Below are 117,500 nucleotides of genomic sequence, written 5' to 3'. Positions count from 1 at the left end.
ATTCATTTTCTTTGCTCTTTGTTGCCTCGTAACTCCTACTGGAAACAATTATCAACATGTTTCTTAAATGCTCTGAGCAATACAATCCAACACATATTGTCCAGCACCCATGTAGTTTTCAGATTACAACTTAAAGTTCATGGACACACCAAAAATGGAACGACTTCCCAACTCAGGAAACGGGACCATCCGAGGAGCATGTGAATGCACCATTGGCAGCATGCATACCTTGGCAGCGGTCTGCGCTCTCCAAGTACCACTAGTTAAAAAATATACTAGACGAGGCCTAAAAACAGTTTTGAGCCCTGTTTGAACTGATGTAGTTTAGGTTGTGTCTTAGCACACATACATGCATTTTGGCCTAACAGTTCTTCTGTTATAAGCTTTTCCATCTGGGTATATGCCAAATAGGCAAACTTCCAAAAATAAAGCAGGGTGTGATTGACCCTCATCCTGAAGATGAATAGTCTATTGCAAATGGATAAGGGAGTGTTAAGATTTGCCTCATTATTCTGTGCTCACATCTGCCTCTTGTAAACACAAACACTTCAATTTCTCCTGAAGTTGCTTACAGGTCAGACATAAATTCTAATCCTCCTTTGCTACGGTTTCCAACTAACAATGAGATGCACCATTTTATAAAAAGAAAATAAATAAATCTAGATGTCTTGTAAATCATGTTTTTTGTAATTCATTAGGACATTTTGAGTATCTTTTGGAACTGACTTTAATTAAAAACAAAATCTTTAAGATAATAATGCATGTAATCACAGCACAAGTCAATAGTATACCCGACTGTCTAAGCTCCTACCTGAACCACCCAGTAATGTCTCCCAGAGGTGAAGCTTTCTTTCCCCAGAACTGAGACGCATGAGTCAAACCTGCGGGGGTCGTCAGGGGGAGAGGGTTTCTTCTGCTGGAGGCTGAGGCTCACCTGTGGATCAACAACAACAACATCAGTTAATGTCAAGTGTTGGACCATACAGCACACTATCTACACTATATTACAAGCTTGTCACATATTTCAGTCAGTGATCATACTGTCACACTTTACCTGTTTCCCATCTGGGGACAGACACAGCCAGCTCGAAGCAGTCAATGGATCCAAAGTCACATCCACTGGAGAAGGAAAGAAAGGGCTGATGGGTGAGAGGGAATACAATTAAAGGAACATTTCACCCAAAAAAGCCATATTGAGGTCTATCCCAAAAAACCAAGGTGAGGTTCATATGTCCATGTACTATAATTTGATTTCATAATCACAGAACCACAAGTGTTTCAGAGTTCAACAAGGAGAATGGTGATTTTGGAAGGTATCATTGGAATAGTAAAACAGAAACTAACTTGACCAGACATTGGGTGTGACGAAATGATGATTTCATATATTCAGAAACTTACCTGCATATTGATTTGCCTTCCTGATTTCTACAAAAGAGGGAAAAAATGGTTGGATTTTAATTTTACGACATTAAACAGTCCTCCTAGTCCTAGTGCTATGTATTTTGTGATGTACAAATACTAAAATATGTTATTGGTAGACAGTTATAAGATGTATACATGAGGATTTAACTGACATCTTAGAAGGTGCTAATCCCAAACAAGCAATACAACCACAATATCACAACTGAAGTTACTGACCTTCTGCAGACAGTTTCTTTTCAAGTGTATGGCACACGTCCACCAGCTTGGAGAAAGCTCTCCTCACTGTCCCTATGTAGCTGTTCGCGTTCACTCTGACCTGGGACCAGTCCCTGGTGGACAGCGGAGAACTCAGAGAGGGGAAACTCTTAAACAGAAAGGCATGCTCATGAGTACAAACACGTATTAGGTATTGTGTGGATGAAAACATTTTTATGTGACTTTCTAACTTGTAGGAGATGAAGAGGGTCGCCGGAGTTCTCCAGGTGCTGCAGTTCACTTTGTCTCCTCTGCAGCTCATTGATTTCCCCCCTGAGCTCTTTGATAAGCTCCTTCTCTATCCCCTCGGATGCTTCCCGCTTCTGCTGGATCTCCTGGATGAGCGAAGCCTGGTTCTTCTCAATAATGCCACTCACCATGTTAGCGACCTGAATGCTTGTTTGTAACTCTCGTTCTTCATTCATCTGCAGATGTGCATACATCGTTATTAATGATAAGTAAAATAACGCAAATATAGGTATGTAACAAAATAGCACATCTTCCTGATAAAAAATGTCCATTCATATGTATACAAATTGAACCACAATTCATGAATTCAGTTATCCAGGCAAAGTAGAGGACTCATTCACACGTTTTGATTTGAGGACAGAAAGGAATGAAAGAATAGTTTCCATCACATACATGTTTGAAAAACAATAAAATACAGAACGTACTTTTCTCGACTCCACTGAAGCTATGACCTCCTCCAGCTTTTTCATTCTGGTGTTGACCATATGCTGAAAGTCTGCATTGACCTTCTTCAACTTAGTCTGCAAAGGTGAACACAAATACATCATCAAAAGCACTGTAACTATCAACTATCAAAATCAGAAAGGCAGGCAAACAGGCACAACATGTACAGTATAATGGCAATGGCTTGGTGGAATTAATATGAAATCTCACGGTAAAAGACAGATCATTTTGCCTCACCCTGACCAACATGCTCTCCTTCTCTATCGGGACGATCTCATGGTGTCTGTGGTCCTTCTCTCTGCATTTCATACAAATAGGTGTCTGCTCCTTCTTGCAAAACATATCCAGGAGCTTGTTGTGACTTATGCAGAGGTGACTGGTGATGAAGGTGGCCGGATCTGTCAGCCTGTGCTTTGTCAACACTGTATCTCTAAGATGGGGTGTCAAGTGAGTTTCACAGTACGATTCCTGGCAGATGAAACATGACTTAACCGCCGTTATAATGGTTCCTTGGCAGACGTCACAGGGAACATCAGACATAGAAGGTTGTCTTGGCATACTTCTCCTTGCTGGGACTGGCTTGTATGGTGGCTGGCCCTTTATAGATCTTAGGATTTAATATAGATCTTGTTAATTTAAATCAAACATGGAAACAATGGCTAAAAAAGGTGTATTTGATTTTGCAAGACATCGTTTGAAAATGTATACAGACCTTTTAAATTGCTCTGTGATGTCTTTCAAGCCTACGTTGATCCTCAGTTCTGGACGTTTTCTGAAGGCCTCTTTGCACAGTGGACACTCTGACTTATGTCTCGTATCCCAGAAGCATTTGATACATCCCATGCAGAAGTTGTGCCCGCATGGGATGGAGACAGGGTTGTTGAAGATATCCAGACAGATGCTGCACCAAAACTGCTCCTCAGACAACATATTTCTGCCTGAAGAATAACATTATTTTACTATACACATGCATATGCAACAATTTTTTGTACATAATATATGTCATTTTTCTAGGAACAGCTCGCACATCCACACAAATTCTACTGTGCAAGTGCGTTGGACGATAACATCAATTGTGAAACGAAGGAAAAAAGTTGCGCACTCTGCTCTAACATGACCTTTTATTTAGAAAAACTAACGTTTCGGTCCCTCCGGACCTTCATCAAGAGTATCTCAAATAACAAACAAAACTGGGTTTAAATACATTTCTCCACTCCCATGTACATATGTACATATTAAAAAAAGAATATATATATATATATATATATATATATAAATATATTGCTTAATTGTAGGGACTTACAGGGTAGTATCCAATGCTAAAAGATCTACTTACAGCCAGCCTTCATCCCAAAGTGAATTTTCAGTTTAAAATGTAATAAACTCTTCAACATTATGTGCAGGAAAAATACTGTAATGCTGTTGATACAGTTTTAGTGTTGCTGTTATTAATGAAATATTTAAAGTCAAATTTATTTGATATAACAAAAACTGTAACGTTCAAATTGATCTCGTAGACAGCCCAGGCTCCACCAACGCCAACAAAAACAAACTGCGCCAACCTGCACCACGAAACATAACAGTGTTCCAGCCAATAACTGACAAGAAGGATTTGGGGGTGGGGGTTGGTGGGCTAGTGCGCGGAAAGGAGGGGGAGGGGACGGGATGAGGAGGAGGGAGGGGCAAGCTAGCCTAATGTTTTGTTTGACAATACTTCGAACGTCAGCAAGAAGTGACGTCACCCAACATTGCTTATAGCACCTTTAATAAGAAGCATATTAAATTGGGAGTTCCCAAAATGTCCCAATGGTGCAGTTGCCTCAGGTCAATGCCGCTGAGTAATTGTAAAATTAGAGGTTTGAATCTGCCACAGGAATGTTGCAGTTTTGCTTTCCCATATATGTGCCCTCTGTTGTTTCAGTGCTAACACAAACCCTAATAAAAAGCAGAAAAATACATTTGAAATTGATGAAAGGGTTTTGTAAAAACAGTACCTCACATAAAAACAGCAATGTTTGGTGCACTTCTGGTCCTGTACAGATTTATTTGCCCCCTTACTCCCCTTTTACATGTAACTTCCATTATATCCACTTTGACTGCTTTACCTCTAAGCATTTTCCTTTTGAAAAACATTGCTAACATTTTGCATTCATGGCACAAGTCAGTTAGCTATAGTGCGTAGTTTCTGTCTTCTCCATGAGGAATTCAAGTAATGACAACAAAACTGCGCATCCACATGACACAAGCCTTCCGTGATCGCACACCGTATATTCTTACTCTCTACACTTTCTGCTTTATATAAATAATGTCTTACCTTTGTGGGGCTACAGACAGATACTCCTTAACAGGTGTGTTACCAGCACTTGTATAAATGTGATCCAAACAGACTTAAATAAATGAGGGCATGAGTTGAGAGCTCCTCCCACACATTTGTCAAAACTAGTAATTCTGGTTCTCCTTCTCAGCCTTTCATTGTAATCGCTTCTACAGTAAGTATCATTCAATGTAGTCAATGTTGTCACTTCAAATGTCTTATCCTCAGTTTCCATCAGCACCAATATGAATAGTGGATTGACCTGAACACTGACAGCAGTTTAAGTACAGCCTGGTTGACATGCTATAATATCATTCAGATGTTTACACAAGGGCCTAACTAAAATTGAAATTTTGAGCATATCAAACACTTCATTTCCTGCATAAGTAGACACTGTTTGAGTACACTAATTATTACAGCTTTGTTCGATACTTGATATTAATTGTTCAATGATAGCATTCTACGGTCTGTTGTTTCTAAATAGCAGACCGCTGCTTTGAGTAACAGATTGTTGCCATGGATGCAGTTGTGATTACGCCTGTATCACCAAATTTTGGTTTAATCCGCTCGCTTTACATTATCCTTTACGTATGTAAAGTGTAGTGCAGTGTTGCAAAACAAAAATCTGAGTCTGAATCAGATGCAACCAAGATGAGGTTCTACAAACACTGCTTGAAAATGTTAAAGAAAGTTTTGATTGACCCCTTAAAAAGTGGAAGATTGTTGAACCTTCTGCTGCTAACTTAGACTGTTTGAAAGCCCCATTAGTAACAGATAAATTAACTGTAAGGACAGATTTAGCTTACATTTACATTGCTATTGGAGTTTTGAGCCAAAAGCGACCTTCATGCACACAGGTGTTTTTAGCTCCAGTAGAAGAACTAATCTCAGTTTAAACTAACACGCCCAAACCGCACCTCTCATAAACATTCTCATAGCATTCGCATGCCGGGGTAAACAGGAGGCAGAATGTTTACTCTGTTTATGCCGCCTGTTGCTTGTAGTTACCATGGTAATGTTAGCAGCTTAGTCTCAGAGAACCCAACCAGGCAGCGAAACATTGGTTCTAGTGTCGGTATTGCCACACATCTCTGTTTGCGGCCGTTGAGACTGCAACACAAACCCGTAGACTCCAAACCAAAACGGTCAGATACGTGTTTTCATATTTCTCCGGTTTAGGGGCTCTGAAACGACAGAGCAGTGTAAATGTGAGGCGTAAACATGGCAAAAGATATTAATTTTTAAACCAAAGCGTAGCAATGTAAATGTAGCCTAAAATCCATTTTGATGGAAGGTTTTTGGGAAACTGAAATAGCATGTCAACCAGGCTGCACTTAAACTACTATCAATGTTAAGGTCAATTCACATGTATTTTGAATGAATGAATGACATTTGTTCTGACACAGAACATTTGTTAGTATAATCTCAGATTTTATTTTGTTTTTATACTCATGCTAAAAGAAGACACTTCTCAGTTCAACATACAGTTTGCATTAGACGTGACAGCACAGCTTTGCATCTGTTTTACATCCTTACTACCCCTTGAGATCATGGAAAGAAATGTTTTAAACCACTCATGCTTCATTTAAACTCATGCAAATAATGAATTTAGAGACAACATAGGAGAAAGTCAGATTAGTTTTGGCTTTACATACATCCTTAAAAACTGTAAACAATATACTGTACGCTATAGTTTCAAAAGTCTAAGTAGGTTTCTTGAAAAAGCAGGGCACTGTAGTTTTTAGCAAATGTTACACAAAAAGGAGTAAGTAGTGCTTTTATTGGGGATGGGACTGTTTTTTAGCAGTGGATTAGCACACATCTGGTGCGTTCGTGAGCACTCAAGATAAACATGTAACCCAATGCGGTGTGCCTTAATTTGTGTTTTTTGTACAATAATGGAGGTCTAATGGCTCAGATGAATAACATCAGGGTTTGGCAAAACTTGATCGAGTATTTCAGTATTTTCATTTCATGATTCAATATTGCCAGCCAAATTCTTAAAGCTGTGTATTATATTTGGCCTACGTTTCGAAATACAGTGGGTATGATGGGTTTAAGTTGTTTTTGTTAGACTTTAATTACTATTTTTCACACGACACAGGGACATAGAAACTAAATGCCTAATTGCAAATAAAACATACATATACAAATAAAGTAATGATTACAGGTATGTGTACATTTGACACAATGGTAGGACCGTATAGTAATCCATCCATGACAAACACTATACTTTCTAAGATGTTTTCAACCCAGTACTGTATAAATAGTTTCCCACAGCATATGAATTGAATTCAGCTCCAAGTCAGCTTAAAATGAGACTAATATTATTTCTGGTGCTCTAAAATTGCTCTTATATTGATTGATATTTAAACCTAAAATATCAACCTTAAAAACTAAATAAGTACATTTTAATAGTTTGATATACGGTAATAAATAGGTAAATGGTACAATGGTGTAACAGTAAACAAGGTTTAGATCTTAAACGTCCGCCTCCACTGCATCTGCATTCTCCTCTTTTTTGTGGAAGATGTTTTTGCCCGGCTTCTTTATCCAGAAAATTTTGAAATCTTGTGCAATCCCCTCCTCCATCAGCTTCTCCTTGATCTGAAGAACAAAATGTTTACCAATAATGTTACCAATAATAATCGTACAATCAAACAAAAATGGATAAAAGCATAAATTACAAAATGTCCAAAACAAGTTACATTAAGTCCCCAAATTAAACAAAGTTTTCCCTTGAATGTTACTCCCAGAACACTGTTGTGGCATGTTTCCACCCCTGCCTAGACCCAATCACAATGTTTGTTTACAATAACTTTGGGGATGAAAACTGATGTCGGACTGGGGAAATGCACACTGCAATAACATTATGAGATAAGTGACCTTCTAGTTTCTTATATAATATCACCATTCACTTACAGAGCATCCAATCTTACAGATGTATATAATAAGATACAAAAATAACAACATGCGTGATGATGATTACCCGATTCAAGATGGCGTTCGTCACAGCAAGGACATTCAAGTCAATTGTGGTTTTCAGTACTGTCAGCTTAACATTAAACAACTGTGTCTTATCTGGTGATGACATAGAAATAGATCTGTGTTTAGAAATATTATGTCACGTTATCAACATAAGATCATTGAGAAATGAAAAATTACTCACTGTTTTGGCACATGAAATGAAGTTTTTCGTTACAGTTGTTTTCTACCCACTTTCCAAGGTGAGTAGCGTTGATCACACTTGCAGCACAGCTCTCAGTTATATTTACCGGGTGTCCATCTGCCCAGTAATCGAATGAGTGGTAAGTGCCATCTGACCACCATCTCCAGGTGTGTCTGTGCAGGCCGATCCAAACTCTATTTGCACCTACAGCATCCTGGATCACTGCATTCTCAGTTTTGTTTCTCACACTGGCCAGGTCTGTGTAGTGCTTCCTGCAGTAGGCCAGAGCGTTGTCCCATGTCATCGCTTGGTCCATAAAGAAATATCTACCGATGGAAAAGCTTGCCAGGTCTGAAAGATTTTGTTAAAGTTCAGCTGCTATGGTCAAATCATGAAAAATACAAACAAAATAATTGAAAATATATGGCTATTGAAGGTTGATAAAGTAGAAAAAATTATATATTTGTACAGATTGGAAAATGTTATACATTTACAAATAACAAATAACAAATAACTTGTTACTCACCAGGCAAGGTTCTGTTATAGCAGACAAAGCGGTTAGTTTCAGTGCAGCCATCATCTGACCAGAAACCTTGCTGGAAAAGAACACACAACTTCCCACATCCCATCGTGCCATTTGGTTGACCTCCCATCCACCTCCTGAAGTTCCATTCTCCCACTCCATAGAATGTATTGTCACTGAGAGCCCACCCCCAGCTATTAAACATGTCATACAGGCCTATCCAAGCTTTTCCCTCATAACCACTAGCAGCAGCTGCAACCAGCCGCTCCATGTCCTCCTTGTTGTTCACACTGGCCAGGTCTGTGTACTTTTCTCTGCAGTACTTTTGAGCTTCGAGCCAAGTCTTTGGTTCAGTGATTAAATGGTAACTATAAAGGCACGAACAGAAGCCTGTAAAAAAAGGGACATTTATCATAGTAAGCAGATAGCAAAGCTCCACACCTGTTACACATCACTCTTGAAAAAGATTATTTATGATCTGACAACACTGGTCAAAATTTGGTCAGGTTTGGGAAAAGTGTTTGAGTTAAAAAAAAAGAAGCATATATGCAAGGCTAGAATAATAGCATGGTTTAGGTTGAAATTACTAATCTGTTAAGGTAAGGGTACTCTCTTCTGATGATGTCAGTTTCCAGCCACCTGTTTTTATACACATCTTCTCCATGAAAAACCTAAGTGGAAATGAAGTAACTAAATATTTCAAAAAAGGTTTTTATTCTTGGCCGAGTTGGAAAATTTAATGTTTCAATAAAAGCGTATGCAACGAAGTGCAATGGAAACATACTTAACGAATAAATAATGATGTGGCCAACTCCTAGTAGTGGATTGAAACGTGCATTTATTTGCAATTTATGAATTTATGATTTTGCGGAAATTTGGAATGAAATTTGTGGCTCGTTGTTATCACTGATAGTGGCACTCGTAGCCTAATTTTTTTGTTGACTGTGTTCAAAGAAAACGCAAGGCAGACTTTAGATGTTTCATATAAAGTCAATAGAAAGGCACAAGTACACAAGAATTCACCCGGGCCAGTGCAGACTGAGGCAAAGATACATCCGCTGCAGTTGAAAATGTAGCAGCTGTACATGTAGGCTCTTTACGGAAACAAATTGAAAAAAAAAGAAGGTAGACACCTTATCTCATAATTATGAGTAACTATCTCATAATGTAATGTCATTGTAAGCATGTTTGCTGAACAACCATTAGTATTTTTATATTTACTGTAAAATTAAATACAACACAAATATACACATCCAGACTGACCTGATAAAAGGAGAATACACAACACGGTCCTTCCGATACCTGAGGGTGAGAAACATTATTCAGAAAACATACAGTACATAACATATACAGGATAACTTGTATACAATGACAAGATTCTGCTACTCATTTATTTATAGTCAGCCAAAACCGCATTCTCGATAGTCGGGTAAGCCCATTGGAGTTTAAGCTTCCTGGAGAAATAATATACTGGTCTCTCCATTTGGCTATGCGGTAAATCTGTAAAAAGACTTTTCTTAAGGTCCATATTTTTAAAACATATTTCTTACCTGGACATACTGTACTGCAGGCTGGTGACATCTCCAAACTCTCTTATTCTTGCCCTTTATCTATATCGCACCTAATTTTAAACTAATACCTGGACGAATGTTGAAGCTCTGCCTTCTTAATACCCAATTTCTCCCTCTCCCTTTTCTTATGTCCTTTCTTCAAAGCAAATCCTAATTAATTGACTTGCAAATCAGTGATTAAAGCCTCCGTCCCATCCCAGACTCCTACGATTTACAATGAAATTAAAATAAGAATAATAAACTTCAACCTCAGGGACTTTACTCATTTAGATCTATTTTAGAAGGGAAATAAGTTACAATTTGATGGTGAGATGCTCTGGTGTTAAATGAGCCATTGAACCACAGTGAAATTAAATCAAAGTGCCCCGACAGACACGTTTTAAAGTATGTAAAAAATACTCTGTTATGATTAACATTTTAACATGTTTTTTTCACATAAAAAGTAAAAATAAAACTCTAAAAAAGGGCTTAAAGCCCATGCATCATGATGGCTAGAAACAACAATTCAGTCATAGTGTATACAGTATATATTTCTTTTTTTATTCATGTATTTTTACAAATGATTTGTATATGCGACCGGAAGATGTCTGATAAATAGGTTTGTGGTGTCTTGTAATCCCATATGGGATGGGCCAAGCGTTTGGCATGACACAGAAATAAAATAAAACTTACTAACTAACTAACATTGGCCTACATGTTTATGCTTCACGCCGCTTTGTGATCTGTAACTATAGTTTCGGCATTCTATCTGAACCCATTGTTAGTCAGACCCAGACTCAGATGAGGAGTCTGTTGTGCACTAAAATTGGCAATTAGCAGACATATCAGAATGCTAAGTGTAGTTAGCATCTTTTATCAGTTTATTTTGTTTGTTAGCTTGTTAGCTTGCAGGTGTGTTTTGTTTTCTGTTATGACAGTCCGCTCTGCGCTGGAGGTTTCCGGTTTCTTTGCTGGTTCTTGTGTATTAGACAGGGATTGGTTTACAAACAAATCTAATCAAGCTTGCCCGGGATGCGTTTTAATCTCAGATTTTAGGGAAGTGCAGAGACATCTTCCTCTTCAGGAGAGGAATGTGAAAACACCTCTCTAGAGACAAACTTTGCATGGATACATCTCAGTTTAGTCAAGGTCAGACATTTTAGGGGACATTAACATAAGAAAAGGGGGACTTTAAAATGTTGAACAGTGGAAAGTGAAATCTCATACAACAAACTGCAGTGTTGGATAAGGTCATGGATGGCTTAAAAAATGTTTGCTGTGGTCATTGCAAATCAGATGTAAACCGACACAGCCTCACCTGACGCAAACGGTACGCTAACATGAGGTGATGTGTGGGTTCCTTGTTTGGATGAGTGACATTTACAGTAAAATCTAGACATAGTACCACATGAATCAATTTAGTAGGCACATACACGAGCATAAGCAGTAAACCAATTTTGTTGAGTCTGATAGCTTTTCTTTGATATTGAAAATCCATAACCTGTAGCAGCATATATGTATAATGCATGTACATTCAATATTTTCCAGACACATTTAAAAAACAAGTGCCGACTTATATTTGCACTCTTTACGTTTCACAAGCTTCTTGGCCCAAATACAGGAGGAACAAATGCAAAAATGTATAAACTTTGATATGCCAATGAAGAATTCCATTACCACAACACAACATACTGTTCTGCATGTACCTTTTCCAACTCTTTATCGAAGCAATGTAGCTTACTGTTCACATTGTACTTTTTGACTGCACCATAACATCAAATACAGATGTTTTTCATGTCTTTTGCACACTTTTGAGGACATTACCCCAAAGGTAAACCAATTTCTACCTTAGGTGCAGTGCGATTCATTTAGAAATGTACATGTAGAAAGATATTTGGTGGTTAATGTGGCAGTAAAGTGTACACAATCTGTAGTTAAATGTGTATTGTCAGCAGCTACTAAAGTCACTTAAAGCACATGTTTGTACTTTATGAGCTTGTTAAAGGTCCCATCACACACCTGTCAATGACCTCTTATCTGTAAATGAGCCACCAATTTAAGACTACTGGTCTGGTTCCAGGTATTATCTGACTAGCAAACTGGGTGTATAACTACTCATGCTATTCAAAAGATCACATTAACTTCTGCGGGAAAAGGCCTTTACTGTGCCCTAATGTGTTCTTCCTTATTTTTCAATAGGAAGTATTTATAATGTTCTTTTCTGAAACCAAACACGTCACTATAATGATTACTATCATTAGATTTGTAACACAATGCAGAGCTGCAGCAATCCTGATGTCAGGTGGAGGCGTCAACAGTATATTTTAGGTGAGTCATAAGTGGAAAATGTTAACCATTGGACTCAAACACAACACCCATGAGGCAAACATGCTCCTTCCCTGTGTGAGAGCTATGCTGTTACATATTTCCATGATCATATATGCACACACACACGCACACAAATGTCACAGAAACAGTAACTAATAGTAGGTTGTGCCGTAAAGGCCGCAATTTTAGGATCAGGTAGTTGCAGTAAAGTAGACAGACAGAGAAACCAGTGCTTTGTTCAGAAAAGGGAGTGTTCGGGCTAATGAATAACTACCCTAACAGCTATCCCATAATGTATTCATACTTTTTTTTATACAGCAGAACAGTCCCCTGCTCTGCCATCACCGAGCACAGACGTGTGTGACTGCCCAGCAAAGAGAAGTAGCTGTAAGTATGAGAAATAGTCAGCTAAAAACAAGATCTGTTTTGTTGTGAAACAGACTGAGCATGTGAATTAAAGTGATGTAAATTAGTTTAAATAGCTAACACAAGAAGGGGAACAGAACCTTTTTGTTTTTAGTAAACTGTTAGATATCTGACAAATATTCAAATATATGTTCATGATTGATGGAATACAGGGTACATACGGCTGTATATAAATATTACTGTGTGGTCTAAAGGAATTTTAAAGTTGTGGTTTTATTATGTGCTGGAGAACTTCTCTTATTCTCTATCTAAATGTTAAAATGACCTTAAGATATGTAAAAAATAATACGTTCTGGTAATTATTGGATTGAATAATGAGCTGAGCTCCAGGTAGTGTAGGTTTGATGACTGAGATCTGTCTATAAGCCTTACTCTGTTTGTTTGTGTGTTAGTGAGTTTTAGAAGTGCTGGTAGGCGAATTTTGAGAGACTTTCAGACAGAGCCAGGTTAGCTGTTTCCCCTTGATTCCAGTCATTATGTTAAGCTAAGCTAACCAGCTGCTAGGTGTATAGCTTCATATTGAGCGGACAGTTATGGGAGTGAAATCTTCTCATTTAACTCTCAGCAAAAAAGCGACTAAGCCTATTTCCTATTTAAAACGTCAAACTTTCTGAGTCCAAATCCAGATCTTTATTGTCTCATCTTATTGATTACTTCAATGCAATCATCATAATCAAAATTATATTATTATAATTAATCAAGTTTTTTTAATTGGTAATAGAGTGTTGGTACACTGGTGTAATAATGTTTTCTATGGGAAGTGAGGGTGTGGTGGTGAGTGGTGTGTGTGTGTGTGTGTGTGTGTGTGTGTGTGTGTGTGTGTGTGTGTGTGTGTGTGTGTGTGTGTGTGTGTGTGTGTGTGTGTGTTTAGCAGAGAAAACAAGGCCCAATACATCAAGCACACCCAACAGTGCAGGGTGTATAAGTCCTGAGTTTCAAGACGTGCACAGTTACGCATATTTACACAGTTACAGCATTAGATAATAAATAAAAGTTTAAAGTTAAAACTTTTAATTCATTATGGAAGTTCAGCACTCTTTCGACTAGCCTAACTGTTCTTTTGTGTTTGTTCTGTGGATATAAAACATTGCATGTACTATCAAAGATCATCCTGAGCAACTGATCACCTCTTTTTTTAGTGTTCTGCAGACAATGGCTTCCCCCGGCCACATGTTACCAGAAAAACAATTACAGTGCACCATCTGTCAGCAAGTGTTCACTGACCCTGTCACCACTCCCTGTGGACACAACTTCTGCCAGGCCTGCATCCAGAATGTGTGGGACGACAGTGAGGTCTGCCAGTGCCCTGCCTGCAACAGAACATTCACCTCCCTGCCTGAAATAAGCATCAACACAGCCTTCAAAGAGCTGGCAGACACATTTCGAAATATTATAGCCTGTTCGTCGGCTTCACAGCTGTGCACAGCCAAACCAGGTGAGGTGGTGTGTGACGTCTGCGCTGCAACCTCCCTTCAGGTGAAGGCCCTGAAGTCCTGCCTGATGTGTCTGACCTCGTACTGTGAAGCCCACCTGGAGCCTCACCAGGGAGTCGCCACCTTGAAGATCCACAAGCTGATCAAGCCGGTGAACAACCTGCAGGAAAGGATGTGTGGAAAGCACGAGAGGCTGCTGGAGATGTTCTGCAGGGATGAACAGAAGTGTGTGTGCCAGTTCTGCACCGAGACCGAGCACAAAGATCACCATGCTGTTACGATAGCGGACGAAAGCAGAGACAGGAAGGTGTAGAGAGTATACTCTGCTTTAGGGATGTAGGCAATATGGGTTTGTGAAGATCAAAATGAATGCGTGATAATAGTTATTATTAACGCTTTAAAGCCTTACACATGCTCACTCTGCAAATGTCGGTCTTACTATCCAAAGATTACAATTTCTTTAAACAGCTAGGACTAAGACATTATACCAAGTGCAAGCAGTTTGACATCGATCAGCCATTCAAAAGACTGTATTATTGGAAATCGTTAATGTATAATTAGGCTACATAGAGTGTAAAAGTGAATGTTTAACAAACACTGCGTCAACAGGGGTTCATGACAGATAAAGTGCCTTCGTTATACATGCATTTCTCTGTGTTAACTTTTATATTTACAGCAGTCTTTGGGGTTGTTTTATTAAAGATCCTTGGCTGCTTAAAAACGAAGGCAAGCATGCTGCATACAATTTTGTCTCAAGGATTAGGCTCTTGGGGGGGTAATGGGCCTGCATGTGTATTTAACTGCAGGGAGGTGCAACTGAGGTACACTGTAGATTTAAATTTACATTAAAAAACATCCAAAACTAGAAGGGCATTCCGACCAAAGCCATAATGTTAATGCAGTGTGAAATTTCCCAGTCGGGAAATCATTTTTCATATTATTCTGACACCACATGAATGCAGCACAAATGTCTGACAATGTAAACGGAAGTGAAACATAATTTGTTCATAATGGTTTAATGGGTTCTGGGAAAAAAACATAACCTCCTTGGTATAGGTAATAACCCAAATAACAATGATGTTACCAAGATAGAGACAAGAGTTTTCATCTTGAAATAGTCAGCCTATAACCTCTATCTTTGGTGGTTGACAATGACATCCTGAATATTGTTCATGTTTTGCAGGTACATGTAGGCTACTGTATGTCTAATAGACTTATTTGCTAGTAGTGCTAGTGAGAAAGTTACAATCTGCCAACTGAGGATTTTAATTTCCGTTCTGCCTGTTTAGGTCCAAATGAAGAAGACTGAGGCAGATTTTCAGCAGATGATCCAGGAACGACTGGAGAAAGTGGAGGAGATCAAAAGATGTCTGAAGCTCAGCAATGTGAGTCCTAACGAGTTTCTGCAGGTTTTACCAAGTCTAATTCAAGACTTTTTAAGACCTTTTTAAGACCACAATGAATGAAATTTAAGACCTATATATCGCTACGTAAAAAAAAAAAATGTCAGAGTGCGGAAACAATGTCTAAAACAATTCCCAGATTTCCTCATTGGCATTATAGGACTGGTGTCTAGATTGGCTGTAATATAAGTTGCATATTGGTCTAATTTGTAGTCATAATACAGCAAATTATAACTGGACTAGCGACAGAAAGAACTACAACACCACAGAACAAAAAGAGAACATTGTAAAGCGCTGTGGGAACATTTCAATGAGTATTAGAGGTAGGGAAATTAAGACCTGTTAAATATTATTTAAGACCTACCACAGAATACTTAAGTGAATTTTGATTTTGAAATTTTAGACTTTTTTAGACTTTTTAGTATGCTAACGTTAGATTGTAATGGACCAAAACAGCACTTTCTACCATCAAAAATCACAGATAAAAGCTTCTGAACCAAATACTACCTGATCGGACATGTTTGCAATAATGTGACTCAAAACTGAGGAGAATTTAACAACATTGGCAACCAAGATGACATATTTTAGTGCTGTTAGCCATGTAGCTACATGCGACAATGCCAATGGCCATATTATGCTCATTTTCAGGTTCATAATTGTAATTTGAGATTGTATTAGAATAGGTTTACATGGTTTAATTTTCAAAAAACACTATATTTTTGTTGTACTGCACATTGCTGCAGCTCCTCTTTTCACCCTGTGTTCAGGTTTCTGTTTTAGCTACAGAGTGAGACCTCTCACTGCTGTAACATCTTTGTTGGCAGTCGCACATGCGCAGTAGCTAGGTAAGATCACATCATCTAGCTAGTTGTTTGTTTCTACAACTTCAGTAGTACAAGGCAGGATTAGCCAGGAGACTTCTTCTAAACGAGGGCACACTTCCAACTTTGCGTGGAATACCTGCAGAATAGGGACATGTAAGTAGTACTTTTGTAGATTATGGTGAACTAGTGTGTGTTGTAGCAGTGTTTTGCCCAAAGAGTATAGACGTAACAAGAGGCGAAACTCAATTGAACGTTGTGTTGCGTTCAGCCCGAGATGGCGGAGCTGCACTCAATAGAACATTCCATTGCAAGCTGCAGCTCGGTCATGGGTGAGTTTGTTGCAATGGAACGTTCTATTGAGTGCAGCTCCGCCATCTTGGACTGAACGCAACACAATGTTCTATTGAGTTTCGCCTCTTGTTACTTCTATGCTCTTTGTTTTGCCATTCAGAACGTGCTAGCATGCTATGGTTAGCCACCTCGTTTCAGCTAGTGACGTAAAAAGCCCTGTCGATTTTGAACAGCTCACCCAGAGACTGAAGGCAGGACACATTCAGAAACCCATATCTCACTCAAAACAGCATGGATGTTTTTTTTCCACATTTGTATGCGTGTGGAAGCACCAGAGAAAAAAAATAACTAACTAAATCCCAGAAAAAGTGATTTTTTCATAATATGGGCACTTTAAAAAAACAAACAAAAAAACACTCCAGTCCTGCCTGGCTAGAGCAGATGACCAATCATAGAAGGCCGGCTTGGAGTTGCATAATACTTAGCCAAGAGTAGAAAAAACTGTTGAAACCGGAGCGTTCAGTTGGAAATCTGAAAGTTTTAGCTCACAGGGATTTCTCTTAAATACGTTCACTATTTGACATTTTGGCCACTTTTAACACAAACATCCAACAATATAACATTGTCGATACGACGTAAAATACGGAAAAGCATAATATGTTCACTTTAAATCTGACATTCATTTTACATAGCAATTTTCAATTCTCTTTATCCATGTCCAGACGAGTGCAGAGGAGGAGATGAAGGACAGTGACCGTCTCTTCACGTCTCTGATTCACTCCATAGAGGAGAGACAAACAGAAGCCAACATGGAGATCAAGGAGATGCAGAAAGCAGCAGAGAGGAGAGCAGAGGAGCTCGTCGACCAGCTGCAACAAGAAATCACTGAACTGCAGAGGAGAAACGCTGAGCTGGAGGAGCTGAGTGAATCTGAGGACCATCTGCACGTTGTAAAGGTCACAATCACCCTTAAACTGTGGTTTAAGAAAGATTTAAAGGAAAAAAGATTTTTAAAAGATTTCTGAAGGAAACACTGACATTTTGAATGTTATGTTATAGGCAGAAAGTAGATCCTTTTGGCTTTTTTAGTACAGAAATATTGGAAGTGTAGTACCTTAGTGTTTGACTAAGAATGAGTCAAACTCTGCAGGTCGACACTTTAAACCAATGCTCTAATCACATTAAGGCGGTAACATTCAAATTCTATGTTTACTGTTTCCCTCTGGTAGAGGTCGCCCTCTCTCATGTCTACTCCACCCACCAAAGAGTGGATGGAGATCGGCGTCCACCCTGAACTCTGTGTGGGGACGGTGAGGGGAGCGCTGTCTAAACTGGACAACACCCTGAAGACTGAACTGGACGGTCTGAAGAAGGAAGGTAAAGTGAAATAATTACAAGTACTACCAATTTGTACTGCCTCGTAACTTATGACACTTTTTAATTTAACCTTCTCTAAAGTTGTTATCTAAACTGTGTCATTGAAACTGTCAAAACTGATTTTCATTTTCTTAATAGAGATGAAGAAGATGCAGAAATATGCAGGTAAGACCTCACTCAGCATAATTATGTGGTTTCAGTGTGTGAAATGTTTTTTTGTTTTTTTTGCATGTTGGATTGGAATATAGTTAAAATAATATGGTAGGATTTGAAACGTTTGGATTTTGCTGCCCACTCGTGGTTATGTCACTAGAAAACACCTGACAGTGATGAGATAATTGGACTGAAAGCAACACACTGACTGCACCAATTTTCACCAAGAATTTCCCATTGTTCTACAAACAAAAACTTATGGCAGCAGAACATTTTGAAAGATACATATGCATAATGGCTTTGAATTCACTAATTTATTTATTTTTTATTATACTTTTTTATTTGGGCAGCAGTCTGTTATAATTTGATTTAAGTAGTAGTGGTTGTACATATTTCTGTTGATCATTTTTTACAAACTACAAAATAAGTTTATCTCTTAGGGATGTAATGTCAGGACAGGAAGTCAGTTCTATTTGGCTGCTCATCAGACCCAGAAATGAACATTATATCAGTGAAATGTGCACATCAATGGAACACCCAAAATAGATTTGCATTTAAACATTTTCCAGCCACCACAACACGTGTCACATTTGTTTAGAAACTGTAGTAAACTAGAGAGGAATTGCATACTGGGTGTCGAGATGAATCTCTTCCGAACACGGTTTATTTATGATTAAACTCTGTACCATTGTTTACAGGAAGGCTGAGCAGTAACTGAACTAGTGATCTGTACAGAAGTAGCACAAGTAGTAGCAGTACAAGTGCACGTAAATGTGGTGGTATTTGTAGAAAATTCTGTATTAATTTAACTTCTCTCCATCTCATCTCCCCAGTTGACGTGGTTTTAGACCCGGACACCGCCCATCCAAACATCGTCCTGTCAGCTGACGGAAAGCAGGCGGGCCGCGGCGAGCTGCTGCACATTGTTCCTGACAACCCCCAGCGCTTTGACCCCGTCATCTGCGTTCTAGGCAAGAGAGGCTTCCTGTCGGGAAGGTTCTACTTCCAGGTCAGCGTCTTGTTTGCTGAAGGATCCAGTGTAGAATGGGGTTTAGAATCAACTTAAAAGTGTTTTGGAAATCTTCCTATACTGTAGTTTTTATGTTCAATGTTTCATATTCTTTTGCAGGTTGCAGTGGGTTCAAAGACCTTCTGGGACCTGGGTGTGGTCAAAGAGTCTGTAAACAGGAAGGGGATGATCACCTCCAAGCCGGAGAACGGCTTTTGGACGGTGCGGCTGAGGAGCGGGGAAGAGTATCGCGCTTTGGACTCCCCCTCAGTCCTTCTGTCCCTCAAAGAGAAGCCGCAGATTGTCGGAGTGTTTACGGATTACGAGCAGGGGACCGTGTCGTTCTTTGACGTGGAGGCCAGGTCTCCCATCTACACCTTCACTGGGTGCTTGTTCTCGGGGAGGATCTTCCCCTTCTTCAGCCCGGGTGTTTTTGATGAAGGGAAGAATACAGCACCATTGGTTATCAAAGCTGTTAATCATTAGCCTGGGAAAACTCTGACGAACTTCCGGCAAATTTGAGATTTGCTCTGCCAGTCAGTCTGGCCAAGAGCCCATTCAAGCCCATTTCTAAGTTTTCCATATCGAGGCACCAATCATAACCGTTGAGGCGGGCTTTACACGATGACGATAGCGCAGCGAGGGCAAGCAGCTTTTTGTTTACAATCAACATGATCGCCACCGAAGCGCAGTAACCTGTTGATGCCGCTGTCGCTGCTACGTCACCTGGATCGTTGGTCTGATTGGTTGAGCAGCGTCCGTTGGTGATGCCCCTTTGGAAATTGGCTTGAATGAAGCTTGCCCAGACCCACTCTCAGTTGCAACTGAGAAGTGTCTGGTGTCAACCAGGCTAGTTAATCATGAGAATTGAGGATGATTTGACTTTGACTGCGATAGTTGCAAGAAAGATTTTGACTTATAGAACTAATTCAGTATTTAAAAGTAAAGTTTCTATAGTGCATACACTAGCATTTCTTAAAGATTGTAATCCCCCACATCCTCAATACAAGGAATGTTTTACCTTTCAGCCATTATAAGAGAATTATTACAGTTGCATGCACAAAACTGAATTCAGAGAAACAAAGACTGGACTGCTAAAGTATATCAGCCGATCCATTATGGTTCAGCAACCAACCCTGATCTGTGAAAGTATAAAAGCTACTACAGGTCAGGGTTTGGTAATGAGTGAATCACGCTGCTCACACCAGGACCACATTACACACTCACAGACAAAATCTTAAAGCCTCTGCCCTTTGATGAAGCACAGCCAAACACAATCAGAACGCTGAAACACCAGCAGCTGCTTAAATAAATCAAAACTTCTGAAGTATTTCACATTAGAAAGTAGGTTCAATAGTCCTGATAATAATATCTTTAATTGTAATATGTTTTACAGGGTTATTTGTATTATTATGCATTGTTCAAAGGCTCAGTATGAATGTATTTTGTAGGAGACAGGAATTGCTCTAAAATAAAACCAAAATATGGAATTACTACAAAAATGAATTGCTAGTGTGTTAATATATTTTTTTTATTTAAGGACACCTTTCGGCCCCAACCCCACCTCATGCCACCATGTAGATCCTAATGCCAAAAAGGAATCATCAAACTTATGCAAAATTATACCTGACATGTTTATGGTTGTGTTGTGCTATGGACTCTACATGCTTAGCATAGCATTGTATTGGAATTGCAGACTTTTAACAGAATTTTACATTAACATTAGGCTGGTGCTAATTAATGATGGTAAAATAAATGTTCCAAGAATAATGCCTTGACTAGCATGTTTCAATCAGTGGTTCTACGGTGATTTGTTTTTTGAAATAAAGAAACTTGTTTCAATCTTGGCCCAGATACCTTTTCTGTTTTGCAAAACCTTTGCATCAGCCCCAACAGAGCGTCCCTGTTTCCATGTGCTTTGCATTTTTAGAGAACATATTCTAAACCAAGCACGGAGGATAAAGAAGGAAGCATTCAGCCCCGAAACTATTAACAGTGCACTACTCTACTGTGTCTGTGCAGCTCACGTTTGCTTGAAGCTGCATTCATGGTTGTTGTTTTTTTACCACTTGGGATGCAGCATTTTTTAAAGTTTAATGGCTAATGTCTTAGCCAGCTGTTGCCTATTTACACATCCAGCACATATGGAGCAATATTAGCATTCATTGAGAGTCACATTTCTGGCCACCTGCTAGATGTAGTTTTACATGACATGTCAATGTCCAGTAAGTAGATGGATAGGAAGATTTACTTAGAAATAAAACAGACAGGTCTCCTGTTTTGAATATATAAGTTGTGTTGCTTTTAAAAAATACAAGAAACAAGAGAAGACTACTCCCAGGTTCTCTTGTTTGAGATCGTCTGCCTTCTCCATCACAGGTACGTTTTATCATCACTACAAATATATGATGATCATATTAACGATGGGTTCAATTGCTTCTTTTTTTTCCTAAATTGGTCTTCAGAATCAGAATACTTTATTGATCCCCTCAGGGAAATTGTTCAGTTGCAGTTGCTCACAGTCAAATTCAAGGTAAAAAGTAAGAGTAAGAAAAGAGAGAGTCAATAAGTGTACAAAGTAACATCAAGTAACTATAGTGCAAGAAATAAAACCGTTAGGTAGAAGTAAAGTGAGGTTAGGTTAAAAAGTAATTAAAAGATTATGTTGCTAAAACAATGGATTGTACAAATGCTATTGTAGTGCAGTGTGACCATTAATAAAGTACAGTGTACAAATGTAAGTAGTAGTAGTAAATAAATAACAGATAGTGCACATGTAAATGTGTAAAATGTGAATAATTGTTGTACATAATTGCCCAAGAATATTGAGATTGAGATGTGATATGGAAATATGTGTTGAGTGAGTCCAGTTTTTGACACTCCAAGTGTGTAACACTCAGAGGGAGGAGTTGTATAGTTTGATGGCCAGAGGCAGGAACAACCTCCTGTTGTGCTCTGTGGTGCATCGTGGGTGTCTGAGTCTGTGACTGAAGGTGGTCCTCAGACTGACCAGTGTGTTGTGGAGTCTTGAAGATATTCTAGAATTTTCTTCATATCTTTTTTTTCCTTATAGAAATCACAGACCATGGAGAGGGGAATGTTTGGCATTTTGGTACTCTCAGGTGAGAGAGTGAATGAATATCTTGCAGTAATGATTATGAACAGCCTTCTCAATCCTTACTACAGTAAGCTGTCTGGTGAAGAGTGCATTTCAGATGACTATGCAAATAAACTATAAGCTCTAAAGACTTAACTTTTACATTGTCCACAGGCAGTGGTTACCCAAGTACTGTACTAAAGTCCCATTTTTGATTAATATAGTTTATATAATTAATATAGTTTTTTTTTGCTACTTATATATATTATATATATATATGTATAATAATTATTCATCACTACATCTCAGAGACAAATATTGTAATTTTGTCTTCACTACATTTATTTGACAGCTCTAGTTACTTTTCAGATTCAGATTTTACATTAAAGTGCTTCAACAGGTGCAACGAAGATACCTGTGGAAACAACGGGGGTATTCATCAAATTGGAAGGTTTCTGAAAAGCTTTGCAAAACCTAGTGTGAAAAATACTACATATACTACACAACATATGTGGAGTTTTCACATCATTGTTTCTGTAATTTGATGGTAATGTATTTTTCTTTTTTTTAAATCTGCATGTATTAATTATTTTTATTTGGATTTTTGGTAACAGAATAACACTTATGATAATTAGAGCTTTTTTGGTCTGGAATTGCACTGGTTAGTAGTTAGATTACTGGTATGATTTATGATAATCAATACAATCTGTGGTGTAGACATTGTCCAGGATATTGTTTCCTCGTGTTGGAAAGTTGATGTGTCCGTGGAGTTGTGGAAACACGCGCTCTTGGGATTTGCATGGTTGAAATCCCCAGCCAGGATGAGGAAGGCATCTGTGTGGGCTGTCTGCTGGTCACTGATGTGCTGATGGAGTTCATACAGTGCCTCGCTCCTGTTGTTGTTGGAGCCAGGGTGGATGTATATTGCTACCATCAATATGGCACTGAATTCCCTCGGCAGGTAGAATGGCCGGCATTAGTTCATAGTTCATTATGATCTGCATGCATTTAATTACCTGTAGATGGATCATAGGCAAGACCGATGTTTGTAAGCACTTCATTGTAAATCAAAGTTTTCTGTATTGAAGGGTCCATGGGCCCCACCGTATTCTGCCATGAATGCCACCTGGGTTTTCTCTGTATAAAATGAAACAAAAACATTCTCATGACATATTTTTGTCAAAGCTTTTCAATTCTATTCATCTCCTGGATTGATTCAAAAAACATGCATTGCTTTAAGATCAGCTTAGACTGGACTGGTCTGGCTGCTTCGCGGGGGTTTTGTTTTTTAAAAGAGCGCTGTTAACATCCATAAGCGTAATATACGGGGGGATGTGGGGTTAAAAAAACCCCTAATAATCAAAACTCATATCAGAAACATTGGATATAATAGGAAAACACTGACAGGGAACATTTTACTGCACTATGAATATACTTTATACTAGCCTACTAAATTTACATTTAGCTGATACATAGGCCTACTGTACATTTGCTAATGTGAAGTTTAGAAATCAAGACTTTTACTGTGGAGTATTTCCACAGTGTGGAGTCAATAGGCTACTTTTATGAGGGGCAGTTCAGTAAAGGGTCTTCTTCCACCACTGCAACTGTAGTAGGCTACTGGTGTAGCCAGTACAGTGTACTGAGTACACTGTATATCTATGGGTAACTGTAGCACCAGCAGCAAATGCAGCCTGTGGCCACTAGAGGCAGCCGAGCATCCACGCTGCTCCTGATACGGTGGACGCACAGACTTGTACGTAAGCAGAGACGGTTTTGACGTAAGGAAGGAAGGAGTAGCCTCTCTCCAAGATGGCGGCGACCATAGACAACAGCAATGCCGTTCAGGCGACAAAGAGAAAGCACCTCGGAATCCCCGAAGCCGTGTTTGTGGTGCGTAAAGGCTGACATTCCTCCATTTTACTACATGTCTTCAATGGTGTTAGGCCGTTGTAAACACACTTTTATATGTGTAGCCGATGTGTGGGCGCGTCTGTCATGCTGGCTACGAGCTAGCTAGTTAGCCGGAGAGCTAGCTAGCTAATCCTGCTGTGTGTGCAGGCTGGGCGGCTCCTCACCTCCATCTATGGACATCATAGTGTCTGTGTGCTAGCTGCTTCTTTATTTTCACTGTACCTCGTTTCCTCTTTAGGCTTTACATTATTTAAGTTAGCTACACGTTAGCCTGGTAACCTGCTTTGCTAATAAATATCTTGCTAAAAATAGCGATAGCTGCCTCCAACCTTTCCCATTCATTGTAAGGTAATATTAATACTGCTTTACTACGATCCTTTACTGCTGTAGCTAAAAGTACTGACACACTGTTAAAATACCCCACTACAAGTTAAAGTCCTGCAGTGAAAACTGTACATCAGGGGACTACCGTAAGTGGGTGTAAATCATCCAAAATACACATTTAGGTGTTTATTTTACTTTAGTTTTTCTATTTGCGACTGTGACGTTAGATTCCTCCCAAATTCACCAAAGGTAAGCAATAGGTAATGCCACATTTAAACATAACATTTCAGAAAACTCACAAAATAATGTTCTTCATCTAGCTACGTAATGAACTGGGGACGTTTCATGGTGACATGTTAGCTAAAATGTTGTACCCTATTCACCTGTAGTGTCTCTATTATTGCCAGTGTTGGGCAAGTTACTGGAAATTAGTACTTCTTTTAAAAGTAATTGAATTACTTTACCAGTTACTGTATATCAAAAGTAATTAGTTACTAGGGAAAGTAGCTGTTAAGTTACTTTTATGTCTGCTTTTTAAATGTAAATACTGAACAGTCAAACACAATAAACATAATTTTTAGACCTATTTATTGTAATCAACAGAGCAACAGGCCTTCAAATCAAGCAGTAGTACAGAAGTCCCTTTTAATATTTGAAACGAAAGAACAGCTCTCTCAGTCATTTAACAGTGTTTTTTTTATCATATTAGGCCCAATGAAATCAAAGTGATTGGCCTACAGAATACCTAGCAATCAATGTATTCAGCTCTGCCTGGCTTATCGGCTGCACTGCAGTCCGTGTAAAATCTAGCTTTGGTTGTTTGCATGGAGTGGTGCCTTCAGCATCCGTAAGGCTGGGGTCTTTCGCTACTAGCTTTGTCGAAGCATGTTGCTTCAACAGGTGCTTCGTAAGATTTGAATTGCTACTCTTAGATGTGGATAGGTTCTTTACACCTGCACGTAATTGACAACTCACCACTACATTTTTGTCTTTAATTTTGACGAGCGAAAAGTAATGTCTGTCATATACGGTAGTTAGAATGCGCCTGCGCATATACTGTGACATATACGGTAGCTCCCAAAACGTGTGTCACTGCTCACTTGTTACTTGCATCGGGAGTTCAGAGTAAAGAAGACTAAATGATAAACTGCCTCCTTCGTTATCATTTTACAATGTCCATACTTCCAGGAGAGAAAGCTCATTCTATCCGCACTCATTCTATCCGCACTATCGGCCATGCTGTGGTTTAATGCTCATTGTTCGATTGGTGTATTATTGCGCCACTATAAGGTCCTGCGATGTTAGATCAGAAGCAGCTAAAGTAGGCCTATCTGTCTTCTTGTCTGAAAGCGTTCACAAGCGTTCTTTTTTTTTTCACAAAAGAGAGTAACGTGAGTAACAAACTCATTTAAATATCAGTAATTGTAATTGCGTTACTTGATGGAAAAAAAAATATTTAGTTACATGTTCGTTACTGCTAAAAGTAGTGGAATTACAGTAATGCGTTACTTTGTAGCGTGTTACTCCCGACACTGATTATTGCTGCATTAACGTATGTTGCATTTTACTGCTGCAGATGTTTACGGTTGTACTAATTTCACCTCCTTTATATACTGTTGGGTAGTTTTAATCTACAGCAATCATATTTTATAAGATTATCATATGTATGTAGCGTTGCTGTCCTATAAAAGCTTTTCATGTCATCAGAAAAACAGCCCTGTTTTAAGCTTTGTGGCGATGCATTTCTTTCAGCTGATCTAAGAGGCTTTTTAAAGGTCTCATGGCATGAAAATGTCACTTTATGAGTTTTTTTATTAATATGAGTTCCCCCAGCCTGCCTATGGTCCCCCAGTGGCTAGAAATGGCGATAGATGTAAACCAAGCTCTGGGTATCCTGCTCTGCCTAAAATGAAAGCTCAGATGGGCCAATCTGGAATCTTCCCTATATGACGTCATAAGGGGAAAGGTTACCTCCCCTTTCTCTGCTTTGCCCACCCAGAGAATTTGGCCCACCCATGAGAAAGAGAGAGACATCATGGCTTGAACACAAGCGAAGCATGGCAGTTGGTCAACACCACACCCCCACCCTCCACCTCGCCCTTTCTCCTCCTCAATAGCATTTAAAGCTACAGACGCAGAAATGGCACATCCTAAGTAAAGCTCATTGTGGGACTGGCTCTAGTGGCTGTAATTCTGCACCACGGCTGAATTTCGGGAAAGAGACTTCAGATACAGTATTAGGGGACCACTAAGGTCTATATAAAAGAGACTTCAGATACAGTATTAGGGGACCACTAAGGCATATATAAAAGCATCCAAAAAGCAGCATGTCAGAGGACCTTTAAATACTTTATTTAGCTTAAGAAGTATGATAATTTTCATAACTCAAAGGAACACTTCATCCTTCAGTTTATCAGGAACATGTACATTCAAAATAACTACGCTCATTAGTTCTTTTCTTAAGTAGTCCTACGTTTTTGAGGATTGTAGAGTCAGGACAATACATTGGCTGGGCCCATATTATTTGCAGATATTCGCATATAGACATTATTTTGTATTGGAAATTTATCGGCTGATGAATCGCTAGAGATTGCAGTAAGGGAATGTCAAGATATGTTGAGGTCATTTTAAGAGTGTTATGTTAGATGTTTGTTGAATTATTGTTATTGAATTGACTCAAATATCATTCCGGCTAGAATGTCTTGGCTTGACTGCGTGCCCTTTCTCCTCTGCTGAATTTTACAGGAGGATGTTGACTCTTTTATGAAGCAGCCGGGGAATGAGACGGCAGATTCAGCACTGAGGAAGCTGGACGAACAGTACCAGAAATATAAATACATGGAGCTCAACCTGTCTCAGAAGAAGCTCAGGTAACACAAAAGAGAAAAAGACACGTAGTCTACTCGCATATAATAAATTGACACTGGAGTTTGTCTTTGTGAAACTAGACCGTTTGCTTTCCTATTTTTTCATGTGCTGCCAGTACTGCTCAATAACCTGTAATGTGTAATGAGAAGATAGAAGACTGACTAGTACTTAATATGAATGTAAGCAGATGTTTTTGCTTACCAGTGAAAGGGGAATAGCCTTCATGCTGTCAAAAGAAAAGACTCACTGGGTTTTCACATAATATTCCGGAAATGCAACAAAGACATTTGTTCTTTATGATCTAGAAATACCTACACCTGGACTGTGAAGTAATAGGGATTGTTGGTGTTTTAATTGTATCATATAGAGTATAAAAGATTGACTAGGCTTGAATAGAAAATGTCTGTTTTGTCTAAATATATTGTTTTTACAAAAGACTGGTGATCCACCCCCCCCCCATGCAATATGCTTACTGTATGTACTAACTCTATGTATAATTATTTAACATCACTGAATTTGTGCATTGTTCTCTCATGAAGAAAATGTATTATCATTATTTGTTATAATTCTACTTATTTATCATGTTTATATCTCTTATGCCACTTTTGAATTTTAGAAAATTCCTTGGTATACACACTCCTGTAATAACATCCACATTTGCATTTGGCTGTGTAACATGAATGTAATAACTTAATGCATGCCGTACTTACTTTTACATTTTACTTCTCTTGTTATGTAGGTTGAAAAGCCAGATCCCACAAATCACACAGACGCTAGAAATCCTGCGACACATGCAGAAGAAGAAGGTGTGTATCGTCGTCTTTGTGAACTAATGTGGAAATTCTCTTTTACACCTCTTCTTAAAACTCATTTTTATTTTATGGCCTTATTTAAATTGTTGACACCAATGCATGCAGCTTATTGGGTCATTAAATCTACCTTACACTGCATTTTAATGAGAGTTTGAGATTTGGACACTAGGGCAAAAACATCAATCACAATATTTTTGTATATCAATGCATATTGATAAATGTCACAATATAGATTAAGTCAATATTTCTGATGATGTTAAATATTTACTTAAGCTTCCTTAAAATCCTTAGTAGTTGGTTCTAAATGTTTGAAATAAAAATATGTATAGGCTGCAAACAATGAATAAGTCAATTATTTATTATTATTACAAAAATAACCAAATCTAAGATCTTATCGTATAAATCCTTAAAAACCAAAAGACAACAATTCTTTATGTTCAAGGGTCTTTATTAGCCGACACGTCCATCGATCTGAGCAGTGTGTTAGAAAATACAAAACATAGGTGAGTGTGATGGAAAAATGAATGATGGACGCCTGCTGACCAGAGGCCTGTACTACGAATCAAGATCAACATGCCCTGGATTTATTTCAGTTACTCGGCTTCACCTAACCTAACAACCGTGGTCCCGCATAAGCTGTGTCACGACGCTGGTTAACAACTAGTTCAGTCAACCCAGGGTTTCCGAATCCAGCTACGCACGTGTTCACATAAAAGAGGCGGTGTTTGCACAGCACGACCAATCGCAAACATCTACCAGAGCCGCATATTTTACATAGGAAGAGCAAACTATAATTCTACATAAATATGAAGAACACAGACACGGTTTTGCCATAGACAGTAAAACGTAATACAGTCGCTGTTTCTAAAACAGGAAGGAAAGCTGGCAAAAAAATAGCCCACGCTGTAGATGCGTAAATCACAACGCTTATTAATGTCACTTCCCCATCAGTCAGCACCAAGATCTGACCATAATTACACTTGTCCTTTCCGTAAACTGCCGTTGCTTTAGCCTTTTATTTCAGTCGCAACCCTGGCAGTGGGAAGCGATCGTGAGAGCAAATAAAAAAACAGAATTCAAATGTTTTAACTTTTCTGAGCACACCTCTCTCTCTCCGCACCGAGCTCCGCCTGATCTTCTAAGAACGGTGACGCCGTTATCAACCGAGTATTGATTGTCAGTAGGGGGTGCTTTTACACCGGTTGATCTCTGATCTCCAACATAACCTGCTACCGACCAGGTTAGGCGTTCAGCATAAGTTACCACGGTAACAAGTGATCCACCGTCGTGATACAGAAAACCCTGGGTTGAACCTGGAGTTACCTCGTTAACGCCAAATCTTGCTTCGTAGTACAGGCCTCTGTTGACCTTAACGTTTTGTTTCCCCAGGAGACCACAGCGCCCATGGAGACGCACTTCCTGTTGGCTGACAATGTTTACTGCAAGGCCTCAGTGCCACCCACCGACAAAGTCTGCCTATGGTTAGGGGTAAGTAGAGCTCCGATTTAAAGTCAGTTTTATTTCACTGGTATGTAGGCATCGCAAAACCATGTCTGAGAGCAGTTTTCCAGAGACAACAAAATGGTTATAAGTGCAAGACCAGCATGATATATTTGGGCAGAAGTTATAAAGTTCTACTTCACTTCAGAAAGGGAAAAGGTAAACTTAAGAATGATGAAGGAAGGATCGGTGCTCAGGAGAGGTTAAGGTCTATGAGTCGGTGAAGGCTATAACTTGAGTCCTCTCTGCATCTCATCCAAAAAAGGCTAACGTCATGTTAGAGTACGACATTGATGATGCCCAGACTCTCCTAGAGAAGAACCTATCCACGGCATCTCGTAACCTAGAGACACTCGAGGATGATCTGGATTTCCTGCGAGACCAGTTCACTACCACCGAAGTCAGTATCCTTCCACTATGTGGTCCACTCAGGTTGGGCATTGTGCTCAGTCAAAGTTCTGTGGAGCTGTCGTTGCAGTTTTGTGTAGCACAAGCTCATGATTTATTCATTGTTCATTGATGGTGCTGAATCACTCTGAAGCCATTGTGTTGAAAATGAGGACATCTGCTGGCCAAACCCACGGTATTGCATCTGCACAGATGGATTAAATCTGAGACGGTTAAGAGGTCTTACTACTTTCATTATTATTAATTAGTTCCAAAAAAAAGCAAGTACATCTCGCATTCAAAACGAGCACAACACCTCTCTGATATGTAGGGCTGGGTATCGTTCAAAGAATGATTAACAAAAATAAATTACAACATTACACATTATGGCACACATCTTTTTATTTTTTTTTTTTTTTTTTTCAGCTACTACTTCGTGAGCCCCGTCTCTGTGCAGTAATGTTGAGTTTTGCCTGCGCGTCTCTACTATGTGTAATGTTATGACAGCCAATCACCAGCATTATTAGATCCTGGTAGAAGCACGCTGCATTCGTATTGGCTCACTGACACTGATAAGATTTACTCCTTAGGTATTGAAATGACGAGGCATTTTTTGATATTCGATACTAAGGAGGCAATTCAGTCGCTGCCTGAAAAATATTGAATTCGGTACCCAGCCCTGCTGATGTGAGAGGCCTCATTTGGGGGGGGGGGCGGGTCGCGTAATTTTTGGTGTGGTGAAGCGGGGCATGGAAACATCACAGGTTTGTTCTCTTGTCATACCTACCTACTACATGTGCACACCTCCAGCTCTAGTACACTGTAAAATAAACATCGGTTTTTAATATGACAGATCCTGCGGTCGCACTGCTGCTGCTGTTTCTTAACTCACTGCTCCCCTCAGACATGGCACGAGTCTACAACTGGGACGTGAAGAGAAGGAGCAAAGAAAACCTCCTGAAATCAGCAGACAAGTCTTAATATCGACAGGACAGCGTCCATGTCCCCCTTCTGCTAACTATCTTCTCCTTTAGTCAATAAACCCCCCCGCCCCCTTCCCCTTCCCCCAATTCATGTGTATGTTCACCCCAAGGCTCGGCAGATAAGAGGGCATGCTTGAAATATTTTTAAAAGTTGTAGTGTGCTTGATTTAAGTCATTGTGATTATTATATCAAGCACACTTTATAACTTTATTTTGACTATGCCCTCTATTAAGTCAGGCTCAAACCTCTACCACTACTGTTTTCTGTTGATTTGTTACTTTTAAAGTATTTTTTCAAGTAAAAACTAACAAAAAAAACAAAGGCAACCAGGCACTTTTTGTATTCTTTTTAACGATTTAAGTAGGTTCCTGTTATCTTTGGCAGATTTATGCAGAATGAGGGTTCCTTGTGTCATCTTTTCTTTCCCTGCATTTTTCCCTCCTTACTGACCTGCACTTCCTAAACCTGCAACAGCATTCACATATGGGACTTTTTTACTTGAGTTGTTAGTTCTTGAAACACGTCCAGTTGCCATTATACTCCGTAGAATCAGACTTGTAGGATCACAAAGATCACAATAGAAGAACAATACAGAATACAACTTTTTCTGTCTTGTGGCTCCGGTTTTTACTTCAGAGGAATCAACTCCACACCTGCTGCTGCTCCTCTGTCCCTCGACTTTTCCACATCAAACCATCTCTTCTTCGTCCTTCTCCTCCTCCTCTCCTCTTAGCCGCTGTTCTGTCTGTATTTATTTGTCTCTCACTGTATTCATTAAACAATGAATGAAGTAAAAGAAGAACATTTGGGCAAAGAGACGAGACCTTGACCTGCTCTGTGTGTTTATTCTTCTGAGGAGAAGACCTAACAGGTTAGAAACAGTGTTAGAAGTCAAGTATCTGCTGTTAAGAATAAATAGTACATACAGTAACTGCAGTTGAAGGTGGACAGCATGGAGGGCCACAAGTGTCATGCAAATAAGTATCAAGCATCAATTGGAAATAAAAACAGGAATTAATATAAGGTTTTACAAATGAATGAATGAGTTTCGCCATAAATTGAATAAATTCCTAAAATTATTTGTAATTTATGTTTTATTTGACCTGTAATTTATGGATTTACAATCATTTGTATAAACTTATATTCATTTCTTGTATATACATTTTTATTGACATCAATTCATGATTTCTAATTATTTGTTTATTTGACACGTTTTTTTCCTTTTTATATAGTTAAACGATTGTCTTACTCTCGGTTCATCCCTCCTGTTCTTCCTCCTGGAGCTTTGTCTGCAACGTGTCCCTCTCCACCTGAAAAGCCCCCAATTTCCCTTCATCCATCTTGTCCTCTTCCAGCTCTAAACTTTGGATAAGAAACCTAAATCAGCATGCTGTTAGAGGAAACATTGTAAGGCAATTTAGCTGAAAGTATTTGTGCGGAAAGCTTCTAGTGTCCTCGGTGCTCCCACCCAGTGGTAATGTGTGAAACTACAGTACAACAAACAACATTAAAAAAAGCCTTTTGGCATGGTGTGTACCTGGGACACCTGTGTCTACTCCTTCAGGCTGAGTTGCCTGCTTTTCCCGGTTAAAAGTGCATACGTGCTGAGTTTGTAGAGGCTGTGGAATCTCTGATGTCAAGGGAATTCGAAATGTTTTAAGAACCACCTCGTAATGTTTTAAGAACCACCTATGAGGTACTTTTACATCTTGAGCAACAAGATGCGTACTTCTCAGCTTGCCCCATTGGCTCAACTCCAAACAATAATACACAGATTCAGAATCTGGTGCAGAACCTTTTTGATACTGATTTTTGTTGCCTTCAGGTGCTGTCTGAAATATTACACTTAACATTAATATAGGCTACACAAAGTATGTTAGATAGGCCTGTATCTGTTTTCCTTCTGTTAAATGTTTATTTGTCAAGCTTTTTTTTAATACATTAAACAAAATCTGTTGAATTATGACCAAGGAACTCACTTCCGTTGAAAGAAACCGTTTTGAAGCCTTTGAGTGGGTTTTTAGATATTATGAAATTATTTATTTGGATTGGGGCACAGTACTATAATTATATATTGATCATTTCTATTTGATATTTAAAACATTTTTATTAACAGAAAATCAGAATCACAAACAGAAAGCAAAAGGTGGAACATATAAACATGTCGCACGCTTGTATTTTTTTTAAATTTTTTTTTTTACAAATGTCAATTTAATCTTGAACAACACTTAATTCTTAACACGAGTTGTTAAACTGCTTAAAATTGTATAGTGTCCACAAAGGCTGCCACTATCTTAAATAATATATCTTAGTATAATAATAATAGATTGCAGATGCATAGATGCAGCCTTATACACTTCTGATGTGGCTGCACACAATTCAATTTTATGTATTTTTACAATTATATTTTATTATTAAATCATAAGTTATCGCAGGACCCTTTTTATATAGAGCAGGTCTATTCAACACTATAACTTACAAAATTCCCCCATGGGCAAGCACTTGGTACGATGACGGCGAGGAACAACATCCTTTCAACTGATAGAAACCTCCAACAGAGCCTGGCTCTAGGCGACCTGCCATCTGCCTTGACCGGTCAGGGTGAGAGAGAGAGACCACCTGGAGCTGCTGGTGTGCTGCTTTATGCGATGAGTGTGATTAAAAATATGGCAGCAAGGAAACCTGCAGATATAAATAGCCAGGACCTGAAGCAGATCTTTCCACAAACTGCGGGAGGAAGCCTTCATTGCAAGCCGAGCAAAAACAGCTTAATGTGGGCCTGCAAAGACTGGACGATGGCTGCATCCACAACTAGATCCTGTAATATTATTGCAGACTCCAGCAGCCTCTTACCACAGAACTTCTTTGCACACTTTCTCGGTGATCTTGAAATCCAGGCAGAAGCCTTCAGAGACAGCCAGTTCCTCCATCGTCTGGTGTACCAGTCTCTTTGTGTGGGAGACCCACTCCTCCTGGCTGTGATTCTGGTTAAGCGTGACACTTGGTCATCACGCTCACCGTTAGCAGGGTGACAAACATCTGCAGATCATCCACAAACATTTAGTAATACTATTCTGAGGTTTTCCCCCACCATCCTTTGTCTCAAATATACTTCACAGATACCAGGCTAAGGTGAAAAAAAACAACCAACTTGTGCATAAAATAGCATTGCCGATATGTTTATTTTTCCAGCACATTTTATTTATTTTTTAGTACATTTCAATTTGCTGAGAGATAACTAGAGCAAAGGAAGAGGGGCTGTCCGATTTAACCGAGCAGGATTAAGGACAGTGATATACTGTATTGTCTGTACAGCTCGGAGGGTTATTAAGAAGTGAAACCTTATTTTTGTTGCACCACGGCAGCTCCTGTGAGAAGGATTACACTGTTGTCACTGATGCATGCTTTCAATGGCAGGGCTGACACATTAACATATCGCCAAACTTCAGTCAGCTGGTTTTCCCTCCGTCCCCTATAAACAGTGTCTGTGTGCCAAGTCAAAGAAAAGGATAATTTAGAAAGTGAGGTGTAGCATGTGCACTTTGTTTGAAATATTCAAACATAATTTATTGTGTTGCCACAAAATGAATTACCTTTACCCGTTCCATTATCAGCTTATTAGAATTACATTTATTTTGGCAGGTAGACAAGCTCATTAGCCACAGCCAGAAATTTCACCAAAATATGGAGATTCATTTCACATCCGCCATCCCCTGGAAATGCATTTCCTTTAACAACGGGGACATTATTTGTGGAAAAAAGTTGCAAAAGAATGATGAGGCTTAAAGGAATTTGACAGATAAACATTTGGAGAAATATGCTTATTATTATTATTTGCCTTCTTGGCAAGTTCGATGAATAAATTGACACCACTCTCATATCGTTTTGGTAAATATGACACTATAACCAGCAGTCTGTTAGATTATCTTAGCATAAAAACTTCTTTTTTTCAAAGCCATGAGCAGTTACTTCCTGGAGTCTTAAATAGTGAGCTTTAGAGGTGCTGGTAGGCAGATTTTATTATCTTTAGACCCCAGGCTAGCTGTTTTCATTCTTTATGCTAAGCTAAGTGAACTGGCCGCTAGCTTTAGCTTCATATTTATCGTAAAGATTAGCCCCAGTTTATGCCTGTTATGTATACATGAAATGTAATGATAATACATGAGAGGCACAAACTGGCGCTAGTATATAATATGAAGCTACAGCTCGCACCTGGTTAAACCAAAATGTCTCATTTTAACATTCTGTTTTTGTACGGATTTAACAAACGACATATGCGCGAAGTACAGATATAAGGTTTGTATGGATCTTTTGATCTGACTCTTTGCAGGAAAGCAAATAATTGTGTTTTAATACTTCGAACATACATTTGTAACACAATTACAACAGAACCCTATTTTCAGCTTGTGCCAGGGTGCAGTTTTGTTGATAGTGACGTCTTTACTGACAGTTGAAGTGAGTTCAGCAGTCCTATGTATTCTGTGTTTGAAAGCAATCATGAATGCTGCCAAGGATCCTGGCAGAGATCGGTGCACAGTGCCAGTAAATCGCCTTGCACCTTTCTCTGGAAACCATCCAAAAAATAGATTGCTTCGCTGTCAAACATGAAACTGCTTTCCATCATATGAGTGCCTCCCTTGAACGTGCCCTTCCTTAATCCCTTCATGAGTCCTGTGGTGGCTTTTGTCAGGAACTCTGAATTTTCACATCTTTTGATTGCAGCCTCAGAACAATAAAAGACTGAAGCGGTTCGAGACAAACTTGACGGAGTTGACTGCCACGTTGGCCCAAAAAAATGCTACCTTCAAGTTCAGTAATGTTATGTGACTTACTGAAAGGACACTAACTTGCTTTACTCACAGACTGCAGTGTCAGTTGAGGTGAAAAACATTAACAGCCACGTGCAGACAGTTGGCAGCTGGTTGGGCTTCTGGGAAAGAATAGGCCTCTCAAATGAAAGACGTTTTTAGGGTTTAATTGCTGGCTGCTTATTTCTCGCACTGATCGAATTGTGTTTTACTGGAATCCCTTGATGGTAGCTTCAGGATTAGACCTTACGTGGCTATTTTACTCTTAAAAAAGGATGTCAGTGACAGTGTTTTGGTTTTGCTGTATTCAGTCAATATGACACATTTTTGACAGTTTTCAACACCAAATATATGTTGCTTATTCTCAACAGTCAACATTTAGCATGCCTGCCTCGAGCAGATGACATAAAAAAAAATCCGGCACGAGTTGACGTTAGCTTGAGCTGAGAGTACAAAAAACAGTTGGAAGCGAAGCGTTCGGAGCGGTCTGAAATCTGAGGTTTTTGCTCACAGGGATTACTTTTACATACGTTTACCGCATTATTTGAAGCTTTGGCCACGTTCAATATGAACATCCGACTTTGTAACAGTGTAGATATTACAGAAAATAAGGAAAAGCATAATAGGTCTCCTTTAACAAACAAACATCAGAGTGTTAATCTTCTCATAACCATAAGCATATTTTTGGGCACTTCAGATCTGCCTACTCCATGACGCTGACGTTTCGGTAGAAAGCACTGGTCATGATACAGCAAGCAGAGAAAGGGAAATTTTTATTTTTTATTTTTAAAGTGGCTGTAGGATAAAACATAACCGTCAATGTCCAATTTCAAAAACACAAGGGCATTAGGGAGAATGTTTTTTATTATTATTCCTGGAAGGATTTTTTTAAGATAGATTTTTTTTTTTTTCTGCCTGGAAGCGTTTCACTCATTTCAGTAAGGAATAATGCATTGTGTAAAGCTGAGGGAGTGGGCTATAATTTGAATAATTTCCAATCAAGTCTCAAAACATTTGCATCCCATTTGACAAAGCATTTGTATGAAGCGGGATGTGTTGCTTTAACTCATTTACACATTTCTTATGTGACAACTCGGTGTAAAAATCTCACCTTTCCCCCTGCTGATACATTCATTTGAAAATAAGATGACGCAAGCTGAACTCTTTGGAGGCGTGAACAGAAGGCATACAGTGTGAAAAAATGAAGCACTCACAGTTTCCTCACTGTAATTATGAACTGTAGGGGGAAAGGCATTGGATACATTTACACATTTAAAAAAAGAAATATAACAGAGATCACAGCAAGGATCGACAAGGGCATTAATTTAGGATTGTGTATCAGTTTAGGGGCCAAAAAGAGTTCAAAAATAAAATGCTAATCAAATCATATGAAAAGAAAAACATTTTTTAAATAAAGAAAAAAAAAGTGTATAAAAATACAGATCTACACCAAGCCATCCAGGAGCTTAAGGTAAGTAAGGTACATTTAATTGCTAACAATGCTAAAAGTCTATGTTCCATGTCAGTGCCTAAATGACAATAATTTACTGTAGCAAATATAGCCAAATATGTAGGTTGATGTGGCTCACAAAACCTTAAACAGATGAATATATTTGGTCCTGCACTAATCTCATAAGAATATGTAGTTTTTATTGGAATCTACTGGTAGATTGCTGGTATAATCAATCAACCAGACAAATTGCCTGCCAACACACATGATTTTTGATGTTCCTTGAAAACACCTTTAAATACCATTTTTTATGTAACAGGATGATTCACTGTCTCTGATTTTCCTTGGCTTTAAAAATAAATGTCAGCAACTGGCCTGACATCTTGAGTGAAAACACTAATGTAACAGTAAAATAATTGCCTACTTAAAAGGTAAATTAGCGGGCGCCTGGGTAGCTCACCTGGTAGAGCAGGCGCCCATGTATAAGAGTTGACTCCTCGACGCAGCGGCCACAGGCTCAACTCTGCCCTACTCCATATCCGCATGTCATTCCTCCTCTCTCTCCCCTTTCCAGTCTGGTCTCACAGAATTCTGTGAAATGATCACAAACTGTTAACACCACATTACGTGGTGGTGGCACGGAATCTGGGAAAATTCCTTGTGGCCACCACGGAAAACAATGCCAATGTAAAGTCAATGAGAAGATGACATAGCATTAGGAGCGACTACGGTAGCGAGTAGTATGAAAACCTGAAAATCAACATAGGGAGGTTGGTTGGGGTGGTGGATGGGTCAAACACAGGACTTTCACCCAGGAGACGTGTCCCGCATGTCACGTTTCCTAAACCCAACCGTAACCGTCCCGTTCTTCTCTTCCTAAACCCAAGCATCCCGTGTCCCGTTATTCTTTTCCCAAACCCAACCGTTTATTGTTTTCCTAAACCCAACCGTCCCGTTGTTGTCCCGCGTGTCATGGAAACGTAAGCCCACCCACGACCTTTTCCTTAACTTAAGGGGCCGTGTTCATTTCACGGAATTCTTCCGTGGGCCCATCACAGAATTTTTTGCGATTCCGTGAAACTGCCACAGATTTTTAGTTAAGGGGCCGTGTTCATTTCACGGAATTCTGTGAGATCAGGTTGCCCCTTTCATGTCTTCAGCTGTCCTATATAAAGGCCTAAAATGCCCAAAAAATAATCTTAAAAAAAAAAGTTTAAAAAGGCAAATTAACACAGAACCACACAAAACAAATGATGATTTTAAACCTTAAAAAGCATGTTGGCCTTACCCCAAACAGTGATGTCACAATAGGTGTTCTGTCTTTAATTGGTGATGACATAACAACTGCTTGACATCACAGCTTGTCTCATTACCGTAGCAGTAGTTTTGTGTCCAATCTGATACAGTTTGACCCCATTTACAAAAGTCATTTCATTTGTCTTGTATCAAGGTAAAATCCAGATGAGATTTGAAACAATTGTGTTTGCACTTAGTCACATATGTTCATCTGAATTGGCAAGACAAAAACGTTGCTTTTCTTCATGGACACATACAATTTGACCTTCCTGAAAGTTATAATATTCAGATTTAGTTTTGGAGCCGATTTAGAGAGGTGTTGATTCAACTTCATGGTTATTTTGGAGGCTGCATCATCTGCTACATTATCTTGCATCATACTGAGATGTTTTTCTAATATGTCAAACCCATTTATATCAATTGTAGAGGGTATCAAAGGTAGAGTAACAAAACAAAACAACTCTCTTTATAATGCAATACAATTTAACAGCACCACAAACTACATGCTTCAAAATGATCATACAGTTGAATTAATACCTCTTTCAAACCGTTTCAACAAAAAATGATCATTCATTGAACTTTCATGAAAGTAGGGCTTTTTTTGGTATCAGAAAGCTACCTGACCCATACAAAACCCATGTAGTTTCTAGGTATAAGTGGGATCTTTGAATTGCAGAAAATTCCCAAGTAACTATGCCAGGTACATCACCCTGCAGCACTGGAGTGTATTAAAATGAAAATAAATGTTTGATGAGATATTACACTTGCGCACACACATACAAATGGCATATAAACCACTTGCTCAGGACAAAATGTAACCTTGTGGTTTCCTCGTGCCTGTCTCTGTGCTGGGTTGATTTAACACCTGCAAATTGGACTTTTTTTGCATGATTATATTGTCCGTATGCGTGCATTGTGGATAATGTGGTTCTTTTGTGGAATCCGTGGTCTGGTCCCTTTATGTCTGCTTTCAAGAAATCAATCTCCACTGTGTTTATCGGCACCCTTCAAAAGTCCCAAATCAGTCTCCACAGTTAAGATGGACTTGGCTGTGAAGGTGCTTTCTGGCTTCAAACTCCTATTAGTCCACCTTAACAAGGTGTTGTTAAGCTAGTCCAACAAGTCCACCTCGGTCAAGCTGTACACGTTGTCTTTTCCTGCTTAAGGAGTCCATAAGGAACTGGATGGGTGATGATGTTTTGTTATAGTGCGGTATTTAGCAGAATGATACTGGATATAACCATTTAGTCAATGTCATTGAGCTCACTGGAGACCTAAATTGCTTCAAAGAGAAATAATGTGGTCCCTGGCAACAAAACCACAGCTCCGGGAGGGAAATCAGTCTTCCCTCATTAAATGTAGGACCTCCAGGACTCCTCCATTGACCTCTGATAGTGGAATGTGGAGCAAAATGTCAGCACAAGAGAAACACGACTCTTGTTAACGAGGGATGTTGAATCTAAAGGTGCCGACTTAACTTTGAATGATATGTGCTAGGAAAATGTTGGACACCAACGTAAAAGTGATCGTTTGGTATGTGATCATGTAACTGCATATTAGGAAGAGAGGAAAAGATTAAGAAGTAGTGGGAGGCGAGGTGAAGGAAGAGATAAGAGAAAGAAAGATTAGTCTAGAGTTTTATCATATTTTGATGAAGAACAAAAATGGATTTTCTTTCTAAGGCCTTTCTAAGACGTTCAGGGAGGGATTTTCAAGCAAGAAGCCCAAACCAAAACTAAAGGAATGGAATCATGGAAGCCCTCGCAAGTAAATGAGCATCTGTGATCCTTCCTCTCCAAGGAAATAAAACGTATACAGAAATGGGCACAACCCTTCAGCTATCCACCCATGTTCAAGGTGTTCTTCTCTGCCTTCTACCTTCATTGAAAGTCATTAAACATCCCCTTCTGTATCCAGTCTGAACAAAGAACAACAGAGGGTTATCAACAGTTTCATTCAGAGGGCTGACACCTCAGTCCGTCAGCTACTCTCCTCTGAATCCCTCCCCTTTTTCACCTTCAGTCCCAAAGCTCATTCCCACATCAACACAGACAGCGGCGGTCACTCTTGGTCACTTCCTCCGAGGAGTGAACCACATTGGGGACAAACCCGCTCTTCACGCCCTCCCAGCCCTCCTGGATTGTGATATCACCAGACCGCACCAGGGCGAAGATGTCTCTAGTCAGCTCTGTGAAGGCGTGCTCCACGTTGATGGCGTCACGCGCCGACGTCTCGACGTAGCGCATCCCGTACGCCCCTGCCAGCTTCTCTGCTTCCTGGCGGGTCACCTAGAAGATAAAATGAGATGAGATGAAACTTCCCCATGTGGGAACTTGGCAGTCAAGAGCTAGTAGATGTAACACACTCTCTGAGAACCACAGTAGAACTTCTGAGGTCTTATGTCCAAATCTGGAAATGCCTGCCAACTGCCTTTTTTCAACCATACAGTCCCAGGAACTCTCCAGGATCTAAATGCAGAAACTAAAGGCTTTTTCAAACCAACAGTTTGCGGTTAGCGGATGAGATTTAAGGTAGACTTTTTACACTTTCCCCTTGGTTAAAATACAAGGGACCCAGAAATGCATCACTAAAAGCCACATGAGATTGCTCACCTTCCTCACTGGATGTGTCTGGGGCAGGAGTTAGAAAGAAAACACAGGAAGTAGGTTTTGAAGATGGTCCGATCTGCCCAAATATCAAGAAGGCAACAGACTTTGTTGCTAGTCTACGTCAGGCCTGATTAATTCTCCACCTCGCTGCCATTTTAGTATGCAAAGTGCACCTTGCTACAGGAGCTGTTTAGCTCAAACTTGCAGAGTAGCTACACCTCGTAGTTTAGTCAGATGGAGGTCAGATCACGTCGCTCCATAATTTCTTTTGTGAATGACCAAGACCTTTCAGGATCTGACTAAAGAGGCTAAGACGGGAAACCTTTCATAATTTCCTGGTTTATTTTATCTGAATCCTGCTCTTAAACATTGTATTATATCAGTGAGGACACGATTTTGTGCAGTGTTTTGCAGTGCCATCCTGTCTAAATTCCAATGGTGATATTTTTGCTTCCTGTCTGCCAGCTTCCCCAAGAGAATTGAACAAATAATGACGACTTGCCTCTGATCCAAATGTGTGCTGACCTAATGTGAACACGAGGTTATTTTTAATGCTGCAGACTTTGTTAAATTGCATATTACACAACATTCAAAACAGCCGCTATTGTACTATCCCAGCCACTATTTCAACAAAGCTTTATTAATATTGTTGTGTTCACTTTTGTACATTACACACCTGGCGTTGTGCCTCCAGGTCACATTTGTGACCCACCAATAAGAAGACGATGCTGTGGGGCTGGACGTGGCTACGAGCCTCTTCCAGCCAATCGTGAACATTCTGAAAGGAGCGGCGGTTGGTGATGTCGAACAGGAGGAGCCCTCCCACAGAGTTACGGTAGTAAGCCCTAGTGATGGACCTGCAGAGTTTGCAAAATGGAGAGTAAAGATCAGAGCTAGATCATGCAATTAATTTGTCAAGTACAATAAACAGATCCCTTAGTACTGCTGCTACCCCTGTTGAGCTTTCCATTCTCACATGGCACATATGCAGTGTACAATGATAATGGTGGCAGATTCAACATGCACAATTCTTAGTAATTCAAACAGTGAGTCCTTGATTTCAGACAGGTAGATAAAAGCAGGCTTTCTCGTTTCTAACTCACGACAGTCAGTTTTTCTGACTGACATGACAACTGTCACTGGCAGATTTGATCAGCTTTAGCTAGCTAGCTAATCAAGCTAAGGTAAGCTCCATGTGTTAGTTGAAACCTAGTCTCGCATTGCCAGACCCTCCTTCACAACTGCGGAGGAAGGTCTGGCTAGTCCACACAGCATTCCAGGATGGGAGAAAGACGTGCTCTTGTTTATTGTCATTTTTTTATACTAATCACAATCGTCTTGGGCAGCGCTAAGCACCGGACAAAGCAATGAACACACAGGACATTTGATATTTATGCTTTATAGTATATAATGATATCATATAGGATGAGAAACAACCAGTGTGTTTGACAAACCTAATGCTATCTCGGTTAAAACATTTGGCTGTGGTTGCTGGAGTGTAAACTTCCCCAAATCCAGTAAAGAGCTGGACAGACGGCTAACATTTATTCTGCACTCTGATATAGTAATATCAAGGACCAGCTTCCACACAGTGGGGAAGTACTACTCATTGAATTGTCTTAGCTTAATGTTTCGTTAGCTAACAGAATGTTTCTTAACCTTGGGGTTACACTGTGTGCAGCAGTAAACTAGTTAGCATGCTAACATTTGCAGTTTACAACAGACACACATATTAATGAGTTTATTTTTAGTTTGTAAGACTATTATATCTGTTCAGGATGAAGAGAATGAGAGATAAGACACATGCAATGAAATAGATAATAAGACATGATTAATCCAGGGGGGAAGATATTCAGAGGGGAGAAGCTGATGGCAGGAGGTGTGAAAGATAGAAAAGAAGCAGAAGTGATGGAGATGTAGGGTGTCAGAGCTGAGAAGTTGAGAACAGAATTGAAAATATGTTGTAAACAGCTGAGTGTGAAGTGTTACTGTATACCTTACATGATATGATATGGATAATTTTGCTAGTTTTTGTGACCAGTTTTGATGATTGACAAATGATCCATTCATTGTAAATTTAGTTATTTTAGAAAAATGTTCCTTGGAGAGCAAAATAACTTGAAATAACACAGTCAACATGTATGATATGTAATATCATATCAGTATAATAAAACATTTTCTGATCACTGGCCATTTTACAGTTTGTTAAAACAAAATGTACTGGGGTGGCCTCTAGCTCACCCAGTAATAGCGTTCGCCCCCATGCAGAGTCCTTTGCAGCGGCGCGGGTTCAAATCTGACCTGCTGCCCTTTGCTCCGTGTCATCCCCCTTTCCTGTCTGTCTACTAAAGGGAAAAGCCCCCAAAAAATAATCTTAAAAAAAGAAATGTACTCAGTTTCCTTTTCAGTGGTTTGGATATGAATTCATTTTTGGTGCCTCTTATTAGCATCTTAACTAATTTAAACTAAATATGAAATGCAATATACTGTATCAGCACTGCCAACACGCCATGTTTCTATCCGTACAAACTGTTAACTTGCAACAATATCAATATCATCCTGTGAAAGTTAATATAAATTCAGCCCGAGTGAACTAAATACAATTGTGGTGTTTGATTTTACAAAAGGAACACTGCAGCCTCGACTGGGAGGAGAATTGCTGCTCGATTTTGACAAGATGTGACACCCTGCATGCAAACATACAGCGTACCAACCCCTTTATGATGCATCTATCTTCCCACAGTGTGCTCGCAGAGAGAACGTCAACATAAATATAACGATGAGGAAAATTACAGACTTGAGACGGAAAGAGAGACGTGTCATGAAAGAGGGGAGGATTAGTGGACGGAGAAGATACAGTAAGAGGGAAGGAGTAGGCGGCAAAAATTCTGAACCAGCAAATTATTCGAGTTAACACAAACACACACACACATCACGTCGTCAGGTGAGGTGGATTCAGATCAGAAGCTGTCAACTCATCTGTAGGATCAGGAAAAGACATAAATCCCAAAATACGTAGAAATGTCAGTACAAGTGGATCTTAAGTAGGCTATTTTCCCAAAATGGCTACAGTACATGAGTCAAAATGGCAATGTTCAATAAACAGTGCAAGTAGTCTTACATTTATATCCTTACTTTTTTGAGAGATCGTAGATTTGTTTGATGTTTCAAACATTCTGGATGACATTTATTTCTGACTTGTCCTTCGGTCTCGAAGGAGGGGACGTGTAACGGTTGCCATGGAGACACTTATCATGCTGACAGGTGAGACCAGTCCCCTTCTGTCAGGATGATGAGTATGTGTGTGGGTGTGCAAGCATGTGTGAAGCTGCATTTCATGCTATGAGACACATCATTCTGTCTGTATTATATTATACCTCTTCACATACAGATGGAGGATATATGCATTTTTGACGTTCAAATGCACAAGTGATGAGATTGTTGGGTTCAGTGTCTTGCTCAAGGGCAGTATTTTACATGAATGCTCAGTAAAAAACTAGGTAATAAAGGGGTGATATCTTGGGAACACCATGGTAATACCATTGCAGTTACAGAGATATAATATTTTGAGACTAGAGGTAATATAGGTGCTTCTTTACATTAGAGGAAGAATGGGGGTAAACGTAGATATTTAACATTTCAAGCTAATTATTTGGCAGATCATCACTCTTCATCACTAATAACGCGGTAATAATCTGCTAACAATAGGCTAATCTTCACCTTTTTACCTTATTATATTATAAAGCAGGTTTATTTTAAAGGCAGAATCATCTGTGCCATTCAAATGTACCCTTGTGATTTTCCGCTTTTAAGAACACTTTCATGTGTTTACAGTACGTATTAGAAACAACCCCTCTAGTTGTTTTCTCTACTTTCTATCACTTGAAACCTCATTTAAATAACTGCTCTTTCTCTTGGTGCGGGCAAACACATTAGTCACAGGGAGAAATTTGAGTTTTGAGTCTCCAGCCTATGTCATAAAGCTGTAAATATTGCCAAACATTAAGTACTAATGATCTCATTTTTTTAAATTTTTTTTTTATTAATCTTTCCTGGAAATTTAATACAATTCACAATCTTTTGATGCTATTTTGGTCTGGTGCTGTTAATCAGACATCTAATATTTCTAATGTGATATTGTTTATTGATCTATGAGAGAAAAGAAATCAATTTTCTTCAACAAGGAGGTCAGAGGTCAGCTACACCGCTACATTTCACCCCGGATGACTCTTTCAGTTTCCAAATAAATCAGAATTAAAAGAGGGGAGCCACAAGTTCCGTGTTGGGGACATCTGTGCTGCTAAGTGGCTGTGATTCTGCACTGCATTTCTCAGAGTATATACACATGTATAGTGTGAATGCTCTGACGTGTTTTCTGCTGAATTAGTTTGAGTTTGTAATTGTCAGTCAGCTGCTCGTGCTGACAATTCCCCTTTGTGTGTTTACTCCAAATAAACTGCTGTTGCAGAAACATGAAGTGCATTACCTCTTAGTGTGCGCCACCGACCTTTAAGCCATGAAGACAGCAGATGGTGAAGCTCTGAATATCAGTCTGGGATTTTCAAGTGTTGCAAAGTAGCAATTATAGTATCGATAATTAGTATATCTGCAAACTCCCGTGCATAATGCAAAATAATAACTAGTCTTCATCTTCCTCACGTTGTCACTATATGTTTATACTGCAATATTACAAAATATCACACAATAACAAGGCCATGGTCTGTGGTGGAATGTAACTAAGTACTTCCACTCAAGTACACATTTTGGGTGCTTTGCCTATGCTAGACTACTTTACACCTACTCCACTACAGTTCAGAGGAAAATACTGTAGTTTTTACTCCACTAGATTTATGTTTTGATACATTTCGTAAATTAAACCCAACAATGAGGCGAAAATAGTTTACATTAACTTAAACTTTATTGAATGATTGAATGATTGATTGATTGATTGATTGATTGATTGATTGGAACTCAACCAGCTAATTATCCAGTATGATTAGATATGATATGATAACATACTGAACGGCGTATTCTTCATAATTTGAACTTTTATTTTTACCTCTTTGAGTGCATTTTACAATAATAGCCTACTTCTATATAATTCAGTTTTTCTACTTTGTGCAGTTTTGTGTGTGTGTGTGTGTGTGTGTGTGTGTGTGTGTGTGTGTGTTTAACAGTGTATTGAATATGTTTTTCACCTCTTCTCATGGCAAACAAATAGCCTGCCATAAATTACTATTGTTTATCTCACAATTCAGCATTAAGTGCACATTTTGGTCACTACTGGCATATTATAGGAATATCATATCGGATATTAGCCTACTGTAGCCTATATAAAACTCAGAATAGACATTCTGTATAACTTTCTCCCACATACACACACCCAGCTGTTCTCACCTGAAACGCTCCTGGCCCGCGGTGTCCCAGATCTGCAGCTTGATCCGCTTGCCCGGCTCGATCTCCACCAGCCGGGAGAAGAAGTCCACGCCGACCGTGGGGTCCGACACCTGGGCGAAGCGTCCCTCCGTGAAGCGCCGGATCAGACACGACTTGCCCACCGTGGAGTCCCCGATGACGATCAGTCGGAACTGATAGAGCCATATCGCCTCCATGACTTGGCTGGGCCTGTCTCTCGCTCTCACCGGTCGGTCTGTCTGTCTGTCGGTTGGTCTGTCTGTCGGTTGAGGTGTGTGAGAGTTGGGTAGGCGCGTGCGCAAGAGCGAGAGAGAGAGAGAGAGAGAGAGAGAGAGAGAGAGAGAGAGAGAGAGAGAGAGAGAGACAGAGAAAGAGAAAGAGAAAGAGAAAGAAAGATTATCTTTATCCCTCTACATTTGTATAGCCTAATATTCCTAATATTTGACGACTGTAGTGGCCTAATAATCAGCTGTGGAATGTAGGCTACATTAACTCAAGGAAGGCACTTAAGTTTTGAGTATGCCTACTTTACTTTAGTATTTGCATTTCCTGCTACTTTACTACAGTTCAGATGCAAACATTGTACATTTAACTCCAGTACATTTATTCAATAACTTAAGATTTAGACAGATGCTAAGCTACTACTAATGTCCTACTAATGACACATGAGAGGATCAAATTAAGGCAGGACATACATTGAAGCTGTACATAAACACAACTTTAAAACCATACAGGAACTTTCATTCTAAGCTGCTTTGTGTCCTAATGTTCCTGAAATATTGTCTTTGAATGATATGTCTTATAACCTCCAAAAATGTCTTGGGGATTTTTTTTGCAGTTCATATATATAGATGTGGAAATGTTCTATGAAAAGTTAGGAATAATGTGTAAAGTTCTGATAATATAGCCTACTAATGGCACAGGATCAAACAAGACAGGACATGCATTAAAGGTGCCGTAGGTAGGATTGTGAAGATCCAGGACTTTGAAGATCGACAACTTCTCAGTCCCTTCCCCCTTTTCTGCTAAAGCCCAAATGGTCTCCTAAGCCCCTTCCCCACAAGGGAGAATGCGTGTGCATGAGCAGTGATTGACACTCAGTTAAACGTTGGGTATATTTGCCGCAGCCGACCTGTAGAGCGCCAGGGTGACGTCATGGGCGCGCCGTAACTATTCATACTCGCGCGTGGTGGTTGCGACACTAGTTGCAGTCTTCTTCTGAACAGAGGTGGCGCTAATGAGGAAAGGCTACCGACTTTGCTATTTCTACGGACTAGAAGAAGAAGAAAAAGGTAAACAATGGCAGAACTGGCAGCAGCATTGACGTCAATGCTTCGATTTGATTCGATGACCTACTTCGTCAGATCAAGCCTTTCATTCACCATAAAAGAACTTATCTTAACCCAGTAAGTTTACAAGAGAGACTTGCAGTCACTCTGAGAGTCCTGGCATTCGGTTACCCTCGAGCTCGTTCAGGCTTCCTGTTTCAGCTTTGTCGCGCACCGCTGAAAAAAAATAGAGTGGTGCGCGCCCTCTGGACGCACCAGCGAGATCTACGTCAATTTGACGTCACATTGGCGCATTAGATGCTCCAATCATGGCCAGGGGGGGCCATGATTGGAGCATCTAAACAGGGAGCGGTGGATTTTTGCAAATTGCACTACAGGCTGTAGGTGGTGCCAGAGGAGCCAGATTTGTTTTTTAAATGACCAGCTTCATATAGTTTTACTGGAACATAGGGTCAGTTTCAGCAAATATGACAGAAAGTTAGTTTTATAAGTCTTACCTACTGCATCGTTAAAGCTTTACAAAATCATGTCTTTAAAACCATATAGGAACTTTCATTCAGTCTACTTGAATGTTTACACAACCAAAACTACCATGGAGTGCAATCTGAAGTGGTAACCTCTCCAATATGACATCATTGTCTTAAAATTAAGCTTGCAACCTTTTTTTTTTCAAACACAAGAATGGTCATTATATGATTTATTAAAAACAAAACAAAAATGTATATAACCTTTTTTTTGGAGGGGACTACATTATTATATAAACATATGGGAACATTTCCCAAATTTAATCTTTGAAAAGTAGTCAAAATGATGTTTTCACAAACAGAAACATCTTCTTGCGTACAGTTTTAAGTGCGAGCCACTGCAATGAGACTCTATATTATGTATTATATTAGGCCTATATAATGTCAGTAGTAATCTAGACCTACGCTGGGTTATTTGTCCAAGCAAAGTTTCCAAATGAGTTAATCCCACTTTTGATGAGGGAAGAAAGTATTTAAACTTTTTTGAAAGAAAACCACATCAGATGCAGATAATCATTCCAGGCAGAGTATTTTACATGTTGCAAAAACAAGTCTGGAGGGGTCCTTTCCTTTGGAACTTTGGGAAAACATTGTCTTATAAACGTATGAAAATGTTCCTCTAATCTTTAAAAAAATAGGCTACACAAAAGTTTGCAGTGTACAGTTTTGAGTAGTAGCCTATAGTAATAATACAACTAAGTATGTCCTATACCTCTATACTATTTCTACAGTATACCCATTGAGACTGGTAGTCTTTAGGTACTAAATCATTTCTTATATTTCTTATATTTTATGATACTTTTGTTTTTTATCTCCACTGGCGTCCCTATGCTAACATACTGTGACTTCTACTGTACATTCAGTCCTAAATTTGTGGTAATCTTTGTAAAAATCCACCATAAATATAACATTATACTGCTGCTATTGAATACAAACACTGAAAAGTCATTTTAAGACAATGCATATTCTTGGACTAACTCTCCCTTTATTCAGTTACAGAAATATAACCTTTAATTTGCTATTCGAGGACATCACACACATAACTGTGCTTCATTGTATTCAGTGCATGATTCAATTAAAACCACGAGAAATGAGAGAAAATCCTCTTAAGCTTTTCTCGTCACTCGATGGCATCAATAGATGTTTTAATAAGCATGCTTTTTAGGATTATTGGCCGTAGCCTAATGCCCTTTTTTCATATGAGGCTTTGGCATTTGAATATGTGACTTTCCAAATAATTAGACTCTGATGGCTTGTTTACATATTGGGACTATAGTAGCATTTTTGACATTCCTTTTTTTTTTTTTAACTTAAGTACAATTTACGTACAATTTTGAAGTACTTGTGCTTTACTTGATTATTTCCATTCCATTTTACAGTGTCACTACATTTCATAAGGAAATATTGTACTTTTTACTCAGCTAGTTATTTTATTTGCATTATAGTGCTCATATTATGCTTTTTTGGCTTTTTCCCTTTCCTTTATTGTGTTATATATCTTTTTTGTGCATGTTATAGGTTTATAAAGTGAAAAAGCCCAAAGTCCACCCCAAAGGGACTTACCATCTCCAACAGAAAACACTGTTCACAAACTGCTCCAAACAGCTCTATTGTAGACCAGCCTTTACTTCCGGGACAAACGTGCGTCACTTTGTAACACACGTTATAATGCTCGCCTAGCTGCTAGCATGGCACGCCCTCATACTCTGCTTCTGACTGGCTAGTAGTCCTTACCTAGCTACTGCGCATGTGCGACTCCCAACAAAGATGGAACAGAAGTGAGATGTCTCACTCGGTAGCTAAAACAGAGAGCTCAACAAACAGGGTGAAAAGAGGAGCTGCAGCAATGTGTAGTACAACAAATATATGGTATTTTTTGAAAATGAAACCATGTAAACCTATTCTGATATAACCTCTAAATACAATTATGAACCTGAAAATGAGCATAATATGAGCACTTTAACACTTAATTTACAAAACCAACCTTTGAAATGTATTGATTTATTACAGAAAGTAGAATCCTGCTACAGTAAAATACTGTTTACGTGTTAAAGCATGTTATAATAATCTGATAATGATATTTTACAATAATGTGAATTGGGTCGTACTACATCCTACTTCTACTTTTGTTGCTTGAGGTAGCCTTTATTTTGCTCATAATACTTGTATCCCTTTATTTAAAGCTATAGTGCGTAGTTTCTGCCGCCCCCATCAGGAATTCTAAGTAATGACAACAAAACTGTCGGTGCGTCCACATGATACAAGCCTTCTGTGATCGCCAACAACCCCCACCCCTCCTCCGCGCAGTTGCTAGTAGACAAGGAAGACGCGGAGGATTAAAAAAACATGATGGACTCTTCAGAAGAGGTAACCATCTTCACTCGAGTTTCTGCGCGGGAAAGTCGCTGGACGACACAATCTTCTGAACACAGCCATACTGAGAAATACAGAGAGAGTTGTGTGGAACTGATAGTCTTAATTTGCTTTGTAGCAACTCATTTGGCAATGGCTTGAATGTAACGGACGTTCATTAATATCAAAAAGTTACACACTAAAGCTTTAAGTTAAGACTCTGTTGAATATACATTCATCTTTCATATTGTTCCCTTTTGAAAATCAGTTTATTTGCTTCGTAGCGAAGAACAAGCTAGCGTTACCCCATAAATATCTCCTTGTACCATCTTTAAAATCGGGTAAATTAATTTCTAAAATTAAATTTGAACACTTTGGTGAAATTTGCACGTAATTAGTAACTCCAAGGGGTCAAACTGAAACGTACCTTTAATACAATAATGTCAACCAATATCTGTCCTTATGTTGCCTTTACATGAATGATTAACAACTTGAACCCTTGAGTGTATTTAAGGCATATTTAACCCTAATGTGTTGGTGGTCCAGGAGACCCGGCACTAATCCCAAAATAAGTCTATACGAGTTTATGTTATTGGTGTTTAGTCTAATCTTTGTCTGTCAATCACCAAACCAAACCATTACCAAACAAGACAAACATACATGTGTTCATGAATTTACTCTTGAGATCTGTAGTACACCTTTGACATACTTTATTTGTTTTAAATTTCCATTCTATGCTACTTTATACTTCTACTCCACTACATCTCAGAGGGGAATATTGTACACATTTATTAAAATGTATAGTTAGGCTATTATAACACACAATATCTGATATGAAGCGGGACTATACTACTAATCTACCCAGAAGTATACAAAGTATAAAATTGGCACCACATTGATGATCTATAACATTATTAAGCTCTTATGTGAATTTTTTTAGTGATAAAACAGAATAATATTCTATAATATCTTTGAAAAGAGACATTCTGTATAATCTATAATCTTTTGATACTTTAAGTACACATTGCTGATCATAATTCTGTACTTTTACTTAAGCAACATTTTGAATTCAGGATTTTTACTTGTAATTGAGTATTTCTACTTTTACTTTTAAATAAAGGATCTGAGTACTTCCACCACTGCTTTTCTATTAGGGTCAGAAAAAAAGGTCAGAGTAAAAAGTAGGATAAAAAATGAGTTGGCAATTATTAGTTTCATATAGGCTATAGCAGTGGGGTCTGTGGGAATAAGAAAGTAAAGCCAATCTCAACATAACACAAGGGTTAAGAGGGACGTGTGATTTTAAACTCTACACTATTTATCTTCACACTACACCACACTGTCCAGGCCATCAGGCGGGCAGGGAGCCAGACACATGCAGCCTCCCATCATCAACCCCTCCGTGTCTCTGGGGAGTTGGGTTGCGTAGCTTGGTCGGTATGCAAACATTAGTGGCCGAATCCCCGGTGAATAGCAGCTTTATGGGCTCTCGCACCGCATGCGTTATGGGGGGCAATTTGGAGGTCCACAACGGCAGAGACGAAATCACATATCCAACATTTAAAGGTCTCAAAAACCTGTCACATCTCAAATAAAAAATGTCTCAGTGTGGGGCTTTTATTATCTCGTGTAGTAGCCGAGTTTAAATGCCATTGTGCTGTAAACAACAACACAACAGGTTTTCCAAAACGGAACATTTCACAGTCTATGCTTATTTGCATATATTATGTAGAGTATAGAGCCAGATGGATTCCAGACGCTATTATTATACTTAAAACGTCTTATAACACAGGTTGTTTTTACTGCAGACTATTATTAGACCAGTGCACATCATGACTGGTTTCCTTTAGAGGCCTTATGCTCTCTAAAGGAAACCACTTTCAGGCGTAATGACATGATAAATAACAGACTGTGAATGGTAAAAAAACAAAACAAAACAAAAAACAGCCTACTTGGAGCTGGAGTGGAGTTTAGGCCAGAATGGGTGCTCTTCTTACGCTGTTTGCGGCGTTCAGGACCAGGCTGATGTGGGCTCCATGGCACCGACGAGTCTGTCTGGGTCGATCCTCAGGACGCAGTAGAACAACCGAAACTCTCCCAAAGCCTCGATGTTTGTCTTATAAAGCCTGGACGCAGACGCTGGTGTAGGCTATAGCAGGCCCTGCTGGAGTCAGGGCTGATTTCCTTGTTGATGTCAGGCCCGAGCTCAAAGAAAAAAACGCATCCAGAGCAGGTGCAATGGAAAAAAAACACGGCTCTTGCGCTTTCAACCGGAGCCACGAATAAACCACGAACAAGCGTCTCGTCTGTGTTTCCACGCCGAGACGCGTGGCTGTTTCTGAGGGCAGGATGCTCGTTGTCAGGGGGCGGTCCCGCGGTATCACGTTTGTGTTTGCTGTGTGTTTGTGGTGTTTCGCTGCTGATGAAATGGCAGCAGTAGCAGCAGCATCATATAGCCTGACTCATCCCGCATCAGTACCACTGCCGTAAAGGACTGTGGAGAGGGGCAACACTGAAGAAAAACGACTATGGCCAATCTTAGAGTTTAGGGGGATTGGAAATTAAATGACTGAGTGATAGATAAAAACAGACGCTGTAGTGTAAAAAAATAATATTATAGTGATTTTTTAAAATACCATAGTGATCGTTTATATGTTTAGTGCAACAAGAGGGAAGCTGCACACACAATGCGCCAGTGGGCTGTTCACGTGAACATGCACCAGTGCGCAGGCACGGAACTGGACGAGCTGCAAGGTGGGACGTGTAGTTTTTACACATGCAGCACTGAACCTTGTTCACACACACGCGCACACACACACACACACACACACACACACACACACACACACACACACACACACACACACACACACACACACGCACACACAGACAGAGAGACAGTATGGGGGCGTGGTCGACCGCTCCAGCACAAACCGCTGACAGTTTCTTCTCTGGCAGCGGATCAGATCAAACACCAGTAGGAGGACATTGTGCACACAGACCGCAGGCTAAACAGATAACAACTCTAAAGTTGGTCTTATTTGCATTGGACACGACAGCGTTACATCCAGCTAGATTTTATTCTTTTTTACTTGCTTTACTGTTAGACACTTTTGCACGTTTTGCACGTAGCTGACGGAGACAAAATGTCCCATGAATACTCGCAGGGAGAGTAGGCTGACGATGATAATACGACAGCCTGAACTACAATACTTTAACAGACTATTCCTGGTACTGTATCCGCAGGACTCAAGTGTGAGTTTTTAGCGACTCTAAGAGTCAAATGTTTACTTTTTACATGACATTTATGGAAATTAGATCTTATATTATGGCTACATAGTGTGCGCATTTTATGGTTTTATTTCACTAAAATCTGCTTAAAGAGTTATTTATAGAGCATTTGTAATTCAAGTGTCAAATATTACAAGTATAACTCGGTTTTTCAGCCTTTGTACATGACTTCAAACCGACGGTCACTGGCTAAAACCCTCCTTTTCATGCGGAACCCATAATTGGAGACCTCACCGTGCCATCCACTTAACGCGCGCCCTCGACCGGAGCAGTAATGCAGCACGAGCGCCTGCTCAAAGTCTTGGTCATAGGCGATCTCGGAGTCGGTAAAACGTCCATCATAAAGCGCTACGTGCACCAGGTCTTCTCCCAGCATTACCGCGCCACCATCGGAGTGGACTTTGCCCTCAAGGTGCTCCACTGGGACCAGAGGACGGTGGTGCGGCTACAGCTGTGGGACATCGCCGGTGGGTAAAAGTGTGGCTGAAAATGAGCTGTTATACCCAGATTGTGTGTGATATAAGCAGAAAAAAACACCTGTATTTGAAGAATAGTTTATATTCACACTTCATTTGCACAGTCAAATACGACTTCACTTGCTCACTTGACTGTTTAAGGGTCACAAAATAATGTTAAAACTAGCCCACAGCAGGTACGTGCACAGCCATTTTGGGAGACAGGGGCTCAAGTGAAAAAAGGGCACTTTTTATAATTATAAAAAGAAAAAAAAGGTTCTGACTTCCCTGCCAATTTATTTTAATTGGAACTCAACAAGGGCTAATCTCCCGACTGGATATTTTTTATTTTTCATTCAATAAATACATTTATTTTGCATTATATACAATACAATACACTTTACATTTTGCGCAAACAGGAATACATTTATTCATTTATATAAAAGAAAAGAAAAAAGAAGCTCCCCAGAAAAAGGGTACTTTCTCTTGAGGAAGGGCAGGTGCTCAAGCCTCCTTTGATGTGTGCACATACCTGGTCCACAGACGTGTTAGGTTAAGTTTTTAGAAAATAGTATTAAGGTTAAGGCGACCTAAGTCAACAGAATCAGACATCATAGCCTGTAATTTATTCATAAGTTGTTCTAAAAACATACACAGTTCTTTATTTTGTCCTAAGTGTTCATGTTTCCTGCACTCTTCATACTACTTTCTATAGTATAAACAAAACTCATGTGGGGTGCTCAAACATAACATCAAGTACATTTTGTGAGATAATAATCATGTAAGACATACTTGTATATAGGTTAAGCGCGATTACTTTTGTTTTTGATTAACCGATTATTAATCATTTGGTCTATAAAATGTCAAAATAAATGTGGAAATCTTTAAAATGTCTTTAAACCCCATAGATAGTCAGTTTATAATATGTGACAAAGAAAAGCAGTACATCCTCACATTTATGAGGCTGGAACTAGAGAATGGCATTTTACTGTACTCTCTTTACTCTCTCTTTTTGTTTAAAAAAATGATTAATCAATTATCAAAAAAGTGGCTGGGGTTTATTTTTGTCGATGGATTCCTCTTTATAGGTTCAGCTGTTTAAAAGTGATATCAAGGGCTTTCATATTTTAAGATGATAAGATATGGTTTGCCATAATGTTAATCAACATGCACAGTTTGTGGATTTTGTCAGACTCGTACATATTCTATTTTTTCATGACATACATGTCAAAACACATATTTCACACTCAGCACGAGGGAAATCAGTATGAAACTATATAGTAAGCCTAATTTAAAAATATATTGTATCTTCTATTTGGGCTTTAACACAGCAAATTAATGGCACTTTTAAGATCTAATAGGTTGATGTTCTATTAATATAATTAGAGAGATCTTAAATTTGAATTTTGATTACTGAAATGTAATTACTTTAAATGAAAGGTTTCATGACTCATACATGCATTGCAGATATTTTTACCCTGATCTTTAGCTAATTGGCAAATTGGCACTTGACTGAACTTCTACTTGTCACCTGTAGTTAATCAAGTATCAACATTGGACTTTCCAAGTAAAATGCAACCAAGAAGCAAATACACATTACAGTAATCTGGATTTTCTCACACACTGGCTGCATCTTGCTGACTTCATCCAACGATGATGTTGCATGATATGAGAAGTGACCGCCTAGAAAATGTGGTTAACTTCTGTTTCTGCAGATGAAATGTTGAGTTTACCCTCTATATTCCATTGCCTACCAGACTAGGTAAAAGGAATGCTTGTTGTATTCTGCTTATAAAACGCATCATCTCTCCCTAATTGCATGTAAGTCAATGTTCTCTTTCCTCGTCTCTCAGCTGTCACACACTTTACATTACATTGCATTCATTAAGCTGATGCTTTTATCAAAAGCAACGTACAAGACGTGCATTCAACCATGAAGATGCCACCTATAGCAAGAAAAAAAACACATACAATTATTCAAATAAGCAAAACTGCCTCAAGTGCTACAACTGAGCGTATGGGAGTTGAATGATATGATCACTGATAAGAGCCGTCATTTACATGAACGGACTTCAGACTAGTAACTGGCTTCACACTGGAGTCACTGCATGGGAGGCTGTTATACTGGGTCTAATGTTATAATTGCATTACTGTTTTGTGTCAGTGAGTGGTTGTTAATCTGAATGAAGTGAAGTCTCGGCTTAGTTGTTTATTAGCTGACCCTTACAACAGTTGCAAGTTTTTTTGCATCGTAACAATTGCAATATTCTTTTTACTACAGGTGTAAAGATAAAATTAGTTAAGTACATTTTTATACCATCAACACAAAAACGTCAATGAAAGTCAAGTTGGGACGTCTTTTTTACCAACCTGGAAGTTAGCTTCACTCATTGTTAAAGGTGTATATTTCCTATGAAAGTTTTGTCTTGGAAGACAATTAGCCTGTAAACACTTAAAGCACAGACTGCATATTCATAATAAGAATAAGATAATCTCCACAAATATACACAATTTTAACTGTATTTGAACCACACACACTCTCAACTACAGGAAAATTACAAAAACAGATAAGTGTGAAGCTTCAAAATTCACAGTGGAGATATTTAAAAGAGGTGCACTACATTTTCTTGCCGATAGTTGGATGAGAAGATTGATACCGTTTTCATATTTGTACAGTAAGCTACAGCCAGGAGACAGTTAGCTTAGCTTAGCATAAAAAGTGTAAGCAGGACCAAACCATGCCCCATGAAGTGCGCTGGGCTTTGAAGCAAATTGAACATAGTGACCAAACAACGGAATTACAACTTCTGTGTCTGTCACGTGATGCCCTTTAGCCCAAAATGACTTTTTCCAATAGACTTACATGGCAAAAGAGACATCTGTAAATCAGTGGATACATTTTTTTTGGGCATCACAACCCTCGTGAAATGACTCATTTCACCATCAGAATTTTATCCATATTGTCTGATAACATTTGGAAAGTCTAGAAGAGCCACATGAATAAATCATTTAATCCCCATTCAAGTAGCGGAGAGCTAAACCGTAAGTAGCCAGCTCGCCCAGTGGACGTCTCTAGTGCGCCTGCTCTATGGAAGCAGCACCGATCATCCGGGTAATTTTATACATGGTTTTGGCTCCATGAAGACTTCACTGAGAAACTCTCAGAGGAAGGAACTGGGCTCCGCTAGCTAGCTAGCTCATGCTGAGCTAGGCTAACTGTGTCAGAGTGCTTTGTAGCTTCAAATTTACTGGACAGACATGAGGGATATCAATCTACTCAGCTAACTCTCAGCAAGAAAGCAAATAAAAGTATTTCCCAAAAGTAGTCCTTTAGCGTGATTGTTAGGAAAAAAATGTATTGTGCTAAATTGTCACTATGTAAGTTTTTTACTCACTACAATCTAATTTTGTATATATGTGTGTGTGTGTGTGTGTGTGTGTGTGTGTGTGTGCGTGTGTTGTGTGTGAAAAACCCAAAATCGAAGTTAAAGGCAACACCCAGGTTGATACCATCATGAGCACCATCAAACAGGAAGCTAGCAAAACCACATTTGAAAAAGTGATACCATTCTTATAATGCAGACAATTCTGATACAGACAAATATTTTGGCGTTGTGAAGTTCTGTTCTAGTGCTGATACTAGAAAGATGTAGAAACTGTAGAAAACCTTACATATTTTATACTGACGCTTAGCTAATAAAATATAGCAAAGGTTTTGATGCAAGAAGTTTGAGTTTTTGACATTAAAACACCACCTTTTATGAACTGGTTTTCGGGCTAAGCTAATGTCTGTAGGAGGGTTATGGAGTTACAAAATCAAAAACTTGATCACTGTTGGACAGAAGCTGTGACTGTTATCACTGACCAGATAGTGTTAAGAAAGAGTCTCACGCTTTCTCTTGGTGAGTGAAAGATACCTTCTGCTGTTAGGAGACGGCTGTATGTGTGTGTTCAGTGTTTTGGCCTGTAAGACAGAGGGTGTTTTTTGTATCAGCTGTTGTCTTACTGCGTAGGTCATGTGCAGTGTGTGTGTATCAGATGCTTACTTGCTGATTCACGACTATATTAGGATCATGTGGAGGAAGTTAGCGTCCAGGATAAAGACTTATTCATACATTCAGTTATACACAAGTGGTCACACACGTACTTGCATGCAACAAAAGATGCATCTTTCTGCATGCACATACATGGTTTAACAACATTTTATTTTAATCCGTCAATTAATCAATTAGTTGATTGACATAAAATCAACTATTTTCATAATCAAAATGATAGTTTAAGTGATTTGTTTTCAAGCAAAAATGCCAGACTGAGGCTTGTTCCAGCTTCTCAAATGCAGCAAATTAATCAATAATCAAAGTTAGTTGCTGCCGTAAATTGTCTTTAGATAATGAGGTATTTAGATAAGAGATAAAGAGTCATGTCTCAAAGAATTACAACAATGTTTATTTCAATTTGAAATAAAACTCTTAATCATCTCACTTTTAATTTAGAAGACGTCTCCTTTGTCTGTATTTTAAGTTGGTCTGTAATCAAGTTAAGCTTAGAGCTAAGAAAAGTAGGTATCTCATAAAGTTTACAAAAACAACACAGACCGTGGAAACAGTATTTATTCTGTAATCTTCTTCTTCTTTAAAAGGGCAGGAACGCTATGGCAACATGACCCGTGTATACTACAGAGAGGCAGTAGGAGCCCTCGTCGTCTTCGACATGACCAGACTGTCCACATTTCAGGCCGTGCTCAAGTGGAAAGGAGACCTGGACTCAAAGGTAAATATGATTATATGAGAGGAGGTGGAGGATTGAAGGGATGAAGGAAGGTAGGAGGAAATTAAGTGAAGGGGAGAGGCAGGGAATGAGGTAGAAAGAGACTTTGTGAAGGATCTTATTTAGTTGTCTTGTAGCAGCATCTTCCCTCTTCTTGTCTTGTCTACTTCTGCTTCAGTCATGACTCGCCGCATTACCCAGGAAGTCTTTTTATAACCTTGACAGAGTGAGCATGACACTGGAACAGAGTAAAGTAAGCTTGTGTTGGATATTTTTTCACTCACAGTATTTCTTACAGTTGTGTTTTTCTTATGCAACCTCTATTTCAAATGGTAAAAGATTGATTGAAGTTAAAAAGTGTAAAAGTCACTTCACTTCAGCTTGCAGTAGCTATAGAAAATGCAGCAGAAGACACACACTATGTAAATACATGTGTACTGTAGAAATAAACATGAACATAAAAAAGAAAGCAGCACACCACAGACCATGAATGAAGCAGGAGACCAAATTGCAACAATGTTAACAGTCGAGACTCACAGAGACCAAAACTAATGGTGCATTCAGGTGCTTTTCATTAACTTGTTCATCTCCAGAAAGCTGCCTTCAAATGACCAACAAAGTCTAAAGATGTTTTCTGAAAGCTGGGTTTATAATACGACTCAATAAGTTTTGTTTAAAAATATGATAAACAACTAGCAAATTATGATGTCCGTGGTGGCAGAAGTACTCTTAAGTAAAAGTAGTAATACCACACTATAAAAATACTCTGTTGAAAGAAAAAGTCCTGCATACAAAATCTTACTTAAGTAAAAGTTAGCTATTATCATCAAAATACACCTAAAGTACAAAAAGTAAAAGAACCTATGATGCATAATTACAATAATTAGGGGTGTCACAATTGTCATTTTAAATTGAAAATCAATCGAAATTAGCTTTTTTTTGAATTTTCAAAATCAGAAGCAGGAATTCTTGCAGTGTTTTTTTCACTGTCCACCCCCACCTACTTGCTCAGGTCCGTAAAACAACAACAGAAACAGCGTAGCTTACCAGCATGTAGCATGCAGCTAAAGACACAGGGTAACATTAGCTTACCGGTACCCTGCAGCTTGACATTTACAGACGCTATGGCCACTGCCGGATTAGGAGATGAGAAGCAACAGAAGTGGAAAATCCTTCTGCTTCCCCAAAATCGTGTGGCCGTGAGTGAGTTATGTAAACAAACAACAAAGGTAAAGCATGTGGGCTCTGACGGGACTCCATGTTGCATTCATGTGCACCTTGTTAAACTAATTGTGCATTCAATTGAACCTCGTAAACTCTGTGTGACTAAAACTATTGTTGCAAAGTACCCTTCTGCCATCTAGCGCCTCTTACTGTGGCATTGCCATCCCTTTTGAAAAAGAAAAGTGTAAATCACTAATTGAATCGAATCGTGACATCCATAATAATAATACATCATAGCTTATTAGCTGATTGTATTTTATATTAATAATCTGAAACTGCAAAGTAACTAAAGCAAATAAAATGTAGTGGAGTAGACGTATAAAATATCATAAAAATAGAAATAATCAAGTATAATTTTGAGTACTTTACTTAAGTATTTGAGTAAATGTACTTTGTTACTTTCTAACCACTTTCTACTTATGACCACTTTCTACTTGTCTTCACTGGAGGGCTGTAGCTCAGGTGGTAGAGCGGTCATCTACCGATTGGAAGGTTGGTGGTTCAATCCCTGTCCCTGCAGTTCCATGTCAAAGTGTCCTTTGGCAAGAGTTGCTCCCAATGCACTCTTGGAGTGTGAATGTTTATCTGAGGAGCAGGTGTTTGTATGGCAGCCTCAGCCACCAGTGTGTGTGAATAGCAAATGGTACTGTACTATGTAAAAGCACTTAGAGTAGTTGTTAAGACTAGAAAAGCTATATAAATTCAGTCCATTTACTGATGGTTAATATATTTGAGTAAGAGAGTGACTGTCACTTCCATTAGGTCGCCCTTAGCAATGGGACACCAGTTCCAGCCGTTCTATTGGGCAACAAGTGTGACCAGCGGAGTTTGTGCCCCAAGCTGCCCAAACTGGAGAACTTCTCCAGAGAGTACGGATTTGTCGGCTGGTACGAAACCTCTGCCAAGGTAAGACATGATTGTCTTATATCCTGCAAATATTGTTTTAACCTGTGATCTGTCTCTGTCTCCCTCTCACTCTTGTCTTGTCTTTTCTCTCTGTAAACAAACGTCACTGCATATTTTGTCAGTGTATTGCTTACAGTATTAGCTTTCTGTGTCACACTCCACCACACTTCTTTTCTCTTGCTATTTTTTGCTATTACACCAGTTTTTTTTTCTCTCCCTTATTTTCATGTCAACTCTGCATCTGTCAGTGCATCTTCCTCTTGTCCACTAGTCAACAGTTTATGTAAAAAGAAAACAACAAAAGTCACAAAATGTAAAACTTCTTTTGTCTGCTACAGTCACCAACAGCAAGATTTTTCTTCACACAGAAAACATTTCAGAATTAAAGCCAAAACTTGCCCCCTTGCAGTAACACGTTTATCTGCTGCAGCTAAAATTAGCAACACTAAACTGCATATTCATTTTTAACCGAGAACCTAGAAGAGAAGTAAAAAAAAAAGGTTTTGTGGACAAGCAACTTCTTGTGCTGCATCTGTTTTATTTGATTGATTAGATCATAGTTATCTACTTATTCAATGACTTGATATTTGAAGATGCAAGTTAGAAGCTTTTTACAGGGCACAATGAAGAACATTTTTAGCCTTGATCTCTTTTCTCTGCTTCCATTTGTCCGATACAGATAATCTGCAAACTGCCAAAAAACGGCACGATAATTGTCCAGGGCCAATAATCGGTCTTTGTTCAGTTGGTGTTTTTCTCACCGGAAACAGAGCTTTTTTTTAAAAATTTTTTTTTAAAGGTCACTTTTTGGGCTTTTCCACCTTTAACAGGACAGCTAGGTGAGAAAGGGGAGAGAGAGAGAGAGAAGACATGGAGGAAATCATCACAGGTCAGATTCCAACTCTGGACCTCTGCATCGAGGCATAAACCTCTCTACCTGCTCTACCCACTGAGCCAACCCGGCCACAACAGCGCTTTCTCCAGAAATCTGTGAACTTTTGGCTGTGCATTTTATTGTGGACGAGGAACACAGAACTGAACTTTTAAAAATGTTGCTGCACAGTTTCGATTTTTTCTAACCCAAAATGGAAGACAAAAAAGAGATTAAAACATTTCCCATTGTTTAGGCTTTTTAGTATTGACAGAAATTGTCACTACCCGATGTGAGTTGAGTGCAGCTGTGAGTTGCGCATGCATCACTTTGTGACAAGTAGCTTACAAGAACCTGCTAACGAGAGACTTCTGTAAAATAAAAATGGACCTACATAACAGAGTTCGTTCACCAAACACAACAAAGGCTGTCACTTGAATGCTGTTTTGAGCTAACGTTAGCAATCAAACAATCATAGATAGCTAAAACATTTTTGAAATGATTTCCATCTTCTGTTATTGTTTGTAATGAGAAAAAGTTTATTATTTTATGGATTTCACAAATTTCAGTATGACACGTTATGCCGTAAACCGTTTAAATCTGAGCATGCGCAACTCACATCTGCACTCGACTCACATTGGGTAGTGACAGAAATCTTTATAAAAAATATCATTTTTTAAATCTAGCTTGCTCAGTACATCATCCTTCTCTAACCTTTCACCGCTGTCCTCTCTCTTCAGGACAACACCAACATTGATGCAGCCATCACGTGCTTGGTGAAGAGCATCATGGCTGTGGAGGATGAGAGAGCCTCGCGTGACGCCACCACCGCCGGCAGAAGCGAACCGGAAGGCAGCGTTCTGGTTCTGCCTCGCTTCGACTACAACACAAAGGAGAAGGGACTCAGTGGGTGTTCAGGATGCCCCTCGCTTAAATCCAGAGACAGGGAAAACGACTGAAGGAGGGAGGGGTGGACGGGTCTAACCCAGCAGACTGGAAAGAGATTACTTTGTTAAAGGATTAATATGTTGTAACTTAAAGATGCCTCCCCTTCCTGCCTCGCTTTTATCCTCACGAATGCCTTTCTTCAGAGATGTTAGAGAACACAGTTTAAGAGTTTGGTTTTTTTTTCTGAAAAATCCATAATATAATTAAGTAAGTATTGTATTTGGTAGAACAGAAATTGAGTCAAAAATGTGTTCACCATTGAAGAAATCTCTTCTCGAAAGAAAAGTAATACTGAAATGTTTTATGGATTTGATCATCTGAAAACCAGGTTTTTATAAAGATATTGAAATATTTTGTTTACAGCACAGCAACATTTTTAGGCTTGAGTCGGATGAATTTTACAAGAACTTTTTGTTTTTTAGCATGTTGAAAGTCAATTCCTTATATAACCATTTTATTTGTGTATTTTATAAGTTCACATGAATCTGTCACACGTCTTTTCTATTTCCTGTCAGAACATTTCAAAGGTCTTTTTTTGTGCTTTGATGCTTTTGTACAAAAGACGTGCTTTTTTTATCGGGCTTTGAAAGCAAGAAAACAGCATATGTTTAAATTTAAAAAGCCAAGAAAACCTGTTCTATCCACAACTGTTTTTAAAATATGTCTAATGTTTTGCCTCTCTCTGTCTGTCTCTCACAGTGCTATGTAAGCAGCTGCTTTAGTGATTCTAGATGTATTGATATTTTATATGAGAAGTGATAAGTGAGCTAAATGCAGTTTAACTGTCACAACACATGTAAGCTTCCTGAGGCAAAAGTGTTGAGTTCTTTTGCATGTTTACACTACTGTTTGAGTTCAGTTACAGATAATCATCTGAGGACTTAAAGGCAGCCTGTGGAGGTTTTTCTTCTTTTATGGAGCAATGTTTTATTGAGTTGCTTCCCATTTTGTTTGCATCTCAAGCCCCACTAGCATGTGAACAAGGAGGTATACTGTATGTACACATTGCTGCTGACAACGGAGGGTGGCACTTAAAATGTGTTGTGCATGCAAGCCACGCTATTCCATTGTTAGTTTAAAAAAGCATTGCAATGTGCCAATGAAACGCAGAAGACTAGTCGATGTAAACATTGCTATTTTTAAAGTAAATATTGGATTTGTGTTTTATGAAAAATGAATTGCATTGTTTGTCAGGCCTCAATGGTTTTCACAATGTCTTTTGTGCCCTGAAAACAACTGTATTTGTCCACTTTTAAAGGTACCCTGTGGTACTCCACAAAATGAAAAATGGTGATGTTAGCAGCCATTTCTTTTAGTTATGTTGCTTTGTCTCCGTCTAGTGCTCAGTGGTGTGTTCTCACTAAACTATACTTTGAGATAACCTCTCGTGTGAAGTCTTATTTTTCTGTTGGCGTTTGAGACTTGACTTAGTTTTCACCATAGACTGTATAGAAGGATGTACAAAAGTAAAACCAAAATATCCCTAATACGGACACTGCCATCTTGTCATTTTGCAGCCAGAGTCTGCATAGCAGTGATCAGGGGGATGGAGCCGCGGTATCAAAGTCCCGCCCATACAACCACCCGACCAATCGCGAGTCAAGCAAAGCTGTCAATCAAGATGTTTAACCTTTGTGGTATCTGACGATTTACACTTTGACTTAAGATTTGGTATAAGGAGATGCATGAACTTTGCCCCACTTGTATTGAAAACATCTGGAAACTGTTAACATGAACAGAGGGCCCCCGAAGACAGAAGAGTCCTGTTTTTGGGGTTATGCCAGATAAAAGTCATTGATTGGTCAGTTCCCTACTCCAATCATATACTTACACATATCACGCCTTATGTTATTACAATGTACAGGATATATACTGGATTCACACAAAGAAAAGGCAGAGCGACAAATTTTGAAGATTGGGTCGGTCGTCTCTCCAGATGTCCATGGAGTCTGTAAATTGATGCTGGAAACTCTGATATAATAAACCTTTTTATAATCAAGAACAGTGTCAACGAAGTTCCTTCTCCACACATCGGCAATGCAGTGCTGCAACTAAATATACAACACCTTGTTTTTATAGCAAATAATGATAATAAATCAAATAACACATAAAACCAAACGTATCAGAACAATGAACACTTAAACACACCTCAGCATGATCAGAGCTAGCTAAAATTACCTTAACCATCTTTGAAAAAAAAATATTTGACGTGTACTTAAATCTTTTTGTTTGGCCCATGTCCAGTCTGCTAATATGGAACAAGGAAGGGGCGGGGTTTATGACCTACACCAGGGGGCGTTAGAGAGGTTTTGGCTTCACCTTTGAAGAGCCGTCCATCTTTATATACAGTCTATGGTTTTTACATATAACAGAATGTCTTTTCTTGGACATAAGTAGGGGGGGGCGCCAAGGAAAAAAGGTTGGGAACCACTGCTCTAGAGATTGAAATGTCTGTCTATTGGTCAACTATTGTTGGACATAAATTCATACTGTCGTGCCCAGATAGCCCACTGACTTTGGTGATCCCTTAACTTTTCATCTAGCGCCATCATCAGGTCAAAATCTTATTATTTTTTTTCAGTTTATGACCAAATACCTGCAAAACCAATAACCCATTATACCAGCCCATTGTTTTTATCACTAATTAGCAAATGTTAGCATGCTAACACGCTAAACTAAGATAGTGAAAAGATGTTAAAAATACCTGCATGACAGCATTGTGAGCATGTTAGCATGTTTCACAGTGGCATTATTTTGAAACCGTGCAGTACTGTATTGTTATTCATTTACTGTTATTATGTTATATTGTCATGATAGATTATCAAAACAGTGACGCGATTACAAGTCATCACTAGAAGTTCCTTCTCTTTCACATGCATAATTTGATTTTCAGTTAATGTATTCTGGGTATTGAGACGGACGAGCTTTATTTAGTTTTCGCTGGAACACAGTTTTCAAGTGAAATATTATCTCATTCTGTCATTGTTCAATCGCCTCTAGAATATGAATCATTCAATCAGCTTCATTATGTTTTTACTCTTTTAGCTCACCATCTCTGTTCTCTGATTGTGTTTGCCAGCTCTTACATCTGTATTGCTCTGTGGATAAAAGCTTGAAAACTAACCCTAATTATATATGTAAGATTGTCAAAAGTGTTTCTGTCTATGTAGGTTCAGCGCAGTTCTGAACTTGCTGTTCTGCCTGATGTAATGCACTATAATTTTGCACCCACTCATGTGAATATATTCCCATTCACTGTGCCAGAATATGCATTATACTCACTATTTCAGGGAAAAGTGTTAATTTTTTGCCTTATGCAACATGCATTCACAGTCCAACCTCAGGCTGAAAAGGTTCACTTTAAGTGTGCTGTAAATGCTTTGCAGGAAAGTAATGGAAGTTGGGAGAAAGGACCACTGATGAAATTACTTAAGTTTGTCATGAAAACTATATCATCCACATCCCCACTAGACCTCTCATTATAGTATTTAAATTCAGCACTGACAAGATGACCCTCCTGGGGTGTGCAATTATTTTACAACAAATTGCACAACAATTTTTTTTATATCTCAAACCTTTCATCTCCTTCATGAAAGACAGTGTATCTTTAATCAGCACACAAAAATGTAAATTCCAGCAAATAGAGGTATTGCAGAGTTTTCTCTGTCAAATACCACTGATAAGTTTAATATTTTTAGTCATGCTAGCATTGGTCTCGACAACTATAGCGCAATTTGGATTTGGTATAGACACTCATGTTTCCCTCAGGCTGAATTGTAATAACTTGGGTGATCCCTTCACTTTCCATTTCCTGCCATCATCACATCTTCAAAATTTCGGTTTGTCCAATACTTTGGTTTCTATAGACATTCCCATCAGCCTTATCTACTGAACTTTGTGTTTACTGCTAATTAGGTGGTTGTGGAGAAAATCAGCATGTTAGCATTGAGCTCAAAGCACGACTACAGTATGCCTAATGCCACATTCACGGTTTAAATAATATGACATGGACGTGTCATTGCTACAGCCCACTAAGCTGCAAGCATGACTGTAGACTCGTTTTGTGTTGTCCTACCCCAACCTCCTGATTCAACTGCAAATAGCCTACATCCAGTGATGAAAATAAAATGTTTACTTGTATTTGAAACCGCCTACTAGACTAGCAGTACGTACTGATTTGGTTAAAATGTAGCATGTTGTGTGTAGTAAAGCAAAATCTACAGTATGCTTACTGGGTCCCACAATGCAAAGCATTTACTTCCGCTTTCCAAAACTGGAAACGGGCTAAGCGTGGCCGAGCATACTGCAAAATAAATCAACTTAACAGTTTCAAACTGCATAGCAACAAGCATGCAGTTCACATACTGCATAGCAACAAGCATGCAGTTCACATACTGCATGCTGCTTTGTGTGTGCTTGTTTTCTCCTCTCCATTAAGACATTTCTAAATTCCTCGGTGTGATAACGACATTCATTAGTTTTAATGTTTATGCTTTTCTTTAAAAGAAATGTGATGATTATAGTTCCATTAAGGTTTAAAATAGAGTACAGTGTCTGAAATGCTTTGTGCGCTTTGTTATTAATGGAAAAGTGGTTTGTGCATTGTTACAATTCAGTACGTCATATTATTTTGAGATGGGGCAGGGTGTTTTTTCGTTTATGTTTAAGTCAAGGAGAGGGTCCAAAGAAAATACTGAAGGGTTCCACTTTAAAAAACAACAAAAAAAACACGTTCCCACTCCAATCATTTTTATACAGTCCCTTAATAAGAATGCAAATACTGTAATGTGCATTACCTTTGTTATGCAATTTTTGCTTTACATTATCTATACATCTCTGGTTTACATGCACAAATACAAAGTGTCCTGTTGTCTCCTGCTACCACTTGTCTGAAATCCTGAGCACAGGGATGAGGAGGAAATCTTTTGAAGGGCACTCTGCCGTGTCTGAGAGCGGTTTGAACCACTAGAGGGAGCCACAAGTGAGAAAATACAAGGACTTGCAGCTGAAATAGGGGTTTGTAGAGTATGTACACTTTAAATCGTCCTCTCAGCTGTTTGCATTAGTGATAGAGGTAGCTGATAATTCCACCAGATAGGAAGGTAGTCATCGACCTGTGCAGATGCTGGATGCAAAACCTCCCCACTGATTTGATTTGTTTTTCTTGACAACGAATGGACTATTGCTGTTGTGTTTTCTTTCCTTTTTTTGTAAAGAAACTTGTTGCGTCTGAGAGGACTGACAGCAGCAAAGGAAGGATATCTCACATTTCTGTTCTGTGAGTTGGGACATAAAGAAGAAACTCTGTATTTTTTTTTTATTCTAGTCACAAACATATATTGCATGTGTCCATTGTCTTCTCACACGTCCATCGGATATTTTGTTTAAGGTTTTAAGTTTCTCTTTTACTTTCCACATGGCTCAGTTAGAATCAGTTTGAAGTGTTTGGTTTGTAGTTTCAAGTCAGCACCATAGAAACAAATCTAGGCTTATATAGTCTTGTGTTTACTTCATTTATAATTCACATATAACCTTATTTCTAGCATAAAAAAACCTAACCATTTGGAGAGCAATTAATGCAGATTTCAGTCCTGTGTGTTGAATTTGAACTACATACTCTGGATTTATAAGGATAATGTTCTTAAAAAAACATCCTTGTATCATTAATAGATTAATCTTCTTTCTTGTGGCATTTGCATTTTAAAAGGCTTTTCCTCACACCTCTATATGAATTTGAAATATGTTGCTATTCTTGTCCACATTTCCATATCACAGTAAGCCTGAGTTGCATCTCTTCCTTGTGTCTCTTATGTGTTCATGATTTGTGTACAGGTTAGTTCAGTATATGACACACGCTATGTTTACACTGAATTAGGCTATATTCAAATATGTAGTCTGTAGTTTGTAACAGATGTTTAAGAAGGCCTAAAATGATTAAAGGTGCACTATGCTTTTCTGCGTGACGTTACTTCTGTTGACGTTCCACATGACGTGATTTTGGTGCCTATCCTGTGCTCCTAGTGTTTGTTTGACGTTTACGAGCCCCTGTGTTGTCTCCCGAGACTGGGCTTTTTCACAGTGTGTTCAGGGGGCAGGCAGCTAGCGGATCAATGCCTATGATTTGAGACAAAAAATGAAATTGCGCTGAAACCATACAGGAGCATAGTGCACCTTTAGAAGTTGTTTTGAAATTTGAAATTACAAATCAAACCTTGGGATAATTCCATTTTAACTGTCATGTTATTGACTTGTTCATTCAAATGACTTGAAGTTTGTATAATCAGGTGGTTTACCTTCTTTACTACATTTCTAAGGAAGTAGTTATTGTTGCGAAATATTTTCCGTCCTCCCAGTGAATCCATTCCACCATGAAGATGACCAGTGCTGTTAAGATCCTCATCAGTCTGCTGCTGATTCTACACTTTAGCAGAGGTGAGTTTGTTCTGTAACAGGTTGCCCATTAGGTAGTCTATATCCACGAAATTCCACCAGATCACACTCTTTTCGCCCAGATGTCCTTTACCTTCCACTTCCTTTGTGTTGGCATTTTAAATTCCGGTGGATTTCTGAGGACTATGGTTAACTGCTCCTCAGATCTCTGCAGGGTAAATCCAGACAGCTAGTTAGACTATCTGTCCAATCTGAGTTTTTGGTTGCACGACTAAAACAACTTTGTTTTGAACGTACACATGTTCCACCAAAACAAGTTCCTCCCGGCGCCTCCCGGCTCCTCCCGGCTCCACCCGGCGCTTAGTGCCGCCCAAGATGATTGTGATTGGTTTAAAGAAATGCCAATAAACCAGAGTACGTTTTTCTCCCATCCCAGAATGCTGTGTGGACTATAGCCAGACCCTCCTCCACGACCCTGTGGAGGAGGGTCTGGCAATGCGAGACTACCCATCAGGCAATTGATTAAAAGCCTTTTTATAAGCACGCTGGTTATTATGATTGATAATTATTGACTTTGTGGTTTTTATCCAAGTGGGCTTCTAGTTTGAAGAGCTGTCTGTATGGTTAATGTATATTGTATTTATTATCATTTATACCAGGATTGCAAGAAAAGTTCTTTTGCATCGCCATCATTAATCATAAACATACCATTTTAACCTTTACTAACTTTATTTTTATCCATAGTTCCATATCAATAAGGCAATAACTACAAATACACATTTATTTATTTATTTAATGTTTATTTGTATAGCGACAAGTATGTAGCATAAACCAATGCCACACATGACAACATTTAATGCCTATGCCTATAAGCTAATTTGTCATGCCCGTCCCTAGATGGTCCTTTAAAATACATAACACTCAACAACAGAATACACAAGAGACAGTATAAAACAACTCAACAATAGGTGCGTATATTAAAAACACAAAATTCAGAACAAAAAATCAAGACACAAACTAAACCAATCTTTCCCACCATAAAACAAAAAGCAGATCATTACCATGACGTGAACTGTGATAAGTGTTTTACGTAATATGCCTTTTTGTCTGTATATCTTATATTTCCTCTCCTGTTGTTTGGATCCAAATAGTTTTTTTTTATCATACAGTAAACCTGACTTGGGGAATTTAGGTTGGTGAAAAGTGGAGTGACAGGAGCTGTCTTTGGCTGGTTAAAGGCCAGACATGCTGCCGCCATTTGGACCGTAAACCAAAGTATTGGACAAATAAAATGTTTGACCTGATGGTAGAGGAAAAATCAAAGAACCATCAAAGTCACAAGTATTCATCCTCTTGGCATCATTAATGTTTGTACCAATTTTCATAGCAATCCATGCAATAATAGTTTGGATATTTCATTCAGGACAAACCAACCAACCGACTGGCCGACATTGTCATCCTTAGAGCCTAAAAAGCGAGAAATATGTTTATTGTAATCCAATCTAATAACAACCTTAATGTTAAAATAACACTTTATAATGCATATTGCATTCTTCTTTCAGTTTTCTTGTTTGTATTTGTCACATTTCTGCAGCTCTCCGGCAAGACAGCCGAAACATAATTATTTGCCTGCCTCTACAAAAGAGCTGGATATTAGAAGCTATTTAACTCTCTGAAGCATCAGTGGAAAATTACAGATGTTGTGTCAGTGCCTCAGAATCAAAGATAAAGGGCCTTTTGTGTTGAATACTTTTGATTGCTCCTCCTGTAGCACTTTGGGATTGATTTTTCAATGAAAAGTGGTCTACAAATAAAATGTATTATTATTATTATTATTATTATTATTATGATTGATTTTAGAAATCATTTTCTACTTGTATTAAACATTAATCAAACAGTGAACAGCAAAACCACATTTTAACCAGGACCATGTCCATTTTTGTGAGGATAAATGTAAAAATGCATCTAATGTTTTATATATTGTTCGCCTTACATCCACATTTAACTGCCAGAAATGTACATTTCCAGAAGCATATGCATTTAAAGTCAGTAGTTTCATATAATAATACGTTGTAGGATGAAATATGAAATGAGAAACTAGAGTGTTGGTGTGTGTTTTTATGTCCATAATGACACAGAACAGAAACGAGCCAAACATACTTCCACTTTGCAGCAGTGTTAAGGTGCTGACACACCAACCCGATTATCGGCCGTCGGACAGTCTGGCGAGGTCAGTGACTCGAGTCTGTTCGGTGTGTTCCATGCCGTCGTCCGTCGGAGGAGCTGTCAGCCTTCATTTTGGCCGACCCGACATGCTCAGTCGGAGACAGGGCAGTCGGGATTCACCCGGAAATGGCGAACGGATGAGCCTCTCAAAATCTGACGAAAATCTTTTAAACTGACCTTTGTCGATCGGAAATTACGACAGATTCAGCAACTGCATGGCCTGCATGGCCCTTAAAATATTTTCAGAAACACGTTTCGGTGAACTATTTTAGTACAATATGAGATCGTATTCTGAACAAGCCGCCATGACAGTCTGGCTGTGAATTTCCGGAGAAAAAAGACCCACGTGACGCGTTTGTCCTATCAGCTGCCGGTTTTCATTTTCTGGTAAACAATCAAGTGGGTAAGCCTCTCCCCGGAACGCGTAGCTCCTATGGCGCCATTTTCATGCTGCCAAGCCATCACCTCCCGTTAGCATTCCATTGACTTCCATTCATTTTGGCGCCACTTTGATAGCGAATAACTTTACATCTGAAGCGTTTAAAGACTCTATTTGTCCATTGTTTATTTCTAAAGAAACACGACAATGTATAAAAGGCTCCATTACCTTGTATCTCAAGTAATGGCTCCATAGTAGATGTTTTTGTAAAAATAGGCTAACAACTGTGTCATAACCACGCAACTTACTGTCGCATAGTAGAGGAATTACCGTATAGTACAGGAGAAGCTCGCAGGCAGTTTCGACTTACATTCGCTGTTTAAGTTTAATTGCTAATGTTAACTAGCATTTTAGTTAGCAATAATTAGCCTGTGCCTATGTTATCTCCTTACATATACCTACGCTCTCCGTCTCTGCAAGATTGGGAATGATTGAGATTTCTATTGGAACAGCTACCAGAAGACTTCACATTTACGTCTTCGAGCTCATTTGGAGGCTGCGCAGTAACACTCAGCCATCACTGGAAAAGTGCTTCTAACATCCTTCACTGGTCTCCGTCCAGAGCAACGGGATCTGTTGGTCCAGTTTATATACTATCTATGGAAACAATATAGAGAAGCGCCGCCTGCTGCTATGGAGACGTATTACAGTTTGCGCACGCGCAGAGCGTACGCTCAAGTCGGCGTTGCCTCAGTGTGTTTTGAGAAATTTTTTTGGACCTCGGGTTGATCAGTCCAACCAGCCTTTTCTGCCAACGGTCGGCCGTCTGGTTGGTGTGTAACAGCTCTTAAGAAACCAATCTGTTGTCGCCTCCGATGCTCTCAGTGAAACCTTAGTGCTGCAGATCACAAACCAGCATGGCTGGATTAACATGCAAGGAGGCCATGAGGAAAAATTGGACCTTCTTGACCACTCTCTTCCTCCCTCTCTCTGTGCATTGTGTATGCACCCTGTCATCTTCTTCAAGTACCCTTCAAATACAGTGATGGAGCCTCTGTACTACCATCCCAGAAATTTCAATTAGCCTTGATTAGATGGTAGCATTCATGATGCAGACCAACCTCAACCAAAAACAAGGCGGGGGATGTGTCAGTGCCACCCCATGCTCCCCTGCTATCCCCGATCCTGCTTTGTGACTACCTCTTCTCTCCTGCTTCTTCTTCTAGCACAGAAATCCAGGGACGACGCCTCCCTCGTCATGCTGTTCAGTCTAAATACTCAGTTCCTCATCAGCCTCCTGCTGCTGGGCTTGACTGTGGTCCTGTCCGGCTGCATCTACCTATGGGTCCTCAGATACGTCTGCATTGGCTGCTGCCAGCCCTTTGTGGTCGGCAGTGAATCAGAAGCCCTGGATGGGATTGTGTGAAGCCATCAGCCCCTGTCTCCGTGAGTTAGCGTATCACTCTCTCACATGCTAGCTAACAAGTAGTTCCCTTTTCTTCACAAGTAAAAATTACTTTCTTCGCACCTGTGAATTGGCTCTATTCACAAGAGAGCTGGGACTTTAATATAAGAAATGACTTGCATGACATGTAACTTTGCTGGGAAATGTGTGACAAAATGATGTGTAAAGATAAGACTTTATACCTTGTTGAAGACATACATACGTAAATTTAGCATTTTCACATCTGACAGAATTTAAAATTTACAAAAGGTGTAATTTGCAGACATTAGAATGAATAATTCTAGCGTGGATGCTGACCTCTGAATCGCTGCTCACATCCCTGATGTGGTTCAATTGAAGTTAATGACTGTTTCCCAGGTTGAAAAAATAACTGAGCAAATAAAAGCTTTGTTGGCGAGATTAAGGATAGGGATGTTATCTTTCTGACAGCAGAGAAATTACTGCAAACATGGTGACAAGCGTGGGTGTTATCAACAAAGCTGCACAGGTTGAATCAACAGAAAAAAAAAAACTCATATCTGCATAATGTTTTTTTTCAATTTAGGCTAACTGCTCCTAGCAACTGCTACTGCAGCTTCGACCTTGGCTGAAAATGACGTTGGCGGCATGGTCAGTTACTACGAATTAGTTAAGAAACTATTTAAAACTCGAAAATAAAACAGATAACATGACAGAGATGTCAGACTAATGTGGCAAACACATGCTAACACCACACTTGTTTCTGCTGCTAACCCAACCCCAAGCCCAAATGCAGCTAGCGTGAGCTCCAGCAAAGGAGATGGAGCCATTCTGTTAAAACAAGTAACGCTCCATTTTTCTGTATATAGTGTTTTTATTCTTCAATCAGTTAATATAAACATCTTTGACGTTAAAGATGTTATAGAACGTAATAGCGTTAGAGAACATAAAAAATAACGTCACAGTTACTTTGCTGAGTAACTAATTACTTTTACAATGTGGTAACTGAGTTACTAACTCAATTACTTTTTGGGAGAAGTAATTTGTAACTGTAACTAATTACTTTTTTAAAGTAAGATGACCAACACTGTTAATTACACATCCAGCAGAATCATTTGGAGTTTTAGTCTCTGCTTTTGCTTCTGTTTTGGTCTCCACCAGCTCCTGAGAAGAAGGTGTTGCTCTTTAGCTGCTAAATGCTCCACAATGTTCACCGGCTAGTCGCTAACTTTGCTAACAGAAAACAGCTGCCTGTTGCTGCTGGAATACAATGTTGATGAGAGCAAAACAGTAGCCTAAAGTTGTAAAACCAAAACAATGAGCTTAAAGATGGTAAAACGCTTTATACAGAGGGGAACTGCAGAGTGGAGATAATTCACTGTGGGTTTGGTACTATGAGGGACACCTCTAATTTTACACATTGAAGAATTGTTCATGTAAAAATATGTATTAGTGCAGCTTTAAAGGAGCAGTGTGTAGTGTTTAGGGGGAACTATTGGCAGAAATTGAATATAATATTGCATTTAGTTTAGAATGAGCCCTTCACATCTACATAGGGAGCCGGTCCTCTTCAACTGAGCCCAGAACAGACAAACCAAACAGGTTCTGCTACACGCTCAGAAAGGGAGGAGTGAGGGCAGGGGTATTTATTTTGTTGTAATCTGCAACCCCGGCCACTGCTATGCCACTACAACCTACACACTGCTCCTTTAATGATTTATGAGCATTACATCTTAATTTATAGTCTCAAAGTAAATAATTTCAAATTGAACTATCTGTTTTAAATGGACATGGACTAATGCAATGAAAGTGATAACCTAACAATATTAATATGCAGGCTAACACTCCCTAACTGGAGTAGCCACAACGACTGACGCATAAATTAATAATTAAGCAATTGAAGAAGTCCTGCATTACTAATCCTTGCACATTTTCGTAAAAAGTCCATCTATGATCAACCTGAGCAATGTGTTTGTTTGACCTTAAGTTTGGTTTCGCAAATGGACGCTTTCTTCATACTAAGTATAGAAAATGTCTTCTATTTTTTACTGTACATGTACTGAGTCGATGTGAAAAGACACAAAAACATTGCATTATTGCGAGGCCATACTCCTTTTCTTTATCTGTCTGACACACACACACACACACACACACACACACACACACACACAGTGACTTGTGTATATCTATTCTACCGGCCTTCTTATAATTCTTTTTTCAATAACAGCCCTCTATCTGACCCTCTGTATCTGTCTTTAAATAAATAGGAAAATAACATTTCAGATAAAAGGTGAGTCACCTCACAGTCTGCCTGAAAAATGGATGAAGCATCCCTGCAAGACGGAGGCTATCAAGTTTGCATCTTAACGGATCCAATTAAATTTGATCAGTCTCATAATTCAACAGCTCCATATCTCTTAAAAGCTCGATGAATGAATTAGTGATCTGAGAGAATCCTGGGAAGGCCGAAGGCAACGTTTAATATTTAAGCCTGGAATTATGTATGGGTACACACATCAACAGCCTCTCACACACACAGGACATGCATACAACATGTTCGAAGGCCATTTCTGAACGCTGTGGAGCAGGACATAAATGAATGAACCTTTTGCAGCTCCGTGTGTTCACAGCTTTTATTGATTTATACAGTTTTCAACATTTATTGCTGATTGACTGATCTGAAGTCTGTCAAGTTCTGCTATGTCATTGTCAGACAAATAAGGACTTTCTACAGTAGCTAGTTTTTGTTAACTTAAGCTCAGCTTTTCTTTGGACCTGATCTCTGTTTACTTTTTCAACAAGAGAAATCCTCCAAGAAAATAACTGTAGCACTATAGCTACATTTCCAGCTGTATATTGGCTTGGCTCACTCTAGTTGTTATCTCTAGTTTATTCAAAATAACTTTATACAAGGGTCAATATGTGGAGTCAGAGTCCTACAGTACATACATTTTAATCATGGATGGATTTCCGAGCACAGAACCAGAGGGCCTTATGGTCCCCTTGGCCAGCCTGTATTTAAAATGAAAATTATCAACATTTCTTGTTGGAAATTCAAAGGTCTCATTGTCTCATAATCCATCCATGACTATGATGCAGCACCATTTTGTGTAATCATCATAATAAGTGTAGCTTAGAGCTCAGCTACCTTGACTGATGTTGAGCTACTCCATCGATCGTAAACCATCCTCCCTGACATACTATAGTTAATTTACACATTGTGGATAAACTGTGTGCACCTCTTGGTTGTCTGCCCCCCTTCTCTTATGTCTCTGACCCCCATGCCTGTCAATTGTGTGTTAATGGATTTATTCCTATTCCTTATTCTTTATTCCTAGCACATTGGCCTTCATCCCATGATTGACTGCTGATATGACTCAAATCCCGTTTTGAGAGCCTGTTGCCAGGGGCTACAGGGGGACTCCCTGCATCCAAGCAGTTGCCATGGAAATAGGGAGTTCAGCCATTCTGCCTGCAGATGGCAACACTGCACTCCAAGTCAGGAGGGAGGGGATGAGAGAGGTGATGATGGGTATGAGGGAAGCAAGCAAATCAGTGTTTGGCACTGATGCTTCATAAAGAGCAGGATGTAGGTTTGATGTCATGGTTTGCATGTTCTAAGTTCACCTGAGTCTCCTCTGGGTGTCGCATTTCCCAGACTCAGACTCTGTATTCCCTGTGGGCATCAGTGCAGACTGCTTTGTGCTGCTGTTCATCAATTCTTTATATGCATCGCTCATTTTTTTTTTAACACGATCCAATGAAGTGATGTTTGTGTTTTTGGTCTAATCAACAATATGTAACGACTGCGAATTGCTGCAAGAACATAACTGCAAATCCTCTTTTATGACGAAAAACAGTTGATATAGTCGACTGTCGACTAGCAGCTGTTATGGAAGATGACTGCATGTTGGCGTACCATTCAGCTGTGACACAGAGCATAAAAACCTGGGAACGGAACCTTCTTTGGTGGCCTGTGCAGCGCTAACCACTTCCATCTACTGTGGTTGCTTTTCTTTTTTCTGCTGCATGCATGGTTTTTTTTTGAGCACACACACACACACACACACACACACACACACACACACACAGCTCATTAGTTTTGGCAGACGTGTGTGAAAAAGAAACCAGATGAGCAGTTAGGCTGACAGTTTCTTTTAGGTGGATTACACACACACACACACACACACACACGCACGCACGCACGCACGCACGCACACACGCACACACACACACACACACACACACACATACACACACACACACACACACACACACACACAGGTCAGAAATGTGTGTTTCTCCACTCCAGGAATTCACCTGCTGCTGCTGGGGTCAGTTTGCAGTATTTCTCACCTGGGTGGGACATACTTTAAACTGCAGCTAGTTCTATGAAACTAAAAAGAAACTGAGACACACACCCTACAGGAAAAATGCACCTATAGTCATCTGTGAGTTATGGTATCACTCACCTCTCTCTTTCTGCCATAACTCAAACACCCCATGTCCTCATGCACAAAATCAGATTTGATATAGGTTTATTGCATCATGACATGCAGCTGTAATCAATGCAAACCACTTATGACGACTGAGAACAGCAGCCTGATATCTGATTGCATCTTACAGGCTACAATGTGTGACATACAAACCGATATTTGATTTATTCAGCCTTCAGATCCGGTTTGATACCCACTGGGCTTTGCGCGGTGCAACATGAGCGGTTTCCCACTGATTTTTCGGCACACCGTGTTCCATATAGCCTGGAGTCAAACAAGGACACGGCGTCTGAGGAATACTTTAATACGACCTTAAATTTGGATTAGTGCGGCACGAGAGATGCTTTTATCAAGAGAGAGAAACAGAGATTAAAGTCAGGCTGTTGTTATATTGCAGCAGAAACGCCTTTACAGTGTAAAAATATGTGGAATTTAAGACGTTTGATTCATACATTCCGCTACAATTTAAATCGTGACACCTTAAGGGTCCAATAGACTATGGAGGCGTTCAGAAGCTGTCGGAATTATAGCTATTAAGCACTAAGTACTCTTCAATGTACTTTAAGTGAATAAAAACATGAATACATTGTTATTTTATTTTTACGTTTGCTACCATTTGTTTTATTAAAAGTTTGCACTGCTCTGTGCCTCTGCTTTTACTCTTTGGTTAATGACAAGCTTTTGATAAATCATTTAAAACATCAAATAAATAATCATATGATTGTTGCATGTTTTCTCCACTTTGTTGAACCACTGCACACAGTGGATGTTGGTGTTCCAGGATTATTGCATGGGGATTGTTACTATGTGATGATTTAAGTGTTCAAGTGTACTGTTATAAAGTAGTAAACTAAAAGAAAAGGACACCATTAACCCTCATTCTGCAAACATAGTTAACAGACAAGGACTACAGACCCCAATAATAAACTACTGTATAAGAAACAACCATCATAGCACAATGTTAACTGTTTTATCCTCAAAACATGACTAGTTAGCCTATGCAATTAATGCCATCTAAAAAAAACTGATTAGAATTATTTTGACAAGTTATGCCTACGGTTGATTTGCTTATGGTGTAAAACGAAAATACACAGAGCACATGAGGATTTCTTTGTCTGCTGCATCTGTGATCAAAGTGACTGACAGATGACCCTACCACGGATGTATTATTTACCACGGATGTAAATTATATAGTTATTATAGGACGGCCCTAACCCCCTGATAGTGTGTGAAGTGTGATAGCCTACTTTTAAAAAAAATAGGACCCATAGAAAACATGAACTTAATAAACAGTTCCATCTATTAAAACTGCATAGACGGAATTGAGTAGTTTTGAGTGGAGTCCCTCAGGACCCCAATACATTGGTATAAATCTTAATCTTAATTTATTTATCTTAATTCTTACTCTCTTATTTGTAATACATTATGTGTGTATTATTATTTTTTTATGTATATATATATATATATATATATACACATACATATATTTATACGTATATTGTTTGTTCTGTTTAACCTGTTTGTTTAACTTATTTTAGAGAATGTGTGACATGCACCTACAACACCAAAACAAATTCCTTGTATGTGTAAAAAACGTACTTGGCAATAAAGCTTTTCTGATTCTGATTCTGATTCTGGAAAAAAAAAAAACTAATTAAAAAAGAAACAGAAGGCAATGAAGTCATGAAAAATTGGAATTATAGAAAAAAGCACCGGTGAGATATACAAATTATACCTCTGGGGTCTGCGGGTACCCTAGTTGGTAGGATTATGGTTAAACAAAAACACACGAGTGGAGTAGGCTACTGAACTCGTGGGAAGTCGTGGGGTTCAACGGTTTAAATTCCGAGCCTTCCAGGGGCCCCTGAAGGCAGCACAGTTGTGAGATCAGCTGATTTTTTACGCTGCCATTTTGTCAGGGCAGAGCAGCCAGCAAGCAGCCAGTCAGTCCGTAAAGAGAAACCACTGGCGAGACTTTTCAGACAGCAGCGCAGGACGGGACTGTCGGTGGTAAAACGAGCCGGTAATGTGGAGTGGGCAGCGGAAGGACATAACCAACTGAGCCCGAGGACCGTTAAAGGAAATAACCGAGCTAAGGGAGCTGTCATTTTCAACTTAACGGGTCCGCCGGCTTCGCTCTTTATTCACAGACTACAGCTAACCCCCGCTAGCTACTCGGCTAACACCCACCGCTCCTCGCATCTTTTCTCACCGGGAGAAACGGCACCTGTCCAGGCTGTCATTTACATAGTATCTTATGAACTCAAAACAATGTGCTGCCCAATTCTGAATGACTTTTCACGCCCGAGGGGTGGTTTAACACACACTTTAAAAAGCGACCAGTGATAGCTAACTAAAGCAGTCAAGCTAACAAGTTGACGTGGAGGAGGAACTCAAGATTTTTTTTTTTTTGTTTGGGATTGTCGAAATTTTTGTTGATGTTCTCCAAACTGTGATTTCATACGGATTACTTTTTGTTGTTGCCTCGAGGTGGTCTATTCAAAAACAAATCGTCCAGGTTACAAAGCAGCCAGTTAGCGATGTTTATTTGTGGCCAGAAAGTAATTTCCAGTGTTTACAAATTCCACAGTGGGACTCTTTCCTGGTTCGAGTACTGCAACGGAAACATTAGCTAACACAGACTAGCTCAGTTTAGTGTCGTCGTGTTGTGTTTACTAGATAGATAGATAGTCGGAATAAACTGTTGCCAAACAATTTAACTATACTGCAAATCAGCTGTTGATTGTGGGTTTCATTGTTGAGCCAATCCTGTACCTGCAGGTTTTTTTTTTGCGTGATCTGACATTACTGCAGACTGCACAGGTTTTGTACGCACCTGAAACAAAAAAAACACAGTGGGTGTCTGATCGCAACCCTTTACCTCCACTTGACAGTGAAGTCACGTTGAGTTGTGTCCCGCAGAGAGTTGATCCATTGATCGGATCGTTATTTTGCTATTTTAGCTGATTGAGGGGGTGAAAAAAGAAAGCAGAGAGAGAAATAGAAGCGATGTCGGGCCAATCTATCACGGATCGGATCGCAGCAGCTCAGCACAGCATGACCGGGTCGGCTATCAGCAAGGCTGTGTGCAAAGCCACGACACATGAAGTCAGCGGACCCAAGAAAAAACACCTTGACTGTGAGTATATCTTCTTTTAGATGTCTAGTTGTGTCTGTTGTCAGCCAGCTGCAGGGCTTCAAATGCAGCACAGCTGAAGCTCTGATGCACACATTCCTTCACACACACTGGCTGGCTGGTTGGACAGGTAACCGATTATACAGGCTGGGTTTAGAGAATAAAGACCTTAATGCTTCTTTACATGTAGCTCACATACAGCCTGTTAACTGTTTGCATACTGAGGCAACAAGTGACACGTTAGCAGTAGTAACTGTGGTGATGCTATGCTGTGAGTCGGTATATTATCAATTATCTTTTTGATTTTGATCAATCCTTTGGTCTACAAATGTCAGCTAAGACGACAGGTGCCTCCTTTTTTAAGTTCCCAAAGCCCAAATGAATGTCCGAAAATTGCTCGACCAACCGCAAAATATCCTTAACAATTCAATTAAATCTACTACAACTAATGGTTGATGTCGTTATTGTTTAGCCTGTCGATTACTTCTGCAATCAAAAATGATTAATTTCCTATACTTCGAAATGTTAGAAAATGGTGAACAATGCCCTTCAAAATGTCCCTGAGCCAAAGGTATAGTCTTCAAATGGGCTTCAACTAACATTATTTTCGTTATCGATGAACGCGATTTTCTCGATTAGTCACTTTGAGATGCCCATTATACTTCTCAGAGCTCAACGTGACTAATTGCTTGTTTTGTCTGACCACCAGTCCAAAATTCTGAATTTACAATCATATATGAACGAAAAAAAAAAAAACATAACATCTCCACATCTTAGGACCTGGAAACAGAATATTTAAAATGTTTGCTTAAAAAATAAGCAAAACAATTTATTCGCTGTCAAAAAAAGTAGACTAATCATTTCAGCTCTACTTCAAATTGCTTGTTTTGGCCAGACGACAAGTCTTAAAACCAAAAATATGATTTTTAATGACGTCAAAAAGTGAAAAGCTGCAAATCCTGAGATTTGAGAAGCTGGAACTAGCACGTTTGCTTGATAAATGACAAAATGATCAATCAACTATCAAAATAGTTGGTGATTAACTTTATCGCTCAACAATTTTTTTTTTAATAGACAAAATCGTTTTACCACCAATTCAGTTTAGGCCTCTATGAAAACAGAGCCAAGAAAAACAAACGACTCTAAAAGCATCTTGTGTTTCGGGCCTGGCTCAGTTACAAAGCTCTTATGGCAGGATCCTGTTGTACAGACATAACACAGATAACAACACACGTGACCGAAGCAACAGACAGCAGCTATTTTATCAGACCTGCGGCCCAGGGAGGACAGACTGTGCTTACCTTTATATCCATGAGAGATAAAATGACATGACTGTATACTGTATAATCTCAGGAAACATCATGTTTACGTCACTGGTGCATGGTGTTTTATGTTTCGGGGAAACCTATCACACTGCAAATTCCTGGATCTAAGTTGCTGGTGTTATTACTCCAGATTCCTGGTTGTCTCTTCACATTTTGCTTTGCAAATGAAGAGTGGATTAAGTTGCCAGCAGAGCCCACCGAAATCAAACCGAGTCATGTTGAAGGTGGCAATGATGCGAGTGGGACAACAGCAAAGGAAAGAATGAATGAACACATCAACCATCACAAATAAGAGTGAATCATGGGCATAATGTTAGAGCGTGTGTTAGACATTTTCTGGGGGGAAAATGTGCTGAAGTTCTGTTTTCTGGGAACCAGTCTACTGTCGGCACAGGATGCACATGTTTGATCGATGCTTCTGTTCAGCTGCCTCACATCCGTCAACTCCTCCTCTCAGGACTCCACTGCTGACGTTCAACAAAAGTCATGTATTGTCTCCTCTCCTTTTGTGAACTTGGCCAGACCCCTACAGCCAATACGCCACGTCAAGCTTAATCATTGTAGATTATTGATTTCTTTGCGAGAGCAACGACCTCGGTGCCGCAGGGGGAACGGTCAGTGAGTGGTGCATCACACGAAGGCCTGATTGTCATGTTGTTTGTCCGGTGGATGATTTCCCCATGAAGGTAAAAATCCAGGCTGTCAAGTTCATTGTGCTGTTGGTATTGTAAGGGCGGGCGGCCAGCAGGCAGGAATAAAGGCAGGTTATAGGTTAGGTCGTCATTCACTCCGGCAGGTAGTCAATTTGTGAGTCGGTTAGCAAGCCGGAGGGGCTGGCAGGCATTGTATTCGATCATTACTCAGTCAACTAGCCAGCCAGCTGATCCAACCATCCAGTAATGTAATGAACACAGGCAGCCAGGTGAGAAAGTTTGCCAGTCATTCATTAAGCCCTTTAAGCCAACTTAACAATGAGCTGAACAGGTGTCAGCGTACCTAGAATATATGGGGTAGTAAATGATGTGATTTGTTCCCAAATCTAAGGTGGGTAACCAATGGGTTATGCTATTTGTTTTGCCTGTTATCCAGCAGGGAGTTGCGATTTCAAAGGTATTGTCATCTCACAGATGTCTTCAGTCTGTCCGGATTGATAAAATATTTCCGTGGGGCTAAAACCCAGCGTGTAAAGCCAACGTTTTCACTTAACGTACCCCACCCTGTCACAACCAGCACAGCAGACAACTAGCCATGGTATTAAGTCAATGTGCCTCTGCCAAATACTGTCATTCTTAACATAGTTTTGAAGTCTGCTACCATGGTGAGTTACCTAATAACTGCCATAGTCTGCAGCAGTATGTCCGTAAACGTGTTTTGCAGAAACAGTAAAATATGATGAAGGGAAGTGAAATCTCATCACAAGTTGTCAATCAAGACACATTTTAAGATGCATTGAACAGCCAGGGCCAAACTGCAGTCCACATCAACTGGATATTGGCACTATTAAGATACTTTTGGAAACAAGATGCTACAGGTTTGAACAGGGTTCAGGGGGCAGTTGCCTGCCAGCCCGCTAGCTAGTGTGTGAGTCAGCTAACAAGTCCACCGGCTAGTGAATTGTAAGCCTGCAGAGCCATTTATCAACGGTAAGAGAGAAACCTGACAGGCTTTGACACCAGACCTAAGTTAGGTTGTGTTTATGCTTACTTTGTCTGTTTATCTAACACACACACACACACACACACACACACACACACACACACACACACACACACACACACACACATCATTTTCTTTTGCTCTCCCCTTGGCACAATTTCACTGCAAGCAGCTGTAATTGTCTGACAGCAAGCTGTGAATGATCTTACTGGCATATTTGCATCTAGACCCAATAACCGCATAATTCTGGCAGAAGCCCTGCCGGCCAGCAGTGAGCGTGCAAGGGTTCGGGGGTCCGCTGTTAAGCTGGAGCAGCCGTGACATTCACGCACCACTGGCGAAAATAAGTGGCGTTTTAAAGCCATTTAGCGTCATGACTCGGACTGTCCACCTCAATTAACCCTCAGCTTGTGAGTCGGCAGCAAAAATGTCCAGTCTTCCCATCCGTTTTGAATAGCTCTTCTATCTATAGAAATTCTCGTCATAAAAACCAATGAGGAAGGGTTCAGATGTGTCAGAATATGTCTGTGACTGCTTGCACACCTGCTTTTTTTTTCAGGTTGTCAAGGTGAGAGTGATCATGTGTTTAATCCAGCAACACACACACACACACACACACACACACACACACACACACACACACACACACTCTCTTAGGAGGCCACTTCTTTCCACGTTGGCATCATTGAAACACTGATTGTTTTCATCATCTTACAGCTGTTAAGAGAGAAGTTGTGACATTTAAAGTCTAGTTTCCCCTTCACCGGCACACTGTTGTCATGGCAGCAAACCAGCCAACTGGCTTCTGTTAAATGGACTTTAGTTGACAGGGAAGTTGGATGGTGAAATTGGCTGCAGCCTCAGTAATGGTGCTGTTTTTTTACAACCGTTGGTGGGCGTTTGTTGACCGTTTTTTTTTATTTATTTTTTTTTATTTTTTTTTTTTAGAACCATTGAATGCGACTCTAATGAAGCTTCCCAGTAATCCAGATAATGGAATATCTAATAATCCCAGTGAAAGACAACTGGAAGACTTAGCTTGTTCTCTTGCCGTTGATCTGTTTTACTGAATGACTGGTGGGAAGTTTCTGCAGTATTTCTGCTAGTCATAAAGTGAGACTTGTTGGAGTCACATTAATGGGGGTGTGAATGAAGTCATGTAAGTGGCTGATAAAGTGGTGCTGAAGTCCCACCCAGCTTTTGTTCAGTGATGATTGTTTCAGCTTGATGTACTTTTGACGGGCTTCTCGCCACCTCTTAACCATCTGTTATCTCGGTCCAAAATGTGCCATTCCTCGTTGTCAAAGGGGTGAATGAGAGGAAGGGGGAGAGAGAATGAGAGTTGAGGGGAAATCAATCAATCAAATCAATTTCAGAAAACCCTTTTAACTTTATTTCCATTCTTAAGTATTACAGAAGTAATTGCTTTTATACTGTAATATTAATGATATTAAAGGTCCCATTTTGTAAAAAGTGAGATTTCCATATCTTTTTGGATTATAAAGCAGATCAAGGTGCTATATAAATACTGTGAAAGTATCAAAATGCTCAATCCGCAGAGAAATGCACACAGCCCGTATTCAGAAACTGTGCCTTTTTAAACCAGCCGTCAGGACATTCGTATGGTGTGATGTCATAACTATACTATATATATGTAAAAAGTGCTGCTACAGTTCCATTACAGTCATTCCCCGGCTGCAATTACCCGAAAACACTGACCAATCGGAGCAGACTGGGATTTTTCGGGAAGGGGTCTTAAAGAGACGGGCGCTAAAACGGAGCGTTTCAGAGAGAGGGTGAATACAGGTATATTCAGACAGACAGTATGAGTTTTAAAGAACATTAAAACATTTAAACATGTTCTAGAAGACACCCAAACTCAGGATTTAATCTCTCTTGCTTTTTTAACTACTTCACTCACTTTTTGTGTGTAAAAGGGGGGAAAAAAGTGTGCACCATTATCTTCATTTGAACCATTATTGCCTCTTGCCCCTTCCTATTGTGACTTGCTTCAGACATTGTTGGATGACACATCATGTGCACTAGTTTGTTTCTACCATACCCCGGCCTTAAGTCCCAGCAGCTTTGCAGAAGGTAAAGTAAATGGCACAATCTTGGCTCGTGTCTCTAATGGGCTGCTCTCTTGTAGAGTTTTAGCCTCTGTATTGCTGCGTCATCATTACAGGAAAATCTTTTGTTGCCAGGAAACATTTGACATGTTTTTGACCCTTTTGCTGGCTTTTTTGGCTGTTGCTATGCATTGTCTATGTGCATTGCTTGTTGGACTCTGTATTCTGCAGGTAGCACTGATTCAAAAAAAAAAAAAAAAGGATAAAGGGTGTACTCTGAACTGGATGTAGACACGCATAGAGGATGTGCACATTGTTTGAATATTACTACATTAGGTGTCAGCATACATACATGTGTTAACTCATGTTTGTAGGCATGTACAGTCTTTGACATACGACAAAATGTATGTTGTTGCCGACTTTCAAAGCTATGTGAATACAGAAAGTATAACTCAAAAAGCTTAACAATAAAGCCCAGTAAATAAATCTGTTTTGTGTTTAACAAAATCCCAACCATTTACTGGTAGATTTTGTTTTTCATAAAACAGGACCTCCAAAAGTTGCCAATGACTTGCAGAAGTGTGAAACTTGCTAGCCAAAGTAAATTACCATTTGTCTGGTACGCTTGTGTTGTCGTCCCGCCCTGGTCAAGCAGTAGTTCCTTTGTTTGTTTTTTTTTTACCAACCAACATGCTATTCTTAACAGAAATCTTAACCACAGCTTTTGGCTCAGCAGCTTAGTAAAACTATCCTGTCATCGAGCACAGTTTCAGGCCTTTCTACTCGGTAGCAGTTAACAACATGCCACATCGGTTTTACCAGCTGGCTGAGCTGCTGACCCACAGCTCATTTGAAAGCATGTTGTGTTGGGCCATTTTTAGCCAAACCTTAAAACTAGGTTACACTTGCATGACAAATTGATGTGGTGCTAGAGTAGTCCGACACTTTGACTCCCCCTGTCTGGGCTACAGTGCATCTTTGTGTTAGTTTAGAAGCTGGATAGAGACACTGTTTACAGTAGGTTATTGAGCTCAGGTTTATGTGGTTTGTGTTTCAGCCTCCAGTGAGTTTGTGCCCATTCAAACTTTACAACTTTATTTCAGACGGGAGCTTGTGGGACACCTTGACAGATCTGCACACGTTTGTTTGTGTGTTAGATGTGAGTGTGCATGTATTGATGTGGTACTTGTGGGATTATTTCAAAGTTGCTATACAAACATTTACCCTCTACAATAATGATTTAGGAGTAATGCTGAATTTGTATTACAGAAGCTACATTTAAATGACTAAAATTCCCTGAGAGGAAACATCGCTTCAAATAATTGTTAGTATACTGACCATAAATGTGTCTCCAAATGCGTCCTTTGTGACCACTTGTGATCGTATCTCCTTTCCCCGCTCTATATGCAAATAACCACGTACATCAAACCATTTGCATACAGGCTAGTTGTGAGTGTGTTTATAAATGTCAGTTGTTACTCTCTCATAAATCATAGGTTAGAAGCGTGTGACGACTAATGAAAAAGCGCTGCCTATGGTCTGTCTGTTCAGCCCTCAGTACGTTTGTAGCTTCTAACTGAATCTCTGTGGTTTAAAGCTTATATACACACACATATATATATATATATATATATATATATATATATATATATATATATATATATATATATATATGTATGTGTATGTGTGTATATATATGTGTGTGTGATATATATATGTATGTGTGTATGTATATATATATATGTATATGTATATATATGTATGTGTATGTATATATATATGTATGCATGTATATATATATATATATATATATATATATATATATATATGTATATGTATATATATATATATATATATATATATATATACATGTATATATATATATATACATATATATACATATCATATATATATGTGTATATATATATATGTATATATATATATATATAATGTATGTATATATATATATGTATATATGTATATATGTATGTATATATATATATATATATATATGTGTATATATATATATGCATATATGTATATATATATATATACTATATACATATATATATATGTATATATATATATATATATATATATATATATATATATATGTATATATATATATGTATATATATATATATGTATATATATATATATGTATATGTGTATATATATATATATATATATATATATATATATATATATATATATATATATATATATATATATATATATATATATATATATATATATATATGTGTGTGTAGCCATTTCTTATTTGGTCATAAACAACCCAGTCTCTTGCCTTTCCATGAATTTGTCCGTCGATATTTTCTTGTTGTCTTTGCAGTTAACGATTTACGTTAGCATCTTTGCACTGTCTTCTTCACCCTCGTTGTTTTGTTTACTTCCGGTACCGGCAGCCGCATGATAGAACGTTATCAACACGCCCACTCGCTCGCTGTGAATTCTCTTCCCGACCGGCCGGGCTCAATCAGCAGCAGGCCAGGGCCACGAACGATCGCACGAGGCAGATAGCCTTTTTTATACTCTTATAATATTCAAATATACATATTCATATTCTAATGTCTGTTTCTTTTTACTATTCTAATATATATATTTGAATTTAGAATATTCGTTGACAGCCCTAGTTTGTTGTCTGTTATGTATGTCTGTTATTTGTCATCACCACGACTGGACCCAATGAAAGAGAGACCCTGAATGCTCGCTAGACTCCCTCCTTTTTGTAATGTAAAGACAAACGCTGAATGTGCAGGAGCCGCCTGTTACTAAGCAGGTGTTGAAATAACATAAAAACAAATGAACGTTGTGACGAAGCAATGACGTGCTTCGGTCAGTAGTGCCCAAGTTGACCCAGGCTCTCGAGTGTCAGTGAGACACTGTTATCATGGTAAACGCCCAAATTCCTGAAGTTTAGACAACCATTTTCATATGTTGGTTTTATACTCTTTTTGAAAAATGCCAAAAATATACACAATATCTGCAGTATTTTTATTATGTTGAGTCTTGATTCCTCCCCATATTTAGTGTTTTCCTTTTCAGCCATTCTGTCACTCTGTCCTTTTCTTTATTCTTTACTCTTCTGAAGTGTCATTGTACACACAGAGTGATTTATAACCACTAAAGAACGTACTCACAGAATTAAAAAGGTTCATTGTGATTCAAGGACATTGAAGAATACAAATAGTCCTGCTTATTTCCTGCTATTTGTGGTGCATTGATTCCAGCCCTGATAGACTTGCTGCAGGGTGTAGCTGGGTACCATGGTGGGGACGCCTGTGTCTCAAGTGATTGTTGGTGTGTCTAATGCTGTCTAAACAGAGCAGGGCAGCCCCTCCCTTGCTGCAGAGCCAAGATAGGCCCAGTTTAGACTACCAGGCAGGAAAAGGGCTTACTGCTGACTGTCTGGATACGTCTGTTTCAAGTGAAGCCCAAGGGATTGCCCGTGAAGTGTTGGGTGTGTGAGACTGTGTGCGTTTGTGTGCGGGAAGAAGGATGAATTGCAGCGGTGTGTCTGCCTCCCAAGAGAGTGCTTCAGTGTCTTTGAGTGAGTATGGGATCACTTGCAAAACACGCTACATAGTCGGTGATTGAGTGAACAAATATCACTGCACAGTTCCACATTGAAGCACTTTCAGCTTCAACAGGAACTGGCATGACCAGACCATGCTACAAAACAACACCAGAGAATCAAAATTAGCCGGCTTTTGTCTAATACATAATTCAGGATCTATTGGATGTTTGAAGTCTTTATATTTACTGCAACATTTTATTACATTAGTCATGTTATTGCTGGCAAGTCCCCTAATTAACTTTCCGTAGCACTATTCCACACATTTTCCCCACATGTACTCATTTATTATTTAGAAAATAATCAAACCACATCAATAACCACATCCCAAATCCTCTCCCTCTCCTTCAGACACGTAAAGCACACCAAAAAGGTGAATCTCCACTTATACAGACATCACTGCTCCATATATACATGAATCATAAATGTTACTTCATTGTTGAACAAGTGAAAAGTTACTATTAGACCTTAAAGCTGCACTAATCAATGTTTTTATAACACTGACTCAAATTACTTTTTGATCCCTTTACTCTCACCGCTCTCAACCTTGTTGACTCCCAAATGAACACTAATGTTGCTCTGTCGGCTGAAAGTGTGAGTTTGCAATTATTTGCTAACATGTTCACTATAACAACTTCAAAAGGCAATAATGTATGAACATGTTGTTCTCAACTATATTCTGGAGCCCAGAAAAGTCAAAAACTACCAACGAGTTTGGTGATTTCATGTTTTCAGATAACTTGAATAATTGCATGTTCCTCCATGGGTTGAGAAAAATCCTTATATTCATCTAAAACCACTCACAGAACCCATTGAAGTATCTCAAAATGTCATATTTATAGGCTACATTTTTTAATTGGTAGACAGATTAAAAAAAGGACATTAACCATACAACAATAATGATCAAACAGGCAGCAAGCTAGCTCTTTGCTAATCTATTTATTGTGTAAATGACTGCATGTACTCCAAAGCTTGTGTGTGTGTGTGTATATATATATATATATATATATATATATATATATATATATATATATATATATATATATATATATATATATATATATATATATAAAAAATGTGTATGAATGAATGAGCATAAGTAAGAATGAATTTAACCTTTATTTATCCAGAGAAACTTCACTGGACTAGTTGGGGTCAAGGTTCATTCTCAAGGGAACCCTCGCTGTCCCCTCTCCTAAATCATTTTACACATTTAAGTAATGATAGTACATGGTTTTAAATAGGCTGTGTGTGTGTGTGGGAACATTCAGTACTTCTGTTCCCGTTCTGATGTCTGGTTATTTTTAGCCGTGTTCTCTCAGGAGCCTTTGGCAGGGTTCAACTGCTTGTTTTTATTCCCGGAGTCTACCTGTGTGCATGTACGTCTGTCTCCCTGCCTCCATCGGCGTCACTCTCTTTTTCTGTCAGAAGCCGGTAGACGATCCCCCAAGACATGTGTGCAGAGACTTGCACGCAAAGACTTCCATCCTATTCACATGACAACATTTCCCGAATCTCCCCCCCCCATGAAAACATGGCAGTTGGAGATGAGAGAGTTCTTCTGTCCCTAATTCTCTATATTTGTGTGTGTGTGTGAGACTAAGAGAGACGGAGAAACCACTCCTATTTAAGACCTCAAGGGGAGAATTAAAGCAGTCTATTAGTAGACCAACTTCTGGTGACACTTTGTCTTAGTTTCTACACTCTGCCTCCTCGTCTTAATCCTTTTTTTCCCCCCCGCCCTCTTTATTTCTTCTGCTCCATCCTTCCACCTTTCCTCCCCGTCGTCCCATTGCATTTTCTGTTCAGATTCTGATGCCTAAACTCTTGAGTTTTGGCAGATATCGAGCACTAATGCTGAATTTAAAATCTAGCTACTTTGCTGCTTGAAGTCATTCTTCTGTGTATAAAATAGGGCTGCACGATTTGAATCAAAGGTCATATTGCGATTTACAATACTGCGATAACCACACCGTCACGTCATGACTTCAAGTGGAGACTTTGATACACCAGCCTTCTTTTTTCGCTTGTACACATTTTAATCATGTTGTAGCTAACTGAAAATGATGGTTAATCAGTTATTTATCTGGGCTGAAAAATGCCCGTCACGATTTCATCATGTCATCAGATTGATCATTTTTCAGTCCCAAATCCAAAGTTGTTCAGGTAACGCATCACATAAGACAAAGAAACTCCTGAGAAGCTGGAACTATAGAATCTTCTTGCATGAATATGCAGCGATTATCAAAATAGTTGCTATGCTTTATATTCTTACATTTATCGACAGCTCTAGTTGTAGGAAAACGTTTCTAAGTTGCGTGGCTATCATTTTATTCACAACAGTGATTAAGCAATAGTATACTGGATTCGTCAAATCTGACTGAACCCAATCCACTTTTTTTGTAATGTCCATATCAGTAGCCTACTGTACTCTCTTCTTCTGTAACTCGTTCCATGTCCACACTCAGGTGGAGAAAAATGAATATACCATTTTACATGTGAAAATGACTTCTGTCCAACCAATCATTCTCAGATAACCCAGATAGTCTGTGTCGGTGTTCTATAATTTCTTTTATCATAGCTGAGTATGCAATTTAGTGGTTCCCTTTGACACATTTTCTCTTTCTGTTATCAGCTAGCTGACAACAACGTGAATGAAATTTAATTTCGTCTAGCCTACATAAGATAAAAGAAACTTTTTTTTCTGACACTTTTTTGTCTCATTTTCACAAAGTTCTCCACTAAAGTGGCACTACACAAAAAATCAAAACAGCGTGCATTCTGTTCCCTCCTTCTCTCCATGATAGCTTTTTTTTGTTGTTGTCTTTTAACAGCGGAAAACACAATTAAGTTGTCATTGTCATCAGTTTCTTTGATCATACAACTGCAATGAGAATAGAACAATGATTTGTTTGCGACTTGTAAATGGTGCTTGTTGATTTTGCTGCTGGCCCGAAGACAGTCAGTCAAATTACTGTTTTATTCCCAAGAAGCCGTCTGACAATATAAACATTATACAGATCAATGATAAAACCTCTATTGTGTCTTCGATTGCATTGGCAGCAAGGTGAGCGATCATAGAAAGAATTAGATGGGACAGACGTGTACTGCATCATGTAGGAAAAGCTTTGTTTTCCCTGTCAACACCAATAACAGTTTTCATATTCATCCACTCTTTATAGAGTGTTTACAAAAAGCACTGTTAGTTAGCGTTCAGTGTGATTTTTGTAAAGCCAAAAAAGGAAGAAAAAGATGTTGTGGTTTTTTTTTTCTTATTTTTTTTTTTTTCATAAATTTAGCAGGCTTGGAAGTCTTACAATTCTTCACAGCTCTCTCTACCTCCTATCAGAAGGATTTGAGAGGGGAAGAAAGAGGGAGGGAGGGGTGGACAGGGAATCCTCTTTTGAAGCAAACCCTGTCTGCAGTCCCTAACACAGAAACAGATAGAGGAGAGAAGGAGATTACTAGTACATGCCAGACAAGGTGCTGATACTGCGGAGCGTTAATCTTTAACAGATTGGGGCTGCACTCCTGTGTCTGGCTTTTCAGCTGTGTGGTGTCTATTAATGTGTACGCACAGCGCCCTGTTACTCAGTACACAGTCAGAATGAAGGTCAGTCAACTCTGCGGCGGTACCCTTGCTCAGTTAGCAGTGTTATTAAACCTTCATGATCTCAATTCCCTGTGGAGTGATCAGAGCCGCAGGGTGGTCGGGCAGTTAGAGACGTCGTCCTTCAACTGGATGGCCAACATTCAAGCCTTCTCGTTGGCAGTGTCCTTCAGTAAGACATTGAATCCCCACAAGCAACAGAGGTGTTGTTCTGTTGTGTAGTTGACCTCTGACCTCGTTTTGAGAGACGAAACCAGAAAGAGAAAATTCCCTTGAGAGCAACAAAGAATTGTATTGGTTAAGTTTGGTTTCTTTAACTTTTTTTTTATGACGGTAACCGCAACAGTTTAAATGGCTTCACAAAGTTGTGTGGTACATAAAAAAAAAATAATCAATACTGCGACAGCCCTACATATGACCACATTTTGTTTGACTCAAGCTATAAATATGGTTTGGCCTAACTAACATATGTTTCCAGGCTGCATGTTGTCCAAAATTATTCATATTCAGCCAAGTTTGAAGGTGTCCGTTAAAGAATGAGCAGGGACTATGACCATTCCCAGTCCTGATTCCGATATTCTTACATTTCCAGATATTGTATTCTATTATATTAGCCCATTTTAATGAGTATGTTTAGTGTGTATGTCTGAGATTCATTGCAGTGATATTCCGCGCTGCTGATGCGGATGAAATCACTATCTCTGGGCAATGAGGACGAGCAAAGTGAGAAACTACTAAATGAAGAAAATAACAGACGTTGCTGTATCTTCTTGCTGCTAGGACAACATTGTTTTCAGGAAGGTCACAACGTTAATGATTACATTGACAGTCATGTGTTCCTTCAAAGTATTTTGACAGCGTTGTCAACATACTGTCTTCAGAAGAATCACTCTTAAATGTGTCTTAAAAAGTCTTCGAGATTAGTCCAGATATGTTCTCTGCAAAGCCATGTCGTTAGGAATCCCAGCTATGTGAGCCTGGCCTTCCCTTGGTGGTCTCTGAAGGGACAAACTGTGTAAAGCACACAAAGCAATGCACTGATGTCCCGTCATGCCCGACCAAGGCTTTAAAAGATGTCAAGACAGGATTGAGAAAATGGTTGCAGGCCTGGTCATAAGGGTTAATCCACCTCAGACTCTATCCCACCAGGAGGTATTGTTGAATTATCCAGATCCCACTTTCCAAATCTTGGTGTTGAAACTGATTGTGAAGTCCACTGATAGTAACTTGCAAGATACCGGTCCATACCGACTGATACCAGCTTTAAAAGCTACAGCCAAACAGATTTTTTTTTTTTTTTTCAGTATTGTTTTCATCTGCATCAGGCAGTTAGGTGGGTTCCAATGGAAAAGCTCTAACTACCTTTTGAACACTACCTGTCCTGCACAAAACACAGTTAGTGACTAGCTGGTGAACATAGGGGAGCATTTAGCAGCTAAAGAGATGAAAGGTGATGGAGAGCAAAACGGAGCTAAAAGGAGAGTGAATATCAGACTTACAATTGTCAGTTGGATGGAAACATGACCCCGAATGAATGTTAATGTTGCTCTGTGGCAACTATTAATAGGTTTTCCACATCAACCGCTTAATAATTTAGTTATTAATAGTGTTGTGTTTCTGCTGACGTTAAATGGCCAAAACATCAGTTATTAAAGGTTTAACTTAAGGATGCACATTTTAAGCAATTTTCCCAATAGGTTTTTGGTCATGTTAATAATAAACAAAATGATCAATTAATGAATACAAACTTGTCAAATGAAAAAAAAAAACATGTTTTTCCTCTATGAAAGCTTTATTCAAACAATATGATAGTGTTTGAATAAATAATTGGGCCTTTTGTTCACCTAAAAAACTAGCCTATTCAATTCTAATCTTAGTTTCTTTTCTCCTCTGATTCTTTTCATTTTCGGCACCTTTTTGTGTCATCTTATAGTGTTAGTTGATCCCCTTTGGCAGAATTGATTAAGTAAGGGAGGAGGAAGAGGTTTAAAGTGAGAACCGGATAACCAGTGACCATCTTATATTAGCAACACATGAGCTGGATAGAAACGGAAAATGTATTCTTGTTAGAGGTTAATTAGTTATATATTCTAGCTGGTAGATGCACCAGACAGACAAGGAAATGGAAAGAGAGTCATGAAACAAGTTTGTCTGCAGATCAGAAGAGATGAAGAAGAAGAAGAAGAAGAAGAGGGTGTGGTTGTGGGTGGGTCGATATGGGAAGACCCGAAAGCAGAGCCCAGATAGAAAGTAGCCAGATATGATCTCTGTCTCCTCCTCCTGCCTTTCTTCCTCTGCTCTGATCTGACCACTTGCTTTCTCTCACTCACTCACTCACACAAACAAACAGGAACTCTCTGTTCAGGTTAAAGATACTTACTGGCACACAATAACAATGTTACAAAATATTGATAGATTTTCTCTTGGTTTATTGCATCAAAGGGTACCAAGCACACACTTCCTCATCAGATTCTGATCCTGAGCTCTTACACTGGTCACTGGTCCCTTGGTACCAGGAAGTCTCTGCTCTATTGTGGTTCAGTCAAGAGCCCACAGAGATCAACAGATGACCAGTAACAATGGAGCTCAGATCAGAGACGGACAGAGAAGCTTACTGTTGGGAATGAGATCACATCTACTCAGCAGCCATTCCTCCCACATGTGTGTTAGGTTGTCACAATGCAAATTTCTTGTACAATGCAGCAACAGTCAGACAAGCTAAACAGATGAGGAAAAACTAAATGTAAGAGAGAGAAGAAGGCCTACAGAAGAAAGGAAGAAGAAGAAAAAATAAAGCCATTTTCACGATTAATTAATCATTTTGCCTATAAAATGTCAGAAAATAGTGAAAAGTGCCTGTCATAAGTTCCCTGCACCCACGTTGACGTATTCAAATTGCTTGTTTTATCTGAATTTAATCCGATATTATGAATTGATCAATCATTTGCTAATACATTGTTTTCATTCCTAAAAGGCACTATCTAAGAACGCCAAAAAATTGCTGACATTTGAATAAGAAGATTGACACGACTCTCGTATCTGTATGCTAAATATGAAGCTAGCAGGTAGCTAGCTTAGCATGAAGACTGGAAGCAAGGAGAAACAGCACTTTGACATCTCTATTTATGTACCGATAAAATCTGGCTGCTGGCTGTATTTCATATTTCTCGAGTGGTGTTGATTTTTTGTGGTTTTTGATTTGTTTGTTTGTTTGTAGTTTTATTAGATTTCAATAAGTGGATTTCCCAAAATGTTTTTCCAATTTTTTTCAAAGTCTGATCACACTGAAATGATGTGATTTCTGATTGTGGTTTCTGTTGCAACCAATAAACACAATGATGTCTAATATGGAAACGTCATCATTGCACTTCATAAATTGTCATATTGGGAGCATTTATTCAGCCTCACACCTAATAGCATGTTGGGATGTGAACACACCAACTTGCAGTGTGCACTCTTCATCTGAATAACACTGTCATACTCAAAATAACCACACATCTGAATTAATGCAGTCTGATTGTTTAATATGTCTGGTTACAAAAGCCATGTTGAGTAAAATGATTATTGTATAAGATTATCCGCCATATTGCACAGCCTTCTACATTAATAGGTTAACCTTACGTCTATATCCTTGACGTTCCACTTCCAGGATTGCTCCGTTGCCGACGGAAATTCCGCCAGATTTCACTCATTTAGACCGGATATCCGTTGCCTTGGACCTCCTTTATGTTGGCATTTTAAATCGATTCATGAGGACTAGGGTTAACCTTTTCTCAGATCTCTGCAGGGTAAATCCAGTTTTCTTATGCATGACTAAAACAACTTTTGAACGTACACGTTCGACCAAAACAAGTTCCTTCGTGAGGCTATTTTGCAGCGGCACCGCGGCTTTTCCCAGTGCTCGCCGCTGCCCAAGACGATTGGGATTGGTTTAAAGAAATGCCAGTAAACCCGAGCACGTTCTTTTTTTTTTTTTTTTCTTCTTCCCATCCTGGAATGCTGTGTGGACTAGCCAAACCCTCCTCCGCAGCGCTGCGGTGGAGGAAGGTCTGGCAAAGCGAGACTATCCTTCTGCAGAATAGACCAATTATATCCAGTCAAGTTCCCACCAAGACCATTCGACTTCAGCTTTCAATATATACTTATTATAGTGAAGATAGACTTTTGACATTGTTATATTTTCTCCTACAATGAGCTTCAGTTCTCTGTTGTTAAACTACCTTGTAATATGTCTGCTTCAATTAGCCGGGTCAGAATCCTTGTGCAGCTTTTGTGCAGGTAATTGCGTGTCGGCCAGAGCCTTGCTGTCGAGGATTGTGGACGACTGAATATTGTGTATTTTTCATTTTTGGTCTGAATAATTGCTCAGGGTTTGCTTGGGGGAAAAAAAACGCACCCTCTGACCTGTTTCTGCTGCGTACCATGTCAAGAAATAGAGGAAAGATAAAACGAGGCGATGAGGCTTGTTGAGCTGTGTGGATTCCTGCAAATTGTCCGGATGAAGAGACACTCATGCCTCTCGTGTCTCATCTTTTTCTCCTTTCCCCTCTATTCTTGGTCACTCATGGTTTTCTCTTTCTCCCTCCGTGTTTGACTCGATTCTTCCCTCATTTCTCTGTCTTTCCCCTTTCTGTTCTCTTTACCCCTACCCTCCATTTTTCTGTGCCATGTGTATGCCTCAATCGCTTTCCCTTTTTCTCCCCCTCCTCTGGGATCAGTGGCATCTAATGCTTTCCACCCTTAATGCCCGATTAAGTCAGCACATGTAGCCTCTTTACATTATCACTCGTGCACATACACACTTGTGCACGCGTGTTCCCCACAGACCTAATCAGTCCTTCTCTTAGTTCTCTCTCTCTCTCACACCACTTCCAGACCTAATGAAAAAACATGAGCTCTGTTAAACAGAAGGTGGAAAGAAAAGGTAGCAGCAGATAAAATAAAAGAGAGATGGAGTGGATAGATTGAAAACAAAGCCACCAGTCGCTCTTAATGCCTGTTCCCGGTTCAAAGATAAGAATTTCATCTAATCAGCATTGGTGATATCATGCAGGGAATGGAGTACTGAAGGGGGAAAAGACATTACAGAGAGTCAGAAAAGACAGACAAGGTGATGCTGATAACCATCAGCGCAAGGCTAGTATTGACAAGACTCATTCAATATGCTGATGCATTCATATAGCCTGGGACGTTTCCCAATAGGCATGAAATCCCACTTGAAAACTGCAATTCAGATACACTCTGTTAGCCGCTAAACAAACGTTCTGCTCGCTGTCATTATGCACTAAATGGATGTATTGTGCTGTTATGTACCTTTTGTGTTACATGACACTCGTTTGTGTTGAGTAAATAGCCCACCACATGGTGTGTTCTGTGTTTTGAAGTGGGAGAGGTGCCATGTTGAGTGATGGGGAATAATGCTGGACTGGAAGTCTGCTGTGTTTTGTTACTGTGTGTGTGGGGAGATGATGCGTTAAGTGAGCGAAGGAAAGAGTGAAGATGGGCTTCATTGAATCGGTGCACGTGCTCGTACGTGCGCACGCACCTGATTATGATGATGAAGTCTCCCGACGGGACTCTCCCTGCTACAGTCCTACAGTAGTCTAATGAGAAGCTGTTTCCGTAGTTACCAGGTGTGTGTGAGCTGCCAGCTCATAATGCCCTGTGGTGAAGAACAAAGGATGGAGAGTGGAGGTGGATGGAGGGAGAGAGACAGACAGGAGGTAAAGGCGAAGGAATTAAAGGGACAAAGAGCGCCAGGGAAATGAAACGACAAAATCTGATATCTGGTGTGAATCAATTTAGCCGTGTGTGTCCGTGTCGATGTCTCTGCTGGAGAGGTGTGTGTGTGTGTGTGTGTGTGTGTGTGTGTGTGTGTGTCTTATTGTGAGTAAAGACACTGAATCTTTTTAATAAGCTTGGGGACCTGAACAAGAATCTGTTCAAATCGACCTCAACTAAAGTGGTGAGAACGATGAGGTGGTGCCAAGCTGTTAGTCTCTGGTCCGATCTTATCGAGCACCTTGCAAATAAAGTATGCTTGTTGTAAATTAAAGAGGTTTTTATGCATCGACAGCTCGATAAGATCTTGCGTAAAAGAAATGGGACTTCCCTTTTCACCTCTAGGTTGAATGTGAAATCTTCAGACTCGCAAATATCTACATATCTGGGGTTTTCTGAATCCGCAAATGGTAAAAAAGTTAGCGTTCATTGTGAGAATGAATATATTTTCTGACGTCTGTGTATTTGGTCAAATCTTCTCCCCAGTCTCCTAAAAACATTTCTTCTTTCATTCAGTCTTTCATTCAGCCACATGCTTCTGCCTTTTTTCTTCCTTATTCTACACATCCATTCAAATCAAAGCAGCATGTAACACAATGAGCACTCATGTAATACTTTTAATTTACTTCAGCTAAAATATGATCTTTCAGCAGAATATATAATACAGACTTGTAGTTGTCAGAAAGCCTTGATGGAAGTAAAAAGCGGCCAATTTAGTGATTATATGTCATGATATTGATTTTTGTTCAACTGAAGGCCTAACCGTATTAAAGGCATGTGCCAGTTACAGTTAACTTGTATATTGCTACAGTGTTGAGGAATGCATGTGTATATGGTTCATGTTTTCTGTATGTGCGGAAGCATTTATTTGCCCCTGTGGCCTTAGAAGAAGAAAATATTATAAACTGTCATTGAAATCTTTTAACTATAATATTATCTATTAAGCTACGATAACTGTCAGCAAATTTCCGAGAGTCCAAGATGACAATGTACTTTAACGATGAATTGATCATCAAAATTGTTGCTGATGAGTTGTCCGTCGATTGACTAATTCATTATTTAGCAAAGACCATGCCATATATATTATTTTAAAAGCTGACCAAATATGGTGAGGACCACTACAAAAAAGTTGTGAATACATGTAAAAGTATACAATAATACATACATGATTTTAAATACACAAGTTTAAACAATCTTTTAAGAATCCCTCACACCTCAATACAGACAAGAGTTAAACCTTAAACACTTAAAAAGTGCTTATCTAGTTTCCAAGTCTGCGCGTTGTGCAACTTGACATGGTTATATTAGGTTATATTTTCCAGCAGGTTTTTGGTAAATAAATGCCACCTGAATTTCTGCAGATATATCTCAATGGAGAACAAAAAAAGAGGGAGATGATGCAGTTGAATGAAAGTCAGGAGAGCGGAGGAGAAGGTTAGAAAAAAAGTCGTGCAGCTAGCACCTGTCCTGCACACTTCATCCACTGAAGAATTCAGCTGAAGCGCGTGCGTTGTGTTCGTCTGTCCTTCCTTGGTACATCTGTGCATCTGCATTTGTCTGTCTCTGTGTGGAAAGCAATCGTCCGTTGCTCTCCATCTGGGTTATCAAACTTTTTTTTTTTTTTTTTTAAAAGCCTTTCTCATTACTGCTGTTGTGTAACTCTTTGTGTGTCTCTTTTATTCCTGCCAGATCTGATCCACTGCACCAATGAGATGAATGTGAGCATTCCCCAGCTGGCGGACACGCTGTTTGAGCGCACGGCCAACTCTAGCTGGGTGGTGGTCTTCAAAGCCCTTATCACCACCCACCACCTTATGATGTATGGCAACGAGGTAGGAGGCTTAGACACACACACACACACACACACACACACATATTTTATATATATATATATATATATATATATATATATATATATATATATATATATATATATATATATATATATATATATATATATATAATTATCATTCTCAAATGAAAACCCCTCCAGGGAAGTCAACGGAGGCTACATCAACAAGTTATAGCATTACTCAAGTCTGTCTCTCCCACACCTTCATAAATACAAACATGCATGCACATTTGGATCATTTATACATGTTCATATCAGCATTAGGATCAACAGTGGGGGAGGTGGGTGGGTGACTGGAATACAAACGGCGTGTGCAGCTATTGAGAACGTACACATTGGACACAGAGTGAATAATGGAAATGGCTGTGGAGTGCAGAGAAATTAATTAGCTCAGTATGAGCTGGAGGCGAGATGGGGGACAAGGATGGAATCAAATGAATAATCAAATTAATGAACTTAATAAGAAAACATAGTTGAAAGCTGGAAGAATAACACAGTCCCTCCATGGATTTGCAGACTTTCAAACACAATAATTGGGAATTAAAATTCAACCAATCTCCGCTATGTTTTGGAGAACTTTTGTATTTTATTAATTGTGATTTCTTTTGACCAGATGTTGTACTGTTTTTGCAAAAATAGGTCTGATCAAGGCAGCACAATGTCTCAATTTATATGTGGCAGTGCCGTGCAGCTTTTGAAAGGGAGAGGAGAGATTAATTCAGAGTTGTCGATTTATTACATATAACAAGATGGAAATAGAGAATATTTAGTTCTTCAAATACACTATTGTAGCCTGCATTTACATTAATCCTCTAGTATGCAGTCTGTTAATAATTCAGAACGTAATTCCTTTAAAACCCAACTGATAGAACACGGAAAATTCACTTTGATATTCAGATGGACTGGTGCCATTTGGAGCTTACTACATACTGGTATATTTAATGAAAACAGCAGTCCAAGGACAGTGTGTTTGGTTTGTTGTGATATATTTTCTTTAATCACACCATCAAATGTTTGATCCCTAGATTATGCAGTACTTTGTGCGATATGCAGTATGTCTACTCTTATGTATATCCATTTTGTATCTATTAAGTGCAACCTTTATTTTGTGTGCAGTCACCCCCCCCCCAACATTTAGGGAAATACATTTATTTGCCTTCTTTCCAAGTGTTAGATGAGAAGATCGATACCACTCTGGTGTCTGTACGGTAAATAAGAAGCTACTGCCAACTGCCAGTTAGTTTAGCTTGGCATAAAGCGTTGCTTTTACTCTTCTGTTTTTGTATGAATTAAACAAAAAAGATATAACACGTTTTTTTTAATGAACTTTAGCGGTGTGGGCAGGTGGATTTTATAACCTTTGAACAGAGCCAGGCTAGCTGTTTCGCACTGTTTCCTGTCTTTGCTCTAAGTTAAGCTAACCTGATTCTTTAAAAATAAAAACAGCGACTCATTTTCTGCTGACTGTATCCATTTTTGATAAATGTCTTTGTAAAACTGGGATTTCCCTGTAACCAAAAGTGGGTAATTATGGGCTGGTGCACATTATACATTGTGTGTTAATACACATCTTACATGCAAAGACCTTCTTGTGCACAAACGCACACTTAGCAGTTAAACACTCAGAAACAGACACACCCTGCAGCACATTCCTTTCAATTTCCATTAAAATAGGGAAGCATTGCTTCCTTGTTTAGTCAGAATCACTTGTGTCAACATTACGCAACGCTTCCTTTAGTTGGTTCCTTGTTTATTACGTTAATCTAAACTTCCTCTGAAAAGATGAAGACTCCTGTGTGAGATCATTGTACGAAACAAACCTCTAAACTCACTGACACCTAAACAGCAGCCTGGCTGATTTCACAGCTGCTAAAATAATATTTTAGGTGTAGAGAATTAGACCAAAATAAGATTTATGTTGGCAGTAGAGGTGCATAACTGACTAACGCAAGCCAGGACCTCACATACAGTTCAGAGAGAGAGACATCAGGGCATCAGAAGCTAGACGTTTTGCTCAAGCTGTGGAAATTCCCGCAACATTTTTTGATTAAACCACATCATACTAAGTAGGTCACTGCAGAGCAGCAGGAAGTGGTTAAGAGGTATTCCCAAGCTGTAGTCTGATTTATCCCTGAGTTGTCACTGTCAGATTGAACCTTTTTGATGTTGTCGTCTCAGCTAGAGTGACTTAACAATGATTGGAACACTATGCTAATCCCTGGTTTCTGCATGGCATAAGAAGGGTTTGTAGAGATCATTTACAACCACTTTACTTCTGTAATGGTAGATTATCATTCTTGTCAACGATAACTAAGTTAAGAGAGAGAGTGATCTTTCTTTTTATTAATATAGCTTTACATTACTGTCTTCCCATTTATTTTATTGTCTTCAATCCATTGTGAAGTGATATTGAAGTAACAGCATCTTTAGAACAGAAACAATATTAATACCTGTTATCACATTGTGTTGTTTTCACTATGCCCTGTAGCAAGTAAAGCAAGTCGAGCTGTGGATATGAAATGTGAATGGTAATCTTGTTCCTAAAATTAATAAGCCATACTACACAAGTTATATTAAAGCATTAGAGTTAGTAATAACTCAAGTACAGTGGACATGTAAAATGCGGTGTTCTATTGGCAGTATGCTGCTCTTTAGTGGAAGCTACTAATATAATGTACAGTCATTTAAAAGCCCTTATTCAAACCCACCTGCAGTGCATTACAGCACTGCATTCCTACTTTAGCCCCACAGAGCACCAGACTGTAGCAGAGCAAGTGTGTGTACTCATCAGCCTGCATTCATCAGGCCTGTCAGGCCGGGGGTGCTGATCGAGGCTCAACGGCCAGGTGTCCCTGCTCCCTCTTGGCTGTCCCATCCATTATAGTCAGAGCTGAGAGAAATCTGGCCGTAAAATTAGAAACCACAGACCCACAGAATTGGGGTCAATAGACTGTACATTCCTTTTCAGATCAACACGCTGACTGGTTCAAGCTTGGCCAGCACACTGAAGATGGCCTTGTACAATGTCCAATAGTCCGATAGTAAAGAGCATTTACATTGAATGAAGTCAGACGGTTTTCTTGCGGCTTTTTGTGTGAAAAGAAATTGCCTTTTGTCACCTATTTTTGATTTTAAGGGCTACCACAGAGTGTTTGATAATGTCATGATGGATACAAGCATTAACATAGCCGACTTAGAAAGCTGATTTGTGTCACTTTACACATTAGATATTGGCCCACTTCTGATATGATGAAAGCTCCATCCTGAATTATTATTTTCTCGGTTCACCCTGCTTTAAAAAGCTGGTAAGCCTGAAGCAATTTCATTTGCGGGGGTTTCAGCGACAGTGTTCTAGTCTCCTCAGGACTCTGTGCTGTGCTTTCAGGGGCTTTTCTAATAAGAATAAAGCTCAAGCTCAGGAAAAACTGCATGAATGCATGTTTTTCGGACATACAAATTAAAAGTTATTATTGTTATTATATCAACACAATATATTGGGTATTTGAGAAGGAAGAAGAGTACAGAAGAAAAGGAGGAAGAAGGAACCGAAGGTAGGAGGAAGGGAGAATCGAAGGAGATGTAGAAAGAAAAGAGGTAGGGAGGTTGAAAAGGAAATAAGGAAAAGAACAGGAGGAGGTTCGGAAGAAAAAGATAGGAGAATAAGGAAGGAAAGAATGAGATAGATGAGGTAGAGAAGGAAAGAAGGAGATAAAGAGGGAATACAAGGAGTAAGAAGAGGAGGTAAAGAAGGGAAGAAGAGGTTGAAAGGAATGGGTTTTTTCAGTTCAAAGTGCTGGTATCGGTATCAGCCTTTAGTTTTTACCTTCAACATTCTAAATTTGAATAATCATTTCCATGAAAACATAACATAACAGACATTCAATGGCAGCCATCTCAGGTTGACCAAGGGCAACAGGGATACATACACTCTCACTGAGCAATTGTGTGATATGAATAAATAAATATTAATGGTATGACTGTTAACAGTGTAGATTTATTATTGTTATTGCCATTTTAGTAGTCCAATGGCAATGAAAACAGCGAAATATGTAAGCTTGATACACATCACACCTGACCAAACTATAAAACATGTAGTTTAGGTTGAGCTCAAAGGAGTATGTGGACTACAACTCGCTTTGAATTTCCTGCAGGTCTGTGGCCAACAAGTGGAATGTGGATCAACAGACTGTAATATCTGAGCATATTCAAATTGAGTCTATTCATTTTAAGTTGGTCTGGATGTCAGCAAAATGCAGCCATTTAAAATGCATTTTATTCTGCTGTTCCCTGGTAATATATTTAGCCCTTGCTTTCAAATCCAATGTGGGAATTTACCATTCAGAGCAAATAGCAGGTGAATTAAGTTTTAATATCTATCCTTTGCCTCAGCTGCCGTATTTGTCAACTGGCTGGGATCGTGATTAGAGTAATAGCGCATTTTGTGTGTGTGTGTGTGTGTGGATAGTCGACAGACTGGTATTGGTACTCATTCAGTTCTTCATCTCCAGTTGTGTCCTTCCTGGCTCACTCCCCAGTGACACCCTGAATCTTATGAGCAATCAAGAGTCAGTCAATAACTTTGATCACAATTTCACTTTCGTGCTGGTACAAAGCCACTTTAAGAGTACATCTAAAAGAAACACCACTGCAGAATCTGGAGTTTGCATTGCATCGTGTCTACTCCTCGGTGATCGCCACCAAACTTTACAGAGTAATAAATAACAAAGTTTCAATTTTGAAATAATCTACAAGCAGGGATGGGATGAGATCTTAGTCCTGACTCCTTAACTAGCCATTGTCTCAGTTGTTATTATGTATCAGCATGTGCCTCTGCTTCCAAGCCTTTGTATGATGAGGCCAATATGTACCAAAACAATCCTGCAGGAAATCCCAAACAATGGCTGGGTGAGCCATTTTACAGCCCCTCACCCGCAGCCTCAGAACTCTCATCCCTCCCCTCTAGGGAGCTCCATCCCTGGACAGGGGAGCTCAGACTGCTGGGTCTCTCTCCTGGGAGTGTGTAATGCTTCCACCACTCAAGACCTAAACAAGGTTATATGAAGGTAGAGAGGAAGTGAGGATGCGTGATAAAAAGAGAGAGGTTAATTTGCTTGCAGAATTACGAGAATGGGGCAAAGATGTAGCGAGTGATCGTACAAGACGTGAGTGTCCGAGTGAGAGGCAAAAAGGGGTCATGTACAAGTCAGTTTAAAAATCGATTTTTTGAAAGGCTAAAAGCCCTTCTTCCAATGGGTGTTTGGACACATAATCCAGCTGAATGTATTATCTTTCCCAGTATTTCTTGCAACTGATTTTCCAATTCGGATTTAGTTATTTTTAATGTCATGAGATATTTTGCGGTAATGCCTTCTTTGGTTTGGTTTCCATTAAAGTGGCTATATGTAACTTTCAGTTTGTGGTGATTCTAGCGGCCGCTTTGGACAATAGTGGTAGTGTTTTTACCACACCTGATGTCTTAAAGGTCTTTTCCTTACGGTGCTTTATTACCCACTGTAGATTACTGAGTTAGCGTTACTGGGAGGTCATACAGTTGCGATGAATGTTTTGGTCAGAAAGAAAATCATTCATTTACAATAAGAGAATAGGTTACAGATGCACCGTTGCATCTCAAGTGTTGCTTACGGTAACTTAGCCTACTTTGGATGTATCGTGAGCTAAACCGGGTACCAACGTTATCACTGTCACTGTGTCACGAGCCAAAGTATTAGGACTTTGTTGTAGCAATGAACGTAATAACATTTAGCGCATTTCATGAAACTCACGGATGCTTTACACAAGTACAGGGGGCAAGGGAAAAGAAAATAGTAATAATAGTAGCCCAACACGGACTGAAAAGAAATAAAAACCGGGCGCTAAATGGAAGGGCGTAATTTAATGTTGGCTATTGCTATGAAAAAGACATATTACATACCCGAGGGCCAATTCAAGGTGGGTTTGGAATCATTTACAATCCCATAATTGTCTCCATCTGTTGTAAGCCCAACCTAGTGTGACTCGCGTTTTCGCCCGTCCTCTTTCACTGTCCCTTTTAGCTTTTAGTTGTTCTTGGTTTAATTTTCTTCTTTTCTGTGATGGTCCTGCCTCAGTATCAGCCATAACTACAACAGATAACTTCTAAAATAACTCAATTAGATAACTCAAATTCAATTAGGCCTAGCCTATATAATGAAATCTACTGTTACCTTTTACCCGACTGGATACGCTAAGACAGGTTTTTCTGGTGTTCAGCCAAAATCTGTGACCCATCAGAATGTGTTACAGTAGTGCCGTCTACCTGCCGTAAATCAGTCTGTGACTTTGTGGGAAAAATCGAACTAGAGCAACGGCACTAATAAAAACTACGTAAAAATAGTGTTCTTTTCACTGTTAGTCTCGTTTGCTGTTACAGGTCATTTAAGATCATTATATTAAAAATGAGAGTTTCAGAAACACTAAAAAGTTACATATAGTCACTTTAAGCTCTATTCACTGTATAACCGCTATAAACAAAATCCTAAAATAAAATGGGATGTCAAATCATATTTTCCTAACTGGCATTAACTTTATTAAATTCTACATCCAATCACATTACTCAGTGAATGCATGAACTAGCAATAACTTGTGAACAAAAGGAATTCATGTAGTGTGTTTACATGTTTCTTATGTATCCATGAAGGATTTATTTACCGTGGTACACATAAGCCAGATACTCCGTGGCAAACTTGTTGCAAACACTCGCAATTCTGTGATGTGACGAGGAGAAAAGTTTGAAATATCATAGTGACGTTTGACAAAATTTTTTAAATCCTTTTAGTGAATAGAAACATCTTTCAAAAGTAGAAAAGTAACCAACAAAGAGACAGACAGCTACAACTACTCCTACAACTCTACAAACGTCAAACTTCATGGAAATCCATCTAATAGTTGTCATGGTGGTGCTATACAATAAGTCGAGGGATCACCAAATTCAGTAGGCCTCATCCTGTGGGGACCATGAATGTCTGCACACAATTTAATTTCCAATCCATGTAATAATTGTTGATATATTTCAATCTCCACCAAAGTGCCGATATTGCCGTACCAAGAGCCAGGTTGCTAGCATTGTCTAACTAGAAGAGTACTTGGGAGAGCACAGACCTCTGCCAAGGCATGTTGCAATGTTATTGCAGTGTGAAGTTTCCCAGTCAGAAACTCATTTTTCCGATTATTCTTACACACCTGAATGCAGCACAAATGCCCTATCTTGCAATGTAAACGAAAATGATTTGTGTATCCACCTGTGATTCGGATCTGCTCCAAAATGTAATGGGATCTTCCTTGGCCCATGCTCCACCATTTCACCAGGTTTCATGGAAATCTGGCCAGTTGTTTCTTTTGTAATCCTGCTGATAAAACAAACAAACCTCAGACAAACCGAGCCAAAAACATCAACATAATATGTAGATGCACTCCCCTACAAAATCACCCCAGTAGTTGAGAATGATTTAGTATTTCTAAATAGGGCTATTTATGTCCTTGTAAAAAATTTGTCTTTTTTTCATATCGCAATATATATCGCAGGGAAAAAAAAATATCGCAATGTAAGTTTTTTCCAATATAGTTTAGGCCTAGTACATAACCTCCTTGGGGGTGGTAATAAAAATGAATGTGCCTCTTCAGTACACCCAGTCTGATCTTTGAAATTGGTGTTTACTGCACAGCTTTTATATTAGAAGTGCATTCTGATGTTTTGTCCTGAACTTGGATTTGTTCATGAAATGTATACCTGATCTTAGTTATTCTAATGCTTTACAATTTAAAAAAACAAAACAAAAAAACTCACAGTTTAATAGTGACTAATCTAGCTGTGTTTTGCATTGTGAACAATGACTTTCTCTCCTCAAATTTGGTTTTGTTTGAAAGAATTCTTTATTCTTAAGAATAACTGATTTTGCTAGTTGAACACTGCAGAAAATGAACCACCTCCAACTCTAACCTGTCAGGCTTAAACATTATTTATTTTTATGATGAATAGCCTTTTTTTTTACAGTAATAGCCCTCATAGTTTTCCCTCAGTGTACTGTGACTTTGAGGAATGTCACAGCACAAAGATTTGCCAGACCGCAAGGTACAGTATAAAAACACTGTGAAACCCTTTTCTGGGAGTTTGTTTTGAAGGACGTCAAGTCCTCGGACATCCTTCCCATCATCCTTTATTTTCCAGTACTGGATAGTTGTAAGTGTCAGCGGGGGAAATTACAGTCTGATTGATTGCACCTAAGTGCACCTGGAATCAGAATACAGAGCTGTGACTCTGTACATCAAAACTGAACACAGGCATAGGATGGAGTACATTAAAAGAGGGAGGGAGAAGTGGTAGGGCGAAAGAAGGAGAAGATGGAGAGAGAGAGTAGACAGTGTTTGAGAGTCATTAAGGACATGAGAGGAGACAGGGACGGTCTGGCGAGGACACCGGTGGAAGTGCTGATGGTAGCAGTACATGCCGCTTTCCGTGTGTGTGTGTGTGTGAGAGAGAGCGCGAGGGAGGGAACAGTAAGGTGTGTGTGTGAGACAACAACGTTTGTGTGTTTTTACGGCAGTGTAAAGTTGCGGTGTGAGTCTCCACCCCCAACCCACCTCGCCCGCCACCAGTGCCCCAGATAGCCAACAGCCCATTTGTTTCAGTGACGTCAGCGAAGCACTCTCATCACTACTCTCCCTCTGCCTCCTCTGGGAAAGCGAGGACACAGACAGAGGCAGAGATTTAAGCAAAGATAGGGTGTGTGAGATATTGTGAAAGAGAGTTATTTGACTAGGCAAGAGAAGGAAGACAAACAGTTAAGGAAAAAGAGAACAAATGGGAAAATGTAAGACCAAGAGAAGAGAGGCTGTAAAGATCTGCTGACTCAAGCACTGTGTCAAAGGGAGTATGGCAGGGCTGGGGAAGATGTTATTTGTGTGTGTGTGTGTGTGTGTGAGGTCACCCTGACTCTAATAGGGGTCACTTGTGATAATCTGAAGAGCCTGAATGCACGCACGCACGCACACGCACGCACACGCACACACACGCACACACACGCACACACACGCACACACACGCACACACAAAGTCATCACACACAGGCTTCCTATCACCTCCTGGTGTGGCGATCATAAAGATGATTAGTGTCGAGGTTTGGGTGGGTGGGTGTGTGGGGTGACCCACGATGAGCTGACAACCTCACCGCACACTTACTTATGCTCCTTCAGGCAGATAAACAAGTTTTTCCTACTCAAGTAAATTGGCTGCATCCGTGTGATCGTTAGATAAAAGTTGTGTGTGTGTGTGTGTGTGTGTGGCCATCCTACTGGGCTTAGCAGTTCAGCCAACCAGAAACCTGCAGTGTTAAACTAGCTCAATGCAGATTCTCCCAGCCAGGGATCTGATTTTGTCACTTTTTTTGTCTTCTGTACTGATTCCGATTATTGATTTTGAAATATCTGCTGACCCCTCCTCAGAACAGTGATTGTCCAGTCATAGCTTAGCAACCATAACAAGGCACGGCACAGCCAGTCAAGCTTTGGATTTCTTCACATGTTGAGGTAGCGTCCATTGCGCTGTAGTAAGAGCGATTCAGCATTTATCGAGTTTGGAGGGTTGTTTATTTCTTTAGCCTTTATAAAACCAAAAATAGAAGGGCAAAATTGTATTGGAATAGATCATTAGGAATCGTTAGCATGTGGGGATAACTATCTTCCTACGAACCGTAGTAACCGAGCATTACTTCCAAGGACAAGGAGCACATTATTGACTAGAAGGGCAATTGGAGAGTGCAGACCCTCACCAAGGCAATGACCTATCTCGCTATGTTAACGGAAGTCCATTCGCCCCATAATTCAGATTCGCTCCAAAATGTAATGGGTTCTTCCTTGGTCCATGCTACACCCTTCCACCAAATGTCATGAAAAATGGGCCAGTAGTTTCCTGCTTCCTGTGATCCTGCTGACAGACAAACAAACCAAACTGAAAACCTATCCTCCTTGGCGAAAGTAATGACTAGCCTACATTAGTTTGTAGGGTTACATATTATGAAGAAAAAAAAAAAAGATAAGCCCCATTCACAACTAGCACATCCACTGTGTTGTATTTCCCCCCTCTGTGAGGAAGCTGGTCGTGAATGCTGTAAGAGTTTAGGCTAATGTTAGCAGCTCTGTCCTTCTGCTTGCATTTGATACTCCTAACAACCACAGCCAACGTTGCCCTAGATAGCGTTACGTTTTCCAAATGCATCAATTGTCAACTTAAAAGCCTTTTCTCTTCTAATAAACTGTTTGAAAATATGAACAAGTATGTAATCTAAGCAACCTGTTTCCATGACTTCTACATCGATCACGGACTGGTTACGATCCTGACTTTTACATGAGCTTCAGCATGCGTATATTAGCATAATATAATGTCTGTAGCCATCAAATATATAGTTAGGACTCGTTTTACAAGATGCTTTTTTTTTAATTTTTTTTTTTTTTAAAACAACTATTTTTTTTATTTATTTTTTTTAAAGTCCGTCACTCGCTGAATTTCCCACAAACTCATGGAAGTTATGTTAGCTTAACTACAGCTGCTAAATCTGAATAGATATGAGAAGCCTGCTTTTGTTTACTTCTGTCTAGAACTGAATGCTCAACAGGCGAAGCAACAGTAACTAAGCAGGGGCGTGGCTTTTTGAACAGACAATTGAAAAATGTTCTCTCTTTTACATCACACTTTGCGAATAAAACAAAAATGTACCCAGTGAGATAGGGCTGTTGTCTGATTTGCATTTGTACTGAAGGTAAGTGTGGTCACATTGTCTAAGAAATCCACAATGTATACTCATACCTCGCTGTACATGTGTTTTAGAGGGCAAACTGCAGTGCAGCTACTAATGTTCCATGAAATGGTGAAAACCCACTTTCCCACCCCTGTAAGCGTCCGGTCATGCATGCTAAGAAACTGAATAATACCTCTCTTATTTTCTTTTTTTGCTGTTATGAGATAATCTTGTTTTTACAGCGTCTCTTCTAATGTTTGCTCAGCAGTTGCACACTTTTACTTAAAAAGTACTGCCTCTGAGGAGTCGTTTTACTCCTTCCACTAGTCGCTCTTCAAGTGCCAGGTTTAATTAGCAGTACTGTAATTAGCTCTGCTGCTGCCACCCCTCGATACAATAGCACTTGAAACATCACAATTAGCCGTTGTCACTGCATTTGATCTCAAGTTACAAATGATCTAGTAATATAAAACTAATTGATTTCCATGAACATAGCTCATCCCCAGATTATGTATCTTTCTGAATAATTTAACAAACTATTTTATGAACAAATCTTGTAAAGATATACACACTTTACTACTCCTAATGTACTGTATGTTTACCAGGCATTCCAATGGATACTGACTCCATATCAGGTCAAACAGCTGAACATTATGGCACACCCATATGTACATAAGGTGACACTCATTATTTAGGAATGGGATTTCTGATTGGTTCTAGTTTCAACTTGTTTTTAAGAGCGTATGATTGTTTTTCTCCCACTTTGTTTTGACGGCTGGCTCTAAATACTACAATACCCATGAGCCTTAGCCACTGTTGATATGGACACAAAGCTAGAATAGGCACTAATCAGTGTTGAATGTTTAATCACGTTTCTACACCAAAGCGTAATCTTTAGTTGCACACAAACGAAGTTCTTGAATTTGATGTTTCTTAGTAAAATGCCCGTGAGTTCTAGTTAACTTGGTTTTTGTGTACACAGTGTTAAATCTTTGACTTTTTTCAACACAGTTGTTCTCCTTTAGTACTTTTGTACCATTTCATGCCCATCCAAGTCTTGGACGTTGCTCCCAGTGCAATTTAGTCAACATTGTCTATGCAGAAAATGTATACGACGTGTTGGTGCCCTAAAATAACTCATACTTTGCAACTCTTCTACCATTCATGACCAAAATGTAATCTCATAACCTCAATTTCCCCAAAGATTGTCTCTGATTGTTGATGCACTACAACCTGACTCTTGTTTCTGCACTTCATGTTTCTGTCAATACAGTGTACAAGTCAGGAGAAAACGGTTCTAATACTCAGTTTGCGTGTGTGTGTTTCAAATAGTGACTCATGTTGCTTAGCTGCATCATTGACCTCGCAGACACACACTCATCCAACAGCAAGATACAACTGCTCCCATGAGAGCTGGAGCCCACACACTATCAGCCTTGTCACCTTGTAGGCGCGCACACACACACACACACACACACACACACACACACACACACACACACATTTAAACATAGACATTTCTTTAATCATATCATTCTCAACACCCACTCAGCTTCACTTTGTGACTGTTTCTTTCACACTTAGATTGGATTCAGAGACTATATAGTTGATTGTGTAAGAGAGGAGGAGACATACTACGTAGGAGAGAGGAGGAGGAAAAACATGGAGGAGGAGGAAGAAAAAAGATGAAGGGGGAGAATCCAAGGCAGGAAAGCAGTTTGTGTGTGTGTGTTCACATATCTGTATCTGTTCCACGTCTGTTTTCTTGTGTGTTTCTCAGCTTGCATAAGAGCTGCTTTCATTCAACACAGCCTGATCACGACTCATTCTTCTTGTGTGAGTCATCACCTTTCAGTGGAGCTCAGTTTGCCATTGTCATTTCTGTCGAATTTTGTGCATGTAAAAAGTGTATAATATAAAAAGTGTGTGTGTATATATATATATATATATATATATATATATATATATATATATATATATATATATATATATATATATATATATATATATATATATATATACACACACTTTTTACATGCACAAAATTCTTTATTATTATTTATATATTATTTTTTATTTTTTCTCTTTTGAACCAGAAGACCCAGGTTGCCTTCTCCCTGCTGGCTCTGTGTACACATTGGCAGGTCCAAAGAGGGCCGAGCGGGAACTGGTTCAACTTCCCAGATACCAAGCTGCACACAACACACTGATGTTTACCAACCAGGCTGATCTGTAATCTGCCTTTTTTTTTATACCAAAGGGAGGAGAGATGAAAAAGATCTGAAGTCAATGAGTACAGCTTTTTCTGGGCAAATTACGCACTTCTGTTTCAGCCTTGAGTTACCATTCATTGCCTCCTCTGGGTAGAACATTTGAAATGTAGGATTTTATTTGGAGAAAAAGGGGCAGCTTTAATCTAATATGTAAAGGGGTCAGTATGCTTCATTTGAAGTACTTGTCAGATTTAGGTTTCATGTTTAATGATGGTGTAATGAGGGGGGTTCAGATGGTCTCAAACTTTTGCCCTCCAGTTCGTAATGAGCCTTACGTTTATGGTTTCACCTATGAAGTTATGTCTGTTTCAGCCTGGGGCTCAAGGGTAAACAGAATTTATAATATATTTACCAATATTAGGAATCTCTTACTGACCTAAGTTTACTCATATCACAATGTCTAGTTAATGCCTATAAATGACAGTAGCTACAATAACCAATGGCATCTAACCAGATGTCCAACTAATCAGCCAACAGCCCGCTACCATTATCTGGTCATGCTCTTTTTAAACATATCGGAAACAATATTCACTGATGTCTATACAAATACTAATTATTGTGAAGTCAATCATTATGAATGTGATTACTTTATGTCCCATTTCAAAACGGTGGACATTGATCTGCTGCTTTAGCAGCCTCCAGTCTTCTGGGAAAGCTTTTCACAAGATATTGAACCTGGCTGCAGGGATTTCTTCCCATTCAGGCACAAAGGGGTATTAATTCATTTGAGGTCAGGGCTCTGTGCAGACCGGTCATGTTCTTCCACACCAAACTGAAAACCATTCCCCATACTGCGGCCGCAAAGTTGCTATTATCCCAAAAAAATGTCATTGTTTGTTGTAGCGTTAAGCTGTGTTCAGGCAGGGAACAGCACTGCATGAAAGAGCACAGCACCCTCATTCATTTCAATCATACCACTACATTGAAGCAGTGGGGGATCCAGGTAAAAAATGCAGAGTTGTTAGGCAAAACATTTTGAAATCTAGAGCAGGAACATCCATCCTCATAAAACATCTGTGCAGTACTAAATCGTCTGACAAGCCTCTAAACTCAAGGATCTGTTACTAATACCCCTTTCACACCAATGGCTCAATCAGGGTATAACCCAGGTTGACTGTGTATTTGAATGGGGTAACCCTCCTCGATATACTCTGCTTTGCCACCCAGGACGCCAGGTGGGTTGGATCAGGGTAGGACTAGGGTCGATTTCAATGTAAATTGCGCACGACCTGGGTCACTACCAGCCGGAGCGGGACGAATTATGTGATTGGTTGGAAATGACAGCTTGGCAGTCGTCACAGGTCGCCGCATACTTTGAAAAAAAACAACAAAAAAACAACAAAAATGTTGTCTCACTGTGCTTTACGCTGGGTTTTCACCATAGACAACCATATGATTTTCACAGGCAGCTTCAACAACGGCAGAGTGGAGCGGTTCAATTCATTTCCGAACAGTTCGCTCACTGCCTTTTGCAGAGCGGCAAAACTGCCTGTAAAAACCCAGCGTTAGAACTTAAACGTATGAAAATAGGTTTTGTTTAATTCTCTCAATACCACCGCTCTTACTCCCTCTCTTTTGAACGAGACACCCGACTGCAGACTGCAGTTCAGTGCGGCTGCTGGGTAGCGTGAATCTTTTTTTTTTTTTTAAATGAGTCGTGACGCTGACAGGAAAGGCCAACTTGGCTTTTAATGATATCAAACAAAGAGAAATGTTCTCCCCTCGTCTTCAAAAATCGATACTAGAGTAACCTACTTCCTTTTCCAGCTGCTGCAATAAATATGCAGAGGAGGAGATATTAGTCTGCATAAAATCATCTGAAAAGTGTTTGATGGTTATTTATCAATTATATTTATTGATGGTGCTTTAGAACGTACTCACTGCGAAACAAACACAATATAAGCTTTATTTCTCTCTCCCTACTGTACAATGACAAATTGCCAGTTATTTCATGGATGGCCAGTTATTTCATGGATCCAGGATACTATGCATACTGATAAAGTTCCCTTGGCCTTTGGAATTAAAATAGCCCCACATCATCACATCCCCTTCACCATACCTAGAGACTGGCATGGTTTTATTTCAGTTAGCCTAATAGCTGGTTTGATTTGCACGGAGAGATGATTTTATGGAAAGTACCCCTAGTACCTAGAGATTGGCATGGGGTACTTTCCATAAAATCATCTCTCAGTACAAATCAAACCAGCTATTAGGCTAACTGAAATAAAACCATGCCAGTCTCTAGGTATGGTGAAGGGGATGTGATGATGTGGGGCTATTTTAATTCCAAAGGCCAAGGGAACTTTATCAGGATGCATAGTATCCTGGATCCATGAAATAACTGGCCTTTAAAAATAAACATCTGCCTGCCTCTATGGGAATTTAACATAGGGGTGTACTTACTTATGGCCCCTGTATTTTAAGGAAGAACATTTATTTATTTACGATACATTATTCATTCATAAAGACAATTGGTGTCCTTAAAGGTTGGATTTTTCCTCTTTTTTTTTTAATTAAGGCATTAAGATCAATTTCCAAAAGATGATTTTTTTATTCCTCTTTTTAGTCAACTTTGGCATGGGTTCATAAACGTATGAGTGCCACTGTATGTGATGTTAGCTGTTCACTGAATATGATGCGTGTAAGCCCATTGCCAACTTCTAGAACTTAAGATAATTGTTATGCATTTCTCCTTGGTTGTGACCCAGGTAATCTCTGAATTGTCATGACCAGGGATATACCCATGCAGACTGGCTTGGTTTGAATTTCCAAAAGAAGGGTTGAGCACACGATCAGTCAACCCTGGCCAGTGGTGTGAAAGAGGTATTGAAGTATCTTTCCTGGATTGTATTTCACCATCTCACCTGTACCTGATACAACATGCCCCATCAATGTAGGGCTATTTTTTGTCTGAAAACGTGGAACAAAAGGGCTTAGCTAGGTTGACCCATTAAAAATAGCCCAAGACCAAAAGTAATTGAACAGGTGTGACCACATTCTATTGGCTATACATGTATGTGTATCTCCACCCTATCTTAGCATTCCTGTGAGATAGAGAAAGAAGAAGCCGTTTTAACTGAGTTTTTTGTCAAGTGGGACTTAATTAGGTGTTCATCAAGCCACAATTGTTTACAGAGCTCCAGCCCTGGCTTCTCCTCATCATAACATGACTACACAATTAAAAATGAAAAAGACAGAAAAAGAAACCCACTTCAGGTCAGTGCTGAGGCCATGGTGTTTGGTTACTAGGGAAACCACC

At 39.3% G+C, this 117,500-nt stretch overlaps 6 protein-coding genes across 10 annotated transcripts in view; 4 read left to right on the top strand and 2 right to left on the bottom strand.

Moving 5' to 3' along the window:
- LOC144534346 (E3 ubiquitin-protein ligase TRIM21-like) overlaps window positions 1–4,782 on the bottom strand; it is a 6,495-nt gene extending 1,713 nt beyond the window's left edge. The window contains exons 1-9 of the mRNA XM_078276231.1: window positions 4,685–4,782; window positions 3,083–3,308; window positions 2,608–2,977; window positions 2,352–2,447; window positions 1,869–2,102; window positions 1,639–1,786; window positions 1,399–1,425; window positions 1,055–1,119; window positions 812–934 (exon numbers count right to left, since the gene is read on the bottom strand). Of these exons, the coding sequence (XP_078132357.1) occupies window positions 812–934; window positions 1,055–1,119; window positions 1,399–1,425; window positions 1,639–1,786; window positions 1,869–2,102; window positions 2,352–2,447; window positions 2,608–2,977; window positions 3,083–3,300 (1,281 nt within the window). The 5' untranslated portion in view covers window positions 3,301–3,308; window positions 4,685–4,782. The remainder of the gene's footprint in view (window positions 1–811; window positions 935–1,054; window positions 1,120–1,398; window positions 1,426–1,638; window positions 1,787–1,868; window positions 2,103–2,351; window positions 2,448–2,607; window positions 2,978–3,082; window positions 3,309–4,684) is intronic.
- Window positions 4,783–12,387: 7,605 nt separating this feature from the next.
- Window positions 12,388–21,012, top strand: LOC144534454 (E3 ubiquitin-protein ligase TRIM39-like). Its single transcript, XM_078276387.1, has 8 exons — window positions 12,388–12,641; window positions 13,820–14,420; window positions 15,403–15,498; window positions 17,354–17,587; window positions 17,861–18,008; window positions 18,147–18,173; window positions 18,995–19,170; window positions 19,291–21,012. Exons 2-8 carry the CDS (start codon window positions 13,833–13,835, stop codon window positions 19,654–19,656), a joined length of 1,635 nt encoding a protein of 544 aa, XP_078132513.1. The 5' UTR covers window positions 12,388–12,641; window positions 13,820–13,832; the 3' UTR covers window positions 19,657–21,012.
- A 3,038-nt stretch (window positions 21,013–24,050) lies between these two features.
- Window positions 24,051–33,020, top strand: vbp1 (von Hippel-Lindau binding protein 1). Of its 2 annotated transcripts, XR_013503535.1 has the most exons (7): window positions 24,051–24,160; window positions 27,251–27,375; window positions 28,113–28,179; window positions 29,575–29,673; window positions 29,951–30,089; window positions 30,977–31,927; window positions 32,289–33,020. XR_013503535.1 is itself a non-coding variant. In XM_078276269.1 (6 exons), exons 1-6 carry the CDS (start codon window positions 24,080–24,082, stop codon window positions 31,051–31,053), a joined length of 588 nt encoding a protein of 195 aa, XP_078132395.1. In that variant the 5' UTR covers window positions 24,051–24,079; the 3' UTR covers window positions 31,054–33,020. The 2 variants fall into 2 exon arrangements, 1 of the variants encoding a protein (XP_078132395.1); XM_078276269.1 differs by having other exon boundaries at window positions 30,977–33,020.
- A 3,600-nt stretch (window positions 33,021–36,620) lies between these two features.
- rab39bb (RAB39B, member RAS oncogene family b) lies at window positions 36,621–53,216 on the bottom strand. Its single transcript, XM_078276267.1, has 4 exons — window positions 52,752–53,216; window positions 46,617–46,893; window positions 41,896–42,076; window positions 36,621–40,898 (listed from the first exon to the last, which is right to left on the bottom strand). Exons 2-4 carry the CDS (start codon window positions 46,829–46,831, stop codon window positions 40,653–40,655), a joined length of 642 nt encoding a protein of 213 aa, XP_078132393.1. The 5' UTR covers window positions 46,832–46,893; window positions 52,752–53,216; the 3' UTR covers window positions 36,621–40,652.
- Window positions 53,217–53,735: 519 nt separating this feature from the next.
- LOC144534366 (ras-related protein Rab-38) lies at window positions 53,736–64,642 on the top strand. 2 transcript variants are annotated; one of them, XM_078276266.1, is made up of 5 exons: window positions 53,736–54,054; window positions 54,246–54,557; window positions 59,185–59,315; window positions 61,299–61,442; window positions 63,054–64,642. In XM_078276266.1, exons 2-5 carry the CDS (start codon window positions 54,365–54,367, stop codon window positions 63,270–63,272), a joined length of 687 nt encoding a protein of 228 aa, XP_078132392.1. In that variant the 5' UTR covers window positions 53,736–54,054; window positions 54,246–54,364; the 3' UTR covers window positions 63,273–64,642. The 2 variants fall into 2 exon arrangements, with proteins under 2 accessions (XP_078132392.1, XP_078132391.1); XM_078276265.1 differs by having other exon boundaries at window positions 53,736–54,557.
- Window positions 64,643–80,085: 15,443 nt separating this feature from the next.
- The window catches only part of LOC144534276 (phosphatidylinositol-binding clathrin assembly protein), an 88,706-nt gene continuing 51,291 nt past the window's right edge, over window positions 80,086–117,500 (top strand). For all 3 annotated transcript variants that reach the window (XM_078276113.1, XM_078276112.1, XM_078276111.1), the window contains exons 1-2: window positions 80,086–81,314; window positions 101,037–101,179. In XM_078276113.1, coding sequence (XP_078132239.1) covers window positions 81,185–81,314; window positions 101,037–101,179 — 273 coding nt within the window. In that variant the 5' untranslated portion in view covers window positions 80,086–81,184. The remainder of the gene's footprint in view (window positions 81,315–101,036; window positions 101,180–117,500) is intronic.

The sequence above is a fragment of the Sander vitreus genome, chromosome 19 (assembly GCF_031162955.1).
Source record: "Sander vitreus isolate 19-12246 chromosome 19, sanVit1, whole genome shotgun sequence".
Classification (NCBI taxonomy): Eukaryota; Metazoa; Chordata; class Actinopteri; order Perciformes; family Percidae; genus Sander; species Sander vitreus.
This window is presented reverse-complemented; position numbering and strand designations above follow the sequence as displayed.

What these genes read in the sequence shown, in the direction of transcription:
- LOC144534454 (XM_078276387.1), top strand. Translation starts at nt 13,833, where the DNA reads ATGGCTTCCCCCGGCCACATGTTACCAGAAAAACAATTACAGTGCACC. An exon ending in ACGAAAGCAGAGACAGGAAG is followed by an intron (nt 14,421 to 15,402) that starts GTGTAGAGAGTA and finishes CTGCCTGTTTAG; the next exon opens with GTCCAAATGAAGAAGACTGA. An exon ending in GGACGGTCTGAAGAAGGAAG is followed by an intron (nt 18,009 to 18,146) that starts GTAAAGTGAAAT and finishes TTTTCTTAATAG; the next exon opens with AGATGAAGAAGATGCAGAAA.
- vbp1 (XM_078276269.1), top strand. Translation starts at nt 24,080, where the DNA reads ATGGCGGCGACCATAGACAACAGCAATGCCGTTCAGGCGACAAAGAGA. An exon ending in CTGTCTCAGAAGAAGCTCAG is followed by an intron (nt 27,376 to 28,112) that starts GTAACACAAAAG and finishes CTTGTTATGTAG; the next exon opens with GTTGAAAAGCCAGATCCCAC. An exon ending in GTTCACTACCACCGAAGTCA is followed by an intron (nt 30,090 to 30,976) that starts GTATCCTTCCAC and finishes TGCTCCCCTCAG; the next exon opens with ACATGGCACGAGTCTACAAC.
- rab39bb (XM_078276267.1), bottom strand. Translation starts at nt 46,831, where the DNA reads ATGGAGGCGATATGGCTCTATCAGTTCCGACTGATCGTCATCGGGGAC. An exon ending in GCGGGCCAGGAGCGTTTCAG is followed by an intron (nt 42,077 to 46,616) that starts GTGAGAACAGCT and finishes CAAACTCTGCAG; the next exon opens with GTCCATCACTAGGGCTTACT. An exon ending in ACCTGGAGGCACAACGCCAG is followed by an intron (nt 40,899 to 41,895) that starts GTGTGTAATGTA and finishes TTTATCTTCTAG; the next exon opens with GTGACCCGCCAGGAAGCAGA.
- LOC144534366 (XM_078276266.1), top strand. Translation starts at nt 54,365, where the DNA reads ATGCAGCACGAGCGCCTGCTCAAAGTCTTGGTCATAGGCGATCTCGGA. An exon ending in ACAGCTGTGGGACATCGCCG is followed by an intron (nt 54,558 to 59,184) that starts GTGGGTAAAAGT and finishes CTTCTTTAAAAG; the next exon opens with GGCAGGAACGCTATGGCAAC. An exon ending in AAGGAGACCTGGACTCAAAG is followed by an intron (nt 59,316 to 61,298) that starts GTAAATATGATT and finishes CACTTCCATTAG; the next exon opens with GTCGCCCTTAGCAATGGGAC.